Genomic DNA, 144,179 nt, shown 5'->3' on the forward strand with positions numbered 1-144,179 from the left:
TATATAGCACACTGTGAGTGTTCTGCGCATGCATCAAAATTCAAGTTGACAGACGGACCACACTCCGTGACCGCAGCACCCTCGCTGGTGGGACCGTGGAACTCCCCTTTTTTCTGTGTTACCACTCTCCCTGGCTGCCAGTGCACTCTGTCATCTTCGACCAGAACAAGTTGTGGAGATTATGGTGTTCCGTGCACTGCCCAATTGGTAGCTGCTATCACAATTCATTTGATTTTCTGCCAGGCGTTCAACCAAGAATATTTTGAACATACTGACAGTGTCACCATGGACAGCCCTCTGTCTTCCTTGGTGGCCGACCTTTTTGTAGAGGATTTCAAGGAGAGAGCACTTGAGTCAGTTGTCCCTAAACCAACTATATTTTGGAGACATGTCATGATACTTTCATACTGTGGCCTTGTGGAGAATATAAATTGATGGATTTTCTTCACCACCTCAACTCCATTCGGTTCACCATGGAAAGAAAGATGGTTGTCAGGCACTCTTGGATGTATTGGTTGGATGAAAGAATGATGGTTCTCTGGGACATTGTTTATTGTAAGCTTACTCATACTGATTTCTATTTGCAAGCATTAAGTTGTCATCACCCGTCGCAAACTATGAGCGTGCTTAAAACACTCATAAACAGAGCTCACACTGTCTTAGATCTGGATAGTTTACCTAAAGAGCGCAGCAACCTAAAGACAATATTTAGAAAGAATGGACATTCCACTCAGCACACAGTGGATATAGAGAGGAACACCAGCAAAATCTTTAGCTTTTTTTCTTAATAACAAGAATCAGTAAATTACAAGTGATAGTGATTTTCCATCCACCATCTAAGGGTGCAGACCTTTTGGGATTGGTTAAGGATGACTTGTTATTGTGGAAGGCTGGAATTTGCAAAATACCTTGTCATTGTGGTATGGTTTAGATAGGACAGACCACATGCACTGAACTTCAATGCTGCACTCACCTTTGCAACCAAGCAAGACTGCTATTGTCAAACACTGTATTTCCCCTGGACATTCAATGGAGTATGAAACTGTGATTCTGACCACAGCTACATCTTTTTGGGACTCCATTATTAAAGAATCTGTAGAAATACGCCTGGTGGAAAATTTGATGAATTGTGATAGCAGCTAACGGTCCATGGAATCCCATCATCTCCACAATTTGTTCTAATTGAAGACGACAGAGTGCATCAAGGATGGCGGTGAGTGGCAACACAGAGGACAACCGAGTTCTATGGTTCCACCACCAAGGGTGCTGCCACCATGAAGTGTGGTACCGTCGTCTGCCAACTGGAATTTTGACGCATGCGTGGAATACTCACAGTGAATATGACTGGCAGGTGTCCAGACGAAATATCGTGCAGTGAATTAATTGATGATCGGCTGCAAGCCCACAATTTGTTTGAACATTCAGTTTGCTGGGAGAATTTTAAAATTCACAATTTCTAGGCTGACACCCTGTGCCTTTTTATTTTATGGGGCTGGGCAAAAGAGGAGATGTACCGGATGAAACCTTGCACGTTGGACATATTGGAAGCACAAATTTGGGAAATTCATACAAACATCCCACACAACTTCCTTCAGAAATCTATGGATCCCATTCCAGGTCGGTTGATGTCACAGGTGCATACACTGAAATTTAATTGACTTTTAATGTATGTATTCATATTCTCATATAACAATGTAAATATTGCATTAATTTCAAATAAATAACCCTGCAAAGACAAAAGTTATACATCAATTTCGATACCTACCTGCTCATCCTGTACATGAATGCAATCGGGTTTGATATATTGACCAGCAGTGTAAACATCTAAATAGATGAAGCTGTTAAAATATATCGCAGCAGATGGCACCTACAGACAGCATGTAGAAAATGCAAGTTATCTCGATATCCAACCGTAATGGATGGTGTGTGAAATACAAGTAAACTCTGGATCTGTCCATATTGTTAATAAGGGTGTATATGGAAGTCAAGGAAAACTGCATCTTGTAATGTAGCCCTCAGGATGTTGTATGGGAAACATGCAAGTCGGATTTGCATGACCAGTGTTTGCAGAAGCCGCATTCTATCTGAAATACTCATTGTGCTTGAGCTGGGGATACGGTGTAAGATTCTACAACTGATGGATGTCAATGAAATGATAGCTGATTTTGTGCATCGTTTCTGCCACCCTGCTTATTGACAGGTGTGATCTGTGCTTTGTTCCAGCTATTTGGCATGGATTTTTATTTGAGGGAGATACAGTTTATTATAGTCAAGAGGACCTAAGCCAGAATAGAATGTGATGGGGATCCTTTGTGCACTGCAGCTCTCTTCAGTTTCAGCTGTTTCTCAGTGTATATCACTCACCTTAGCAGTGTTGCGTGAATTGGTGACAGGTTCTGTCTTTAATGCATTAGCTAAGCTTCACTTGTGAGATATCTATAGACCATGTGTCAGTATGTGTGAATGTGATCCTCTGATCATTTGTATTGCAGAAGTAATTGCCATCTCATAGGTAAGTGTGAAAACATATTTAAGATGGTATTCAAAGGAGGACCAAGGTCTTCATACATGCCAAAAGGTGGGAAAGTCCAATGTGATTCCAAGACTAGTGAGATCGAGGCATCTCATATGCCAGCATCAAGATTAAATCAGCTTCAGAAGTGGGTACAAACCTCGATCTGCTGTGATTGCCATCTGCTGAAGTCTTCATCCTGTCGGTTTCCATAACAAGCACAAAACAAAACAAGCCATTACATCTCGCTACTGGAACATGTGTTACGTACCTCCCAGCTGGCAGTGACTTCTGGGAACTGCTCATACTGCCCAAAAAGTAAGCAGTCTGTTTGCACAAAGCTGACAGACTGTCTGTATCAAGAGCCAACCAATCTTGCTACCCTCTGAAATGCATAGCTCTACAACAGCACAGAATGAAAGTATGGGTGTGACTGTTAGGTTTGGCTCACTGCAGCTGCAGTGGGATAACTGGTTGCAGTTCATCCAGGATGGATTTGGACAAATAAACTGTAAGGGGGGAAAAAAAGACACACCATGAAGGAGTTATCCGGATGGGATGGGAATCTGTAGATATGATGTGCATGCACAGACAAACAAGTTGTTATAATTTCAGAAAAACTGGGTGATTTATTCAAGATTAAGAGTTTTCTCTGCCTCTGGCCATTAGTGAAGCAGTTATTCAGATTGGCATTGATAGAGTTGTTGGATGTCCAATTGGCACTTTAGATTATCAAAATCTGAGCTGGTGCATAATACTCTAAGTGTTCTCAAGTGGGGAGAGATCTGCCTACCTCACTGGCCAAGGTAGGAATTGACAAGCACGATGAAAAACAACAGAAACTCTCACAGGCATTATCCTGCTGAAATGTGGCTTGCCACAAAGGGCAACAAATTGGGATATAGAATGTCATTCACATACTGCTTTACTGTAAAGGTACCTCAGATGACAACCAAAGGGGTCTGCTATGAAAAGAAGTGGCACCTTGTATCATCACTCCTGTTTGTTGGTCCTAATGGCGGCCAACAGCCAGATTGATATCCCACCACTGTCCGGGTTGTCTTCAGACAAGCCTTTGCTGGCCACCAGGGCTCAGTTTGAAGTGGGGCTCATCACTGAAGAAAATTTTACCTCAATCAATGATTTTCCAGGCTGAAGACGTGTCTGGAGACACCCCAGACAGCAGTGATATACCAACATCACATCTACCAATTTCTGTCCCACTCAAATGATTCCTTTGTTGTGCATTGATAACTCCTCCCCATCCCCTCCCCCACCTTCCTTCCTTCCTTAGAGTGTAAATACATCTGTTAGAAGAACATATGCTGTCAATCACTTTATCCACTTGAATAGTTCTTCATCCCCTTTTTTTATGGCGACACATGAAAAACAACTAATAAGGAAAGAAGGGAGAGGATGCATTAGATGATATCAGCGTATTTGTGCCTTCCTCACATTCTCCCATTCCTTGAGAACTCGACATTGTGTTTAGCGCTGAGGAGGTATGTAGAATTCATATTATAAGTAGAAGTGCTAACATGTATTTTAAATTTTTCTCTTCCCCGAATCGTGTTACAATGCCATATTTACTGTGAGGGAGCTCGATCATGCTCTCAGTTCATTCCAATACTCTGCCCCAGGGCCAGACACAATCCACATTCAGATGTTGCAGCACCTTTCTCTTGCAGGCAAGCACTTTCTGCTTAACACGTACAACCGCAGAGGCCACATTTCCCGGGCGCTGGTGTGAAGCCACTGTCATACCCATACCTAAGCTCAGTAAGACAAAAACCTTCCTTCTAGCTACTGCCTCATCTCTCTTACCACCTGTGTTTGCAAGGTGATGGAATGCATGATTCATGCTCGGCTGATATGGTGGCTTGAGGCTCGCAATTTACTGATGAATGCACAGTGTGGATTTCGAGCGCTGCATTCTGCAGTTGACCATCTCATTACTTTATCCACCCATGTCATGTATGGTTTTCTGTGGAAATCTCAGACTGTGGCCATGTTTTTCCATGTGGAGAAGGCCTACGACACCTGCTGGAGAACTGGTATCCTCCATACTCGTTACACATGGGACTTCCATGGCCGTCTGCCCCGTTTCCTTCAGGCATTTTTTGTTTTCAAGGTGCTTCTCCCACCATCTAAGCCTGTTCACCCTGACTGCTACATCTATAGAGTTCATTCCCAGTTTTTCTTTGATTTCCTCATTGTGGACACCCTCCTGCCATTGTTCCCATCTACTAGTACCTGCAATCATCCTAGCTGCTTTCATATCCATAACCTCAACCTTGTTGATAAGGTAACCTGAATCCACCCAGCTTTCGCTCCCATACAACAAAGTTGGTCGAAAGATTGAACGGTGCACAGATAACTTAGTCTTGGTACTGACTTCCTTCTTGCAGAAGAGAGTAGATCGTAGCTGAGCGCTCAGTGCATTAGCTTTGCTACACCTCGCTTCCAGTTCTTTCACTATGTTACCATCCTGTGAGAATATGCATCCTAAGTACTTGAAACTGTCCACCTGTTCTAACTTTGTTCCTCCTATTTGGCACTCAATCCGTTTATATCTCTTTCCCACTGACATTACTTTCGTTTTGGAGATGCTAATCTTCATACCATAGTCCTTACATTTCTGATCTAGCTCTGAAATATTACTTTGCAAACTTTCAATCAAGTCATCCGCATGTGCAAGACTGCTTATTTTGTGTTCACATATCTTAATCTCACCCAGCCAGTCTATTGTTTTCAACATATGATCCATAAATAATATGAACAGTGGGGACAGGTTGCAGCCTTGTCTTACCCCTGAAACTACTCTGAACCATGAACTCAATTTACCGTCAACTCTAACTGCCGCCTGACTGAAAATACATTAATCTTTCGTCCTATCTGTATGAGTACAAGTTCTCATTATCCAGAACACCAACCATTGCTTTTGAATTAGAGGAAGGCACTGAGTATATTGTGCAACTGGGCACCCTGAGGTCACTGTAGGCCTACCTTCAAAAAACTAAACATTATGACTGATTCTTATCTTTATTTCCAGTGTGTGCTGTATGTGGTCGCTGCTTTCTAGCAGTAATGTCTAATCAACAGGTACTGGCTCACAAGTTTGATTAACTCCAGCATAGGAGCTCAAAACTAGCTCCAGATACCTGACGAGTTGTCAAATGGACACACTTGATACCCACAGCTGAGAAAGAGGACATGGCCTGCTCTATGAGAAGTGGATGATCCATAGCCCAATGTATTCTCTATTTTATGAAGACAACAAACTGAGCATCAATGACCTGAGGATGAAAGCATTCTCTCTTGAAATGCACAGCTGAATTAAATCAAGTGCTATTAAAGCGGTTGAATGAAAATAATTAGTACTGATAATGTATAACAACTGCTCCCAAACATCCAACATTTGATAATATTAAAATAGTATCATCAGCAATAGTGGCCGAAGACTTCTAGCAAAGGAGTCCTTCCCTCATTCTGCCAATGGTCACGTCAATGAGGGCAGATGAATACACAGAGGCTCGGGGCATCATCTTGCCCTTGGAGTGGGAAACTGCCCCTCAGATATAGAACCATAAGAAATGACCGATGGCGCGAGGATATAGTGGGCAATGGAAACCCCTGCATTAGACACACATGACGTGTATCCACAGGAAATATGGCCTGTACCATGATCTCTCTATTGATAAAAGAATCCACTTTTAGTCCCCCATTCAGATAGCTGGAGGGGACTGCCAATGGGAAGAGGGCCATGAGAAAAAAGACTGAGAAGGCAATGGAAGGGGTGACGTTATATGAATCTGAGTGTGGAATGTCAGAAGTTCGAATTGTTATACGCAAATTAAAAATTCTGAAAAGGAAATTGCAAACGTTGAATTTAGATATAATAGTAGCCTGTGAAGCGAAATTGAATACAGATTTCTGGATAGATTTATGCAGGGTAATATCTTCAAATACTTATCAACACCGACAATAATAGTTCAGGTATACATTCTGATGTTACAAACAGAAGATGGGGAGGGAGGGGGATGTGTGTGTGTGTGTGTGTGTGTGTGTGTGTGTGTGTGTGTGTGTGTGTGTTTGTGTTTGTGTTTGTTGACGTTATTAAAAACAGGAGAAGGAATAGATGACAGAGTTATGGAAGAATGTGGGCTCAATAGTAGGAAAGAGAGGAGATAAATATTCTTTGAGTGTAGTAATAAATTTTAGCTGGAATTTGTAGAAGCACTATTCGAAAATCGCAATAGGAAAAAGGAACTTGGAAAAGACCAGAAAACACAGAAAGATGCTAGATGAAATTTTTCTCTATGAGAGGGAAGAACTGTCTTCTGATATGATAGAAGAATAAATGGGATTCAATTTGGACAACAGAGCAGATCCAGTATAGGAGTCAGAGATTGACAAAACTTTGGAAGGCTTGCTATCAAACAAGGCAGAATGTATAAGTTATATTCCTTCAGAATTTCTAATCTAAATGGGCGAGAGGGGTGGCATCCCAATAATTCAGATTAGTGTACAGAATCCATGAGATTGGAGACATACCATCCAATTTTCCATAGAAGATCAGTTGTACAATTCTGAAGATAGCAAAGGCAGAACAATAGAAGAATAGTACAGTCAGTTCAATGGGTCATGCATCCAAGCTGCTCATTAGACTTATATACAGAAGAATTGAGAAGAAGACTGAGGGTCTGCTGGACAACACACAATTCAGCTTTAGGAAATGTTAAGGCACAGGCACCAGAGAGACATTTCTGACTGGCAATGAAGGCAAGACACAGAAAAATAAATCAGCAGTTTTTACAAGACTTGTTGAGCTTGCAAAAGCTTTTGCAAGTGTCAATTGGTGCAGGATGTTTTAATTCTCAGATATAAAAGTAAAGCTATATGAATGCGCAAGTAATATACGATATGTACAAGAATGGAAGACCTAGGAGAGAAATGCTTGGATTAAAAAGTGCACAAGGCAGGGATGTAGTCTTCCTCTCCTATTTGGTTTTGGGTTTGTTTTGCTTTAGGGTGCAAAAAACCACTGGGGTCATATGCGGCCAAGTCAAAACTATAGAACATGAAGACAGAGACAAGTTAAAAAACGACTATACGTCAGTCCCAATTGACATAATAGAAGACAGCTAAAAACAGGCATGTGGAAAAAGGGCTAAAAAAGACACCATACAGAAACAGAAATCCAAAACTAAAAATTAAATGGCCTTCGCCATATTGCTTTGGCGGATAAGAAATAAAATACAGTTGACAGCTCGCGCTTCATTTGCTAAAACGGCCGATAACTCAGATGGCAAACCCAAGCGGGAATGTAAATGGTTAAAAAATGGGCATTCCATCAGGAAGTGGCAGACAGCTAAAACTTGGGCGTGCAATGTGCCAAAGTGGTGGGGTGGCACCACTTATCAAATGACGATGGCTAAAAAGGCAGTGCCCAGTACGCAGCCTAGTTAAAATGACCTCCTCCCAGCAGGAGGGTCGAAAGGAGGTCGTCCAAGCTGCTGGGAGAGGCTTAATAACCTGAAGCTTATTCCTCTGAAGGGAGGACCACTGGCGATGCCAAAGGGACACCACCTCCCGACAGACAGCAATACAGAGCTCATTGGAGGGAAGACAGGAACTTGCGGGCTGAGATACGAGGACTGCAGCTTTGGCAGCAGCCTCGTTTCCTGGCAGACCGACATGACCAAGAACCCACAGAAACATCAGACTGGCTCCACAAAGAGTGAGCAAGAGACTGTTTGCCTGGACCTGCTGCACTAAGGGATGGGTGGTGTGCAGCACACATAGACTTTGAAGGGTGCTGAGTGAATCTAAGCAGGGGACACAATTGAAAAGTCTGTGTCGCCAGATGTACTCTGTGGCCTGATACAGGGCAAAGAGCTCGGCTGTAAATACCAAGCAGTGTGCCGGAAGCCGATATCGAAAGACACGGGTGCCAATGACGAAGACACACCCGAACCCACAGTCAGTCAGAGAGCCATCAGTGTATACAAAGGTACTGTTGCGAAGTTCCATGAGAAGGTCGTGAAACTGAAGGCGAGAGACGGAGGCTAGAGTAGTGTCCTTAGGAAGCAAATGAAGGTCAAGGTTAGCATCGGCTGCTTCATGAAGCCAAGGTGGTTAAGGGTTCACACACGCCATGAAAGTTGCAGGTAGTGTGAAGTTAAGCTGCCGTAGCAAGTGCTGAAAGCGGACTCCAGGAGGTAACAAAGAGGGATGCGCCCCATACTGGCGATCATAGGATGGGTGGCCACGCATGCGAGGCAGACAAATGGCATGCATACCTGCTGAAGAGAAAGTTATGGCAGTAGGACAGTGGTAGTTCAGCAGCTTTCAGCATACAGACTCTCAACTGCGCTAGTGTAAAAGGTGCTCATGGCCAAATGGATGCCACGATGGTGGATAGTGTTGAGATGGCGTAAGAGGGACGGATGTGCAGACGCATAAACAAAGCACCCATAGTCGAGTTTCGAACGGAGAAGGGACCAGTACAAATGGAGGAGGGTCGTTCGATCAGCAACCCAGAAAGTACCACTGAGGACATTGAGGAACCGTGTACAGCGGGCTGTCACATGGGAGGACCATGAGTGTTTCCTATCGAGCATGAGCCCCAGGAATTTTGCAGTTTCAACAAATGGAAGGGCAACAGGCTGAAGATGTAGAGATGGTGGGAGAAACCAACTGCATTGCCAGAAATTCATACAGACGATATTGTAAGTGGAAAAGCGAAAGCCATTGTCGAAGCTCCAGGAGTAAAGATAGTCAAGACATCATTGAAGATGCCACTCAGTGAGACAGGTCTATGGAGAACTCAATAGATGGCAAAATTGTCAACAAAAAGGGATCCAGAGATACTCGGCAGGAGACAGGTCATTATAGGGTTAATGGCGATGGCAAAGAAGATGATGCTCAGAATGGAACCCTGAGGCACAATATTTTCCTGGATAAAAGTGTTCGACAAAGCAAGGTTACCCAAGAGACTCATGGGTTCAGCAGTAGAGGGTAGGAGGAGTCTGGGCAGACCAAGGAGAAGGTACCTGGATTCAGTTAAGAATGATTTTGAAGTAATAGGTTTAACATCAGAAGAGGCACCAATGTTAGCACTGAATAGGGGATCATGGAGGAATTTTATAAGGGGGCTATGCTCCAGACTGAACGTTGAAAGGCATAATCAGTCTTAAATGATGATGATGGTGAATTTCTTTCATTGTTTCATAATGATGGATCTTTAAATTCTATTGCAAAGGCTATTTTTTTTCTACAGGGATAATGGAATATAGTCAAATTGAATCAAGTGATGCTGAAGGTATTAGATTAGGAACCAAGGCATCTACAGTTTTGAGTTTTGTTGTATGGGCACAAAAATAACTGATGATGGCCGAAGTAGAAAGGATATAAAATGTTCACTGGCAATGGCAAAAAAGAGAATACAAGCTTTTGAAATGTGGCCCTACAGAATAATTCTGAAGATTAGATGGGCAGATCATGCAACTAATGAGGAGGCACAGGGAAGAATTGGAGAGAAAAGAAATTTATGGTGTAACCTGACCAGAAGTAGTGCGCTTGGTAGGACACATTCTGAGAAATCGAGCAGTCACCGGTTTAGAACTGAAGTGATGTGTGGAGGGTAAAAATCGTAGAGAGAGAGACCAAGAAATGAATACAAGTAGAAGATTCAGAAGGATGTAGGTTGCAGTAGTTATTTGGAGATGGAGAGGTATGCACAGGATACAGTAGCAGGAGAGCTGCATCAAACCAGTCTTCGAGAGAGACCACAACAGCAACATTTTTTTTTCCCCACTATTATATGCTGATATTCCTTTAAACTATAAAGGAAACATTGCTCACTGGATGACCTTTTTTTTTTTTTTCTTAACAAAAAAAAATCACCTTGATATAACTGAGATGACAATTGGCTCTTATTGCTTAGGTACAATAGGCAATTTGTTTCTGTATTAACCAGTCACTTTTAAGCATTATCAGTTTTGAGTGCTTCTGAATATAATGTGCCCCGCCCCACCACTCCACACACTTCATATGGTTCCAAACATTTTAAAAAAAATTCCATATTACAATTTCAAGTTGTCATGTTATAAACATATGTGCATATTTTGTTAAAATTGTACAGGCTTTGTATTTAATAAAAATTATTCCTTGATTTGATAAAAAAATAGAAGTGACATAAAGTAATACTCTCTGAATATAGTAGTAGTAGTGCACTACATTTTATGACATTCTCAGAATTAAAGCAATATGTTACAAATATATTCTGTGTAGAAATATAAAACTGCGAAGAAACTTTAACAGGTTATGGGTCCTGTGACACAAGTTTTAAGAATCAAAGCTATGAGCAACAAATGCATGTTTAAAGTTATACTCATTGATAAAATGTTATAAAGCATTGTGGGTGTATGTAAACTGAATGTAACAACATAATTATCAGATCACACTAAACCTTTAACTGGAGAAGCAGAATGGCCGGTATAGAGAAGAAAAATTGACTTGCTGGACTATCATGAGGGGTGCATTAGATATCATACACAAATGATTAGTAAAACAATAACTGTTGTATGAAGGGGCTATGGCCTTAAAGCAGTAATTCAAAGCCAGTTGAAGATATTAGTTGTGCAAGATTTGCCTTTATCTGGCAACAGGTGAGGATATATCAGCTCCCCTATGAAGATTAAAAAGCTTGTAGAATGAAACAATAGCCTTGTAGCTAGGAATGAAAATATTTTGCCAGAACATGCACTAGTTTGCAAACACTTGCATATTTTGAAATTTTTCACTCTAGTTAGATGTTATTAAAAAAATATGAAACCAAACCTTGATGAAATCAGTTCAACCACGTTTGCAGGAGAGAATTATTGTCAGAAATGTAAAATGTGACACTTTACAAAAGTCTTTGACTGTAGATGCAGACAAGCAAAAGCAGGCCAACAAAAATTTAGGACTACGAAATGCTGCACTTGCAACTACTGTAAAAAAAAAAGGGGGGGGGGGGGGGGGTCACTGCGCAAGGACATGAAAAAAGTAGATTTCTGATAGACGATTAAGTAAAGATAAAAGTCAGAAAAAATAATCAGAAAACCCTGACAATTGCTAGTGCTGATCTGGTGCTTACTTGTGGAAACGCACTTGATGAAGAAACATGACTAGCTGTTCAAATTATTTAATTGGATACATAAAAAAATCTACTCACCAAGCAGTGGCAGGAGAATACACACATAAAAGGAGGTTATACTAATGCAAGCTTTCTAAGCCAGTGCCCCCTTCTTCTGGTAGAAGTGTTGAAGGGGAAGGAAGAGGGATGAAGGAAAAGTACTGGAGAGGTTTAGGAAGAGGAGAAGATTTCACAAGTCACCCAGAACTGCGGGTCAGGGGAGACTTACCAGACGGGACGATAAGGAAGGACTGATTGCTGGGGACTGCACCAGATGAGATTTGAAAAAGTGACAGCTTAAATGCAGAAGACAGGGTTATATGCAAGACAGAGATTCCTGCTGAAACATTGCATACAAGTTAAAAGGAGTGAAAAGCTAAGTGCATTGTAGGTGGGGGGCGGACTGCGAAAAATAGACAGGTCAGAAAATTAAAGATGTAGAAAAGTAAAATGGAGTGAGGAAAGGGGTAGTTACTGTGAAGAAATGCTGAGAGGAAGTAATTAACGTAAATTAAGGCAAGATAAGTAGTGATAACCAAGAACAATGTTGTAGTGCTAGATCCCACCTGTGGAGTTCTGAGAAACTGGTCTCTAGGGGATGAATCCGGATGGCACATGTAGTGAAGCAGTCACCGAATTCACAACTTTCATGTTGTAGACCATGCTCTACAGCAGGATATTGTGTGTTGCCAGTATACACCCTCTACCTGTTCATCCTAACTGACAACTTGGGGGTAAAAAGTCATGCTGATTTAAAAGGCCGAACAGTGTTTACATAGGAGCTGGTATATGACATGTCATTTCACAGGTGGCTCTCCCTTTGATAGTATATGTTTTGCCAGTTACAGGGCTGGTATAGGTGGTGGTAGGAGGGTGCATAGACCAAGTCATGTAGCGGGGAAGAGTTGGAACCATATGGTTTCAAATATATTGTCTCCCTCAACGGAAAAGATCAATAAAAGAAAGTTTCTCCAGCAAACCGACAAAAATAACTTCATTGTTCTGCAAAGCAATTGACGCTTGACTGTCAGAAAGGTGGAAATAAAATAAAATCTGCATCTAACAACACATTTTAGCCTTCCGTAATTATGTGAATGTATTTTAATTCACTTGATAGCCCCCTGCCACAGAAATCTGTTTTGTTTTCATTTGACGTGATAGCAATAAACGAAGAGGAAACAACAAAATCACTAAATGTAAACACGGGTCAAGTGGAGACTACCCACTTCCCCACTATAACTCAGACTGCTCTGCGCATCAGCCCTGGATCTACGATATTAACCGAACCAGGGCAATACCCCGCCACTCCCTCGAGCCTTTGAGATAGGATGTCAGAAATTAGAAAAAAAATCTTAATTTTCAAAAAATATTCATTTTGTAGCGCAAATCTTTCTGAAGAGTCTAATGCATAAAACGTGTGTTCGAGGAAATGTAAGACATGTTATTTGGTCATAAGTGTGCCAAAGTGCAGTGCCACACCTCTTCACACAGCATTCTCCTATCGCGAAGGAATATGCTACCTCATAAAAGTTCGTCAAACGTTTTGCTACATGAGAAATCGAAATGTCATTGTCTAATACTGAAAAAGCAGTTAATACAAATAGGACCCAAGACTGGTGTTGTTTCTCGATCTGATTTCGTCTATTTTGTGACTCGCTGCTAGATAAAACAAAATAGGCCTTTCTAATACTGCAACAATTGTAACACATACCAAATAAACGAGACTGTTTTGGCACAAACGGTCATTTGTTAACGACAGAATATAATTCACAAAGTACCAATATCAAATGCCTATTAGGCCTTCTACACGCAAAAAGCTTTACTTTAGGAAATAGTTTTACACTTAATTCATATGCTCCAATTTCTCAACCATGAGATCGAAAAGTAGTGGTACGAAATTTTTATACAAACTTGGAATCGTCATATTGTTCCATAATTTGTGAGATGTTCCCGTTTCTTCTCTTTCCTCGTTCTAACAAAGAGTCTTGTTATCACTAATTCTGTAACTATTCCTGTCAATGTCAAAGCTTATTTGCCTGTTAACTTCACTAACTCTGCCAGAATCACCAGTTTAGTTATCCCGCGATTATTCTCCAGTTAGGTGTTGTTACGTGTTTGTACAACGCGTTTTCCATGTTACTTCCAGACTAGAACTTAAAGTGGCTGCTAGCCTGGGACTATACAACTGGCCCTTACTAGTATAGCGATCTGGCCAAAAATTTTCAGTCAAAATTTAATTTTCTTGGATACACCGAGAAGGTAAATACGTAATCGCGGTTCTAGGCTCTTCAGTCTGGAACCGCGCGACCGCTACAGTCGCAGGTTCGAATCCTGCCTTGGGCATGGATGTGTGTGATGTTCTTATGTTAGTTAGGTTTAAGTAGTTCTAAGCTCTGGGGACTGATGACCTCAGAAGTTAAGTCCCATAGTGCTCAGAGCCATTTTAATACATAATCTGTCTTACTTGTTATTCGTTTATTTCCACTCCGGTAGTCTGAATCTATTGATTTCGCTAGTAATTATAACAACGCGCATCATTCGCAAACCCAATCAACCACACAATCAGACAGCGGTTGGCATTCTTCCATTCGGCCTTACTCCGCTCAGCTCGTATAGCCCCTTTTGTCTGTAGGAAAGTTTGTTTCTACATGCGACAAGGATTCCCCTGACAGAGACATCATGTACACTGTGTACGCATTCACAAATCAACTTACAATTCATTCAGAAATCAACTTAGAATGTGTTCGAAAATGTTCAAAAAACGACAGGGATGCGTTTCAGTCATATGAATAATCGATAGACTAAAGTGCGCTGGATGCTTTGTGAAACAAGGTTTTTTTCCTCAAGAATATGAATTTGCCCCCTCTCCCCCAGATCTGGGCCTGCTGCGCATGGATGAATTCGACAGCTTGGGCGCTCCAGTAAAATTTTTCATGGTAACATCTAGCTGCTCGCTGCGACTGCTTACTCAGCCAACAGCCACATTTCTGTAGCCAGAAGCGGGAGAAGCTACTACCTACTGTGCGTACGCATGATCCCGCTGTTAACTGCTAAAACGTCACGCTCATCAGAGGCAATTTGTTGTTACGAAGCATTGCATAGTCTTCCTAAAGCCTTTGACATATTTTGCTGTTGGCAGGCGCTTGTATGAGCCCTGTGTTTTGTTGTTGTATATGCAGTTAAGTTTTATTTTCGTTTTTTCTCTCATTCAAGTTTTATTACTGCAGAATTACTCTGCAGTAGCAGGATACAGTTATATCCTTTGTTAGAGTATCGGTTCTTACCAGCCAAAATTACAAAAATATACTGAAAAATTCCCAGGAATTCTAAAAAATTTCCGGGTTTTACCTAGTTTTCTCCCGGATGAAAATTTTCCTGGATCTCACGGTTGTCCCGGGTCGTATACATCCTGTGATTAACTAAGGCGGACATTTTCATTATTACGTGTTCAAATCACTTTGAAGATATTCAAAATTTCGTGGTCCTTATGGTGTGAAACCAGTTTCTTATCTGATGTTTACTGGCAACTGGTTTACGAGTTTTTACCCCAGAATATAAAATTTAATTTTGAGCCCTACCTAGGGATGCACCTTATATATAGAAATTATTTTTACTTTTAGTATTGCAGTTGTTAATGTCACTATTAATCCTAAATTCACTCTTATTATTAGCCACAAATATCATTGCTAAGTAAATACATTTGCAAATGAGTCTAAGAAAACCGAATGATTACTATTATACCCATGTAGTTGATGCCACATTGATTAAAAAAAAAAAAAAAAAAAAGGTCACTCCACATTATTAAAAGTTTTCTCCAAATGTACCAATGCAGTGCATATTTCTTTGTTTCTTCTAAATCTGGTCTCGATTATTAACTTAAGTGTTGAAGTTGCTTCTTGAGTTGTCGTGCTTCACTTAAAACCAAAGTGGTCCTCTCCCAGTGTACTTTCAGTTTTCCCTTTCACACTTTGTGTTTTTTGATGTATGTGATGTTAGACTGATTGTGTGGTATTGTTCACATTTTTATCTGCTCTTGCTTTCTTAAAAGCTTCTCTTAGTTTGGTGGAACTTCTCCAGTGACATAAATTTCATTCAAAACTTTGGCCTGATGCTCGCAAGAGTTCTGTGCATTTCTTCCTTCTCAGTTCGTGGAAAGCTTTTTGAAATTAAAAAATAAACATTGAATCTCCTTCATAATTTTCTCACATCACGCTGTTGATTTCAATTGGCTGTTATAGCTTCTCACTTATTTTCAGGTTCCATAACCCATTGCCTTTTTGCCTCTACCTTCATCATCTACAGTCTGGTCTCCCTGTATGATTAAATTCTCATCCATTTTGAATTGTTTGCCAAGTTCATTAATATTATCACAATCATCTTCACTGGTATCCCTATATGTTGTGGTTGGTATCAAGGTCACTTTTCTCTGTTATTAGTTTCCCTATTCATAAGTATTTATTCCCTTTTGTGTCATCAGTCCTCCGAGTGTTTCAATGTGTCCTGCCATTTCTCCTTTGCCAACCTCTTCATCTCAGAGCAGTACGTAATCTGATGACTTCAATTATTTCTTGACTTTCTGGGCATATTCCAACCTCTGTCTTTCCCTACAGATTTTTTTAACCTCTGCAGCTTCTTTTAGTACTACGAACATTATTCCTGGGTGTCTGAACATGTCCTGTCATCCTATTCTTTCCTCTTGTCACTATTTTCCACATTCTCCTAAACTTGCTGATTACCTGAAGCACAACCTCATTTCTTACCTTATCAGCCCACCTAATTTCAGCATCCTTCTATACCACCACATGTTAAACACTTCTTTTCACTGCATTTTTGGTTTTCCCAATCCATGATTCCCTTTCATACAATACTGTCTCCCAAATTTACATTCTCGGAAATTTCTTCCTCAAATAAAGTCAATGTTTGATATCAGTGGAATCCTATTGGGCACAAATGCTGTCTTTGCTATGCTAATCTGCTTTTTGTCTTCCTTTGCTTCCAAGGTAGAAAGAATTCTTTCACTTTGTCTATTGTGTGGCTCCAAATTTTAGTATTAAGTTTATTGCTAATTTCACTTTTGCTACTCCTCTTACTTTCATCTTTCATATATTCTGTACACAGTAGTATGTTCATTCCATTCAATTTGTTCTGTAATTCTTCTTACCTGTCACCGTGGATAACAATTCTATTAGCGGATCTTATCATTGATGTTCTTTCATACTGAATTTTAATCCCACCCTTGAAACTTTCTTATACACTATATTGCAAAACTTACAGCTGAGATAGATAAAGTAACATAACATATTAACTATTTGGTGAAAATAAACGAAAGTGTGAGGGCATGTTGGAAGAGGTCTCTCAGTCGTGCACAGAAAATTGGACATCACATAGCTTGAGATTAGTGTGACTATTGCACCAAATGGGGCTGGCACCACAACAAGAGGCAGCTGGAATGGGAAAGACAGTGTGTGTCAATCAATGAGCAGATAAGCTCACACTGGTGGTGTTCTTCACTATAACATGCCCAGCAATATTCAGATGACTGCATACAGGGAAGAATAAAAACTAGGATGAGGACGAAGTGGGACGAGTATAGCCCAGAATTTGGTATTGCTCACAGCAGTTTCATGTGCACGGGGAGTGTTGTGAACCACAGGCACTGCTGCCCAAAGGAGATAAGGTGGTTGTCCACAGTCAGCTACAGCATCTGGCTGCTACATTGTGCAACAGGCAACAAGAAAGGCCCCACTTAAAAAACAGCAGGTGCAATTGCAGCCAAATTTCACTGCAAGGCAAACAGTCTCGCACTCCTCAGTCGTGCAGTGACTGCATGGTTTTGGTCTTTCTGCCTGATGACCAGTACAGTTGTGTTCTGTTGACACCCATACATTGATGGCACCATTTGCGGTGGTACTGAGAGTGTGAGGGACTCGACCAAAGGGCGGGGTCGCGTGCTTCTCTCAGGTGAGGGCAGATTCACTCTTGGTTAGTGATTCTAAGCATACCTTCATGTGGCGAGAGGTGCAATTATGTAATGCACCCACGAACATAGTCAAACATGATTTTTTGATGGTCCAGCTATTACGAAATGGAGAGGCATAATGTGGCATGGTGTACTGACCTCTGCGTCTCGGAATGCAGTACACTCACCAGTGAATGCTATTGTCACACTTCACTCCTTCCCCATGTACATCTTTTCTGGGGTGCATTTGTCAAACTTCATTTTTATGGATGACAGTGTGCAGCTGCATTGAACAGGACAGGTGGAGCAGTTCTTTGAATGAGAGCAAATGGCAAATGTACTGGTCTACCATCCCCCCCCCCCCCCCCCCCCCCCACACACACACACACACACACACACACACACACACACACACACACACACACACCTCGACTCGACTTTCATTGAGCATATGTGGGATGCTTTATTGAGGTATAGCAGCATGTCCATATGCAGCAATTGAGCGCCAGCCGTTATCAACCACACTGTGGGAGGAATGAAACACCTTACGACAAGAACTCCTTACCAATCTTGTGGCCAGCGGGGGATCACATTGTAGAGCACACTTTGTCGTCCCTGGTGATTACACACTCTATTAACCATGCCCAACTCCTTTTGTTATGTGCAGGGGGCCATCATAAATTGTGGTAACTTCAGTGTAATTATTGTCTCTGAATAAAATTGTCACTTCTGTTTGTCTCATTGGGTATTTCTTTTAGTTACCTTCTGCATATACTGTAGCAGCTCTTCTTATGTATGGTCCCAGTTTCATTGAGCAACTCGTATATTACTTGGCAGAGACACATGGTGTGAAAGTTATTTCCTCCTCAAGTTTTGCACACCAGTGTATTTTCAACGTTGCTTCTTTGATGTACAGGTTGAACATGAAGACTCCACTCGTATTCTACTGTTAACTGAGCTTCACTCTAAAAATCTCCCTTCGCATCCTTTTCATTTCGTTTAGTATTTTACCTCCAGAATATTTTAGGCATCCAGTCCTAGGATTTTTACTGTCACTTATCACCTCTACCACCTCTAGCAATTATTTGTATATGAGAAAAATGCCACACTGCACCACAGCTTGGTGCCCATGTTAAAATATAGGTCCTTCTTGTGTAAGGGTACACCGCCTCCAATAGGAAAATTAGACATCCCAGATAACACTGCCTCTAGACTCAATAAGCCTCAGTTCAGTGAGGAACAGTCCGTAAGTTTCTTCAGACATGTCACCCATCTGCAGTCAATCGACTGACAACTGAAACCCAAAGCACTCCCAGACTGAAAGGATAATTATTGTTATATTTCACCCCCTGCCCAAAGAGTCCCCAACATTTTCTGTGGGATTAATATTAGGTGATTTAGTTCGGTAGTGGTGCAATAGTCTGCTTAAGGGTTCACAAAACTGGGAATGCATGCATGCAGCCCTGTGAACACTGTTATTGTCTGAGAAGTTGGCTGCATCCACAGCATACCCGTCGAGAAGATGTAGAAGTGAGGGCAACATCTAATCACTGAGGATGTTTATTTACACAGTGTGAATGAATGGGTCCAAGTCGTCATCAAAACAATCCAGAACCACCTCTAGCATAAAATCCACCCTCCGTACACCAAAAATTAACATGTCGGCTCCAAACACACAGCGAGGGATGTTTCCCCACTAGGCCAGGCCGGGCCACACAGTCAGCTGTGAGGCTCTGCTGTAGCCACTGCCAGCCTCACAGCAGTTGACAAGTTAATTGTCTAGACGGGCCACCAGTGCAGAGGCAAAACTGCAACTCACTGGATCACATTACCTGCTGTCCGCAGCTCGTGGTCAAGGGGCTAGTGTTGCTGCCTCTGAATCACAGGGTCCCGGGTTTGACACTTGGCTGGGTCAGGGATTTTTTTCTGCTTGAGGACTGGGTGTTTGTGTTGTCCTCATCATCACCATCTCACTATTCGGGAAGTGCTGAAACTGGAAATGGAAAGACTGGGAACATGTACGGACGCTGATGACCATGATGTTGAGTGCCCCTCAACTCAACATCATCATCATCATCATCATCACACGCCTCCATCCAACTGATGTGCAGTTTCTGTGTCGTTCAGAGAACCGAATACGTACAGCTAGACACGTGGTCAAAATAGTCTCGTGTTGTACCCAACTATGAATGTCCATTGTGTGAAATTCCCTTCGCCGTGTTCACACGGAAACCACTTGAGATGTATGTGCATCAAGTGGCACAGCCTTTCTCGTAGACAAGTCGGACAGTCCACATTGGCACACTTACAAATTGGCCACCTTTTTTCACAGAGTGGTCTTGAGCACATCCAAACATAATAGCAATTTCTGAATGAGCTTCACACAGGATGTAACACTTGTAAGAATATGTAAAAAGCGCTCTGATGTGAGAGCAACAAAGGCAGCGGACAGAATAGATGGGCAGCTCACCACTGCGACACGCATTCCCGAGGCACACGATTGGTCCAGCTGTTGCAAACGAGGCAGAGGAGCCTGCAGTCAAACGGCTGCGAAGGTACGAACTGGACACAAACCCCAACACATTGCCTGAAGACAACAAGTACTAAACTTGTCCAAAAGTTGTTGCAGAATAATGCATTGACTCGACTGAAAACCTGAGAAGACTTCATCATCGAAATTCAGTGAGAATGCCTGCATTCCCATATAATACGTCCTCTCTGCCACATCTCCATGTTGACCTGTTTCACTGTGCTGATTCCATCTAACTGACTGGTGCGCACACACACACACACACACCCCACTGCTGCAATTGGCAGTCATGTGACTGCTTGTTCCAGTTCTACATAGAAGCATGCCTCGATATGAAGAGATTCAGGGGGTGAGGAGACAGTGGAGTATTTGTGACCAGATGTCTTAGGCATTCCAGAGTTATGCTGCGACACATGGTAGCATGCGGACTGTCAACTCATGGGGGAACAGTCATCTTCACTCGTATCATTTGCGTCCCACCCTGGAAGATAGTACGAGTGTAAAATTCTTTTCAGTGTTAAGCTAATTAGAAATGGACACGAAAAAGGAATTAAATCAGCCACCCCCATATTTAAAACATCAACTTCCGTGCAGCTGTCAGTGGACACAGCAGGTGTTCACACCTGACACTATGCGCCCACCGATGGCCATTTGCTCCTCTCAGTTTATTACAGCATATAGTTCAGTACTGTGAATTCATTTTTATTTTTCATTGGAGGCGATGCTGGTGTACAGGAAATCATACACAATACCTTGATCGACATTTTGAACTTTGTTTTTTGGAAATTTACCCACCATCGAAAGATATATAATACTAAACGGAGTGGAGTGTGGGCTCACCGGCATGAGGAGAGTATATGGCGTCATGCTTGCACCTTTGCTGTGCCCACCAGGGGGCCTCATAGCAGTTGATGTGTTAAAAAAATCATTCAGAAATTTAGTTCATTTGTGAATCTGAAGAATATACATGTACACTGCCAAACAGGTATTTGTCCCTTGATCCATTCAAGAATTAAATGTCTTACTGCGCTACACTGCTTGGTATATTCCACAGATGATTTGCCATTACTGTATTAACTTCTTACCAACCAGTGAATAAGTACCTGTCTTGCATTTTAGTGTCAATTCTCCATTCCTAAATTTTGTGTTCTGAAATTAGACCACAGGTGTAATGGCACTGTGACATTTTATATGTGCTTGAAAAATATTTGTGAAAATGGATCAACTACAGCATTCTACATCATCTTTCAATGGATCTGTGACAGAAAATAAAGCACTAAAAATGAGAACAAACAACTTAGTAATGATGGAATATGTATGACAGAACATTTGTATCCTGTTATGACACTGTACATAAAATTTGGTTGTGTTTTACAGATTGTGCAATAAAGTTCTCCATTAACAATTCAAATGTTAGCACATACAGTGTTTGTTTTTGTGTCACAGTTGTACATAAGAATTTGCCCATATTAGCAATTCTTTGTCAGCAACTTTATTGTCAGAAGAATACTGTTTACTAAAACAAGCTTCACAAATAAACTTGATAACCTTAACATGCTTGTACTTACAAGAATTCGCATAGAAAATTCCACTGATATTTGCACTATGTACACATTTTCTTCAACACAATGGCTAAAAATTTTAGCACTTGCCACATCTTAGAAATTTTAATCTACACTTCAGCAACAAAACAAGCAATGGTCCCACGTGAACAGAACTGCATATTTTGTGCCTATTTCTAAATTTATTGACCACTATAATTTATGTCATTTTCTTTCTAAATTTCAGAAATGCATGCATGTACTGTGTATTGGGAAATAAACACATTGCTCTTTAATCTATCTGATTGTATTTCAAAGGGTAGGAATTTCAGTTTTAGAGTTTTCTCTTGAAATATGATACAAAAGGCAATACATAAAATAATAGAAACAGTAAAACAACGATGTATATATATATATATATATATATATATATATTTATACATACTCCACACATGCCAGTCCTTAATTACATCCTCTTCATATTGTACAATAATATACATATATAAATTATTTCACATGTATTTACAGTAAATAGAGGAGACAGTTTTCCTGTGATACTAAATAACTTTTTCAGTCTCTCTATATTCACAACTAGAGGAAAGAGAATAACAAAGCTTCTTCAAGTGTTAACTACACATTAAAAAAATGAAAACTTTTACCCCTCTGTGTATCAAGTATAACATAATCACCTGACAGCACAAACACATTTATTCCAAAGTCATGCCACTTGGATATTGCAGGTCTTATGATATCTGTCACAAGTTACATACAGCAACAAACTTTTGTAGTTTTGAGACTAGTAATATACTACAGAGGATCCGTATCCATTATTAAAAATAATAATAATAAAAAAATAATGAACTGGTCCTTTCGTTAAGGGCAATTTACCTTAATTTCGTTATGATGCCAATGTTTACTCATCAATGTGTACACTGCAGTAAAATGAGGAAAAATATTAATGCAAACAATTCTCTTATCTATGACAGAGACGCAGATTGTACTCATCAACTAATGTACCATAAATAATGGCAACAAAAACAGAAACCATGCACTGAATGTGTGCTGAATAATTACTTTCCAACCACATGTGGTTGCATATAGCAGAAATGAGAATGAAACAAACAGGAAACAAGGAAACCAGGCTGGGGGAGGGGGGAAAAAACTGTTTTGAAACTCGTGCTGTATACATCAAATTTTCCTTTTGGGTAACACAGTCAGAATTAATTCTCTCCAGTAATGTACCAGTGGCTTGTCATAGTCTGACAGTCATTTCCAAACACAATTTTACACTGCTGAGTATGAAAAATCAATCATCATGGGAGACTGAAAGCTTTGAGCCACACTAGAAACCAACTACTTGTGCTCTGATGTGTAAAGTACCGATATCATACACAGACATTGCAGAATCCTTAATTTCACCCAACTTATGCCCAATGCAACTGTGTTTCCTTGCAACCTTTTCCATTACAACAATGCTGCACGTGAAGCCCTTCACTACTAGATGGCACTGAATAAACCTTCCCTGACAAGCAATGCATACAAAATAAAATATGTGGAAATATCATACAGCCTGTAAAGGGAGTGGGAGGGAGAGGAGAGGAACTGTATTTATCAATTGCCCCTTACTGTCAGAAAATTATCCTTTTCAGTCTTACAATTACCAGCACAAATTTAGTCTCCCATGATATACCTTCTAACAACAAACATCCTTCCTCACAGGTGCAACCTGCAAAGAATATGGAAATCTACAGCACCAAAAGTGACAGAAACCGTAGCCATAATAGTGATTAGAAAAGTGACAAGACAAGGAGAGCGATCCTGGTTCAAACGCATACTCAGCACACAATTTTTGTCTGCCTGTACATCATATTCTCTCACACATCAGTGGAAAGTTCTTTGTGACTGTAAGATGACGAAATCGCTCTGTCAGATTGTTAGCAAACCTGGCCGACATTTAGAAAAAAAATCTCTGAAGAACAGAGATATAATTGTTTCTTACTTTATGAACAAAAAGAAGTGGGTAATCCATATAGTTACCCTTCTCCTTGACAAGTATTTACCTTCACGCATCTCGGATGGAAGATACAGTACGCATGTTTCTGATAACAGTTTAAAATTTTCCACTCGGTGACTTTCGAGTCACGAGGGACAGACGGTAGGAAAGTACGCCCGCACTGCGCACTTCCTCCCCTTACTGGCGCACGACATCCTGGTCCGGGATGTAGGTGCCTAGCACAGTGAAGGCGACAACCCCAGTGAGCCCGACGAGTGCGACGGTCGTTGTGACGCTGAACAGCTGGGCGTACTGCAGGCGGCAGTACCAGGCCACCCCCAGCGCCAGGCTGAGAGATGCGAACAGCACATTGCCCAGGTCCCACTCACGTCCACCTTCTGTCCCCGCCGCTCCGCCCACACCAGCGTCACCGCCCCCCAGTGTGAGGCTGCCCCGGAGACTCGACTGCTGCGAGTGCAGTTGAGAAGATGACCCCACACCTGATTTGATGAGCCAAACAAAACACAATTACTAAAACAATTACAAATAGAAAAACTAAATTCAGATAATACATAAGGTAGCTCACCGCACAATGTTTATTCCTATTTGTGGATTCATATTGCTAACACCAACATAATTTTGTCTGCACGAATCCACAGCCTCAATATGTTTTTCAAATGAAAATATTATCTGCTGTACAATTTTCACATTTATTTGCAACCAGGCAATTTTGACTTTTTAGTCATTATCAACCAACCTATTAATATACCAAAACACAGAATAAAACACGTGACACTTATAAAAGAAATGTGTAAAGCGTAGATGGGTGATGCTGGGGAAATGAAATAGTCACGGCAGGCAAAATACACTAAAAACACACTATGAAGGAATTATCCAAATTGGACAGAAGTCATTAGATGTGATGTACATGTAGGGACAAAAAAATTATTACAATTTCAGAAAAAATAGAAAATTTATTCATAGAAAAGAGGTTCACAAATTGAGCAAGTCAATGATGTGTTGATCCACCTGAGGCCACTATGCAAGCAGTTATATGGCTTGGCAGAGGGTTATCATGACAAACTGTTGGGGGACTGCAGGATATACAAAGGAAAATGGCTGTCAGAAAAGTCAGTTATAGTCAACATCCCAGATTTTAAATCCCTATCAGAAACTATCTCCCCAATAACCTTCTAATCAGGAAACAAAAAATACATGATCATCAACACACATGCACCAACAAATGATTGCAACAGAACGAAAGTGCAAAAAATTGAAGACTTTTGGGAACATGTGGAGAAATAACAAAAACACAAAACACCAGAAAGAAATATCAAAATTGTAATAGGAGATTTTAATGCATAACTATGCAAAGAGAAAAAGTACAAGTAAATTGCACACTCAGAGACAGCCACAAACAGGAATGGGGAAAATCTCATACATTATTCTCAAAATTATGTCAACAGAATTCCAAAAGCCAAGACAAAAACTCACAACATGTAAAATGTCCAAAAACATTTGGAGAGAATTCCAAACAGATCGTTAGCATAACAAACAGAAGCATAAGAGAAGTTCTGGATGTGGAAACATGCAAAGAATCTTTGAGTCTGACCTCACTTGCTACAAGTAAGTGTTAGGCTAATCCCTAGAAATGAAAAAACTGTAAGAACAAACCCATAATAACTGAAGAACGTAGTCTCCCACAACTACTAAATATTTAAAGAAGGTCTTAATTTACCAAGAGCTGCTGATACAATTTCTTTACTGAACAATCAATCAGTCCACGGAGCATCATGTACGATGATGAAAATTGCTTTCATGAACTTGAGATGGCCCATTGATTGAAACTGGCTTTTCAAAAAAAAGAAATTTTATCATAAGCTCTTGGCGGTAAACTATAACATTCTTCAAAGACAAAATTATTGCAAAAATTAATCAAAATATGACAGAAAATTGGAAACCTTCAGAAGACAGTTCAAAAGCCAATGCATCTGGATCAACATCGCACAAAATGCAACTTGGAATCAAGACTACTGAACTAAGAATCGAGGCATGCAAGAAGTTTAGCAGTAACATAACAACAGAAACATGCCAGGATTCCCACGAAGTCTACAAAAATCCTTGAAAGATACTAGAAGAGTGAGAACGTCATATGACAAAAGTACACTGAATGAAATTGAGGAAGACTTCAATAGAAAATAAAATGAGAAATTTCTACAGAATATTCAGGGAAAATATAAAGGTTATTAGCCTCCATATATCTGCTACAAAATCACAGACACATCTCTAGAAACAAATACTACTATACAATCTCTAGAAAAAAAAAGATGCTACAGAAAACTGCAAAAATTTTTTAAAATATTTGACAAAAAATTGTCAATTTTTGGAAATATAATGTAGCCAGAGAGATAAATCTACTCACCAAGCGGCAGCAGGACACACACACATGAAAGTTAAGGATATTCACAAGCTTTCTGAACTGGTGGTCCGATCTCCTGGCAGAAGTGTTGAAGGGCCAAATCATGGGAAATTTACTGGACGAGATGAGAAGGAAAGAATGATTGTTGGGGACTGCACCAGATGAGATTTGAAAACCTGAGAGCTTAAAGGTTGAAGCTAGGGTACTATGCAAGACAGAACTTACCAACAAAACATCGTGCAAGAGATGAGCAGAAAGCTAAGTGCATTGTACATGTCAGAGGTGGAAAATAGAGATGTCAGAAATAAGAGAAAATTAAAAGTAAGCGAAGAAAGGAATAGTTACTGAGAAGAAACACAGAGAGCAAAGAAACACATAAATTAGGGCCAAGTGGGTGATGAGAACTGAGAACATTTTGTAATGCCAATTCCCAACGGCAGAGTTCTGAGGAACTGGTGTCTGGAGGAAGAATCCAGATGGCACATGTGGTGAAATAGGAATAGAGGTCACAACTGCCATGTTGTAGAGCTTGGTCTGCAACAGGATATTGTGTGTTGCCAGTACATGCCCCCTATCTATGCCCATTCATCCTAACTGATAATTTGATGATACTCAAACCAATGCAGAAGCCCAAACAGTGTTTACATAACAGCCGGTATGCAATGTCTGTTATTTCAGAGGTGGCTCTACTTTCGAAAGCATATGTTTTGCCAATTAAAGGGCTGATACAGGTGGTGGGAGGATGGTGCGTAGGGCAAGTCTTACAGTGAGGATGGCCCACCTTTAAGCTCTCTATATTAAAAATGAAGAAATTCCTCCAGCTGTATTTAAGGTGTCAATTTTATTTTGGCAACTAGTTTCAACGTTATAATGACGTCATCTTCAGGCCCATACACTTGTTGCTGTCAACTGAGTGTGGCTGATACGAGAAGTCAGCGGTGAGATATGGACATGCTCCACACCATCTTCCAAAACACTTTAAACAAAATTTGAAATTTTTCCTTAACTTTTTCCTGCTAGCGTGCTCAACGGTAAATTTATAACACACAAACTCATCTGCAAAGTAATCAGACATCTGAAGCTGTTTTATACACAGAAATTCAACTTTAAAGGATCAGAACTTTATGATAAACACTAATGCGAGTTTTGTATCTAATTTATAATGTACATGGGAGAACCATGTACAATTTAAGTTAAGTATCTATTGAACAACAAACCACAGAGAATCCACATCACTTCATATATCAATCTCAAACTTGTTCTCATGTAATGTCCACATTTTTGTACATTGGGACCACTGTTTTGTACTTCCATCTGCATTTGGATACATCCATCCGCATTTGGATACATCACTAGAATAAATTTGATGTTGGTGCATGAAATTATGTGGACTGCCAGTGGTTTGTTGTTCAATACATACTTAAACCATATTTTACATGCATTATAAACATTCTGTTCCTATTTGATGCAGATCACAGTAATGTTTGTAACTGGCTCCACATGTGTGGGTGGGCTAATTTCCACACTACATGTGTTGTGACGCGCTAAATAGAGGTTATCTGAATGGACGTAGAAGGTTGCTTCCTGTGTTGAATTAAAAATACTGCTATTTGTCTTTTTTTCCTTTACACACACACCCACATATTTTTCTGTCTGTGTTTTGGTATGTTTATTGACTGCTTAATAATGACTTAAAAGTTTAATCTGACCAATAGCAAACAAATTTGAAAACTGTACAGTCCATAAATAACAATGTTTCCATTTGAAATATCGACATTATCGACAGGCATTACATCAAAATCAGAATAACCAAGTGATCGACAGTTAGCAGACTACAGAACAGCTACCGTAGCGACAACCTATTAGAGACAAGAACCAGTTCCATCTTCTGTTTTGCTCAGAGTTGCGCACCGAAGCAATATGGCCTTTATGGTCTCACAAGGTAAACTCAGCACTACACAGGTTAATGGAAAATGCAAAGGAATTGGCACCAAATTGCACAGCTGCAATGCTTTCTACCATGTGAGCCTGGCACAGTGCCTACCTGTGCTTCCTGGGCGCGGCGTGTGCACCAGGCAGTGCACAACGCAGTTGTCGAACAGGCCCAGCTGTCGCAGGGTCTCCGAGTCACTGCCCAGCACCTGCCCGTTGAAAATCAGCCGCACCAGTTTGTCTGCCGACAGCTCAGAAGCGAAGTGCCTCCTGTAACACACCAACCAGTCTTGTTCTCAAAAATGATCACCTTTTTTTTTTCTTTTTCTTTTTTTTACAGCTTGCAGGAAAACTGGGAAATAATGGTAAAAACCATATGAAAATTTAAAAAAAAAAAGTACTATGAGAGCAGAGCCCATGTCAATAAATGAGTATCTTCATTTGTCGTTACGAACATAACGAGAAAAAATGTTGTGAAAGTTTGATATATATGGGGTGGCCAGGAAAAGAGGGTACCCGTGTTATACTGAACGTGATATCTGAAGCTATCTGAGTGTTGCTATTTTTCTTAATGCTGGTGCGGTGCTCAAACAGTGGCACGTTATGTCGAGTGGTGGTTTAGTGATCAGTGCTGTGATGGCAGTAGGCAGTTTCAAGCTTGTGAATACAGTTATACAGAATGTCTTTTACAATCAAAAAGTGTATAATATCACTTTTTTTACATAAATCATTTAAAATGTTAAATGATAGGTTCATGACAAAATATCCAGAGACAGCTGCTCTTGCAAGGAGTGTTGTGGAGAAACTGATCACTACATTTAGAGCAACATGTTCATTCAGTAACACCAATGTCACCATGTAAAGGAAATTTTTTCACCCGAAAATACTGAATGTGTCTATGGTAGAAGTTCACGGAAATTAACTACGTATCTATTCTCCCAACTAAACATCAAATGAATATCATGCTAGAAGACATTGAGGTTGTTACATATGAGAGCATACAAAGTAGAGTGAAGCAAACAGTTAAAACCTACGGATTACGCATAATGACAACAATATTGCAAATGGTAATTCACAATGTTGCTGATGGTTATCTGTATCCAAATCTTTTCTTCAACTCAGACGAGGCCTGGTTTCACATTATTGGGTACATGAACTCTCAAAACACACACTATGGGTCAACAGACAATTCCACAGAATGCTTTGGGGTGCCTCTGCATGATCTGAGAGTAGGTGTCGGGTGTGCAGTTTTAGGCCAACAGATTGTAGACTCCATTTTCTTTAACAACACCATGAACTCTAACATGTATGTAATAGAACTGTTGCAACTATTCATAGCACAGCCATTGGAGGAAGAACAAGAGTGCGCGTTTTTCGAACAAGATTGTGCTCCAGTGCATATTTCAATTTTCGTGTCAAATCTCCATGAAACTTTCAGAGAAGAATGTACAGTTTCCAAAAATTTATGGCATCCCAAACCACCACCACCCGAACTGTCTACTTGTGATTTCTGTTTGTGGGGTAAGAAACAACCTGCATGCAACTGAAGAGTTAAAAGCAAACATTCACAATGCAATTGCCGAAACTGTACCAAATGATTAGGCAAAAGTTTCCAGAAACAAGAGTTGTGTATCAAAGATTATTATATTGTCAATGTTTATGGTGAACACTTTCAGCTCTTCTTGTGAACTACGGAATGTTCAGTACATTGTTTTTCATAGCAATAATTTACTACTCTGTATTCTGAATTTACAGTAAATGAGTGAATTGTCTGTATGTTGTTTATAAGACATGAGGCTTCTTTTATTTTGGCCACCCTGTATTTGCTGAACAACGAGGGTAAAAGTTCAGTTAAAGGTATTAAAAATTTAAAAGATATTTTGATAAGGTGTTACAATATACAGTAGAAGTCTGATAGTCTGGTACATTTGAGACTGGCCATGGCAGATTATCAAAAATGCCGGATTATTGGGAAGTACCTCTTACTGCTGGTATAGGCTAAGCCATACAGTGAAAGTAGCTGTAACACGGTGTTTTGCAGTAATATGTCAATTAGCAGAATTGTTAAGTTAATAACTTTAGCTCAAAATTAGACCAGTACAAAATTTTTATTCGACACATTTAGTTAAATAAATGTACTGTACAATATTTTAGTTTGGCTTAAAAAAATCTTGAACATCATTCTGTTTTCAGAATCGTTGTCACTTGGCACAAAAGTTATTTCTAATTATAAGTAAACCAACAACTTCAGAGGCATTATAATTAGTATACAGTCAGCAAAAGTGTTGAATTTATCTACGGACTTTGCAGTTTCTGCCCAACTGAGTCTCTCCTCTCCTCCTGTTTTCTCACCCGAGTCACTCTCTTCAAGTATCTGTATAAGTTGAGGTTTTACTACACTTTGGATAATGTCCTCCTACTCAAAAGGTTCATCATTATCCATTTGCATCCACTCTGCAAGTTGTTCTTCAGATATGTGTTCCAAAGGATTGTTACTGGTTACACTTCATACAATGTCCAAAACTTCAGACACTGATTCAAAATGCCGTTCCTCCTCGACAATCTGTGATGTTGGATCATAAACAGGATTTGCAGTTGGCCAAAGTTTTCTCCCACAGCATCGTAAAATAACTTTGTACTCGAGCCTATGGCGGCATTACAGCATGCACAGTATCTTGTATATTAAACTTTTTCTGAAAGTCTGTAACATCACACTCAGCATTTAACAGACTGTGAATAAAAGAGACCCTATAAAAACATTTAAAGTTCTGGATTACCCCTAGATTCAAGAGCTGAATCATTGATTAAGATTATGTGGCAGAAATGTTGTAAATAGTTTTCCAAAACTAACTCAGCTACTAGTGGATGTGCTTTATAGTTGTCCAAATGAGGGATGGCTTGCTGTCTTCTGGTGTACTGAGATTTCTAAAGCTTTCTTCCAACTTTACCAATTACAAAAGGGGTTATTCAGTGGCTTCCATATTGTACTAGCACATAGCACAACTCTCTCTCTCTCTCTCTCTCTCTCTCTCTCTCTCTCTTCGCCCCCCCCCCCCCCCCCCTCCTCCTCTCCCTGTCACCCCTGGCTAGAGTGGGTCTCTTTCATCAGCCTAGTAAATTTGATCAGCTGTTAGATTATTACCTCTGATTATTTCTTCATACTTGTCTTTGTATTTATCCGCTGAGTCTTGGTTCACTGAAACAGTTTCTCCAGTTACATGAGGTCTTCAAATTCCTTGCCAAAACCTGAAGTTTCTGAGCCAACCATCAGAAAAATTGCATTCAGTTTCTGCAATACCGAATTTCCTTGCATTTTCAATAACCATTGGCCCTGTTACCAACTTTCCTTCAGAGCGTACTGCACTGAGCCATTTATATAATGTAAAATCCAACTGTTCCAATTTTGGCTTCTTAATATGTGCCTGAAAGCCAATTTTTCAGTTATTACCAACTGAGTTGGGCTGTTTTGGGGGAGGAGACCAGACAGCGAGGTCATCGGTCTCATCTGATTAGGGATGGATGGGGAAGGAAGTCAGCCGTGCCCTTTCAAAGGAACCATCCCGGCATTTGCCTGGAGCAATTTATGGAAATCATGGAAAACCTAAATCAGGATGGCCAGAAGTGGAATTGAACCGTCATCCTCCCAAATGCGAGTCCAGTGCACTAACCACTGCGCCACTTCGCTTGGTCTTACAGACTGAGAATCAAACTACATTAGTCAGTAAACGGTCAATGAACCAATATTAAATTAATTCATCAAAATATTTCTATTCTTACCTCTCTCTGGGCATTTGATGATTTCCAATTTCTGGTCGATGGTCAGAGTTATGTACTTGCATTTCTCTCCTGATTTGGAACTTGTAGAAGGTTTTGGTTTCGAGAACATTGTCCCTGCTTAAATATCAATAAAACTTCCGCAAGCTACTTCAATATTTACGTTCGCTACAGTAGTATGGATCCTAGTTTGCAAGGAAAAAACAGCTTTCAATCAAAACAATGAACTGAACCTGTGTGTGGTAACAGCCGAGATAAGCTCTGTCAAGTTCAAATGCTACCAATTGATTCCAAACAATGTCGATTGAATCCAACAGTAGCAGATGTGTAGTGGAGACTTCCAAGTAGTTTCAAACTTGAGAGGATGGTGTTGGAAAATCTGATGTTCTTGATTGTTTGATGGTGGACTGATAGAAGTCTACTATACTTGAAGAGATCATCATCATCAGCCATGTCCATCATTAAATGACATGGCCTTTCCAAGTATTGAACTCAGGTATGCCTGCAACTAATTCTTCCACGAGTAATGGTCTAGCGAAATAGACAGCTGATTCCATCGACCTCCTGTAAGTCTCTGTGCCAACGCTCTGGCTGTCTTCCTCATGATCTGTCTGTCTCTTGAACTCCATTCCATCACCGCCTTTATTCATCAGTCGTAATTCCTTCTGACAACACAGACATTGCCATTTCATAGGCCTGTTCTCTCCAAGGGTGTCCATGACATCGATAACTGGTCCTGTGTCTTTTGTGATTCTTTCATCTTTCTGTGTAAATCCCAACACACACCTCTGCATGCCTTGCTGCACAGCTCTAAGTTTCTGCCTTGTATATTCGTAAAATGTACAGTACTCACTGCTGTAACGAAAAATGGGGAGGACAGATTGACCAAAAATATTTTAATTTTGGCTGTAGATAATAGAAACGCTTGCCAGTCTAGTTCAATGTGTCGAAAGATCATATTTATATGCCGGAAAATTTAGATGAATTCTCTGACAGTGTACAGTAGTGTGTTTTTGAGTTGTACATTTCCAACCATGCTCCATTTATCAGACTTAACATTTACCTTGGAAAGGGTTATGTTCAATCCCACCTCAGCAGTATGCAGATGGTAACTGCGTGCGCTGCACGAGAGTATAAAAAATAACAACGAAGTCCACACCTTTAGCTGCTTAAAGGTGTTGATAAATATCAACGGAGACTGATGAAAATGTGTGCCCTGACCGGGACTCAAACCCAGGGTCTCCTGCTTACATGGCAGACGCTCTAGCCGACTGAGCCACCGAGGACACACAGGGTAGTGGACTGCAGGGACTTATCTGCGGCATGCTCCACGTAAGACCCACACTTCCAACTTACTGTTCACACTCTACCTTTGTAGCACCCCTGCCAACTATACTCATTACTCGCGGCAGTCAATCTACCAATTCCCGTAAGAGTTTGAGCAATGTGAGTGCATCTGCACTGAAGAAGATCGGAGATAAGCCCCTGCAACCACACTATCCTCTGTGTACTCAGTGGCTCAGTCCGATAGAGCGTCTGCCAGATAAACAGGAGATCCCGGGTTGAGTCCCGGTCGGCGCACACATTTTCAACTGTCCTGTTGATATTTATCAACACCTGTAAGCAATTAATGGTGTGGATTTCATTGTAATTTTACTCTTCGAGAGCTGCAAGATCACCAATGGTATCTGTTCTTTCGGACATGTCCGAAAGAACAGACACTCATCTTCATACTGAGAGTATTGTGTTTCTAGGTCTAATTTGCCTCTACTTTGAAAATTTTTTATTGGCCAAACTGTCAAGGAAGCAGGTGTGGTGATTAAACTTCATTATCTTTGAGCTTAAAGTCTGTGATGAAAGACTTGACGAGGCGAAACTCCATAACTGTTTATGTGTTATATCCCCCTGACAATTCTGTGTTTGATATACATTACCTCGGCATGTATAAGAAATATCCAAAAATGTGGGATCACCTTGTAAGTACACAATTCCCTTATCAATTTTTGAAATATTTTTATGATCGAAATTTCCTGGCAAATTACAACTGTGAGGCAAACAGGGACCCAAAATTTGAGTCCCAATCAACACAGAGTTTTAATCTTTCAGGAAATTTTGAAACAGTGCACACTCATAACATACTGTGTTCTTTTGTAATTCAGAATATCAACTCTTTTTAACACCTTTAACAACAACAACAACAATAATACATACATCATAGACTGATTTACCACAAATACCAAGTTACAACCTTCTTCCATTAAATGTAAGTACAGTAACAGAGAACAGTATACACATCTGGACCAGCATGATAAAGATAACTTTGGTATCATTAATCTCAAAATCAGTAAGATTTCTACAACTTGAAACACTTACCCATGTCTAGAGTTCTACAGTATAAGGATGCACATGGTAGCATCTAAACATACCAATACACTTCAAAGTTGTTGGCTACCTACTGAGAGACACGAAACTAAAGGAACAACAATAAAATAATATGTTTTGGTATTCAGATTAGAGTCTATTTGAGGAAGAATCTTAAACTTATGTTGATGGTATGTGGCAGTAAACTGGAAGATGAAAAAAATGAATGTAGTGTGGTGAAGGGGGTACTTGTCACACTTCAAATCAAAAGATTCAGGGTTCATTCCTCAGTCCTACGGCTTTTTTCCTCTCAGTTTTCGCTTCTTTCACCTCTGGAAACCATTTTTTAATGTGAAAAATGCCAGCGGCACAGTGGTTCAGAATTCACATTAAACTGTTGCTCTTCCTAAAACTAAATGCGCAGCTCGGTTCCAAGCTAAGAGGAAGGCGAGGGCATATCACATCCAACACGGCCACCCCAGGGCATTACCAATTAATGTCAACCCTAAGTTATAAATTTCTTGATTTGGCCTGACAAAGTTTCTGATGATATTTTGTTTCATACACAGAAAACTCATTCCACATATTTTCAAATACCTTTTAAACTCCCCCAACCGCTCATTCAGCTTGCCATCGACGAGTTTCTGATCGTCGTTGAGGTACTTCAGTCTGATACGTATGCAGTCTCCGGCATCTTCTGCTGCAGAGCTGGCTTCCTCTGCAGGTGGAGCACTAGCTTCCACAACAACATCAGACGTTGCATTTGGCTCTAAAAGAGTCACCTGAAATCAATTATTTATGAAATAGAAAATGCTGAAATGACTGTATACACAAAGATATGCAAAAGAAGTTATAACTGCACAGTTCGATTCAGTCTGTAGTAAAGGTCACTAGATTTACGGATCCGTATGCACCAGAGAAACTTTTGAAATATGGCGTTACAGGAGAATGTTGAATATTAGATGGGTACCTCAGATAACTAACGAGGAGGCACTGAATGGAACTGGGGGAAAAAAATTATGGTTCAACTGGACCAGAGGAAGAGATTAGTTTACAGTGTAACAATACAAGTCAAGATGGATGTAACGGGAACTTGAATAGCGTATTTGCCTCTATTGGTTACGGTAGAGAGATCAATCTTCCGGCCCTGTCTGTATATTTATATATAATATTGCATGAATAAAGGCTGAACGAGTGTAAAGCTATCGTTAAAAACGCACGCCGCGCGATTTGTTATGATTTGGTCTGTCATAATAATAATAACATGCTTTTGAATACAATTAAAATATAACGGCGATACCTGTTTAGTGTTATTGGAAATAATATGTAGTAAATTAATGAGTAAGGTAGCCGATCCTATAAGAAGAGGTAAAATTGGGCATATTGAGGTGTTTTGCTTTATATTGACGAAGCCAATGATATGGCGTCATTTTTTTTCGTTTACTCTTAGAAATAAACAAGTAAAGCAGTGCTAATTGTGCGTAGTGAAAAATATAGGGGCGAGTTTTAAATAACTATGGTATACAATCAGAGTAACAAAAGAACATTTAGTTACACGAAATCGCGGATAGCGAAGTGCGGTCATTAAATTGAGTACACCTACAGGGCGAGGGGGCTCCAATTTATGAAAAGGAGAAAAACGTTAACTTTTACGCGAACTCTTAATAATTGCGGATCGGAGAGAAAAGTGTGTAATTGTCTTACGCCTAACAAACATTCGTGGAGGCGGTGGCTAAACTAGAAGAGTCAATTACAAAATACTGTATCATTATCATTGACTGTTGGTATCGAGAAACCAAAACTGTTCATCAAAGGGTTTCGATGGAACTTGGGAGTTAGGGTTCAGGCACTTGCATATACTCCACATCTGAGTGTGAATGAGTGGTGAATGCGAAATAAAACTGTGAACAAAGTTACGTTAAATAAAACGGAAGAAACAAGACAGTTTGGTCGTATCTGTTATTATTCCATAAACTGTAACATTTCTTATCGTTGTACGAAGCCTTTATAGACGATCGTTATGACAATTTGCTTCGAAGGGATCTCGTTACGAGTTAAGTTTTGGGGACCTGGTCAAGAGGGGGTAGTTCGTAGATCCCAACTACTGCAGCTATTCTGGAATCAGGTGCTACGGTGACCGTTCTGTGTTGTCAATGACTTAAGGTTACCGTATCTCATGCTCTAAAATCGACGCGCCTTTCCACTTGGTGTAACGGTGCCTCACCGCAACAACAACAAACCGACGACGAAGGAAGATACGGTAGAACAGGACACATCGTGAGGCATCAAGGAATCACCAGTTTGGTGATGGAAGGAAGTGTGTAAGGTAAAACTTGTAGACAGAGAACAAGAATATGTACAGAGTGATTCAAAAGAAACTGAAAGTAACTGTACACACTCTGTGAGTGTAACGTATGCATCAAAATAAGAGAAACATGTTAAATAAAGTTAATCTCTGATTGCTTTATTCCAGATATATGCAGTTGAGTAATGATCACAAGTGCATCACAATTCTTTGTGATTGAAAAGTAACAGTACACACTTTGTGGGTATAATGTATGCATCAAAATAAGCATAAAATGTTAAATGAAGTTTTGTGTGAAACTGCTTTATTTTATAGTTATGCAGTAAAGTAGGGATCCCTTCATGTCATTGCTTTCTGAGAAGAATTACTTTTGTGGTGTCTTCATTACCCTTGTGATTCCTACTTTACTGCATACTGTGTTCAAACTGATGTCCAGGTAGACAAAGACAGTGGCATGTTCGACATCTTATCACTCTCTAGCTGTTGCTGGCTCTGTCAATCTCATTCTGCACAGTTGTACAACAATTTTCAGTTTGCTGCTGTAATTGTGCCACATTTTGCAACACCGTACACGAGCTCCTGGAGATGGCCCCAAGGGTAGGAGTCCAGGGGTCAAAAGATCTGGCAGGCCGAGCAAATGGTCCTGCACAACTTGTCCACTTAAAAGGATAAGCAACATCGAGATGCTCTCTCACTTGCCGACTGAAATGTGCAGCAGCACAATCACGCATTAACTGTAAATTGGTTTGTGTAGCAAGTGGGACATCGTGAAGCAAATCGTCCAATTCGTGTTCCAAAAACTGTCAATACCCTTTTGACGAAGCAAGCTGTGATATTTTTACTTCCCCTCTTGTTTTACTATATGCCCCCTTAAAATTCATTTTTTCATGTCTGACTAATTATCATTAACATACTGGAGTATAATCTGCACTTTCATAAAAGAGAAAGGTTGGCCCTCAGTTTTAAAGAATATAACACGTGATCTAATTTTGTGCTTAGTTTTATGTATGTAATTGATTTTCTAATTCATTTTGACTATTCCTAGTTAGTATTATTATTGGGTGAAATCAGTAACTGTTTTGTAACTGAAATTCTATTGTTGACTTATAAACAAATATAACTTCTGTACTAATTGTAAACATTTGGAGAAACAACTAATAGTAGTCTTAAAGGATCAATTTGGTTCTATTCGAAAACATGCTAGCAAAGCCAGCCCTTAATTAATTCCAAAGTAATCAACAGTTTTGTCAAAAGTATTTTTTGGGTTACAATATCTGTTAATTTCATCATTTAAACAAATAATTCGGCCTAACTCTTGTAGTAGAAGAAACTGTTAAAACGAACCAATTTTTCGATGTATGCAGTTAATTGAAGGAGTGAGGTTTTAATTATGATTTCTGTAAATTAAACATCAAATAATGTGTAGTTTCAGTGCCTATTATTGTGAGGATGTACAGGGTGTTACAAAAAGGTACGGCCAACCTTTCAGGAAACATTCCTCACACACAAATAAAGAAAAGATGTTATGTGGACATGTGTCCGGAAACGCTTAATTTCCACGTTAGAGCTCATTTTAGTTTCGTCAGTATGTACCGTACTTCCTCGATTCACCGCCAGTTGGCCCAATTGAAGGAAGGTAATGTTGACTTTGGTGCTTGTGTCGACATGCCACTCATTGCTCTACAGTACTAGCATCAAGCACATCAGTACGTAGCATCAACAGGTTAGTGTTCATCACGAACGTGATTTTGCAGTCAGTGCGATGTTTACAAGTGCAGAGTTGGCACATGCCCATTTGATGTATGGATTAGCATCGGGCAATAGCCGTGGCGTGGTACGTTTGTATCGAGACAGATTTCCAGAACGAAGGTGTCCCGACAGGAAGACGTTCGAAGCAATTGATCGACGTCTTAGGGAGCACGGAACATTCCAGCCTATGAATCGCGACTGGGGAAGACCTAGAACGACGAGGACACCTGCAATGGACGAGGCAATTCTTCGTGCAGTTGATGATAACCCTAATGTCAGCGTCAGAGAAGTTGCTGCTGTACAAGGTAACGTTGACCACGTCACTGTTTGGGAGAACCAGTTGTTTCCGTACCATGTACAGCGTGTGCAGGCACTATCAGCAGCCTCCATGGGTACACTCTGTGAATGGTTCATCCAACAATGTGTCAATCCTCATTTCAGTGCAAGTGTTCTCTTTACGGATGAGGCTTCATTCCAACGTGATCAAATTGTAAATTTTCACAATCAACATGTGTGGGCTGACGAGATTCCACACGCAATTGTGCAATCACGTCATCAAGACAGATTTTCTGTGAACGTTTGGGCAGGCATTGTGGTGATGTCTTGATTGGGCCCCATGTTCTTCCACCTATGCTCAATGGAGCACGTTATCATGATTTCATAGGGATACTCTACCTGTGCTGCTAGAACATGCGCCTTTACAAGTACGACACAACATGTGGTTCATGCACGATGGAGCTCCTGCACATTTCAATCGAAGTGTTCATACACTTCTCAACAACAGATTCGGTGACCAATGAATTGGTAGAGGCGGACCAATTCCATGGCCTCCACGCTCTCCTGACCTCAACCCTCTTGACTTTCATTTATGGGGGCATTTGAAAGCTCTTGTCTACGCAACCCCGGTACCAAATGTAGACTCTTTGAGCTCGTATTGTGGATGGCTATGATACAATATGCCATTCTCCAGGGCTGCATCAGCGCATCAGGGATTCCATGTGACGGAGGGTGGATGCACGTATCCTCGCTAACGGAGGACATTTTGAACATTTCCTGTAACAAAGTGTTTGAAGTCACGCTGGTACATTCTGTTGCTGTGTGTTTCCATTCCATGATTAATGTGATTTGAAGAGAAGTAATAAAATAAGCTCTAACATGGAAAGTAAGCGTTTCCGGACACGTGTCCACATAACATATTTTCTTTCTTTGTGTGTGAGGAATGTTTCCTGAAAGTTTGGCCGCACCCTTTTGTTACACCCTGTATAAGGGCCCAATTTTTTGTCCCGAGACAGTCAGTCCACGGCCGAGTTAACTTGACTGTGATGTAAGTGTAACACAATTAGGCCATGTGTTAAAACAATGACAGTGTCTGTTCAATTTATTTGAAAGACGGTGAAATGTGTGGTTAGGCTTTTACTGCTCGTAGATGTTAACAGTAACCTATTGTAGCAGTATGTGGATGCTTGCCTGCAACCTATTAATGAGGCTTATCGAAAGTTAAACAACAGAGCACTGGCCATATAACTGTGTATTATTGGGGGTTGTGAACTGTGAAAGTAAAGAACTGCGAAACGCGAATGTGCATCTGTCAGCTACTTCATTTAAAGTAGTCAGCGTTGAACTTCCACCCTCATTTTTCAGCCAGTATCACAACACAGTACGTCGACACCAGGCACAATCGACGATGAAATAAAGCAGGCAAACGTCACACACTCTACCAATCAGGTACTGTGGAGTAACTTGCAGTCCAATTAATTGGCTCTACACTTCACTGCGCCAAATGTTCACTGCAAAATGATTTCCATATCACCCTACTGTAGTTATGTGAGGATTCTCAAATGTCCACACGTGTAAACTATGAACATTCACGATACCTGCCTGGGTACAAAGGCTCTCATCCGTAAACAGTACTCGATGACCGAACCACGAAACAGCAGCACAGCACTCAAGTAACCACTGACAGAAATTCTGACGTCAAGTGTAGTCTACAGGTGTCAGCTAGTATACTATTTGCAGGTGAAAAGAGTGGAATTGCTGTCTGCATAGCAGGCGCCATACAGCTGATTGAGGAACCCTGACAGCGGCACTTATATGGCTGGATCTGCATCTACCTTTTACAGGATGTTCCTCAACCTTTTACAGGATGTTCCTCAATACCCAGTCCATCCAGTTGAGGAAGACCTACCCGTGGCACAACACAAATGCCGTATTCCCTTATGTGCCTGTCCACAGCTGTGAAAGCATGATGGTTTGGTACTTTTCTGTTTGGAAGCATTTTCATATACCGTCAGCTAGCTGCTCGTGCATTGCCTTCTGCTGCACTGTTTGGGTACGCCATCGTACCGTACGTATCAACTGCCGTCTAAGAACTACTGACAGAATGAATGTATGTATTACATCTGGTACCAGGGCAACCACCATACAGTACAACAGGCCACAAAAAAGTCAAGTAAATAAAGGCATTTTGTGCCAGAATCAACCAGGCAGCGTAGAGGAGTGTACAATACAATATCAGCTGACATGCAGGCCAACACGACATCCCGAAAGCATGTACTGGCCCGTGGTGTTCAACTGGCTCTGAGCACTATCGGACTTAACTTCTTAGGTCATCAGTCCCCTGCCCGTGGTGTAATGCCTACCAAAAATGACATTATGCATCATCACTCAGAATAAATAAATTTCACATAAATCTTTATTTAACATTTTACTCTCATTTTGACACATACATTACACCAAGGAAGTGTGCGCTGTTACTTCTAAATCACCCTGTACTGTAGTGAGCAGGTTCAAGTGGACATCGGCTGCTGCGGTTACATATGGAGAGGCCTGCACAGGACATAATAGTACAAAAGCTATACTGAACCAGCTTTTGACTGAAGACCACAAAAATAATGACAACTGCTACAACAATGTACCAGGGACACTTGCAGAATTACGCTCTTTTACCTACAGCTTGTTGCCGTTTGCTTCCAAACTCAATATTTTAAATGAACCTCAATCATTTACTGGTGAAAAGGAGGAGACTGACATACACATGCCAAACAATACTATTTTTTACTGTACAATAATGCACATTAATGGGCCAAAACATTATCACTATCTGCTTAAAAGTCACTACCCCTTTGAACTGCAATACAGCAGCTATTTGCGTGGCATGCATTCGACAAGTTGTCGTTTGGTTTCTGGTGGTACATGACAGCAGATGTCTACATACAGATCTCACAATTCCTGTAAATTACAGCTAGTCGCTTGTGACCGTGGAGCTGGTGCCAAAAACATCGCAGATGTCGTCCTGTCGAGCACTATAGTGCTCCACAAACAACTGTAGCACCATTTTGGCTTTGAGACACAGACAGTTACCCTGCCGAAATATGCTGCTGCCGACAGATGAGACGCCGGGCATGAAGGGATGCGGTGGTTCACAATAATGTCTGCAGCTGTTGCAGTGCCTTCGATTACTACCATGCGTCCCACAGAAGTGCAGACAAATGTCCCCCGCAGCACGATCCTGCCCCCTCCGGCATGATATTAGATTCTAACAGCTGTTCACCTCAATGAGAATGTATTCGGTCACGATTGTCGGCCCAGTGTGAGAAGGAACAAAATTCACCTGAAAGGGAGACATTTCCATTGATTCCCAGTCCAATCTCGAGGTCACATGTGCGCTACAGTCATTAGTGACAATTTTGTCAGGTGAACGTGGGAACACACAGGAGTGTGCATGCACTCAAATGACTGTCTTTGCCACTTTGGAGATGCTCGTGCTGGGCTGCAACAATGTGGCCTTTGTCAATAACAATACAATGAAGAGGAAAGTTGCCACTTATTATATAGGGGAGATGCTTAGTCGCAGATAGGCACAATAAAAGACTGTCACAAATAAGCCTTCAGCCAGTAAGACCTTTGTCAAAACTAGATGAGACACACACACACACACCTGTCACACACATGCCTGAAACTGAAGCCACACTGCGAGCAGCAGCACCAGTGCATGAGGTGATGGCAGCTGGGTGGAGATGAGGAGGAGGCTGGGGAGGGGGAGGGATAGTATGGTAGGGGTGGGGGACAGTGAAGTGCTGCTGGCGAGCCTGCAGGCACGAGGTGGAGAGAGGGTAGGGCAGCTTTGTGCAGTTGGGAGGTTAGAAAGAGGGCAGGGGAGAGGTAAAGAGGATAGCAGAAAAGGAGCGATGATGGAATGAGGGCTGTGTAGTACTGGAATGGGAACAGGGAAGGGGCTGGATGGGTGAGGGCAATGACTAACGAAGGTTGAGGCCAGGAGGGTTACAGGAACGTACGATATATTGCAGGGAAAGTTCCCATCTGCGCGATTCAGAAAAGCTGGTGTTGGTGGGAAGGATTCATACGGCACAGGCTGTGAAGCAGTCACTGAAATGAAGGATGTCGTGTTGGGTACAGTGCTCTGCAACAGGGTGGTCTACTTGTTTCTTGGCCACAGTTTGTCGGTGGCAATTCATGCACACAGATAGCATGTTGGTTGCAATGCCCACAAAGAATGCAGCACAGTGGTTGCATCTTAGTCGTAGATCACATGACTGGTTTCACAAGTAGCCCCACATTTGAGAGGATAGGTGATGTTTGTGACCAGACTCGAGCAGGTGGTGGTGGGAGGATTTATGGGACATGTCTTGCTTCTAGATCTATTACAGGGGCAGAGCCATGAGGTAAGAGTTTGGGAGTGGGGATTTTGTAGGGACGAGCAAGTTTATTGTGTAGGTTCAGTGGATGGTGGAATACCACTGTGGGAGGGTGGGAAGGACATTTCTCATTTCAGGGCATGACGAAAGGTACTTAAAATCATGGCGGAGAATGTAGGTTAGTTGGTTGGTTTAAAAGAGGGGGGAAAGGGACAAAACTACGAGGTCACTGGTCCCTTGTTCCTAACCAAACAATGCCACAAGTGTGAGAATAAAATAGACAAGATGTATAACACAAAATGGAAGGAAAGGAAAGACCACAAGAATGAAGGAAAAGCAACGAATACTAAAAGGAACAAAAGAGGACAAGAGAACAACAGAGAGATGCAAGAACAAATTAGAAGAGAGTGAAACAAGGAAGCAGATTACAGTGGCTGGCCGACTACGAAAATAAAAAGGAAAAGCCAAGCACCCTGCAACACATTAAAACCTTCACCCTAAAAGCACTAGGGTGGAGGACACAGAGGGACAAAGGACAGGCACTAAAACTCAGATCGAAATGATAAAACCTACCCTCACGGATGAAACGTAAAACCAAATCAGCCGATGAGGCGTTGTCTGCTAAAATCAATGATAACGAGTCTGGCAACCGAAGATGAAGTCTCAGGGCAGCCTAAGAAGGACATAGCAGAAGAATAAGGGCCACTGTCAACTGGGCACTGCACCGACACTGAGGTGGGTCTTCACGGCACAGGAGGTAGCCGTGGGTCGCCCATGCATGGCCAATGTGGAGCCTGCAGAGAACCACAGAGTCCCTGCGAGATGTCCTCATCGAGGACTTCCACACATTCGTGATCCACTTAATGGCTCGCAGTTTGTTGTGCGTACTGAGATTTTGCCATGCCGTCTCCCAAAGCTGAAAAACCTTGCGGCACAATAACGAACACAGGTCAGTTGCAGGGATGCCCATCTCCAGAAGTGGTTTGCGTGTAGCCTGTTTGGCCAGCCTGTCAGCTAGTTCATTTCCTGGGATTCCGACATGACCAGGGGTCCAGAGAAACACCACTGAACGACTGGACCATTCAAGGGCATAGATAGACTCCTGGATGTACACTACCAAAGGATGACCAGGGTAGCACTGGTCAATAGTTTTCAGGCTGCTCAGAGAGTCAGTACATAAAAGAAAAGATTGCCCAGGACATGAACGGAGATATTGAAGTGCACGAGAAATGGCCACCAACTCTGCAGTGAACACACTCACCCATCGGGTAAGGAATGCTCTTCAACATGGCCGCCATGCACATAGGCAAAGCCAGTGTGACCCTCAGCCATTGAGCTTTTGGTGTAAACCACTACAGAGCCCCGAAACACGTTAAGAATCGAGAGGACGTGACAGCGGAGAGCTGCAGGGTTAATAGAGTCCATAGGGCAACGTGAACAGTCCAGACGAAGCTGCGGCCGAGGTGTACACCATGGAGGCGTACATGAACGGACCGCAAGTAGAGGTGGTAAAGGGAAGGACTCCAGTTCGGAGAGTAGGGACCGCACGCGAACCTCAATCGTTAGCCCCGATCTGGGCCGCCGATGCAGGAGATGGACAGCCATGGAAGGGAAAAGGACACGGTAATTTGGATGCTCAGGGGAACTACGAATATGTGCTGCATAACTGGCGAGCAGTTGCACAAGTCTGATCTGCAATGGAGGGGCACCAGCTTCCACCAGTACACTGGTCACCGGACTCACCCAAAAAGCTCCTGTCACTAGTCAAACCCCACAGTGGTGCACAGGGTCGAGTAAATGCAACCCTGAAGGCACTGCTGAACCATAAACTACACTCTCATAGTCAATTCGGTATAGGACAAGGGCTCTGTAGAGCTGCAGCAGTGTAGAGCGATCTGCAGCCCAATTGGTGTTGCTCAGGCAACGGAGGGCATTGAAGTGCTGTTAGCACTCCCGCTTAAGCTGACGAAGGTGAGGTAGCCAAGTCAATGGGGCATCGAAAACCAGTCCTAAGAATCGATATGTCTCCACTACAGTGAGTGAAGCATCATTCACGTAAAGTTCTGGTTCTGGATGAACAGTACCACGCCGCCAGAAGTGCATGACACACGAATTCGCAGCTGAAAACTGGAAGCCATAGGCTAGGGCACGTGACTGCGCTTTGTGTTGTGCATGGCTCACTGTAGGCGCCGCTCAGCAACACCAGTACTGGAGCAGCAGTACGAAATGCAGAAGTTGTCTGCATCCAGAGAAGGTGAGATGGAGGGCCTGACAGCTGCTGCTAGACCATTAATGGCCACTAAAAATAGACACATACTCAATACAGAGCCCTGCAGGACGCCATTCTCATGGATATGGATGGAACTATGGGAGGCACCATCTTGGACAAGGAAAGTACGGAGCCACAGTAAGTTTTGGATAAAAACCGGGAGAGGGCCCAGGAGACCCCACTCATACAATGCGGCAAGGATATGATGTCACTAGGTCGTGTTGTATGCATTACGCAATTCAAAAAAGTCGGAACCAGGTATTGCTGTCTGGAAAAGGTTGTTCGGGTGGCAGACACAAGGGACACAAGATTATCAGTGGTAGAGCGACACTGGGGGAAGCCGCCCTGACATGGTGCCAGCAGACCATGTGACTCCAGGACCCAACCCAATCGCCGACATACCATACGTTCCAACAGCTTACATAGAACACTGGTGAGGCTGATGGGCCGATAGCTTTCCACATTGAGTGGGTTTTTAGCGGGTTGGAGGACCGGAATGATGGTGGTCTCCCGCCATTGCGATGGAAAGACACAATCTCACCAGATCCGGTTGAAGATGAGGAGGAGATGTCGCTTGCAGTCAGCTGAGAGATGTTTAATCATCTGGCTGTGGATCCGATCAGGCCCAGGAGCTGTGTCGGGGCAATGTGCAAGGGCACTGAGGAGCTCCCACTCTGTAAATGGGATGTTATAGGATTTCACTGCAATATGTAGTGAATGAGAGAACATTCCCTTTCAGCTGCCGTTTGAATGCCTGAAAGGCTGGGGGTTATTTCTCCGACGCAGAGGCTCGAGCAAAGTGCTCGTCAATTGCGTTTGTGTTGGTAGATAACACGCCATTCATGGTAACGCCGGGGCACCTGTTGGGGCCTGGTACCCGAAAAGACGTTTAATCTTTGCCCGGACTTGGGAAGGTGACGTATGGCACCCAATGGTCAAGACGTATCTCTCCCAACACTCCTGTTCCCGTCATTTGGTTGGTTGGTTTTGAGGGAAGAGACCAAACAGCGAGGTCATCGGTCTCATCGGAGTAGGGAAGGACAGGGAAGGAAGTCGGCCGTGCCCTTTCAGAAGAACCATCTCGGCATTTGCCTGGAGCGATTTAGGGAAATCACGGAAAACCTAAATCAGGATGGCCGGACGCGGGATTGAACCGTCGTCCTCCCGTCATTTGATAAGATAGCGAACACAGGCAAGGAGCTGTCTAAAAAGGCTATGAAGTGCTCCAGGGAAGGGTGCCGCTGTAGAGCTCACCGACGCTCCTTAATTGCTTCAGTGACTTGCGGCGACCCCCAAGGGACTGCTTTACGCCTCGAGCACCCTAAAGAGCGAGGGATCGCGTTTTCTGCTGCAGAAACAATTGTTGCAGTCACTTGTTCAACCATCACATCAATGTTACCATGTGGGGGAGATTCAACGGTGACAGCAGAGGTGAAAGTTTCCCTGTCTGCCTTGTTTAAAGCCCATGTGGGCAGGCGTCCGTGGGCCTGATGCTGGGGCAATGACAGGAAGATGGGGAAAAGTCTTGGGCTGGAAATTGATAAATCAATGGTTGAGTAACTACCATGAGCCACACTGAAATGTGTGGCAGCCCCAGTGTTTAAGAGGCAGAGGTCGAACTGAGACAGTAAAGTTTCGACATCTCTGTCTCGGCCAGTAAGCATGGTACCAACCCACAAGGGGTTATGGGCATTAAAATCTCCCAAAAGTAGGAAAGGTTTAGGGAGTTGATCAATCAGTGCAGCTAATACATTCCGGCGTACTGCACCATCTGGAGGAAGACATACATTGCAGACAGTTATTTCCTATGTCGTCCTTATTCTGACAGCCACAGCTTCAAAATGGGTTTGAAGGGGCAAATGTTCACTACATACTGAATTTAGGACATTAATGCAAACTCCACCTGACACTCAATTATAGTCGCTACGCTTCCTGTAATATCCCTTATAGCCCCGGAGGGCAGGAGTCCACATCGCCGGGAACCAGGTTTCCTGGAGGGCAATGCAGATAGCAGGTGTAAGGCTTAACAGTTGCCGTAGCTCAGCCATTAGGTGGAAAAAACTGCCGCAATTCCACTGTAGGATGACATCATCATGAGACTGGGAAGGCATGGAACAATTAATGAGGCAGTTTAAGCTTCAGGGTCACATGCTGCCACCAACTTTTTGCCTGAGTAGTCTATATCCATTTTGTCTGAGGGCCTGGTTAGATCTAGGTTCTCAGCAGATGCCAAAATCTCCACCCCATCCTCAAACACAGAGCCTGTAGGTAGCGGTGGTGTGGGTGCCACTGCAATTTCCTTGGTCTTCGGTGTTTTCTTTTTGGATTTCTCTCGCTGCTCCTTGGGTTTCCCTGGTTGAGTGGACTTCACTTGCTCAGTCTTCTCCGGTACTGATGATGAGCATGAAGCCATACGACCAACTGCTTTTAGGCTCTTCAGCCACTGGCGGGTGTCATCTTTCCCACTAGCAGAAAGCTGGGAAGGGGGTGACCCAAGGGACCCCTTCCTAGCGAGAGAAGCTGAAGAAGACTTACGCTTCTCCGGCTTAGAAGTGGTGACGGATGTCCCAGATGGTTGGGGGAGGTGTTGCTCCCAAAGTAGATGGTGCAGGAGCAACAGGGAGGGAAATGCCCCCAACCATCAAGGGGGCAGGTGTAGTCTTCCGTCTCTGAGAGGTGACTTGGGTTAGCGGAACTGATGGTGCCAGAATTGTTGTAGGCGTTGCGTAAGACGATGTCATACGCACAGGATGCAGGCATTCAAATTTTCTCTTAGCCTCAGTATAGGTCAGTTGGTCCAGGGTCTTGTGCTCCATGATTTTCCTTTCTATCTGGAGAATCCTGCAGTCTGGCAAGCAAGGTGAATGGCGCACTCCGCAGATGACACAGATGGGAGGTGGGGAACGGACGCTGGTGGACACGCCAGACGAAATGTACACCTCGCCGCTCTAAATTGGTGCGCAACTCATCGTAAGACTGCAAAAGAAGGTCCCTGTGAAATATGATACCCTGGACCATATTTAAGCTCTTATGGGGCGTGATGGTTACAGAAACATCCCCCAGCTTGTCACAAGCAAGTAACGTCCATGACTGGGCAGAGGAAGCTGTTTTGATCAAGACTGACCCAGATTTCATTTTGGACAAGCCCTCCACCTCCCCAAACTTGTCCTCTAAATGCTCAACAAAAAACTAAGGCTTCATCGTCACGAAAGATTCCCTATCAGCTCTCGAACATACAAGGTAGCGAGGCAAATAAGATCCGCTGCCATCCTTAGCCTGATGTTGCTGCCATGGTGTAGCCAGGGAGGGGAATGATTTGGGGTCGTACTTCTGTGCATTGAATTGAGCTCATGATCACTTAGGGACTGCTGGTGTTTCCCCACCAGCAAGAGACGATGGACTATGCTTCATCACGTGTCGTCCACCTAGATGCCACCCACTCCAACCAGGGGCCCTTCCCAGGGCACCACGCAGCTGCAGCGAAGGCCACCTGGCAGGACGGCCATTGCCGGGAATCCCGATGCCCCAGGGGATGGGCATCTACCCCTTGCCATACATGAGGAGTTACTGGTGCAGGCATCAGCAGAGCGATCCCTGTGTGGTGAGGGGGCTACAACCAACAGGGTACATGGTGGCCCCACCACAACGAACTGGCTATCGTGCTGGGTGTCAGGTGCAAAGAAGCCCATGGTCATCGTCGACGCAGAAAGCGACACTGCATAGTGCACAGTGGAAAACACACCCAGGAAGGTGTCCTCGCCCACGAGATGGAGAATGGGCGGGACTGCAATGCGACAACGAGAAAGTGGGCTAAAGATCTCAATGCATGATGGACACGCTGCACCATGTAAGGCGCCCTTCCCCAATTGTCTCGCGCTTCAGGAAAATTTTGAAGAACGGAGGTCAAACCCTACAGGGGACCATCACATAAAGTCCGAAACATTTGAAACTCCTTTTAATCGCCTCTTATGACAGGCAGGAATACCTCGGGCCTATTCTAACCCCTGTACCCGCAGGGGGAAGGCGGAGAATGTACTTCAGTTGCTTCAGTCCTGTGTGGCACAGTTACAAGGGGAATGCTCCTCTGTGGCCAGACAGTGAGTCTTTGGGAGGTGGAGGGAGACTGGAAAGATAAGCCACAGGAGATTTTTTTTTTAACAAGGTTGGAAGGGTAATTAGTGTCTGTGAAGGCTTCGGTGAGACCCTCAGTATATATCGAGAGGGACCTCTTGTCACTGCAGAAGCAACGACCACAGGTGGCTAGGCTGTATGGAAGGGACTTCTTGGTATGGAACGGGTGGCAGTTGTCGAAGTGAAGGTATTGCTGGTGATTAGTAGGTTTGATATGGATGGAGGTACTGATGCAGCCATCTTTGAGGTGGAGATCAACATCTAAAAAGGTGGCTTCTTGTGTTGAGTAGGAACAGGTGAAGCAGATGGGTTGTTGAGGTTATGGAGGAATGTGGAGAGAGTGGCCTCACACTCGATCCAGATCGCAAAGGTACCATCAATGAATCTGAACCAAGTGAGGTGTTTAGGATGATGGATGTTTAAGAATTCCTCTAGATGGTTTATGAATAGGTTGGCATAGCATGGTGCCATGCAGGTGCTCATAGCCGGACCCTAGATTTGTTTGTAGGTAATGTCTTCAAAGGAGGAGTAATTTCAGGCGAGGACATAGGTGGTCATGGCAACTTGGACTAGGGTTTCGACTACCTCTCGTCTTGCCCTGAAATGAGAAATGTTCCTGCCCACTATCCTTCCCCCCCCCCCCCCCAACCCCCCTGCAGTGGTATTCCGCATACCACCGAACCTGCACAATATACTCATCCATCCCCACACAACCCCTGCTCCCAACTCCTTACCTCATGGCTCATACCCCTGTAACAGATCTCGATGCAAGACCTGTTCCATCCTCCCACCACTACCTACTCCAGTCCAGTCACAAACATCACCCATCCCATCAAAAGCAGGGCTCACTGTGAAACGAGTCGTGATCTACAAGCTAAATTGCAACCACTATGCTGCATTCTATGTGAGCCCAAGTGGACAACACTGTTGCTAGCATGCTGTCTAACACGACATCCTTCATTTCAATGACTGTTTCAGAGTCTGTGCCATATAGATCCTTCCCAGCAACACCAGCTTTTCTGAAATAAGCACATGGGAACTTTCCCGTATCCCTCCTGGCCTCAAACTTCATTAGTCATTGTCCTCACCCTTCCAGCCCTTTCCCTGTTCCCATTCCGGCACTACAAAGCCCTCATTCCCCCATCACACTCAGTCTTTTTAAGTCTCTCCTTTTCTGTTACCCCTACCCTGCCCCCACCGCTCCCCTGCCATCCGTCTAACCTCCCAACTGCAAATAGCTGCCCTATCATCTCCCTGCCGCATCCCTACACACTCCCCAGCAGCATTTCACTGTCTCCCCCCCCCCCCCCTCTCTACACTGCTATCCCTATCCCTCCTTGCCTCAGCCTCTCCCTTACTGCCACTCAGTCACCACTCCCATCATGCACTGATGCTGCTGCTTGCAATGTGGCTTCAGTTGCCAGAGCCTGCAGTCATATGTGTTTGTGTTTGTGTGTGTGTGTGTGTGTGTGTGTGTGTGTGTGTGTGTCTCGTCTATTCAAGATGAAGGCCTTGCTGGCCCCAAGTTTATTTGTGACAGTCTTTGTTGTGCCTATCTGCGACTCAGCATCTCCGCTATATGGTGAGTGGAATCTTTCCTTCTCATAATATTGTTGGCCTTCGTCAAAATTTCTTAAGCCAGGGGCTTTTTTCATTTGTGCCCTGCATTACAGCTACAACAATTTCCTGTTTGTCTGTGCTCTGCTTATATACTCGCCCTGTTGCACCACACTGCACACCACCACCTGATGCCATTCAGTCTCGCGGTGGACAGAGGTCATCATGTTTTGCCTCATCGGTATATCTGCCACATTTTGCCCCATTCTTTAAGTTTGTTCTTTCGTTTGGCCCCATATCGAACCTCTGACAGAAAACAATGTCTGCCTGCTGATAATGTTTCACAACTAGCCTTAAGTTTCTTGAGCCGTGCGTGCACTGGGCATAATATTTGAATCGGACACAGCCAATAGGCACTGCTCACAAGTTGCAGATGCATGGAGGCCGCTGCCGCCGCCGCCACCACCAACACCGCCATCATCATCATCATCATTATTATTATTCATTGATTGAGTCATTCATTCATTCATTCATTCATGTCCAAGCTGCCGAAGATGGCAGTCATGCGTGTGTGAGGTGTTGTGGCAATGCAAGGGGCACAAAATTTGTTATAAAAGTCAGTAAATTTCTCAACGGACAGTATTTTTTCAGTACAGGTATTTCATTCATTCCGAGCAAATGTCAATTCGTGACGTCATCGTCCAGACACGAGTTGAATGTAATCTGAATCCCTTTTAACAAACTAATAATTTCTCTCAGGCAATAAAATTTTATTGATTATGAAATACAAGTTCTTAAAGTTTATTCAGCATCGGAAATGTTTCATTAGTAATTACATGCCATAATTTATTTGTTTAACATAAAGGTTTTTTGAATTTTGTATGCATAAAAAAGGGTGAATTTATGTGCGGTTTTTACTCTGAGACGAGTTATCACTTACAGTGCAAAAAGTGCACGTGTACAATTCGCTGACCTATGTGGTGAATTTTATTTTGTCATCTTGACCTGAATGGAGAGTAAATTCAGTTCATTTAAACTTTACATGAGATAGACACATCACATTATTACAAAAAGTCGTTTAGCCCATTAGGGGAAACTGAAACCTGGCCACTCGATTTGAAATGCAGTACACGTCAGTGCACTATCGAGCTGTCCAGTAAATCGTGTACAATAGTTGCAAATGTGTTTGGACTTAATGCACGAAGTTGGACATCAATTTTGAGACAAGTGCCGATTTTGACAAAAAAATGAACCAAAAGTTTATTCAAATATTGAGGTCCAGTTTTAATTGAGACACGAATCACCTTGTTGATTACATTGCCTAGCAACACTGTAAAGCAGCTTAATTAATTCATTAGAACAATTTGTGACATAGTAAGTCCCATTACACACACACACACACACACACACACACACACACACACACACACACACACACACACACAAGTGTTACACAAAGTTTGCTGACCGCATGAGAGTATTTTTCTTTTCATAAATGCCAATAAACCAGCAGTTTTAAAAGTTAAATTATTAACTGTTGTGTAACTTCACTGACAGTCCTACACCACTACAGAACTTGTTGAATCGTGTCTCTTCACAAGAGATCTCTAGAAGCCGGGATAAACAAGAAGAAGAAAAAGACTAAAGAAGAGGCATTGGTATATAGTGTGCTTGCTTGTGTGAATGAGTGAGTGAGTAAGGGGGGGGGAGAGGGAGGGGGGGAGAGAGAGAGAGAGAGAGAGAGAGAGAGAGAGAGAGGGAGGGGGGGGGAGAGAGAGTGTGTGTGTGTGTTTTTGCCTTCTCTGAAATTGACTTTCACTGAAAGCTAATGTATAATTGTCTTTTCTTTGTTCTTTTCTCGAACTCAACATGTCATCTTTAAGGTGAGTACCCATGTAGTTTTTCCTTATATCATGATATTCCAATCTGGAGTTTCCACTGTTTCATTATGTGTTGTGGTGTACAGGACTTTTCTAAATCAAAATGTAGCTTCAACTTCATATAGAGAGAACAATTATAACGACAAACACAATGTTTAGTGATCTGTAATTACTTGTTGTCAATTACAGCCTCTATTTTCAATACAGCGATCATTCTTAAAATGATCTCGTGAATTGCTATTGGGCTAAATAGAAAAACTGAACTTATCTACTAGTTCAGGACAATATTTAACATTTGCAGATCCCTAGGCTCAGCCTATAGTGCGAGTCCTTGCAAGGGAAACTTGGTGACCACTAATGTGTGCATGAAAATGGCCCAGAACTACTAATTATGATTGGCCAATTGTGGAACAGAGTTAGATAGACGTGGGAAGCACGGATGATGGCATGTGGGAGGAGATGGGTTATGTTGCACCAAACCACCACTAATATAGGGTGTAGATGCCACCAACAGTGCCCTATGCAACAGAGTAGGAAAGAGGAGAGTTACACTCTTTCCAGCTGTGAGCTGCACTCTCTCCTTGGCAGTACACTGCTCACCTGACGACTTTGGAAGAACGCCAGTCTCCTTCTCCTCAAAGTGTTTGGCGAACCAGTGCCCTCCGAATCGGGCTCTTTGTCGTCCACGGAGGCGCTCTCTGTGTCACCTCCTGCTTCTGCCTCGGCAACTGCAAGAGTGTCGTCAGCTGTCGTCTCTTCTGCCGGAGAGCCATCGTCCGCCGCGTCAACGGTGACGTCCGTTTGCCCTGTATCGTCACTCTCTACAGACGAATTGGCCCCTACGGTGGCACTGGGAGGTGGGAGTTCCCCCAGAGCTTGTCTGAGGCGGCTGCGACGTTCCAGTATCAGCACCTGGCAGAATGGGATCGGCACAATTAGCGAGTAGCTCTGAGGACCGCTACTAAGGGTCTGAACCTTATACTACAAAACATTACGATAAACAATTAAAGTTAGAGTGTTCCTGTGCCATTAATTGAAAAAAATCAGCATCTACACATGTTTCTTTCATCTTGCAATATTAAGAAAAGGGTAGTTGTTACCATATAGTGGAGAGGGTGAGTCACAGATAGCCACAACAGAAAGACGGTCAGAAAGTGAGCTCTTTCAGTTAACAAGGCCTTTGTCGAAATTACAAAAACACACACACACACACACACACACACACACACACACACACACAGGTCCACAGTCCCTGGCAGCTGAAGCCACACTGTGAGCAGCAGTGCATGCTGCAAGACACAACCAGCTGGTGGCGGTAAGGAGGAGGATGGGCCAGGGAGGGAGAGGGATAGCAGGGTAGGGGTTGGGGATGGTAAAGTGCTGCTTTTGGGAGCATACCATCCCCTACCCCTACCCTGCTATCCCTCCCCCTCTCGCCCTAGCCTCCCCCATTTCCCACCACCGATTTGCCTCTCCCATCGTGCTGCTGCTCGCAGTCCAGCTTCAGCTGCCAAGGACTGTGGTCATGTGTGTGTGTGTGTGTGTGTGTGTGTGTGTGTGTGTGTGTGTGTGTGTTGTCTAACTTTGACGAAGGCCCTGTCGGCCGAAAGCTCACTTTCCAACAATCATTTCATTGTGCCTATCTGCAACTCAGCATCAGCACTGTATGGTGAATAGCAACTGCCTTTTTCATAATACTGTAATATTCCATCCTGGATTTTCCTTTATGCCAGGATGCATTTTAGGCTTTTGCCCATTTTCAGTTGGTGTAATACATTTATATCTTCAGTAATATGACTGTGACAGAGGAACCGTGAGTCTGTCTTTGACAGTTCACCTAAATATTACTAACATGCATCCTGTTGACATATGTTGGGAAGCAACTGACAACCAACTGAAAGATATAGAAAAATTGGCTGTCTGTTGTATTATTGTTATTTCATCCACCATCACAGAGCTTGACCATGATTACTGTGGATAATTTAATGTTTCTCTGCCACTCTTGACTGACTGCTTGGTTTAAAATTCAACTGTCAAGTAAAAAACTGGGGCTCTTAAGGTTTTCATTTTTTAATGTCTCTCTCTCTCTCTCTCTCTCTCTCTCTCTCTCACACACACACACACACACACACACACACACACACACACACACACAGAGAGAGAGAGAGAGAGAGAGAGAGAGAGAGAGAGAGAGAGAGCGGGGTGGGGGGGGGGGGGGGGCGGAATCTTAAAACAGGTGAAGGGGTTTCTTATAAATTATGAAAAGGATCGTTGCCTAGATTTACCTTCGGGAGGCAAAATGTGTAGTACTGTTGACAGAAACACATAAAAGTAAAAGTGAAGACACTATCCAAGCTTTCAGGGGGAGGGGGGTAGTGGGTGAGAGAAGGATAGGTTGAGGAATGGTGAAGGTAAAAAGGGAAGGCATGTCATTGAGAACCAAGATGTGATCTTTGTCCATCCTTATCCTCACCATAGATGATTCTTTATCTCTCCACATCTGAGCGATCTGCTCTCTCTTTTAAACTCTCCAACCTATTCTCTCCTTCCAGAAGAAAGTACTAATAGTTTAAAAAGCTAGGATAATGTCTTTGCATTTACATTTGTGTGTGTGTGTGTGTGTGTGTGTGTGTGTGTGTGTGTGTAACAAATAGTAAACATTTCGTTTCCTGAAGGTAAGTACTTTCCAAAATTTCCATCTCATTTCCCTGAATGAACTTTCTTTTGACACAAAGTGCTTTCTTACACATTTTTGGTCAGATGAAAAAGTGCTAGGCTGAGATTAACTGTCACGCAGTAAATTTATAATTCGATCACAATGAATTTAACAGTCCAATATTCATAGATATTTCACAGAGATTTATCTCAAATAGTTATTTGTGCGTCCCACACTGTGGGGTGTGGTACTTGCAGAAAGAGTGAAGCATTAGAATTAAAACAGTTAGTAGTTATCAGTCAAGCATCTTGCTCTCTAACCCTAAACGTAACAGCTGATGCTTTTGCTCCTAATAAATAAACATTGTGTGCCACCTATCTTACTGCAAGCCTTTCAAGCTTACTGCTGCTTTGGTTACTCATGTGTCAATTTTGCCACTTTTATATTCGAGTAGCTTTTTGCTTGGACTCACACAGCTGAGGGAACCTCCTTCCACACCTTTCCACCTTAAACCAAACATGAGACCTCAGCATTACTAGCCACAAACACTAACCATTAGACTATGCAGTCAGTCTGTTATTGTTGCTGTTGACATTCGCTTTTTCTTTAGTGACACTAGAAAGGCTACATATCACACCAAAAAAGTGTGTGATGACAACTGCGGGTGAGATACATTAATTGATGATGAAACTGAAAATGTAATAAAATCAGTCAGTATCGATTCAAACAAAGCGTCACCCATTATCATCGTCAGCCAATGACAAATGAATTCAGCTTTCACCGGGTGAGGTAGTTTTAGAGATATTGCCAGCAAAGCATTGAGCAATCAACATGTACTGTACATTCTGTCCCCACTCTCGTTATAAATGGACACTTCATTCGGTGACATCCACAGACGTGAAGCACATGACGGTGCTCCACTGGAGCGTTTACTGTCACTGCCTCCCCTACCCACTTCTCAGTCGTAAACACAACAGTGCTGTCACTGTAGCCAGGTAACCAGTTCCGGTTCACCTCCCCGAGTAATAACACATTTATTGGCCTACTGTGCTGCAGTAGTAAACCTAAAAGTGAGTCTGTTGAACATATAAAGCTAGAAAAACTATACATAAATGACATGACCAAAGGCAGCTCCATCATTTGAGTTGCAGTCGATAACAGCATTATACTTATGAAAATATAAACATCAAAAAATTTCATGTGTTGTTCTTAGCTTCATCACAGCCAACCCCACTCTTTTTCTGGTTCATTTTCCTCACTTCAGAATTCATTTGCACCACAGATTGTTGTGTTTTTGCTTACTTCTCCAACATTTATTTCTCTGGATTCTTTAATAGTTCCCAATGCTTAAGTTTTTAATACCCAATCTGACCAGTAATTGTTTGTCCTAGTCAGCTCATCACACCATTTTCAAATCTCCAAACTTCATCTACGACACATTCGCAGAGTGCGAAATCCATTTCGCACAATGAAGAGATTGAGACTGCTCGTTACAGAATAGGAACACTGTGTACATTGTACTGTATGCTATAGCCTGGCTTTGTCACTCTTTAAGGCTTCCAGCTACATCCGCAACAGAGCCCTCCAGAGCCTTCTCTCTTCCAAACTTCTCAGAGAGATTTCAAACTAGAGCAACTCTGCGAGAAAACTCTACAGTGTACAGGTATCTTAAATTTATTAATGTCACGTTACATTGTGTTATAGCGCATAACATCTTTGCCATAATTATGCCACTGTTTTTGGATTTTTATGGCGTACTTCTCATGAAACTAGCACTCATCAATTATAGTCCACTATGATAAGCTACTGTTTCGACAAGCACCACTGTGCAGACTGTTTAACTGAACTGAAGAAACCTGTTACCTGCTCGTTCAATTACTGAATGTAAATTCCAACTCACGATGATAAAAGCACATTCTACATGAGATAATGATGATGTCAAATTTGGTGTGCTTAACAGCATAGTCGGTGGCATCCTTACTAGCTATTAATGCAAGCTCCTCGCAGTTTGAACAATGTCTGTTCTCACAAATGGAATTGCTCCAAAGATTCTTAGCTGCGACAGGCAGAAGACATACTTCATTGGTGCTGCACATTTTAGCAATTTTGATCAAGATAACTCATGCTGCAATGTTGTTCTTGCAAACCAGTTTAGAAGTGGGCACAGAATCAGCTAAGTTAAAAATTCATGCAATACGCACATATAAACAAAGATGCAGTGACACATATAAACAAAGATGCAGTGACTTACCAAAAGGGAAAGCGCTGGTAGATAGACACAATAAAAAAACACACACACACAAATTTCAAGCTTTCGCAATCTCTGGATGCTTCATCAGGAAAGAGGGAAGTGGAGGGGAAGACAAAATGATGTGGGTTTTAAGGGAGAAGGTAAGGAGTCATTCCAATCTATGGAATTTATTTATATATATACACTGACTTAGGAATTTTCCTTTGTGTGAGACATCGTGTACAAGGTTATGTGTCGATTTGAAGTTCCGGATTTGCATATTTTACTGTTTCTGGATAATCTTTCACTGAGTGTATGAAATTTCGAACATTCACGTGTCCCGCGGTAAACTCTTACTCTTATCGTTAACTGTAGGCTTAAGTTTAACTGTGATCTTTCAAAATTGTTGTGCACAGAAAGACTGTCCTTGTTCAAAACAATCATTCTCTAATTTCAATGTATAATTATGCGAGAAATAGTTTTTTTGAGTATTTTCAGACACTTAAAAAACTATTTCCATTAAGTTAGTGGTACGGGATTTTTTGGATATATAATTTGTTTCGTAGCAAATCAATGTTTGTGTTTTCTGCCAAAGAGTACATTACCCCTGAACTTCATTGCATGGCAATGCAAATAAATGTGCATTTTTGAGAATTTTTGGAGGCTACCACTGTTATATGCATAATCTACAAGCAATTGTTTGTTTGTGATTTAGTTACTATAGCAGATTTTCTGACTAACATATTGTGTTACATCTAGTTTTCCCTCAAAGAGGAGCAGCACTATATATTATCTGCATTTATTGCAAATTACTTCAGGTTTTTGAGTTTGCTAACAACTATAATTAACCTCAAAATGTTCTAGGAAACTAGCAGTTTTTACTGCAGATTTTTGGGTTATCTTAATGGAAATCTCGTTTCGTTATTTGCTACAATTCTTATACGGAATTAGCAACTTTTTAGCTTGACAGGTTAAAAGATAATCAGCGGGCTTCATTTAAAGTTATTTGTTCACTGCCTTGTAATATGTTGCACCAGCCAAAATGTAGCCCCACCGTGAATGCTGTTCTCGAACACAGGACGAGTTGATTAAAGTTCGTACACAGCTGGACATCATCCCGACTACTGTCAAACGATTGGTAGTTGCTGTGAATTGGTGTGTTGGAAAAGCTCCAGAGAGTCATGTACCTGTGATACCTACACCTGAGTTACCTTAAGTACTATCCTCTCCCATGGATCCCGTTTCCTCTGCAGAAGGTACAGGATCTGTCATTACTTCTCCACTTGACTGTGAGTGGGATGTTAACAATAGATCTCGGTGACAGGTGGACAGGGACCAGGGAGGACTCAGGATGTTGTACCAATCCTCCTAACTTAACAAGTCTGAGATGCTGTCTTTCACTGAAACTGAACTGAGCCAGTGGGACTCACTTCATCTGTTATGGGGAAATCTGTTTTGTCTGGAATCAGGAGGAGGCAAACACAAAAGGATAGGGGTCTATTCATTGTTGACAGTTCAAATGTATAACGAATGATGATACATCTTAGGGAATTGGCAGCAAGGGCCAGGAAAGGACAGCAGGTGCGAGGTGACCAGCCTTGTGCATGGAGTTTCAATGAAGATCACAATTTGCAAAATTGTCCCCAGAACTGTTTGTGGCACTTTGGTTCTGAGTCAACTGGAAGGACTGAACCAGAGACTTCAAAAGTTCTGTGACAAGTTAGGCTGCAACTTCCTGGACTTGCGCCATATGTTTGAGAACTGTTGCGTCCCCCAAAATGGGTCAGGTGTGCACTGCACATCAGAGGCTGCCACTCAGGTAGCTGACTGTGTATGGGGGTGCACACAAGACTTTTTTAGATTAGGTCGCTCTCCAACCGATCCAGATAACTACTGCTGTAGGAAACCGATAAATATAAGTGTAAGATTGAAATAAATGCCTCCCACAAGTGTGGGTATTAAAATCCTAATGGTAAACTGCTGAAGCATTTGCAACAAAGTGCCAGAGTTTGAAGTGCTCATGAAAAGCAGTGAAGCTCACGTAATATTAAGTACAGAAAGCTGGTTGAAACCTGAAATTGATAGCAGTGCAATTTTTGGGGAAAAGTTAAGTGTATATCAAAAAGATAGCCAAATGGGTATAGAGGTGGTGTATTTGCACAGTAGAGAAGAAACTCAAATCCGCCTGCATGTGGGATTGTTTGAGCAAGACTAAGTATCAGGGGTGGGCATAAAATAAATGGATCCTTCTATCGCCCACCAGACTCATCTCCTGATTAAACTGAAAACTTTAGAGAAAACCACTGTTTACCTGTATGTAAGTTCCCCAACATACTTTAATCATTGGTGAAAACTTTAATCATCCAACAATTCATTGGGAAAACTGAAGTTTTGTTAGTGGTGGGTGTGATAAGACATCCTGTGAAACTTTAATAAATGCATTCTCTGAAAACTACCTAGAACATACAGTTAGGAATCCCACTCATGATGGAAATATATTGGATCTAATGGCAACAAATAGACATGACCTGTTTGAGGTTGTCCACACTGAAACCAGTATCAGTGACCATGACATGGTTGTGGCAACAATGATTACCAAAGTACAAAGGACAACTAAAACAAGCAGAAAGAAATATACGTTCAGTAAGCTGGATAAAAAACCAGTAGTGTAATATCTAAATGCGGAACCTGAAACTTTCAGCACAGGGTAGGAGCATGTACAGGAACTCTGATTCAAGTTTTTAAAAAAAAATAGTTGACCATGCACTGGGTACATACATACCCAATAGAACAGTTCATAATGGAAGGGAACCCTCCATGGTATACAGACACTGTAATTAAACTTCTAAAGAAGCACAGATTACTGCATAATAGATGTAAAACAAAGCATAGGGCTATAGATAGAGAGATGCTGAATGAAATACATTTGGCTGCCAAGAGAGCAATGGATGATACCTTCAATGATTACCATATTGCCAAGTGATCTTTCACAGAACCCAAAGAAATTCTGGTAATATGTAAAAGCTGTTGGTGGGGCCAAAGTTAGTGTCTGGTCAATTGAGGGTAGCAAAACAAACATTGAAATGCATAGCTCCAGTTTCAAATGTTTCTTTACAAAGAAGAATTATCCCAATTTCATTCTTGTACCATCGAAAAGATGAATGAAATAAGTCAGTGTTGTTGAGAAACAGCTCCAGGACCCAATGGAATCCCTGTCACATTCTATATTGAATTCATGGCTGAATTAGCCCACCTTGTAGCTGTAATCTATCGTAGATACCTCAAACAAAAACTCATGCCCAGTTCTTGGAGAAAGGCACAGGTCATACCCAAGAAGGGTAGCAGAAGTGATCCACAAAACTATCGTCCAATATCCTTGACACCGATGTGTTGTAGAATCTTAGAAATATTCTGAGCTCAAACATGAGGTATCTTTAACAGAAAGACCTCCTCAATAACAACCAGCACAGATTTCAAAAACACCAATCTTGTGAAACCCAACTCGCACTTTTTTCGCACAACATACTGAGAGCTGTTTGATCAAGGCAATCAAGTAGATGCTGTATCTCTTGATTTCCAAAAAGGATTTGATGCAATATCACACATACATTTACATCCAAAAGTATGATCATATGGAGTATCAAGTGAAATTTGTGACTCAAATGACGTTTTTTTTGGTAGGTAGAATGCAACATGTTATCTTGGATGGAGAGTCATTGTCAGATTTAGAAATAACTTTGGGTGTGCCCCAGGGAAGTGTGTTAGGACCCTTGCTGTTCATGTTGTATATTAATGAACTTGCAGACAATATTAACAGTAAAATAAGGCTTTTGCAGACGATGCAGTTATCTATAATGAAATACTATCTGAAAGGAGCTGCATAAATATTCAGTCAGATCTGGATAAGATGTCAAAGTGGTGCAAAGATTGGCAACTTGCTTTAAATGTTCAAAAATGTAAAACTGTGGACTTCACAAAACAAAAAACATAGTATCCTTTGCCTATCATATCAGCGAGTCACTTTTGGAATCGGCCAACACATAAAAATAACTGAATGCAACCATATGAACGGATATGAAGTGGAATGATCACATAGCTTCAGTCAGGGATAAAGCAGGTGGTAGACTTCGGTTTATTGCTGGAAGTGTAGTAAATCTACATAGGAGATTGCTTACAAATCACTTGTGCAGCCGGTTCTAGAGTACTGCTCAGGTGCGTAGGACCTGTACCATACACGACTAACGAGGGATTGAATGTATACAGAGAAGGGCAGACGAATGGTCACATGTTTGTTTAATCCATGCAAGAGAGATACTGAAGGAAATGAACTGGAAGACTCTTTAAGATAGATGTAAACTATCACGAGAAAGTCTTTTGACAAAGTTTCAAGAAGTGGCTTTAAATGATTACTCTAGAAATATACTACAGACCCCTACATATCGCTCACGTAGGGATCATGAGAATAAGAGTAGAATAATTGCTGCACGCACAGTGGCACCCAAACGAGCTTTCTTCCCACACTCCGTATGTGAATGGAACAGAAAGAATCCATAATAACTGGTGGTTTGCAGAGTACAGATGTAGATGTAGACACAGTTTCTCCGGAAACATGTATTCATAGTTACCTTCAGAATTTTTTGATAGGTCAACACGTAAGTGTGGTTGTCACTAGCAAAATAAATTGTCCAGTTATGTAATCATATATTAAAATCCATCAACTGTTTTGAAAAATGTACTTACAACACACTAAACTGTGACATTCAAAATATCCAATTCGCTGTTACTGTGGTGGGTGGTCAATTAGCGTCCCATTTCACACTGGTGTCTCCTAAAGTTGAGGAAAACTGTACCAATCCCAACGCAAGACGGTAGTTAAGGGAACAAAAACTGGCTGATTAAAAATTCTAAAATATGTGCATGTGGGTGGCTGGCAACTCAATAACAATTGGGGGCTCAACCGTGCGGTCAGAACTGACCTACTTCCTCTCGCCAGCTCTTTAGGTAAAAGGCCCGACAATTCACATGGTATTAGATTGCGTGCTAAACAGTTGCTGTGGTCATCTAGACATCTAGGTAGGTCTTCAGCCATGGAGAGGGTTGTCAGTATGTAAGCATACCAAACACATGCACCTAACATATACTGTACTGACAGTAATATTTCATGACTTTCACACATCAGTGGAAGATTCCGCTGCAGAAATAAATGTGAGTGTTGCTTCCTTCTATCGGTGTGACAGACGCGACATTTGCCACACCCAGATCGGTCGACTGTACCATCTACAATTCTTCGTTTAGCCCCTGCGACTACTCCCGTTCTCACCAATGTCACAATCCTCCTTTCCATTATGTGTTTTCTTACAACCATTTCCTCTCAGTGTCAATGAATACTCTTCAAGATAAATGAAGTGAAGCATTTCAGTGAGAAGGTAGATGCCTCTGCAAGAGCCACTCTCGCCAGTAAGCACATGTGACAGCACCAGGGTGTTTCACGTGCCACAAAGCCCAGAGCCTCACTAATGGCCGGGCAGATCGACAGCTGCCTCTATGAGGCACTCTCTTCTTCTCCTCTCTCTCTCTCTCTCTCTCTCTCTCTCTTTTTCAACAGTTAGAGGCCTACACAAATGTAAATTTTTATTTTTTTACAGTTAGAGGCATACACAAATGTAATAACCACTTTCAAACAAGACTGCAGTGTAATGTTTTTGTTGCAGAACGCCGTGAGGTGGCGGACTGCTGAAATATTGTGTCAAGTTGATTGTAAGATCTGGCAGTAAACCCAAGAAGAATATCAAAAATTCTTATGCCAGGAAAGCCTACACAGCCACATCACAATTTCAGTTTGTACAGGTACATTTCACTTTGAAGGATGGTATCAGTCTTTTCTCACCTTTGCCTTACCTCTTGTTTTGTCATGACTCTGAACTGACAATGTCTGAGTGCTGGTGGAGCATGAAAAATGTGTACATTAGAAAGAATTAGCTTTTACTTAGCAGCTGCAAAACATCTCAGTTGTTTCAGTGCCCGCAAGGTCACGTATAAGTCTGCATTGAAGGCAGTGAAGTTGGTTGGTTGGTTTGGGGGATGGGACCAAACAATGAGGTCATCAGCCCTTTCAGATAAGGGAAGGAAGTCAGCCGTGCCTTTTCAAAGGCACCATCCCAGTTGGTTGGTTGATTTAAAAGGGGGGATGGGGGGAGGGACCAAACTGCAAGGTCATTAGTCCCTTGTTCTCGGTAGAACAATTATCCAAGAGAAACAAGAAAATAAAGAAGATGAACAGCACAATAACAGGAGAAAGGAAGAACCAGAAGAACAACAAAAGGACAACAAACACTACAATGGGCAAAACAGGACAAGAAAACCACATAGAGCGGAGGAACAGGGAGAGGAGATCAGAAACAAGAAAGCAGATTACCACGGCTGGCTGACCTTGAGAATAAAAACAGGAGAAGCCAGACACTCTGCAACACATTAAAACCTCCACCCTAAAAGTCCTAGGGTGGAGGACACAGAGGCACAAAGGACATGCACTAAAACTCAGATCAAATGATAAAACCCACCTTCACGAATAAAACATAAAACTACAGCTGCTGTTGAGGCATTGTCGCCCAACACTGAAGGTAGAGTACTGGGAAAGTTAAAAGTCTGCCACAGAGCAGCTAAAAGTGGGCAGTCCAGCAAGAGGTGGACGACTGTCATTTGGGAGCCACAGCGACACTGAGGTGGGTGCTTGTGACGGAGGAGGTAACCATGTGTGAGCCATGTATGGAAAATGCGGAGTTGGCAAAGGACAACTTATTCCCTGCAAGAGGGCCACAGGGAAGACTTCCACACATTCTCAGTCTCCTTAATGACACAGAGTCTGTTGTTCATACTGTTATGCCACTCCCTCTCCCAAAGCCGAAAAACCTTGCGACATAAGACAAAACACAGGTCAGTTTCAAAGATGCCCATCTCCAGGAGCATGTTTGGTCAGCCTGTCAGCAAGTTCGTTGCCTGGGATTCCGACGTGTCCTGGGGTCCACACAAATACCACTGAATGACTGCACCATTCCAGGGCAGACATGGACTCCTGGATGTTCGCTACCAAAGAATGGTGAGGGTAGCACTGGTCGATAGCTTGTAAGCTGCTCAGGGTGTCAGAATAGAGAAGAAACGACTCACCAGAAAAGGAACAGATGTACTGATGTGCACGAGATATGGCCACAAGGTCTGTAGTGAATACACTGCAGCCAGCGGGCAAGGAATGCTGTTCAACATCACCTCTGTGGACGTAGGCGAAGTCAACATTACCATCAGCCACCGAGCTGTCGGTGTAAACAATTTCAGAGCCCCAGAAGACGTCAAGAATCGAGAGGAAGTGACAGCGGAGAGCGGCGGGGTTCACGGAGTCCTTAGGGCTATGCAAAAGGTCCAGACAAAGCTACCGCCGAGGTGTACACCATGCAGGTGTAAGTGAATGGGCCTCAAGTAGAGGTGGTAAAGGGAAGGACTCCAGTTCAGAGAGAAGGGATCACACACGAACTGCCATTGCAAGTCCTGACCTGGGCCGCTGATGTGGGAGATGAATTGCTGTGGGTGGGAAAAGGAGAAAGTAATCCGGATGTTCAGGAGAACTACGAATGTGTGCAACATAACTGGCGAGCAGTTATGCATGTCGGATCCGCAATGGAAGGACTCCGGCCTCCGCCAGAACGCTGGTCACCGGACTCGTTCTAAAAGCTCCCGTCGCTAAGCGAATGCCACAGTCGACCACTGGGTCGAGGAAAGGCAACATTGAGTGTGCCACCAAACCATAAACGACACTCCCATAGTCAAGGCGGGATTGAACAAGGGCTCTGTAGAGCTGCAGCAGTGTAGAACGATCTGCACCCCAGTTGGTGTTGCTCAGGCAGCGGAGAGCATTGAGGTGCACTCCCGCTTAAGCTGACAAAGGTGAGGTAGCCAAGTCAATCGGGCATCAAAAACCAGTCCTAAGAATCAATATGTCTCCACTACAGTGAGTGAACCGTCATAAGATAAAGTTCTGGTTCCAGATGAACAGTACCATGCCGACAGAAGTGCATGACACACGACTTCGCAGCTGAAAACTGGAAGCCATGGGCTAGAACACGTGACTGCACATTGTGAATGGCTCCCTGTAGGCGCCGCTCAGCAAGACCAGTACTGGAGGAGCAATACGAAATGCAGAATTCATCCGTACACAGAGAAAGTGAGATCGACGGCCCTACAGCTGCTGCTAGGCTGTTGATGACCACAAAAAAATAGAGATACACTCAATACCGAACCCTGCGGAACACCATTTTCCTGAATACGGGGGAACTATGGGAGACACCAACTTGGACACAGAAAATACGGAGCAGGCCCCAGATAGCCCACTCGTGCAATGTGGCAAGGATATGATGTCGCCAGGTCGTGTCACATGCTTTATGCAAGTCAAAAAAGATGGCAACCAGATGTTGGGGTCTGGAAAAGGCTGTTCGGATGGCAGACACAAGGGACACAAGATTATCAGTGGTAGAGTGACCCTGGTAGAAGCTGCCTTGAGATGGAGCCAGTAGGCCAGTGACTGCAGGACCCAACCCAACCGCCAACACACCATATGTTCCAGCAGCTTACAGAGAACACTGGTGAGGCTGATGGGCTAGCTATCCACATCAAGTGGGTTTTTACCAGGTTTTAACACCGGAATGATGGTGCCTCCCGCCATTGCGATGGAAAGACGCCATCCCACCAGATCCGATTGAAGATGACGAGCATATGTCGCTTGTAGTCAGACAATAGATGTTTAATCATCTGAGTGTGGATCTGATCCGGCCCAGGACCTGTGTCAGGGCAATGTGCAAGGACACTGAGGGTTCGCTGTGGCGTGTAGTGAATGAGAGGACTTTCCTTTCCATCTGCCATTTGAGGGTGCGAAAGGCTGGAGGGTAGTTCTCCTACACAAGAGGCTCGAGCATAGTTCTCAGCAATCACGTTTGCGTCGGCAGAGAGCACGCCACTGATGATAATGCCATGGACACCTGCTGGGGTCTGGTACCTAAAAAGATGTCTGATCTTCGCCCAGACTTGGAAGGTGACGTATGGCACCCAATGGTCGACACGTACCTCTCCCAACACTCCTTTTTCCGTTGTTTTATAAGCAGGCGAACATGGGCACGGAGCTGCCTAAAGGCTATTAGGTGCTCTAGGGAAGGGTGCCGCTTATGTCACTCTAGAGCTCACTGACGCTCTTTACATGCCTCTGCAACAGTCTTACACTGGTGGCATCCTAGAGGACGAGGGATCGCATTTTCCGCTGCACAAATTATCGTTGCAGTGAACTGCTCAATCACAAAATTGATGGCATCACGTGGGGGAGATTCAATGGTGACAGCAGAGGTGAAGGCTACCCAGTCTGCCTTGTTTAAAGCCTGTCTGGGCAGGCATCTGTGGGCCTGATGCTGCGGCAGTGACAGGAAGATGGGGAAGTGGTCACTACCAAACAGGTCATCATGTGCTCTACAGTGGACAGACTGGAGAAAGTCCTGGGCTGCAAATTGATAAATCAATGGTCGAGTAAGTACCATGAGCCACACTGAAATGTGTGGCGGCCTCAGTATTTAAAAGGCAGAGGTCGAGTTGGGACAGTAAATTTTCAACATCTCTGTCACGGCCAGTAAGCATGGTGCTATCCCACAAGGAGTTATTGGCGTTAAAATCTCCCAAAGTAGGAAAGGTCTAGGCAGTTGTTCAATCAGTGCAGCCAATAAGTTCAGGGGTACCGCACTATCTGGAGGGAGATATATGTTGCAGACAGTTATTTCCTGCATCGTCTGTATCCCGACAGCCACAGCTTCAAGAGGAGTTTGAAGGGGCACAGGTTCACTAGATACTGAGTTCAGGGCATAAACGAAAACTCCACCTGGCATTCTATTACATTCGCTACGGTTCTTGTATTATCCCTTGTAGCCACGCAGGGGTCCACATTGCCGGGAACCAGGTTTCCTGGAGGGCAATGCAGAAAGCAGGTGTAAAGCTTAAGAGCTGCCATAGCTCAGTCAGGTGGCCACAATTTCACTGGAGGATGACGTGATTGTGAGACTGGGAAGGCATGAAACACTCAATGAGGCAGTCTACACCTCAGGGTCACCTGCTGCCACTGACATATTCCCTGAACAGGTTATACCGTATTTACTTGAATCTAAGCCGCACCTGAAAAATGAGACTCGAAATAAAGGGAAAAAAAAAGTCCCGAATCTAAGCCGCACCTGAAATTTGAGACTCGAAATTCAAAGGGAGAGAAAAGTTTTAGGCCGCACCTCCAAATCGAAACAAAGTTGGTACATTGTAATATGAGACACAATTTAGGTTGAATGAATGACGATACCGCTACAGTAGTTTGGTTTGAGTCGTAAGCTTAGCAGTTAAGCTTTACCAGGTAGCCATTGCTATGCATCAGACGCTCCGTCCGTATTTATATGGGTACCCTTCCTTTTTCACGTGCTTCGTCTGGTTTGAACTGATTGCTTAGTTTGCTTTGATCTGATAAGTGCCGTTTTTTTTGTTATAGGTGTTTACGTCACTCTAAGCTGAAAATGTATTACTGTACTGTGTCATGCATTGTTTGTCGCATTCTGATAGAGCGTGTTTACGGCCTGTTGCCGCTTGCGGCGTGGCTTGCTTTTGTGCGCGCTACTGCTGCTTACAATTTAAAAAAAAAAAAAAAAGAAAGAGAGAGAGAGAGAGAGAGAGAGAGAGAGAGAGAGGAATCGTCTCATTAGTGAAACAATGGCAAGAGACTGCTATTTGTTGTTACTTACACTGCTGCTTTCTTTGATAATGATCAACAAGAACCAAATAATAGACTGCGTATGATAGAACATGTTCTGAACGAGAGTTAGGCGAAAATTTTTCTCCGTTTGAAAATCTTTGCAGCCGCTTCTTTAGTACATCAAATTCTGCACAGAAATTAGTCATCTTATATTTAAAAATCTAATCAGTTGCCGTGCGTCATTTCTGACAGTATCACTATTAGGCATAAGAATAATACGAATATAAACATGACACGATACGTATATTCTTCCGCGTTTGCTGTTGTCTCATTCTAGTTTTGTAGTTTATTAGGCAGACAGGATTTAAATGAGATAGCAGCAAACACGAAAGAATACATGGCAAAATGATTATATTCATATTATTCTTATGGTGAAGTGAATACTGCATGTGAATCACATTTCATCAGGTTCCTATTAGCAACCATCTCTTCTCACAGGTAGGAAAAAATTCAGAACGTAGAGTTGGCCACATTGGCAAACACCCTAAACAGTCTTGCCAGTCGGATTTTCGTAGTACATTGAAATTCTGCTACATTCAAAGATGAACAATACGGAATTTGTATTTACTTTGTTGAATAATGTATGAAAATGCAGTGGTCGAAACTCGGGGCGGAGAAAAAAAGCTCGTCTTCCACCTTTTTTTTTTAAATTTATTTACTGACGCAAGGTTTTGGCGCCAGTATTTATCTTTGTGCCTACAAAGCATGACTGTGTAGCACTACATATATTTGACGGCAGAAGTTAGTTGTGGCGGCACCTACCAACATTTTTCAGAACTTCTGTTTGCTTTGCACTCGATTCTAAGCTGCAGGCGGTTTTTTGGATTACAAAAACCGGAAAAAAAGTGCGGCTTAGATTCGAGTAAATACGGCATCCATTGTGGCAGCATCCTGGCATTTGCCTGATGCAATTTAGGGAAATCGTGGAAAACCTAAATGAGGGTGGCCAGATGTGGATTTAAACTGTCATCCTCCCGAAAACAATGACAAGACAGTGAAGTCTTAAAGCAATTGGATGTTGAAGGTACATTAGATGAAACAACACAAATGTCATAAAATAATTCAAAATAGATCTAGTTGTGTAGCCTCTCCTGTATTGCATTAAATTTAAAATTACTCGGCTAATATTTTTGCACTACTGCCAGATTTGCTATGAATAGGGCCAATTATATAATTAATTGTCATTTTTGTGCAAAACCTAAGATGATTCAAAGGTGCATTTCATTCTCAAATGACAAAATATTCACTCAGAGTAGGAACAACATTAACATTTATTTTTAGTTATCCTTATTAACAATTATTATTGGATATTTACCTTTCCCACTACGAATATTTCTGATACTGGAAGAACAAAAATTATTTTAAGATTCACAAAAGAGATCCAATCACTTAGCACAATTTGAAACCACTGATTTGATCAGACAAGATAACGAGGCCTATAAGAGTCTCAAACCATTCAGTACAAATAAATTATTCAGAAGCTGAATGAAGCAAAATACAGCATTGAGACAACTGCAGCAAGCACAGGAACCTGCTCTACAATATTCTTAGTTATGAAGATTTCTGGAAAAATAGACTTCTTTTCTGCCTATCAATCTTTTTTAATTATTGCCCACTTCTGATCTGTTAAACAATATTTTAAAAAATTAAAACTGGTTTCTAATCTTGTGTATTCTGTATTATATAGAGCTTAATCCTTTTCTATCTGATTACTATAAAATGCTGTATTAACATACCACTTCTTGTAGGTACAAAGTACACTAATTAACCTTAATGGAACTATCACTTTCACTGTCATTCACTAAACCCAAACTTAATATTTTAAAATGTGTAGAGAGCAGTCAATAATATTCCAGAATTAAAAACCGATCAAGAGCTCTTTCAAAATTTATTTTGGCAGCCTACCCAGCAACCCTATTCAGGTGCTGCAAGTTTTGCTGTTACGTGTACTCACTGCCTGGACTCCAACCAGACTGTGAGCTATTGTCAGTCTCACGCCACTATTTTCACCCAACTCTGATTTCCGATATCCACTGCGTCCTCTGACGCTCTTTTGTTTTACGAAGCACGCACTAATACCCTGTAAAAACAAATTGGTGTTCCGAAGGGGTACTCAGAGCAACAAACCGAACAGGTAATACAGCCAAACTCAAAAATCGCTGAGAAAAAAGCTGACACTGGAAAGGTAGGTAGACTTCTACAGAAACGTGTCACCCAGTGTATTTTGTTCACTTCAACTACGATAAAAAAGTATGTTTGTTGCGGGTGTGTACCACATTCCTTGCAACGTTTTACGTCGAACTATCAGAACAGTCAAGGAGAGAAGTAAGGAATACAGTCTGCGACACACCTGACTAAACCAACCGAAGTGAATCAGTGGTCACAGAGCAGTGCCTTGAGTATAATTGTAAAATGAAATGAGAGCAATATCATAGTGCAAATGCCAAGTTTCTGGGACAGCATAATTCAGGAGTTTATTGAAATTAAGATGTCAGAAAACTTAATAAACAGGAATGGAGTTCCAATTTAAATAACCCTTGGGATTCGGCACTCAATTTATTGATACCTCAATGACCATCAGATTCATCAGAGTTGGAAAGCACTGAGGGAATCTGCATTTCATGGAGTTATCAGTATGTGCTCTGAAAAACAAAAAGAGCATCAAAGGACAAATCAAACTCTGATACAAATAGCTGTGTGAGACCAATAATAGCTCACAGTTTGATCAGAGTCCAGGCGGCGAGTACACGTAGAAGCAGGACTCACGGCAACTGAAGAAGACAACTGGGCCGGTCGTCGAAATATTGTGCAGAAAATGTAGACAGCAACTAAGTTCTACACCGGGAAGCTCTCTATTAATCAGTCATGCCGAAAAACTAAAGAGATCATATTTTTATTTTATTTGACAGATCTGAAGATGGGTGACACTGCCTGAAATCAGTCAGTTTTAAATAATATAAACACAACTATTAATAAATGGAAAACAAATTTGTAATAACAATTAAGGATCCCTCCGAAAACAGTTGCGGAGCTGACGAAGATAAACGAGTAAACCTGTGGCACTGTTCTAGTCCTAGTCTAACATTTCCCCCATAGACAAAGCGAGAAGTTAATTAGCGAAACATAATAAAGCTTACTACAACTGATCATACCTCCACTGTGCAAAAACTTTCATACTGCACTCCAGTGCTAATTAGAATAGTTCTGAACAGGTTTCTGTTTAAAGCAAAATTCAGTGCTTGCTATATTCACAGTCCAAGTATGTGAGCACAACATTCCATTTAAGTTGTCATTAGACAGCAACAGCAACCAGAGTACACATTTCTTTCTTCTGTTGTGTAGTACATACAATTTCACAAACAGAAAACGATATTTTAATCAGACCACGTGTTCTGTTAGGTCAGTATTGTTTATTAAATTCATTTTGACCTGCAATACCAAGTACTTGTCATAAATAACATTAAAGATTATATTTACATATCCTTCACAAAATAACAGCAGCCACAGGCACAAACTCCGATCAGTCACTCGCATATCTAATAAACGGTGATATAAGCTTCCAGCTGCCAAATTTGAAAGGCGCAGACACGATAAATGTACCGAGAAAATATTCTGCTTCCTTTTGTGACCCAGTTCCATACTAAATCTTTTGAAAAGTAACAGTATAGACTACCGAAAAATAAACCATACGTTCACAATAAAATTGACAATGAGCCAAGTTTCTACTTAGCAGCACCATTGGAACTTATTTTAGAGCGAATGTAACAGACACTTTGCATGTACAGGCACAGTGAATACAACACATGAACTGAAACAATTAGAGATCAAAGTTTCACCATATAGGTGCGGTTCCGCACCGTACGGAAGATAGGTCTGTCAGAGATTCCTGTGGATCGCCAGGCCACCACCGCGACAATCACAGCAATCAGCACCGAGAAGAACTGTATCACCTCATCTCCGACACCTTCAATAAGAGGCATCTTGTTGTCACAGCCTTCTACCTGTTGAGCAAAACAAAAACACGTTAATTACAGTGGAAAGTTCTGGCAGAATATAAAAGCTTTAGGAGTAAAGAAGACTAATCACCAAAACGCAGAAGTGTCAAGTCATCAACACGTGTAAACAAAAATAAGAAAAACTTGCCAGCTTTTGGAATGTGTACATTGTTGAGCTTTGTATTGGCAGGCATATGGTACACACGTGTCAGAGCCACTGGGGAGCAGTGAACGATGAAGCTGAAGTAGAGACGTGAATTAGGGGGAGGTAATAGGACAGAACAAGAGGAAACTGTTTGGTGGAGGAAGTGACGACAGTGGGCTAATGGAGATAAGCGTCCAGGACAGTTCGGATAGAAAGGATGTGTTGTGAGGACAACTCCCATCTTCATAGTTCAGAAAAGCTGGTGTTGGAGGGAAGGATCCAGTTGGCCTGGGCTGATAAGCAGCCATTGAAAATGAACTCGTTGTGCCCAGCTGCAAGTTGTGGTACTGGGTGGTCAAGTATTTTCTCAGCCACAGTTTGGCAGTGTCCATTCATTCTGGTGGACAGCTAGTTGGTTGTCATACTGACATTAAAAGCTGTGCAGAGACTGCAGCAGAGATAGTATATTACAAGGCTGCTGTCACAGGTGGCCTGGCCTCTGATGGGGCAGGATAAGCCTGTGACAGGACTGGAGAAGGCGGTGTCATATGAGTCGATTTGGGAGGTCTTGCATCTGTCTTCCACAGGGCTATAACCCCTGTGGCATGGAGTTGGGAGTGGCATAGAAAATGAACTAGGATGTTGTGTAGGTTGGGTGGGCCCTGGAACGCCACTTTTAGAAGGGTGGGAAGAATCTTGGATACGATGGTCTGTCATTTCAGGGCATGACAACAGATAATCAGAACACTGTTGAAGTATACAGATCACTTGTTCAACTCCAGGGTGATACTGAGTGATGAGAGGGTGAGCTCCTTTGTCACTGATTCTTGGGGTGGTTGAAGGGTTGGGTATGTGTGAGGATATGGCACGGAAAGTCTTTAAAGGTCCTCACGAGACCTTCAGCATACTGGGAAAGGGAGTTCTCATCACTGCAGACACGCTGTCACCAAGTGACCAGACTGTGCGAGAGGGATTTTTTCGGTGTTCGGGGGATGACAGCTGTCAAAATGGAGATAGTGTTGGTGGTTAATGAGTTTAATATGGGCAGAGGTGTGGATGGAGACATCAGAGGGGTTGAGGTGAATTGCAATGATGGAAGTCATCTTTGCAACACATCCTTCGCGTCCATAACCCTCCTGACCTCAATCCTCATTAAGCCACTGTCCCCACACCCTCCACTCAACAGTTTCCTCTTCCTCTCTCCCATTACCCACACTCAATTCGCACCTCCCCCTCACCCCTTATCATGCACTGCTCGCCATCACCGCTGAGCAAACCAGCTGCCTGTCTCTTGAGCTGCTACCCACCTTCCCCCAATGCCCTTTCCTGCCTCCTGCCAGCATCACCCATGTCCACCAGTGAAACTGCAATTCTGGTACTGTGAATGATGCCGGTACTGTGCAGGGGCACAAAAGTGTGTGTGTTTTGTGCACGTATTTGTACTTTAGCTAACAAGTATTTTTTCTTTCTTTCTATCACCAAGCCGATGCTTCTGCTTTTTGGTGAGTGGCCAGCTTTACTCCTACATTATTTATAAAACACTATAATGAACAGTGGTCTATCCAGCTTGAATATGGTGAACAAAAGCCACTTTTAAATAACACTGACTGATGCTATATAATACGAATATTTACTTGCTGTCTTGCTGAACTAGTATCAAGCACAACACATATCTTCAGTAAAACAATCCGAAATATTTGTACTGGATAAGAACACTGATCCCTCCCAGGAGATGTCAGATAATACTGTGTCACACCGCCTCTAGCCCTGATAATGGCTTCAATTCGATGAGAAAGGGGCTTCACAGCTTTTTTCAGCTCTGCCACATTTGGCCGAAGTTACTCATCAATGATTAGATTAGGAAGAGCTATCAAGAAGCAAGGATTTTGATTACTACGTTTCACCGGCTGTTACAAATAGTCCCAGACATTTTCCACAGGCTTAAATTGGGGGATTTAGCTGGCCAGTCCGGGTGGAATAGGATGCCCGAGTGTTTATCAAAAGGAAATGTATGCATGCAGTACAGCCCTGTGTGCATGAATGCTGTTACCTCTGAAGATGGGAGTGTTCATAGCGTACTAATCAAGAAGGAGCAATACTGATGCTGGCAACATTGCTACAACTTGCAAGTGCTGCCAAGTTTTGGTATTTTAGTGATTAAAAATCTACTAAAAGTGGTACTCAGAAGTCTAGTTTTACTGTATCTGCAGCTGTAGTAGTGAGTTTAGTACATTGTTTATGTTACTAGCCAAACAGTGATAACATACTTTCTTAAGTGCTATCTCTACAGACAAAATGCACACTTTTACTCAACTCAGAGGATAAAAATAACACACTGTGGGCAGCAGTGCTAACAAGGGAACCTCCCCATCGCACCCCCCTCAGATTTAGTTATAAGTTGGCACAGTGGACAGGCCTTGAAAAACTGAACACAGATCAATCGAGAAAACAGGAAGAAGTTGTGTGGAACTACAGAAAAAATAAGTAAAATACACAAACTGAGTAGTCCATGTGCAAGATAAGCAACATCGAGCATAGTGTCAGCTCAGGAGCGCCGTGGTCCCGTGGTTAGCGTGAACATTCGCGAAACGAGAGGTCTTTGGTTCAAGTCTTCCCTCGGGTAAAACTTTTACTTTATTTATTTTCGCAAAGTTATGACCTGTCAGTTCGTTCATTGACGTCTCTGTTCACAGTAATAAGTTTAGTGTCTGTGTCTGGCGACCGCACTGCAAAACCGTGTGATTAGTAGACGAAAGTACGTTCCTCTCCAATGGGAACCGAAAACGTTTGATCGCAAGGTCATAGGTCAACCGATTCCTCCACAGGAAAACACGTCTGATATATTCTATATGACACTGGTGACGGCATGTGTGCCACATGACAGGAATATGTTGTCGACCCACCTAACTTGTACACTTGGCGAATGGGTAAAAAGATTCTTCTACCTTGCCCGATTTAGGTTTTCTTGTGGATGTGATAATAACTCCCAAAAAAGTGATGAAAACATAAGAGTTTGTCACATAAACTGCAACAAATGAATGCAACAGTTTCACAGTCACACAGTTTTCCCTGTGCTCTGTCAAAACATATGTTTTTAACGTTTTCCAATTTTTTCCGTGTGTAGACCGTCAAATCCTGCATATGTCCAAGTAAATCTGAACTGGAATTTTCGAGACCGAAGTTGATTGTGTGAGTGCCTGAACTTTGATAATTGACACACGTCAATTGCTAGAAAATAAAAAAGTTAAAATTTTTACTCGATGGAAGACTTGAACCGAGGTCCTCTAGTACCCCAATTGCTTACACTTACCACGAGACTACGGGGCTCCTCGGATCACATTGTCCTTGATGTGGCTTATGTTACACATCGAGTACTCAATTTGTATATTTTGCTTATTTTTTTCATAGTTCGACAAAACTTCTTCCTGTTTTCTCGATTGATCTGTGTTCAGTTTTTCAAGGCCTATCCACTGTGCCAACTTATAACTAAATCTGAGGGGGGTGCGATGGGGAGGTTCCCTTGTAAGTAATCTTCCTGATAAAAAAGGTCACAAAGGACAGATTTGGAAAGTACCACAGAGTAATGAGAAATGGTTGACAGGGGGAGAAGGCCGCTTACACTTCCTTTGTCTCGGATGTTGTGAAGCGACTAGTCTCGTATAGATATCTGCAAGCCTTTGGTGCGGCAGTAATTGTTCCACAATCATGGAGAAAGAGCAGCTACTCTTAAATCTGTTCTCACAGTAACACGGGCAGAATTAGAAGAGTTGTGTGCTGCAGTTGACAGTGAAGTTAAGACTGGACTGTTGTAAAACCAGCCAGATCGGGACACATGCTCAAGAGATATCGCCATTCTGTAGCATCACTGCTTTGGGGACAGAGACAGCAGAGAACCCAAGGAGCTCAGGAATACACTGACAAGACACAGGCCGAAACTCCTTGGGTAGGGAATACTAGGTAAGTAGTGTTTTTAAGCCAAGTACATTCAATGATGTCACCTGTGATTTAGGCTCTCTGGGGGAATATCTTGGTAAAGATTATGATGTACTGATTATTAAGCCAAGTACATTCAATGATGTCACCTGTGATTTAGGCTCTCTGGGGGAAGATCTTGGTAAAGATGATGATGTACTGATTATTGCTGGGAACTGTTTGAACCATTACCTTAACTACACAAGTGAGAATGACATCAGGCATATTCTGGGAATACTCCTCACACAAGTGTAAAATTGTGTCATCGTTTGGTGGTACCATAAGCCCAGCACCAAGCATCCCGCTGAACTTGTAAATGCAGAGCTTCAGCAGTTGCCCGACTGACTGAGACCTTCACACACAGATGTGATGGTGGGTCACCCTTTACATAATCACAACACATACTGAACAGTCCAAGTATGTAGGTTTCAGGTTAGAGGTTATCTGAACAACTAATTGGCAGAAGCAATCAGTGTAACCAGAACAGTGTACATCATCAAATTCCTGTGATTTCCAATATTTTCACAAGGATTTTTAGGGCAAATGTTTCCAAAAGATATAGTTGTTGAAGAACTAAGATATATAGTTGCAGCAATAAAGGGAAAAACAAATGACTATGTCTCGGATAGTAAAGAGTTTAAAAATCGTAACACACCTGGACATTTCCATTGAAACATAAGTAGCTTGTTCAGTAGGAAAAAAAAGAGCTTCTCAATCAATATAAGACAGTTAAATAAGGGCTACACCTAACAGAACGTCATCTGGAAGTCACAGAATTTGAACAGACGCACATTGCTGTAGGCCCAATAAGAGGAAAACGGAAGCGGCTATATACAAGGAAAGTGAAATACAGTCCCAGGCCAAAGCATTCAGTGTACTGAAAAGCAATTTTAATGCAGTACTTCAGTGATAAGACCTGGAAACATACAAGGTAACAGATCTGCCACTCTATAGGCCCTCAGCAGGAAATGTTTTAAGCTCCAGTAAGTAATAAGATGATGTACTAATAATATTTAATACAAATAACGAAGAAGTGACTGTATGTGAAGATTTCAAAAATTTAGAGTTCATCTCAGATGGTTCTCAAATGAAAATACACAGTTCAAACCTGGTCTTGGTACAAATTTTCATTCATCACTTCAGTCTGCATATATACATCGGATAGTTCTGATCAAGGGCACCTAAGTTACTGATGTGCAGCTTTAGTTTGACTTTCCCAGTAACATTCCCAAAAATAATAGAAGGGCATAGTATAACAGCAATTTATGTCTAAATTCAACATTCTTTAACTGAATAATGCGAGCCCCATAGTAAATGGTTTATCTGACTATGATGGCAGCAATAATACATCACCATCAGTTAAGTTTAAGTAAGCACAGAAAAGGAAATTTTCACATAAATGTAAATGCTGACTCAAGTTACATTATTCACAGAGAGTTTACAGAGAAGTTTACCAAGATTACACAGCAGATGAGAAATTTAATTCTTTCCTAAAAAAATATACTCACAAATATATGAATTCGGCTTTCCTTCAACAAACACAGCCATGCACAGTGGAAGCAAGGAAAAAGTGTGGCAAACATTTGTGATCAAAACACTTTGTGCTAAGTGGAGACAGAGCTTTACAAAGAGGTGACAAAAGTCATGGGATAGTGATATGTACGTATACAGGTGGTGGTAGAATCACATACACAAGGTATAAAAAGGCAGTACATTGGTAGAGCTCTCATTTGTACTCTGGTGATTCATGTGAAAAGGCTTCCAATGTGATTATGGCTGCACAATGGAAATTAAAAGACCTTCAATACTGAATGCTAGTTGGAACTAGATGCACAGGACATTTCATTTCAGAATAGTTGGAGAATTCAATATTCCAAGGTCCACAGTGTCAAGAGTGCGCCGAGAATACCACATTTCAAGCATTACTTCTCACCACGGACAACGCAGTGGCCAACAGTCTTCACTTAACAACTGAGAACAGCGGTGTTTGTGCAGAGTTGTCAGCGCTAACAGACAAGTAACACTGCGCGAAACAACCACAGAAATCAATGCGAGGCATATGACAAACATATCTGTTAGGATAGTGCAGAGAAATTTTGCATTAATGGGCTATGGCAGCAGATGACCAATGCAAGTGCCTTTGCTAACAGCACATTACCTGCAGTGTCTCTCTGGGCTCATTATCTTACCAGTTGCACTCTACACGACTGGAATGGCATGATCAGATAAGTCGTGATTTCAGTTGGGGAGAGCTGATGCTATAGTTCATGTGTGGTGCACACCCCATGGAGCCATGGACCCAAGTTGACGAGTGCTTGAGGTATACAGTCGAAGGCTTCGTTGAGGTCACACAGTACAACAGATAACAAATCCTTATTTTAAAATTCAGTTAACATCTGGTGAACAACTTTAGTTACAGCAGTATTCAAAATACAAATCTTGTTGTACATTAGAAATTAAAAGATTTAGAAAAAACTGGAACAATAGAAATTGGTCACTAGTTTTCCAGCACATGCACATCTCCTTTTCTTAAAGATAGATACTATTTAGGGCAGTTTTAACTGGACCAGGAAAAAATGAAAGAAAGCAACTGCTGATAAAAAAAAAAAAAAAATACATTTTATTACATAATTTAATTTGGGAACCAATAATAGTCCACAGTTCTGGAGTTGGAGAACCCTGACACTAATTTTATAACACCGGCTAAGGTTATGTCCTGGATCTCCTTCCCCCTGAAATCTTGAACGTTCTGTGTCACTCAGCATGAAGAAGATCTAATGCAGAAATTCTGTTTGTCTTGATTTTGTTTTTCAGCTCACTCACTGAGGTTAGAAAGTAATCACTCACTTCCAGTGGGGCCAGCAGTATATCTTGTATGCAAATTTGGAAATCTTTTTGTCTGGTAATGTCCCATGCTGCTTTGAAGTTGTTTGAACCACCTTCTGCGTGAAGTTCGAGAGCAAGGTTTTTCACCAGGGTCAAATTTATTTATTACAATTTAAATAAGGTCTATCAGTAGTGTCTTCCAGTAGCATACAAGAATTTTTACGTATTATGCACAGCTTGAGTATCTCTACTGTATTGAGGGCCAGCTCATGTGTATATCATATAACATTTTCTCTTTCATTTTATGCCTGGGGATATTTTTGATTAATGACGAACGTGAGTACCATAACTCAGAGAGTTTGGTTCAAGAAATTATCAAAAACTGAGTCCCAATTGACATCATTTAACATGTCAATAAATACATTAATATATTCGTCTTTCTTCTCTCTTATCTGCTTAACATTAGAATTGACATTGGCTGATCCGTCTGGCTTACACAATTGTTCACAGCAGAATGTTAAAATTAAAGGTACATTGTCTGCTGCAGCTCCATATGCAAAGTTGACATCATACATACCTCTTCAAAAATTATTAGGCCTATCCAAGCAAACATTATTTCATGAGGCTATAGTTTGCACAATGTAAATTCAATTAGGCCTATCTTAAGACACCAAAAAAATATTATTGTAGCACATACATCACCACCAGCCTCTGGAACACTGAAATCATAATACACAACGCAGAAATTGTTTGATACACATCTAGCCATATGTGGCAAGAGTAGGAGAAACAAATACTTCGACACAACAAAAAATGTCAATCAAGTTTAATAAAAACAATCGTTTTACAGGGCACACCGAGGAAAAAATCAATGGCACAACGAAGTAAATTGGAACTGAGATAAAACGTGACATTTACATTTTCAAAATGAACGAAAAAATACAATAATATTGTGGTAATATTTAATTTGCAATACATATTTACAGTTCATACAATGTCTGTGTTTCTCTAGTCATTGACAAGATACGTAATGTAGGGAAAGTAATAGGGGACGCGGATTACACGAACTACGGACGGAATCGCATGTGGTATCTATTTAAATAGTCCTATAATTCAATTTCGCATTGATACTCCAACACAAAGAAAAAAAAAAGCCATCAAATAGAAATTTTCTTAGTGTTCCTGAAGTGACGGCCTTGGGAAATAACCAAGGCAATTTATTTGTATGACAAGCCCAAGGCAATCAATTTTTTTCTCTCTATACCTTCGAAAGTTTGCATTCGAACGCACAACTATACAATGCCATGTCTTACAAAATACCACTACGAAGACTGGATACATACCTTTAATAATGCAATTAAGCGCTTTCTATCCACTGATGACTGCAACTGACAGTCCGATTTCTGAACTTTTCAAAATCAACCAAATCGTATTTCAACTATCACATTTATCAACAGCACTCAACAACGTTCAAAACACTCACAAAGACAACAAACACAAATAATAACATAGTTCCTGCCTACATTTATCTTTCAAAACCCAGAACCCCCCTTCTATACAAACGAGCAAAGATTTTATTTAAAATTGTAATCGAATATGCGATCTCATACAACAAAGCAAGTCCGACAAGCTTCCAGGCCTTGACATATCCATCTAAACATTGGATTACTAAATGCACCACGAATTTAAAACTAATTTTTCCTAGAATTTGAACATATGTAGTGGACTAGGATATCCAATAATGAACCAAAAGTATCCCAATTTAATTATTCCTTCTTAAATTTCCTGATAACCTGATACATATTTATTATATCTGAATCATTAAATGTTACTTAACCTTGCAGTTGCGCATTTAAAACAAAAATCCAGCCAATATAAGGTTCAAGAAGAAACTTTCAGCGAAGTATGGCTCTGTATGAAGCATACCATTAAGACGGAGACTTCAATATGACAACACAGTGCAGCAGTCAAATACGTCAAACAGACGGCAGGAGACACAGAATGGACAAATTCACATGAAAACCAAGCTGTTTTCCTCCCTAACACATACAGTTGTGTGTTTAACACATACCCACAAGAACAAATCACTGATATCTTCCTATTCAATAACGACGAATGTAATTTTAATAAGTTTCGAAAATTCTGAAACACGACAGCGGAGCTTTGTGCACAGTGCAGAAATTTATATTGCAAGACAGGATGTGTCATATTCTCATATAAAGGAAGTCCCAGGAGATCCCGGGCTCGAGTCCCGGTCGGGGCACGCATTTTCAACTGTCCCCGTTGGTATTTAGGTCTGGATTTCATTGTAATTTAAACTTGTCACTGTCAATATCCCTGGAACCACAACAGATATTGACAGTCGGCTTTCACGGGTATGAATGTACGGCAGAGGCTCTCGAAAGTAAATACTATAAGACATGCTAAACTCTGTGCAAATATTGGTTTCAATTCAAACTTCTATTTCTCTCTTTTTTTGTAATGGACACCCCATTTTGTTCTATTCAATCAATAACATCAGAAATCACAATAGTAATGGCGTTGGTTGCATCGCAAAACGTCGATTACATTCGGAGAGACTGGAACGTGAAGTTGACGTGTGAAATGAACGAAACGCGCCACTGTTGCAGTTGCCGAGTTGCAAACGTGACCCACACGTCGCTCGTAATCGCGATGTGATGACCTATTACTATGCTTCAAACTCTGTACCTACATATTGCTACGTACACTGTTAGTACATGACCTGGGAAACATATGGATGCCCAGTCACTCACAATGAAAACAAGGATATTATTTTCTCATATGTGCTTTATTGAACTGTTTGACTGAACTACACTCGACATAATGGCAATGAAATACCGATAACTACTGGCCAGATTAAACAAAATTAATGGCTGTCAAAGGGTCGCACAGAGGGATAGACGCTATTTGTATGTAGTTGTACATCAATTACACAATGGTACATGCCACGTACAGGAGCATACCATTGAATATCTTTAGTGACTGGGACACAATTAAACTGTTGCAGATGGTGCAACACATACATAAATGTACATTAGTAACAACAACAAAACAAACATACATCTTCCTTGTAATACACAAAATGTGCAACCACATATATCACAGCTGAAATGCTACAGCATATGTTCGAAGAGATCATCATTTGCTTGGCAGCACCAATGCGCATGCTCCATCACTGATCCACTCATGGCTGTCAGTGTTTATGGGGTTATTGCAGCCTATACAGCGGTAATACGTCCTTTCATGTTGGCCATTATTGTTGGGACCTGCTGATACACCACATCTTTCACAAGTACCAAGAGAATAGATCCACGATGGTGAGGTCTGATGACCGTGCTGGAAATCCCTTATTGGGACTGCCGTGGCTAATCAATCAATGTGGGAATTGTTGTGCAAGGGATCCATCATGCTGATAACACATTATTTGATGCAAATGAATGGGTAGGTCTTTCATCAGTCCAGGTAAGGTACATCTCAGGAACCGCTCGTACTGTCAACCATTAAGAGTGCCATCAATGAAATATGGACCAGTGGTGTGATGTCCTACAATACCACAACATACACTGACACACCACTGATGTTGACATTCAACCCGGCGAATCCAGTATGCGTTTTCTGGAGACCAGTAGTGCAAATTGTGTAAGTTTACATTCCCATTGTGTGTAAACATGGCTTCATCAGTGAGCAATACCCTATGCATAAGGTCATGGCCTTGCCACAGAACCCACTGTCAGTATTCTGTGATTGTGGACGTCGTTCCCATGGGAGTCCTGATGTAACACCATGTAGTGTGTGTGTGGCATCTACACCTGTGCAGAGTACACATTGTGCTTGTTCGAGGGATTCCCATCTGTCTCCCCATTTCATGAATACTTGCATGAGGGTTTACCGTAGCAGCTGCTTCATGTGTTACGCCTTTGCTCCACATCCGCATTCATGGAGACAACCACCCTGTCGTACCAAGCCTTCTAACAATATTCATGAAGGTAGGGTCAGTTGAATGACATCTATTAGAGAAACACTGGGCATTAATCTGTGCTGTACATGTGCCATTTTGTTAACATTTACCATACAGTAATATCATGTCAACCATTTCGAATGCCTAGAACAGATGGACAGGTAAATTAATGTCCGATTACAACAATAATTCCAATTACAGTAGTGTACAGCACACTGGTCTCAGGTACCTGTACATACTTCACATACAGCAACCTTCTTTCTAGTGAGCCTTCCCACACACACAGTGCTGATTGTGGCCTATTCCTATACACAGCTGCAGGGGCAAGGGGTTTACCTGGGTGGTGTAACAGGGAGGTGTGCTCAGGCCGGTACTGTTCTGTTGTCTGCACATAGATAAGCGCAACACGCAACAAGGGACACCATTATGTACATATCAATGTTTGGGGCAGGAATCCCTATTATTACTATTGGCCCTCATGATAACAGTGAAAGAAAGAATACATATTCAATCACATCCCGATTACGAGCAACGTGCGGGTCACGCTTGCATCACGAGAAGTGCAATAGCGGCGTGTTTCGTTCATTTCATGTGTCAACTTAGAGTTCCAATTTCTCAGGATGTAATTGACGTATTGCGATGCAACCAACGCCGTTATTATCGTGATTTCTCATGTTATTGATTGCATATAGAATAATATGAACTGTCCATTAAAAATACAGAAGTTTATGTTAAACAAATATAAGCACAGAATTCAGAATGTCTCATAGTGTTTACTTTCGTGGGTCCCTACTGTACATTCATACCCGTAAAGCCGTTTGTCAATATCTATTGTGGTTCCAGAGACATTGGCGGTGAAAAGTTTAGGTGGGATACCCCGTATAACGCAACGATATGAATAACATATGCGCACAAGAACGAACCAGTAATAAGATTCCTATTTAGACCTAAATGGACAAGAATGGAATTTTAACAAATGACGAAAATTATGATATACGAAAACTAAACATTGTGCAGCTGTAAAGTATGCACATATACAACACATTAAAAAAATTTAACAAACATTAAAGAGGATGACAAATAGCTATCATGTATTAGAAGTAAGATGCACAATCTTGTTTCTGTCAGTATTATACAATCTGCATATTCTAAGGAATGTTTCCCCAATGTAAACAGTAAGACATAACGATATCTGGTTTGACAAACATGACTCTTGTGATAAGCTGTTTTGGCACCTTTGTTCCAGGAGTTTGTATATCCAGCAGAAATTACTCAAAGGGAAATTTTTAAAAAATTATACAAAGCAGAAAAACAGTTCAGTATGAACACAATTCCATTTAAGTAACTGTTTTAAATGTTGGATGGTAGGATAAGGTTTTGTGTTGCGTCGTTTGAATTTGGTATATACATCTCTTTATGCTGTTTTGTTGTCACACTTTCTTAATCAGAAAAACCAACAGGTAACAATTAGAATCATAAATATGAGAACAAGGTATGAGATTACTTCCATATAGGTTTATCTGACGTATTTTCAGATGAACTGTGTAAAGAAGTAATAACCTTATAAATGTCAATCTTTATGCTAGTTTGAGTTTTTGGAATTCCTTCCACTTTCAAACTATAGGAACATAAAGAATCATTCATTACAGTATAGTTCAATTTGCACTTTCTATACTCTTATGTACATTTTCACGCTGCTCTGAGATCTTTTGCAGACTGATATTTTTCTTGATTTAGTTAAACAATGTGATAGATCGGGAAAAATTCATGGAATCGTACATTCACCTCATTCTGTCGCGTTTTTGCGTGCTTTTGATCATTTACTTGAAGATCTTGGTAAGTAATAATTGTTATTAATTTTCTCTTCTCTACAACGTGTCACATAGAGCACAGATGTCTTATAAATTACCCATACTTTTTTCAGAATTGCTCGTTTGTATAAGCAATTCACAATTTTGTACTAATCTGTTACATCGATACAGTTTATTCTGTCTTCACTCTCTGACGCTATATTTCAATATTGCTGCCTTTACAGGAAATATTTTTAACAGGTGTCGCACATCTTACAACAACTAAATTCAAAACCAATCAGGATTCATATTTCCCTTAAAGGCCATTTCACACTGGCCATCTTTCCTTTAGTTTATCATCAGCCTTTCCATCACATAAATGATGTAGGAGTTGTCATAATATTGTACAGCATATGTACAGCACAAGTCTGCAAATTAATATAACAAACATAAACTTAACACTTTACATAGTGTTAAGGAAATTGGCACAATAAACTAATGCATTTAACTTACATATGCTTTCTGAGCAAGTAAGTAATGAATTTAAATACATGAAAGACACTTTGAAAAACTCATTTATCATATCATTTTTATCCCATCATTAAGAGCAAAAAGAGTATACAAACAAAATACAAAATCTACACTTAGAAAAGCAAGATTCAAATGACAATGAAGAAAATACAGTACATGTTAGTGATGTAGGTATTTTAAATATTCTTCTGTGTTAATCAAACATTTATTTAATAGTTAATTTTTTAATCCTAACTTAAATTTTCCCACATCTTCCATTTCCTTGATGCAGATTGTCACAGCATTATACAGCTTCATTCTATAATGACTCACATGTTTTTAAGTTTTTTTTTACTCTTTCCACATGCAGATTCTTACCGATTGTGTGTTATTGTTACATAACATTACCCCACAGCTCTGCTATGGGGTTTATTCACACAGTCTGTCACGTCATGTAACATCACATCAAATCCAAGCTGTGACTGTGAGTTGTGAGGAAGGCCAATTCACATCACGCCAGTTCAAGTTTCGTGATCTCAACTCACATGACTTTTATGGGAATTGGGGTCTTCACAAGATGATTCTCAACTTTTTTTTGCACAAAGTGCATGTACGCAATGCGGTAGCTTATATGCATGGATACTGGAGTCCATATTTGTACGAATGTGACATTTATCAGACGAAAATGGCATGCAGCCTGCAGAGTGGTTACCATTCGGATGGTTTTAGCTGGAAAAATAGAGAATTTTCCCATTTTGTTACAGGCACCGTGCAAAAGCACATATGATGGTAGTATGCGTCGACAGGAGCAGAACAACATTCTGTGCTTTCATTGCATGCAAGAAGGCATATGGCTTCATTCATTTTGGAAGCTGGTTCAATGCTTTATCGTAATATTTCGTATATTTTACATTTGGGAGCTGATTTATTCGAGGAAATAGTGTGTTCAAAACGGGTGGGAGTGTGACAAATCCCACGAAAGCAAATTAGATATTCAAACCAGTACACACCGGAACAGAAGCCTGATAGTGTATCATTCAGTTTGGGAAAAAGAATTTCCAGTATTGCGACGAATTCCAGCAAATGCATATAAAGCAAGGTGTACTACATGCTTTGGAAAAGATGGAGAGGGATTTTACATTTCACATAGCACTGTAACTGATGTTAGCCATCATTTTAACATTGTTACCGATAAATGCAGACCCTCAACATCAGTACAAACCACACTGACGAACAATCTGTACAAGATGGACTCTGCTGAAGCAAACAAGATATTTAGTAAGTGCACACTAATTTCAACATTTCTAATTTTCAAGGTAATGAAAGATGCGTTTAGGAAATTATAAAAAGTTGCTATTAATAGTGATCTTTTCGTTTCAGATAACTGCATTTGCTCTTAAATTCGGGTTTCACATATTTAAACACCATTTTAACTACACCAGCACTGAATACAGTGTGAAAATATCGCCTCAATTATTCCCAGATCCGATAATTGCAAATAAAATCACATGTGGTAAAACAAAATGTCAGTCATCAATTAGTGGTGTTTTGGACCCTAACAGCATCAATAATTTAATTCAAAACTTAAAGCATAAAAAATTTTTGCTGTGGTGTTTGATATTTCCAACATCGGTAATTAAAAGTGTTCCTGTTTCTGTTAGGTATTTCGATGAGCAAGCATATGTATCCCACAGAATTCTAGATTTCTATGAGGACTCAGGCGAATATGTATCTGCAGTGTATGAGCAGATCTTGAAAAGCTGAATCTGTCCCATGTTTCAAGTTTTACTGTAAACAATATAAATGCAAACTATTGGAAGAACAACTTTCCCTATGTTCACTTAAAAAAGGAAAGTTGTGAAAATTGTGGTATAGTGAAACCAAATGGTAATGTACATATAGACTATAAATACACAACTGGAAGAATGCTGACATACATATAAACTGTGTCTGAAATATTTAAATAAATTGTTTGATTTTGATGATAGTAATATTTTGTCCTTAAGGATACAGGATTTTTATAAATGGTGGAAAAATCGAATTTGTTATGACTTTATTAATTCCTATAATCTTTCCTGATTACATTGATACATAAATTATAGGTTTCAAAAAAAATTACCTATATATAACAATTTTTAAAGTGAAAGTCATGTATACTGCCACACCCTCTGTATTTCTGTTACAGAAAAAAGTATTATTTCGAAAAGAACTGTGAACTTTCTGTTTCCAGCGATTATACGTTTGATACATTATATATGTTGGTAACAGTGCAGGTCTCTGGTGTCTGTAAATGATTATCTTTGCTAGTATTTACTTTTCTTTTGCTGAATCGGTTTGTTCACGTGTTACTGAATGTTTATTGCCCATATATTTGTGGAAGTACATATGCTTTAGTGTGCAATAAAGACGAACTATGCCACACATCAAGCAATTCAATAAAAGTAAATTCCTTGGTAACCAGTTCACAAACAAAGCAAGCCACACTGCTGAAAGTAACCTATGTATCAGTTCTTCAGGGAAGAAAAACCCACTTATCACACCTCCTGGTGATTCAAATTTCTATGTTAAGAATGGCGCTGTTTGAAGTGAATTTGGGCATCTTTTCTTATTTGATAAAGGAAGTGGCGAAATGTAAACAATGTGATTGTGCAGGCTGTTTGGAAATAACTGAACAACAAAGTAGAAGGAAGGGGTTTAGCGACAAAATTAGTTGTTCAATGTGGATTCTGCAATAAATCTACCTCAAAAATGACTTCGAACATTGTGCATAGTTCATATGATGTGAATTTGAAGTTAGTGTATGCGACGCGTGCAATAGGAAAAGGAAAAAAGGTTACTCAAACGTTTTGTGGTTTGATGGACCTTCCTGCTACTCCCAGTAGGTTCAGGAAGTACTTAAAAATACTTTTAGGTGCCTTGATGGTTGTGTCTAATGCTACCTTTCTGGAGAATGGAAAAGTTGTTGATGTTGAGTGCTTATCTAAATACTGCCACACCTGCCATGGTAACACTGAAGGACATATTGAACATTAGTTTTCTAAGAAGTATGATGGTTACAGTGGAGGTATGGAGTGTGATGGAGCTCCAAAAATATTTCAGAGGTCGGTGCCCATTTATAACGTTAGGTATACGAAGTACCTAGGCGATGGGGACTCTAAAGCTTTCAATAAATTTAATGAGTTCAATGTTTATGGTGATACCTTGGTAACAAAATTCGAGTGTTGTGGACATGTGCAAAAGAGGATGAGTGCTAGAATGAGCAAGCTGCGAAGAGAAACGAAAGGATAGTTGCTATCTGATGGAAAAATCTCTGTCTGACAGAGGCAGATTGACAGAAACTGAAACATCCTGGCCATTAGACGAACTGCACCTCTGAATCAAATTACAGCAATGAGAAAAGCTGTATGGGTCACCTACTTTCATAAGTTGTCCACAGATGATCACCCTGTTCATGGACTTTGCCATAAATGGGCAGATTCTTGGCTTGGTTACTAAAAAGCAAAAGAAAGTGGCCATAGCATCATAAACATTCTCTTAATGAGCCTGTTATGAATGAAATAAAACCAATTTTTAGAGACCTGAGTGACCCTGTTTTGCTTAGTAAACGTCTTCAAGGGCGCACTAAGAATACAAATGAAAATTTCAACCATTGCATGTGGGAAACATTACCCAAGAATGTTTTTGTAGGACTAAATATATTAAAAGTAGTTTTACTAGATGCAGTGATATATTTCAATGATGGATTGATAGGAAGGTTGTAAGTCCTGAGAAATTTAGGCATAAAATGTGGCTCTAATAAGGAAGATCAATTGTTTGCCTGTGACAGACAATGGGGGCATTAAGCTGAAAGATTCGCTCTTCAAGTTACCAAAGAAGCAAGAAGCACTAAAAGGAATGCCAAGAGGAAGCTAGAAGATACAGAAATGCTGCAGGATGGAGACTATGTTTCAGGAATGTTCTGAAGCACAGTTTAATTGGATTCATATCTTCATTCAGAACTTCCGCAAGTTGTATTTTTCAGAATTCAGGTACAATTATTTCCTAAAGTTTATAAAGCATTGCTCTAATTTTTTACTGTAACTTGCAATAGTCCATACTTATACAGTAGACGTAAGCTTTATTGCAGAGATAACTAAATTACAGAAAAAATAACATTTTCATTAGGAAAAAATTATAAAAATTAAAATGTAGGATGTGCTATTTTCTGTCATTGTAATATACATAATAGGTGGAATTAAGTAGGTCTAGTACTGTTGGGGATATGTGACCAAACATTTTGCAGCGTGCGTAGTGGCACACAAGATAAGATGTGCAGAGTGCATTAGACTCTATGGAATATCCATGTTCCGTGTTTGCTGATGGGGCAACGTAATATAATTTGGTAGTCAAATGTATTAATATGTGTTGAGCAAATAAAGCATAAGCTTATTTTGTTCCTTAAACAGTTGTTACCTGTTAATTAGCTGCGGTAATCTGCATAAACTACAACAGGTTATGGGGCCAGGTGAAGCGAAATAATAAGCTTTAAGGTGACGTGTGTTTACACAAAAGGTGCGCGGAAGCTGTATACACTTGGATTGTGAACACTATACGAAGAAGAAAGTAACTGAAAAATGAGTACAACACAGATACCACAAATAGAGCGGCTTGTGGGGCGCGAAAACTACGTGACCTGGAAATTTGCCATTGAGGCGTATTTGCACTTGGATGACTTATGTCGCCAGCAGGTGTGGTCGAGCGGTTCTAGCTGCTTCAGTCTGAAACCGCGCGACCGCTACGGCCGCAGGTTCGAATCCTGTCTCAGGCATGGATGTGTGTGATGTCCTTAGTTAGATTTAAGTAGTTCTAAGTTCTAGGGGTCTGATGACCTCAGATGTTAAGTCCCATAGTACTCAGAGCCATTTGAACCATTTGACTTACGGGACGTCGTAAACAGTAAATTAGTACCTACCGAATCAAGTTTCGCTACTAAGGATCGGAAGGCGAAATCAAAACTAATCCTTTTGATTTACCCAGTGAATTATGTTCACATAGAAAAGGCTATGTCAGCAAAAGAGGTATGGGACAAACTGAAAAACTCATTTGAAGATGGTGGTTTAACCAGAAAAGTAGGATTACTTCGTGAGCTGATAACCACAATATTGAATAAGTGTAAAAGCGTGGATGAATATCTGAATAAAATAATTTCAGTCTCCAATAGTCTGAGGAATATTGGTTTTGAAAATACGGATGAATGGATTGGAGCTTTATTGTTAACTGGACTACCAGAGAAATATTCGCCAATGATTATGGGTTTGGAAAGTTCGGGACTATCCATTACAGCAGATAGCGTTAAAGTAAAGATTCTATAGGATGTGAAGAATGAACCAGATTATAATGCTTCAGAAAAAGAAACAGCGTTGGCTTTATACACTAAGTACAAGAAGAAGAAGCCAATAATATGTTTCAGATGCCAGAAAATTGGACATATTGTTTCAAAGTGTAACGAAAAGTTAAGTATAAAAGAAAAGAAGCATGTTAATTCTAGTAGTCCTGAGAGAAAGGCTACTGATAAAGGTAAGTCATTTTCTGTTTTTTACTATTTTAATGAAGCGAGTGATGATTATGCAGAATGGTTCCTAGATTCAGGAGAATCTGTGCACATTACCAAAGCTCCGTCAGGGTTGTGTGATGTTCAGTCAAGGATTGACATTGGAATTTCTACAGTTGACGGATCTAAGTTAAGGTGTGAACTCGCACGAAAAGTGGATCTTAATTTGCTTGTGAATGGGGAAAAGGAAATTGGTACTGCTCATGATGTACATTATGTAAAGAATATTGTAACTAATTTGTTGTCAGCAAGTGAAATAGTAAAGAAGGGTAATAAAGTTATCTTTGACATAGAGGGAGCCAAATTGATAGACTCTTGTGGTGATATTGTAGCTACTGCAAGTAATGTAAGAGGTATTTACAAAGTGAAAGCAATTCAAAATACTGCTGAAACAGGAAATGACTCTGTTTATGCTGCAAAAGGTTTCTTGTAGCACAGGAGACTTGGACATTTGAATAGGAAAAGTATGACTTTACTGAAGAATATGGCAATTGGGATGGATAATTATGGAATGAATAATGTTTAATGTGAGGTGTGTTTGCAAGGGAAGCAGGCTAGATTGCCATTTAAATTGAGTCAGAGCAGATCTACCGAGGTCTTGCAACTCATACATTCAGATCTCTGTGGACCTATGGAGAATGAAACCTTAGCAGGTAACTTCCATTTCCTGACATTCATAGATGATTTTTCTAGATACATGCATGTTTTTTTTTATAAGTAGCAAGGATCAAGTGAATGATGTATTTGTTGTTTATTGCAAAATGGTCGAAAGACACACAGGAATGAAAATTAAAATTATTAGATCAGACAATGGATCAGAATATGTAAACAGACAGTTTAGAACAGTTTAATGGAATGGGTATTAGGCATCAGACTACCATTCGCTACAGTCCTTCTCACAATGGAGTTGCAGAACGAGCCAACAGAACCATTGTAGAAAAGGCAAGAAGTATGTTAAGGAATTCTGAGCTACCGAAGTGTTTTTGGGCAGAGACTGTGTCAACAGCAGTGTATTTAATTAACAGATCACCTACCAAAGCTGTGAGGCACAAGACACCTTATGAAGTATCGACTGGGAAGAAACCGGTCCTAAAGCACTTAAAAGTCTTTGGATGCGAAGCCATGATTCAGATTCCAAAGTCATTAAAGGAAAGTGGGAAGCAAAATCTCAAAAAAATATTTTTGTTGGCTACTGTGAGGACAAAGCCCCAGGAGTAGACAACATTCCATTAGAACTACTGACAGCCTTCGGAGGGCCAGTCCTGACAAAACTCTACCATCTGGTGAGCAAGATGTATGAGACAGGCGAAATACCCTCAGACTTCAAGAAGAATATAATAATTTCAATCCCAAAGAATGCAGGTGTTGACAGATGTGAAAATCACCGAACTATCAGTTTAATAAGTCACGGCTGCAAAATACTAAGGCGAATTCTTTACAGACGAATGGAAAAACTAGTAGAAGCCGACCCGGGGAAGATCAGTTTGGATTCCGTAGAAATGTTGCAACATGTGAGGCAATACTGACCCTAAGACTTGTCTTAGAAGCTAGATTAAGGAAAGGCAAACCTACGTTTCTAGCATTTGTAGACTTAGAGAAAGCTTTTGACAATGTTGACTGGAATAGTCTCTTTCAAATTCTGTTGGTGGCAGGGGTAAAATACAGGGAGCGAAAAGCTATTTACAATTTGTACAGGAACCAGATTGCAGTTATAAGAGTCGAGGGACATGAAAGGGAAGCAGTGGTTGGGAAGGGAGTGAGACAGGGTTGTAGCCTCTCCCCAATGTTATTCAATCTGTATATTGAAAAAGCAGTGAAGGAAACAAAAGAAAAATTCGGAGTAGGTATTAAAATCCATGGAGAAGAAATAAAAACTTTGAGGTTCGCTGATGACATTGTAATTCTGTCAGAGAGAGCAAAGTACTTGGAAGAGCGGTTGAACGGAATGGATAGTGTTTTGAAAGGAGGATATAAGATGAACATCAACAAAAGCAAAACGAGGATAATGGAATGTAGTCGAATGAAGTCGGGTGATGCTGAGGGAATTAGATTAGGAAATGATACACTTAAAGTAGTAAAGGAGTTTTGCTATTTGGGGAGCAAAATAACTGATGATGGTCGAAGTAGAGAGGATATAAAATGTAGACTGGCAATGGCAAGGAAAGCATTTCTGAAGAAGAGAAATTTGTTAACATCGAGTATAGATTTAAATGTCAGGAAGTCGTTTCTGAAAGTATTTGTATGGAGTGTGGCCATGTATGGAAATGAAACATGGACGATAAATATTTTGGATAAGAAGAGAATAGAATCTTTCGAAATGTGGTGCTACAGAAGAATGCTGAAGATTAGATGGGTAGATCACATAACTATTGAGGAAGTGTTGAATAGGATTGGGGAGAAGATAAGTTTGTGGCACAGCTTGACTAGAAGAAGGGATCGGTTGGCAGGACATGTTCTGAGGCATCAAGGGATCACCAGTTTAGTATTGGAGGGCAGTGTGGAGGGTAAAAATCGTAGGGGGAGACCAAGAGACGAAAACACTAAGCAGATTCAGAACGATGTATGCTACAGTAGGTACTGGGAGATGAAGAGGCTTGCACAGGATAGAGTAGCATGGAGAGCTGCATCAAACCAGTCTCAGGACTGAAGACCACAACAACACAACAACAACAACAGTGTGAGGACTCAAAAGGCTACAGAGTTTATAATCCAGTGAATAAGAAGATAATAAGTAGTAGAGATGTAGTGTTTTGGAGGATTATAGACCTAAAATAAAGGAAAGTAGTCCAAATGATACAGTAATGCAACGAAGCATAATGTGTAATAGTGCTGAAACAGAGATGGAAACTGAAACAGAGGAAGATGAGAATAAAGAGGAGGCTAATGTGCTACCAGAGAATCAAATTGAGGAAGTCAGTTTAAAGCGGTCTTCATGTATGGAAAAACCGAAAGAATATCCAGATTAAAAAATGTATGCTGCCCAAACAATCAACAATGAACTAATCACAGTTGATGAAGCTGTAGCAAGTTCAAATGCTCACGATTGGAAAAAGGCTATTGAAAATCAGCTGCAATCTTTTGTGGATAATGATACATATGAATGGGATGACATGCCTGAAAATAAAAAGCCACTATGAGAAAGTTGGGTGTTTAGTATTAAAATTCCTGAGAATGTAGTACCAAAATTCAAAGCCAGATTATTAGTTAAAGGATATTCCCAGAAAGAAGGAACAGATTACAAGGAAACTTTCTCACCAGTTCTGAGGTATTCATCATTAAGATAACTTTTAGCTCTGGCAGTAAAGGAACACTTATTAATTCATCAAATGGACGTGAAAACAGCCTATCTGAATGGAAGACTGGAAGAGAAAATATATGTGACTGCACCTGAAGAAATTAAGCGACCTTATCAAGGGAACAGGAGAATTTGGCGTTTGAAGAAAGGCATATATGGATTAAAACAAAGTTGCTATTGCTGGAATAAATGTTTGCATAAAAGTTTGAGAAAACGAGGCATGTTACAGTCAAAGGCAGATCCCATCATATATCATAAACAGAGCAACGAAGAAATTGCAATCATAGCCATATGTGTAGATGACTTTTTTTTATTTTAACCAATAGTGAAAGACAGATGGACTTTTAAAGAACAGTTACGGTTAGAATTTAATATGCATGATTTAGGGGAAATTAATCAATACTTAGGCACGAAGATTCTAAGAAGTGCCAACAGAGAATGATTATGGATTGATCAATCTCTGTACACAAGGAAGATCTTAGACGAGTTCAATATGGAAAATTGTAAACCTATTTCTACTCCTATGGAGAATATGCAAAACTGCTAATAACTGATGATGACAAGAAATGTAAGGAAAGTGTACCCTGTTTGGAAGCTGTAGGAAGTCTACTGTACTTAGCACAGCAAGTTGTGCAGTGATCCGAGAGAAAAGTACTGGATGGCAGTCAAGAGAATATTCAGACATTTAAATGGCACTGATGATTATAGGTTAAAATATTCTAAAACTGGCAATGTAAATTCAAAAGGATACAGTAATGCAGACTGGGGAAATGAGATAGAAACTCCATCACTGGAAGTCGTTTTAGACTAATGAGAGGATTGATATCATGGTCTTGTAAGAGACAAAGAACTGTTAATAATGTCACCAGTGTAAGATCCAAACATATTGACATAAGGTATCACTTTAGAAGACATCATGTGGAACAGGGGAATATAATCCTCAGTTATCCATGCACGGAAAAAATGTTATCTGACCTCCTAACCAAGCCTCTCAGCAAGGACAAATTTCAGAAGCTGGTGAAACATTATGGTTTAACCTGGGATGTATAGTGCTGAGTATCTGAAAAATATTTGTTCAAGGGGAGTGTTGGGGATATGTGAACAAACATTTTACAACGTGCATAGTGGTGCACAAGATATGATGTGCAGAGTGCATTAGACCCCATGGAAAATACATGTTCCGTGTGGGCAACATAATATAATGTATTAATATGTGTTGTGCGAATAAAGCATAAGTTTATTTTGTCCCTTAAATAGTTATTACCTGTGATTTAGCTGCGTTAATCTGCATAAGCTACAAGTACCTCAGCCATCATGTCATTGGTATCTGGTAAAAATTACGTCTGCTTCAAATGTATAACATTGGATTAAGTGCTACCTCAATTTAAAGAAGCACTTTGCAAAAAAATTGCACCAATTTCTTTGTAGTTTTTTTAATAGCTCTAAGCAGGTTCAAAAATATTCAAAATACTTCTAATTTGTTTAGAAAGTGTGCTGCATTACCTGATATCAACAAAAAATCTGTAAAATATACACATTACAAACTGTGCCTGAAAGAAATAGCTGCTGTTTTTTACATAATATTGAGCCAGAAAAGTACCATATATCCTTAAAGAATTGTATACCACTTAAAAAAAACTGTGTTTCTAAATATTAGGGATTAGCCAAATCATTTTGTGTTGTTAATTTCCTTAGTTCAGATAGTATGTGTTCAGAGATCACTATGGTACTGATTTGTTTTTCTGGGGAAGGGATTGACCATTTGAATGCAAAGGCAGCTACGATGAGAATATCACAGAGATGGATCTACATCATAGAACTGACTGGCATATCAAACATGTGCAGTCTTTTGGTTTTATTTAAATTTGTTTTGAGTAAATTTCCTACAAATGCACACACAGAGAGTGTTTTTTTCCATTATGAGGGACGAGTGAAACATATCTTCACCTAATCTGATAAAAATTGATTATACACTTACTTCAGTTATGATGAACGTTGCAGTGATTTCTATAAGATTGTGTTGCCCAATGAAAAAGTGTTGAGAAATTCATACTCAACTGAGAAGTACTCATCTTAATTGTATTGGATGTATTCTGAAGAAAATATGCAGTAAATATAATTTTTTTAAAAAGTCTGCATCAGTATATGCGTTCCCATTTTTCCTGCTGACCTCAGGCACCCGTAGCTTGCACAAAGAATTTGTATACTAGAGGACGAAAACAATATAAAAACGAGTGGGGTTTCAAAAAATTATGTCACAGTAGGCTAATTTCACATACTCTACAAGGAGCTCAAGGAAGAGGAATCCGCATTTTATAAATATTTTAGAATCTCGAAAACTCAGTTTTTTCATTTGTTACATCAAATTACACCATAAATTACTAAAAGGGACGTAGTGCTAAGAGCTCCCATCAGACACTCTGAAAAATTCATCTGTTTACGGTTAAGTTTAGTCGCCAGATGAGTGCAAATTTTTGCTGTAGTCATATCTCCCCCAATACCTTCCCCTTCAAGATTTACAGGTTTTGTTTACATCTTGGATTTGGCATTTTATAGTTCAGGTACCTTATTTCAACTGTGGTTAGCTAGTGAAACCACAAATCAAGAAGCTGCTTAACATATTTATACATATGGCTATATTAAATCAGTTGATGTTTAATTCACAAAATTAGCATTTTTCCACTGGAGGTTTCAGTCCATCTCTTTAGTAAGCATTACATATGCCTGACGACATACAAATAAATTCCACTTATTAATCAATCTGATTCTGTCCACAATACGTTTTTAACTTCAAGTTCAGCAATATTGCAGTCCATTTCATCGCAAAATACACAGAAAAAACCGCTTTATAAATGTGATACAGGTGAAGTAGTTTAGAAGTGCGATTGAAAAACATTTCTGGCACATCCTAATTACAATACAAAAGGATGAAGGTTTAAGGTGTTTATAATCAGACCTCAAATATTCTTTAATTCAGTTGTGTTCCATAATGTCTCTTTCCTAACAGAGCTTGTGTACCTCCTAATTGTTCAGACTGCTGCCTTTCTGTTTCAAGTATCTTTCATCACTCACTATAAAGTATTTAATTTTAACAATATAAATAACGAAATGGAAAAATTTATAAGAAATAACAAAAATAATGAATAACAATGACTTAGAATAACGTAACAACAATGAAATGTATGAGAAAATGAAGTGTGGAGGATGTTTGCCATATACTTACCAAACATAACTAGACTGCTCACTAGTGTTAATGCAGCTTTCCCATACTGAAGCCGTTATTTGTAGGACAATGCTGTGTTTGGACTTAGTAAATGATGATCTGAGAAAACTGAACCCACGAGGTGACTTTTCTGCAACGTATACTACGAGGTGTGGTCTCTGAGACCCCTATCTTTAACCCAAGATTTAAGCTGTAAATCATTTGACAATTTAATTTATGTTACATAATATTTATCGTTACAACTATGTAAGTGTTGTTTAAATACTCCTTGTTGATTTTCTTGCATTAAATATAGCCAACAGTATTTCATTTTTGCACCAAGCAAAAATCACATACTTTTGTGAAGCTTTTTCAATAGAACACAAAACGAACTGTTAGAGAACTGGAACTTCACATTCTGAAAAATTATGCTATCTCTGTACAAAGAAAATTTTCGCATAAAACTAATTTCTGGGGTTTAAACTTGCATATAAAAGCTCATCTCGATAGCCAGTAAAAGAAAGGCTGCGAAATTAATATTCAGTACTGAGATCTACATCTTTCTTTACCACCACTCAATACATATTTAATTTTAACTTAGTATTTTGTCGGAGGAACAGAAAGATCCTCATCACCATTATCCTGAAGTTCTTCCTCTGAATGGTCCTCTTCTTTAATAGCTGAATTGTGATCACTGGCTATTGGAAAATCGTTGTCTTCTTCGTCCACTTCTTGTTCTACATCCTCACATTATTCTCCATCCACTGACTAAAAATTTCATCGAACTTATAGTGTGAAAAATTGTCGCATTCATGCTGACACATTTTGTACTGAACTGACGAAAACAGGTGTGTAGTTCAAGAGGCGTGGTCTACGAGACCTCATCACATATGAGTAACACATGTCAACAACAATCAAATAAGGCGATAATGCAACTGACATTTGTAGGGTTAAAATAAATGGTAATTAAATGAAACCCACAGCTGGCGATAGCTATTGTTCATATACCTCGATGGGGACAGCTGAAAATGTGTGCCCCAACCAAGACTCAAACCTGGGATCTCCTGGTTACATGGCAGATGCTCTATCTATCTAAGCCACTGAGGACACATATGAATAGCGAGACTGCAGGGCCTTATCACTTGCACACTTCCCATGAGATCCACATTCCCAACTGTCCACAATCTACATACGTAATGTACCTAATTGATATTTGCCCATCCACTCAGTACTCGCACACACTAAGGTGACGATTCGTGTAAGAGTTCAGACAACCTGAGCGCACTGCCACAGACGAAGGTCAATGGCTGGGTAGCCTTTAACTATATATATGAAGATAGTAACTATTCTCGAAAGAACAGATACCATTGATGATCGTGCAGCTTCTCTAGAATAAATAATTAATTGAAACCCTCAGCTGCCGACAGTTGTTGTTGATATACCTCTATGGGGACAGCTGAAAATGTGTGCCACAACCAGGACTCGAACCCGGGATCTCCTGCTTACATGTCAGATGCTTTACCCATCTGAGCCACCGAGGACACAGATGAATAGCGCAAATGCAAGGACTTATCTCTTGCATGCATCCCATGAGACTCACATTCCTAACTGTCCACGATCTACATACGTAATATACCTAATAGATATTTGCCCATCCACTCATTACCTGCGCACACTAAGGTGACGATTCCCGGAAGAGCTCAGGCAACCTGTGCGCATAAGCACAGACGAAGGTCAATGGCTGGGTAGCCTTTAACTATATATATGAAGATAGTAACTGTTCTCGAAAGCACAGGTACCATTGATGACCGTGCAGCTTGTCTAGAATAAATGATAATTAATTGAAACCCTCAGCTGCAGCTGCAGCTATCATCACATATATTTGTAGGGTTGGTGATTAAATGAGGGTAGGTGGCGTATAAAAACGTTCCGCCATAATTGACCTACGAGAGCGACTTGGAAAATTCTGGCGCAGTCTGAGAGAGCACACCTCATGAGTTAAGGGTTAAGAGATGCAAGTAACATGCAGAAGCACTCTGTATCGCTGTCGTTGGGAAAAAATGTGAAAATGAACTGGCAGTTAGAGTTCTATTGGAGATCACAATTATTCACGTCCAAGCTAGTCAAATGTGAGATACAATAAAATTATGGAAAGTAAGGTAGATACAATGATAAAAAAAAGATGTGGAAGAAGCAGTATTGGAAGTATGCAGAAAGAAAAAAAAGGAAGAATAATCCACAGTTTCCAGGAAAATACGACCAAAAAGTCAAAGAAAGCACCTCCAAGAGGATTCCAACAGATGTAAAGGAGCATATGAAAATGCTAATACAGGAACTAAAAATCTTCTCAGAAATAAAAAGAGAAAACATGTGGACAGTTTAATCAGAAGAGCAGAGAAGGATAAAAGTACAGGGAATGCAAGAAATTTTTACAGATCAGTCAAATTTTTCAGAAAATGACATATACCACAGTTGTATGGCATTAAAGATAAAAGTGGCAATACAGTTTTGAAAAGATCCAAAAGTATGTAAATTTGGAGGGAACATTTTGAGGAGCTTCTAAATGTTTAAGACAGAACTACACAAATGAAGCAACAGCATGATTATCAGAATGTAGCTCCCTTTGTACAACTGCCTAAAATGAAAGAGACAATAGACTCAGTCAAAATACTAAAAAACAACAAACCTCCAGGGAGAGATGGCATAACAGATGAATTGTTTAAGCAGGAAGGAATAAAAAATGCAAAACAAATAATATCTGGAATGAAGAAAGAATGCCAGATGAGTGGATAGAAGCAGTAATAATACCAATTCATAAAAAGGACGACATATAAAAATGCAGGAACGACAGAGTCATCACATTAATTAGCACTGCCCATACATTGTTCTCCAAGATGCTCCAGAAAAAATTAGAACTATATTTAAAAGAGATAATAATTGAGAAACAAGCAGGATTTATGAAGAATCGTTCAACTACTGTCCTGATATTCACACTAAAAGAGGCCATATTCAAATATAGGGGGTGAAACAAAAAAAAGGCAATATTATTTCTTGATTTGAAGAAAGCCTATGACAGTATATCCAGAGATGAGTTGTGTGGGAAAATGCAGAGATTCGGAATACCGAAGAAGATTATAAATCTTGTGAAGGTGACACTGCAAGGCTCGAAAGGGGTAGCGAAAATGAATGGAGAATATTCCAGGGCGCATAACATAAAAACAGCAGTCAGGCAGGGAGATGGAATATCACCCCTCTTGTACAACACCGTAATACACGAATCCCTGGACGCAGCAAGTGAAGCAGAACAGGAAATTAAAATAGGAACAAAAATAAATGTATTGTGCTTTGCAGATGATATAGCAATAATCGCTAAAAATTCGAATTACCTTAAAATACTAGAAAAAAGGCGCTTTCAAAAAGCAAAAGAGGCTGGATTAGAGGTAAATGATGAGGAAACAACATTCATGAGGGTAGAAAGCTTTATGGAATTCCCATACTTTCAACCAATTGAATTGTTGTTATAAGGGTAGTAAAATTAGTTGCACACACGTTTGATCATTTGTAACTGTTGAGAGTGCATTTACAAAGTTTCACACCTCTAATGCCTATGCAAAAAATCCTAAATTTAATTCAGGCAAGTTCTGTACCCACTCAACAGTTTTGCCAATGTTCAAAACTACACAATACACTGTGATACACAGAAGCCTTGTTAAAATTAATAGACCATGCGAAAATGATATGAACAGTAAAATATTAGACTCTAAAATTTCGTATCAGACCTATCTGGGACACAATCAATCACACAAAAAGGATAGCCAGCCAATAAGCTCATACGTGTGAATAAACATGCGAAATACACGGATTTTTCGCTTAACTAAATTTGTGGCACTTACACTATTGTACCGAAGATGAACACTGCAGTTTATCACTGTGAAAAAAGAGCAAAAAATAGTTTGCAGCATCAAAGGACGATTCTCTGCTTGGGACTGCTACAGTGGAACTAATGAATAAAACTTGGACATTCGCCATGTGAAATACAAAAATTGTTGCAATTTGGATTGCTGTTATTCTGTAGCCTTAATTATGGATTTAACACTGTTGGACAATTCTCTCAAGGACTTTTTCTGTGTTCTGAATGAACACATTAACCTCTATTGAAATGTACACACAGTTTTCCTTACTATAGATAATTGGATCATTTGTGGACGTTAGTTATTTCAGAATAAACTTTACACATAAAACGATAATGAATTCTGGTGCTGCCAGAGCCAAATAACTAATTGCACTGTATCACACAAGTGGAGGACTGTGCTGAGCAGACTGTTTGAGGTAAAATGTAATATGAACCCAAGAAATTACGACTTCCTGTCATCGTCTCCACCTTCATGTATAGGATGACCAGATGTCCGATTAATCAGGACATATCCTCCTTTTTAGGTCTTTGTCCGGGGTCCAGGAGGATTTTTGCAGTGTCCGGCTTCTTCGCAAAGTTGGCGTAATACAGTTAAATTTACAATTCGTCCCGTTCTATTGCTCTTTTCTTAAATACTTTAACTATTGGCATAAACACGCACGAAGGCGGTGTTAGTAGGTGGCACCAGGATCGATGATGTTATCGTTGATCTACCTATAAGCGAATGCAAATATCGATTATTTGAAATTTTCATTTCGTATCTTCGCTTTGTATTGGCTTGGCTTTCTGTAGTGCACGTGTGATTTGTGAGTGTAATTTTTAACCAAGTGAGTTACATAAAATATTTGGCTATGCCTAAACGAAAGTGTACATTCTCTTATGTCCTTTCCTGCAAATGTCCGGCTTTAAGAAAGGGTGAAATGAATTTGAAGCGTAATGTGAGATATATGGAGCTGGAACGTACGTCTCAGTGGCCAATAAAGGTAAGAAACAACTCGACAGATTAACTGTCATGGTTTTATTTCATTGTATCATAGTCATTCAATTTATTTGTATTCGGAAGGTTAAAGTGCAGTTTACATGTCATCAGTTGCTGCTTGAATTGTAGATGTTGGTAGCGGTGCGTCGAATGAAAGGAGGTGAATGGTCTTACATTTTATGCTTTGTAAACAATTCCGTGTTGTTGACATAACAAAACAATTGACGCCAGACTGTCACCACAATCAATGTTTTTAATTTTTTATATATTCCTCAGTTAACCACCACCTGACCTTCGGAACAATTAACTACTAGTTTTACCGTTAATTCCCGGCAGTCACGTGACTTCTCCAAAGCTGACAGGTGGTATCCTCATCTGCAGTTGACCCGTTCGATGTGTCCTCTTTTTTCTTCCTTTGTACTCCTTTTTGAAGCCGTTTGTCCTCCTTTTTAAACAATAGAATCTGGTCACCCGATTCATGTCTACCCAGACTTTTGGTTCTTTCAGATGGACTCTTTAAAACAGATGGAGTAAAGATGAATAATGGAAATTTATAGAGTTTGATGACTTATAGATACCTAAATTTTTTGAGAAGGAATAATTCCAGCATTAGAGAGTGTAGGAACTGGCGACAGACTTAATGCTGAGAAACTGTTCGGGCATTCTTCAGAAGTGACTGAAATTTGAAACAAGATTGCAGGATGGGTGACCTAAACCAGCTTCCTTTGAATGAAGTCAAACGACCAAAATACTGTACAACCACTCTCAGTACTTCCAAACGAATGTTTTAGCCTAACATATTGAGGTAACGCTCATCTACAGAACTAGAAAAATATTAACTACAGAATCTTCTTTAAAATGCGAGAATTAAAGGAGTTCCTTTTATATGATTGAATTAGCTCATTTCTTAAAAACGATTAAAAACTATGCAAGTCCAGTTCCCAATAATGAACTACTGTTTTAGCCTATTTTTAAAGGCATGAAGTTTTCATTAATCGCCTATAATCTTTGTGTCTTAGTCTAGAATCAGGTTTGGACACTGGAAGCACTCACATAATGTACAATCAAAATGAGGTTGACGTCTCCTATCAGCCTATTTGATCTCTTTTGTGGACGCACACTTACAGGAAAGATATCTAAGTCCTCATGGAACTTGAATCAGATGTGACCAAACTACAGTAAACAACTTTCCTAAAGTAAACAACTTCCTGCCTTATCCTATCCTAATCCTATCCTACTCTGTTTATACTTTATATACGTATTTAAGATTTCTGTGTTGTATATGACATGTCTGGTACTGTTCTACTGAATCGTCCAAGAACGAATAAATAAGCTATATGGTCAGAACAAAGAAGAGCAAAATATAGGGAAAGAAAGAAGAACTAATGGAAAGAAAGAAAGGAGGAAAGAAAGAAGATCTGCGCTATTTCCTGTGGTTCTTAGTAGGCCAAATCAACAATAAATAAAAAAGTAACAATTATACTAATAAAAATAACAGTACCATAAAGATTAAGAAAACGCAAGTTCACAAAATCTACTACCATAGTTTTAGTGAGCGCAGCGAATAGTCTAAATCCCTATGTTAGCAGACAACTGTATCGTCCCCTCACCACAGTCAATGTCAAAACTTTCTTCCCTGGAAACCTTGATGCTGCTGTGTCTGGTGTCATTTTAAATCCATAGTGTGATCTTTTGAGATTTAATCCCATACGTAAATGTTCAAACTTAGTCAGCCTAAAGTTACTCTTACAATCCTGTCTCATTGCCGAACTTAAATGTTCTTTCATATCACAGGTGATTTGTCACAAGCCAGAGTCATGGCAAATGACAACGCAGCAGACTTTTCCCGACGCAGAACTATATTTCGGCCAATCCACACTGGCTATCAAAACATTCCACAGTGCAGTTCAAATAGCTGTATTCACAGAGGCCGTTTATGGATCGTCATGCCACGTCACATGACGAGAAGGTTTTTCGGAAAGCAAGTTTTGACGGCTGCGTCGTCTGATAACACTGCCGCGCCCACTGATATCATAGGAGCGGATTTTTTGTTCTTGTGTCTTCTTAACCCTTATTTTTATTACTGTACTTTGTTATTGTGACATATTGCAAATGTTCCACAGCGACTTCGATACTTGTTCTATTCAGTGTTCCTCCACAAGCAGGGTCAGATATCTGGAAATGAAGAATTATTTACGGTTTACAGTAACAAAACAGAGCTGATGGCCACACTGTATATAAATAAGAACATAAGTTGCTGAAGCAGTTTTCATTGAACAAGTCAGCTCCAATAAAGGAGAAAAACACAGTCTTTTGTGATGTTATTAGTTACATAAGGTAAAACAGGCTCTATTTACTCCTTTTAAATATTTTTTGACGTGTATCTGTGTATAAATTTTCGATAGCAAATCGATGTGGTGTTTTACTTCTCACTATTTTACCACACAAAACTGATCAAGAACGTTTGGCACAAAGTTTGCCCTGGTCATTAATAACCTTCATTGTTGCTAGATCCTCAGTTTTGTTACTATACTCCTACATTTCGTATCATGGATAGTAAAGGACAGTTCACATTGACCATCACATCAAGACACGTCCCTTCAAATCACTGTGTAATGCATTTCAAATAATGGCATCACCACTGGCCATCACACTACCATCAAGGTTTCGTGAAAAGAAAGTTTTGACAGCTGATGTTATTGATCTTTGTTGATCTCATAACCTGTAAGCTCATTTCCGCCAATACACAGCCATATGCTCATGAAGCCTCCACCATGTCATAGTGGAGAAGTGTGGAATCTGTTCCCAAATTGAAGACTGCGAAAGGAGTACTATTATATGATTTGAATGAAAGACTGCAAAATGAAACTGAAGAACAAAATACACTACTGGCCATTAAAATTGCTACACCAAGAAGAAATGCAGATGATAAATGGGTATTCATTGGACAAATATATTATACTAGAACTGACATATGATTACATTTTCACGCAATTTGGGTGCACAGATCCTGAGAAATCAGTACCCAGAACAACCACCTCTGGCCGTAATAACGGCCTTGATACAATTGGGCATTGAGTCAAACAGAGGTTGGATGGCGTGTACACGTACAGCTGCCCATGCACCTTCAACACGATACCACAGTTCATCAAGAGTGGTGACTGGCGTATTGTGACGAGCCAGTTGCTCGGACACGATTGACCAGACGCTTTCAATTGGTGAGAGATCTGGAGAATATGCTGGCCTGGGCAGCGGTCGAACATTTCCTGTATCCAGAAAGCCCGCTATAGGACCTACAACATGCGGTCGTGCATTATCCTGCTGAAATGTAGGATTTTGCAGGGATCGAGGGGTAGAGTCACGGATCGTAACACATCTGAAATATAACGTCCACTGTTCAAAGTGCCGTCAATGCGAACAAGAGGTGACCGAGACGTGTAACCAATGGCACCCCAAACCATCACGCCTGGTGATATGCCAGTATAGCGATGACGAATACACGCATCCAATGTGCGTTCACGGCGATGTCGCCAAAAACGGATGCGACCATCGTGATACTGTAAACAGAACCTGGATTCATCCGAAAAAATGACGTTTGGCCATTCGTGCACCCAGGTTCGTCATTGAGTACACCGTCGCAGGCGCTCCTGTCTGTGATGCAGCGTCAAGGGTAACCGCAGCAATGGTCTCCGAGCTGATAGTCCATGCTGCTGCAAACGTCGTCGAACAGTTCGTGCAGATGGTTGTTGTCTTGCAAACGTCCCCATCTGTTGACTTAGGGATCGAGACGTGGCTGCGCGATCTGTTATAGCCATGTGGGTAAGATGCCTGTCATCTCGACTGCTAGTGATACGAGGTCGTTGGGATCGAGCACGGCGTTCCGTATTACCCTCCTGAACCCACCGATTCCATATTCTGCTAACAGTCATTGGATCTCGACCAACGCGAGTAGCAATGTCGCGATACGATAAACCGCAATCGAGATAAGCTACAATCCGACCTTTATCAAAGTCGGTAACGTGATGCTGCGTATTTCTCCTCCTTACGCGAGGCATCACAATGACGTTTCACCAGGGAAAGCCGGTCAACTGCTGTTTGTGTATGAGAAATCGGTTGGAAACGTTCCTCATGTCAGCACGTTGTAGGTGTCGCCACCGGCGCCAACATTGTGTGAATCTACTGAAAAACTAATCATTTGCATATAACAGCATCTTCTTCCTGTCAGATAAATTTCGGGTCTGTAGCACGTCATCTACGTGGTGTAGGATTTTAAATGGCCAGTAGTGTAAGATGTTATATACTTCACAGTTCCTGCGGAGTAATAAACTCTGTCTTAAACCTTTGCAGTTTCCTAGTTTTCTGTCTTAAGCTTCCATCAAAAGACAGGAATATATAAATATCTATTCAGGAATGTAGGATTCGTTTCTTACAAATATGAGCGAAAAGGCTGTTTGTTTTCAGTTCGGTATTGTGGAATGAAACTTATGAAGTAGCAGATAGTGTGGTTAGTTTATCATTCACTAAATTTCGGTTTCAGTTCTTGTTTAATATTTCCTGGCACATTTTCTGCGTCTGTCTTTTGCGAATATTATAAGTCTTTAATTTATTTTTGTATGGCTTTACATACTAACTCTTCTGGCCCCAAAAACCACAGTCGGTTTTGGCCTCATGAAGTAGCCTCTTCCACTGTCTAGCACCTTTCCTTGCTCCCAGTACCTGAAGATCCCTGGCAACCTGGTCTCTCCATTTCAGTTTCAGTCTGCCTAGAGGTCCTCGTCTTTCCGGTTTATTTTCTGAGACTTCTCTGAGTAAAGATCCCTGCTCTCTTCGATACATGTGGCCGGCCCATCTTAGTCTTCTTGTCTAGGCTTCTGCAACTACATCTGGTTCATTGTATAGCTCCCTGAGTACCCCGAGCTTCCTTCTTCGCCATTCTCCTCCCTCATAGAATGGTCCAAATATCTGTCACAGGATTTTATTTTCAAAAACTTTTATCTTTCTCTTCGTGTATTTATCTTACCCATATTTCCGCCCCATATATATAGTAATACTGATCTGATCATGGTTTTATATATTCTTACTTTTGTTCCTCTTGAAAAAATTTTAGATGACAAATATTTGTTGAGTCAGTATCGTGCTCTGGATGCAACTTTGATTCTCGCCTCTATTTCTTGCTTCTCATCTATCTGCAGATATTTAAACTAATCTGCTTCTTCAAACACGCGATTATCGATCTGCAGGGTTTTCTGGCATCACGATACCGTCACATGAGAGGAAACACATGAGGATGCAGGGTGTCCAAGGCATACCATTGTGCTATCAAGACGGCCGGGGTGGCCAAGCGGTTCTAGGCGCTTCAGTCTGGAACCGCGCGATCGCAACAGTCGCAGGTTCGAATCCTGCTCAGGCATGGATGTGTGTGTCGTCCTTAGCTTAGTTAGGTTTAAGTAGTTCTAAGTTCTAGGGGACTGATGACCTCAGAAGTCCCATAGTGCTCAGAGCCATTTGCGCTATCAAAGGTCCCTCAATCACTACAATCCTTGATCTGAAGTCGTACCCAACGGCACTGTGGCACATTGAGTAACAACGCTGTGCCTTTCCAGCACAGAGAAAGCATGGGGTCTCTGGCACACTCGCTGATGATGGGCAGAGAACTGCAATTCATCATTCAACACAATGTGACATCATTCAGTGTCCATGCATCCTTGTCACAGTATCACAGTCATTTGTATCGTGTTAGCAGCAGCCTACACATGGGATGGTAATTTCCTAGTCTAGTGCGACTGCAGCTAGTCTCCAGCCAGCACTGCGGGATGACCAGAACGATGCAAGGAGTCCGTTGTTTATGCTTGTATACTAGGTGTCAATGTGTCAGTCTCATGATGTGCTTGGCACACAATACAATGATCCTCCCTTATCGTGATCAGACATGCTCGACAAGAACCTTGACAATGAACATGACTGCCATTTTCTCCTGCAGTTCAAGACCAGGCCACTGTCACATACAATTGCCCCAATGATATGGATGTAACACGATTCGACCAGTTGACCAAATTGAGACCCACATAAGGCTACTTTCAAACTCTGTCACACGCTGGTAACACTTACTCACATGAGTATGTGGCTTCTCCACAGTGATCTTTCAAAATATGGCTCTGTTCACATTCCTTACATACCTTAATAGGCCTGATAAAACTAAACCTAAAGAGTACTAATCTACTCTGACGGCCATTCTAATAGTAACAGAAACTTGCAGAACTAATCATTTGCACACCCACCAATGACATGTATTGTATGAGGTTATACTGACAGCTGAGAGCGTCTTCTAAGTGGTTCACTTTTCTTTTCGTTACACAGTGTATGTTCAGGTATTTGCTTTGTGTATCTATTATTTGTTTGACATGTTCCTTGGGCGTTGTGCAGCAATGGAGTTGGAGAGCAAAAATCCCATGTCAAGCAGGTACTGTCTGGAGGTACCAGTGGTGTGCAGAGTACAGCTGTACCAAGGAGGACATCAGGCTGCAGCATTCCTATGTACTTCCATGGAATGCCAGACAGCAATCCTAACAAAGAAAAAGATCAGAAGTAAGGTGAAGCTATTAAGCAGTGTGAGCTTACTGTTGCTCAAACAGGATGTTTGCACACACATGTCTATAATAAAAGTTCAGTGATACTCAGAAATAGAAAAATTTTATTCAATGAAACTCGGAAGAACGAGAAAACACTTAATCACTATTATGTGTTTTACTTCGACAATCAGGGAAATAGAGGAAAATTGTGGAATTAGATACTTTGATGGATATTACACATTAGTTTCTTTTGAAAATTCGTTAGGGACAAGTGACATATTGAATGCAAATACTCGACATTCTAGTTCGTCTCTGATGCTCAGAAATATCTTTTAGATGGCGACCACAGTGAAGAATACTGAATCTGTGAGACTTCCAATAAATCAGATGGAAGTGCTAAAGTACAATGTTTAAGATTGAGAAAATGCATAACCTAAAAAGAACTGGAGGCTCCTGCGACCATTATATATACGTAGAGGCGTTAAATCAACCTACTTCGCAGTGCAGCCTACAATCAGGGCCAAAAAACGGTTTACAGGAATTTTGTGTTGGAGTAGCATTGGCATGCTTTATCAACCTACTTTGCATGGCAGCCTGTATGTCACAGGCAAATAAATGAATTTGAGGCCCCTGATGTGTAGCTTGGCATGTGCAACACATGTGTTGTCGGAGAAACATTGGCCAGCTTTATGGAACTGAATTGCAGGGGCTACATATGCTGACAAGCACGGCTGGGAACGGGTTGAGATGGACAGAGGAGCAGATGGAGAGAGCAAGAGCGAGCAGGGGAAGATGTGTGAGGCAGGTGAAAATTGGAGAGTGGTGGTGAGCAGGTGGAAAGAGGGGGAGGAGGATATGGTCGGAGAGAGGGGGAAATTGATATGGTAAGAGAGAAGGGTAAGAGGAAATGGATAGAGAGAGAGGGAGGAGGAGTTGAAGAGATTGAGAGAGTAGGGAGGAGGACATACACGAATAGTGATGAGAGGATGAGGTAGACTTCAGAGGGAGGAGTAGGTCTACACAGAGAGTGGGAGGAGAAGATGATGCAAGAGGTCTATGGGTTGGCTATACTCTACCAAATGTGCCTTTGCTATACATAGAGTATCCCCTCTCGAAATGCATATCATCCCACTATGGTACAGATGTATGGTAATGATATGCATGTAAGGCAATGGAAGGAAGAATGCCCCTAACATATGAATCCTAGATGTGTGCCTGATAAACATTAATAATTCAATGATTACTGATGGCAGCTATTGACTACTTGAATGAGACAAGGATTTTGAAACATTATAAATTTATTTATCTGAGATTTTGGATAATAGGCAACAACAAGCTATCAGACAAATAATATACTTGGATGAAATGAATGTGAATACTATAATCCAAAACAGTTATGGCAGATCATAGGAAAAGGAATGGGCAGAGTAGCTCTAGAAGGATAATGACTGAATCGGCAACGAATGCAATGATCTATGCTAAGTAAATTTATACATGGTGCTGAATTATATGTGATGACAGCATCAGTAGGTAAGTGAAAAACGTAAGAAGCAAAGTCATGGACAAGAAGTAACATAAAACAGATTTGCTGAGGTGAGACGATGTTGCAGCGATGCTGGACTCTGGAGTGCTGCATTCCAACTGCTCTGCTGCATCAATTTGCTCACAAGGAGGCTCTAACCAGAATACACATGTGACACATAAGAGGGTCTTGGCATGAATGTGTGAAAACTTGTGCCCTCCACTCCTCTGTGGCGCAGGCTCATCAAAAACTGCATTTCAGTCCAATCTGCGGCTGTATCTCTAATTCCTCAATAGGAAATTTTATTACAACATTTTCACACTTGTATTCCATAATAAATAAACTGAGAAGAGATTTTCTAAAATAGACAAAAAATTTTCTCAAAGGGACATAAGACATTCTAACATAGATGATGAACAGATGATTAGGTTTCTCAATTAAACTGGAGAACGATAACACTAGAAAAGAAAGTGAAGTAGATTCATATGATCATCAAGACTTGGTGAAAAAAGTTAGAAAATACAGTTGAGCATTTACAAATAGTTACATCAAGTCAGAATATTACAGTGAACAGAGTGCAAATATCATAAGAAGAGTAATAGGGACAAACAGTAATTTAGTACAGGCCACTACTAGGTATGTTCAAATGCTTGCAGGATGTGCTGTTAGAATAGTAGAGAAAATACTGAGAAGCTGTTGCACATGTCTGCAAGAGAAAGCAGGTACTTCATCTATACACACTATTTCCCATCCAGTAGTACCAGAAGGTCTTCAGGATCCTGTGGCAGTGTCTTTTATGAGCATCTGCCATGTTGTCTGGGAGGAATAGCATATATTTATGTGGTAGTAAAATATTTTTTTAAATTGCTGAAACTCTATTCTTTAAAAAGGACCAAGGCAAATATTGCAATAGATGAACTGAAGGGTCATTAATGTAAGAATATAGGGTAACCCATCAAGTTTCTGCCTGATGATGGATCTCAGTTCACTGCAAAGAAGTTTGAAGAACATTTAGCAGGGAAAATATAAACCATACATTCATTTACAAATAATATCCGCAAGAAAATCCAGCAGCAAGAATTATACATGCAAATAAGCAGAACAAGTATATAGAAATGATCGAGAAATTTGAGAAGAGGTCCCACTCAGTACGAAATTGGTTCCTGCAGAGGTAACAGGATATCAGACTAAAGGATAACCATTCCTAAAACATGTCATCTTGATTTTACGTGATTCTGAAACAGCAGGGCCGTGTTTCTCCAGAAGTGGGAGCAGTGCTGCAATCAATGTGGTGTGCTTGCAGGAACAGAGTAGATTTCCAGTTCAAACCGTCCACAAGGAATTTTTTTGCTTACTGTTTATCATTTCTGGAAGGTTCTCAAAATGTCTGATATATCTGCATATTCCGAGATATTCTATGTTTCTATAAATACCAGCATTTCGTACTACTCAATTATTGTATAAATAGCTGCACACTCTGTCCAGGGGCATAGTTCTGTTCTGGCTCACGTTGCTAATTGTAATAACCATGTTTTGAGTTCTATGTGTTGTACTTCATGTAGGAGACTCCAACTGAAATATTAATGGTAGTATTGGCATAGAATCTTTCACTATGGGAAACATGGTCTAAATTGATGATTCCATCAATTCCCTAACATATTTGGAAATTAGTGTTACTGGTGTGTATGTCACTTATTTTTTTAGTGGGATTTCATAAATTTGATCTATTAAGCGACAACTGATAAGAGTTTCTACAGTTTTCAACAAGGTGGTGATACGAGTATCGTATAGGTTTTATATGTAGGGATTTGCACTGTTTGGTATTTTGTGAATGCCTTGCCAAACTTAAATAGTTTAAGATTGGGCTGCATGTATGGCTAATTAGTCCATCCACTTAGCAGTCTGGTTCTTATTGTGAATGGACATAGCCAAGCGCATTGCATCACTCTCGACATGCTTTCTTCGGTAAGATGTTATAACCAATTTTTGGGACTCTGAAGAGGAAGGCCAGCAGTTATTACTCTGTAGGACTGTAGGACTGTTGAACATTTCCTATGGCCCATCAGTGCAGCTCTTCATAGAGGGTGTCCTGGAATGAAGACTGGGATGTATATCTATCTTTGGGGACTTACATTTTCTTTTGGGGTACCATTATGTTCTTCATCAATCCATCTTCATATATTGCATTGTCTGAACTCTTCTTTTTTCTGGTGCATTTAAAAATTGTTTTCGCAGGTCTTTGCAAGTTGAAGCTGTGTCCAACTAACTTCTGGTTGAGATACTTTTTAATAGCACATTGGATCAGAAATAAGTTAACATTTTCCTAAATAGGAAATCATACTAACCCTTACATTAAAATATGGAGTAAAATTTTGTGTAATAGTGTAAGAGAGTGGATTATATAAATACTTTATCTTTATTGTCAATGGAAGCTAAAAAGAAAATTTTGTTTTAATAAGTGTTAGGTTATGGTATTGTCAGTATAAAGTCAGGAATAACTTTTATTGTAATAAGTGGAAGACTGTGGTAGTTCAGAAGTGATAAGTCCCATAGACTAGAACATATCTGTATATGATATAAACCAAGTTTCAGTTGTAAAGACAAGATAGTGATAAATGATTACATATCAATAGTATGACATTGTTGGAACTGAGAGCATAAAATCCCTGTGGATTTGTGACTTTGAAAGAAAAATACGGACAACAGTAATAAGGAATAGTGAAGCTTATTACAATAAGTATATAATTATCTGATATAATTCATAGACTAGTAGTTTCCAAAAGCAAGTCAGGAATGGTGTGGATATTTTGTGTGGATTAATGATTTATTAACGAAAAGGAAAAATAAACATAACTAATGCTCAAGTATTTCTAGGGTAATTAAAAGGAGGAATTCTTCTTAAGATATTTAATATCTGAATTGGATAGCTTAGAAAATGGGAACTTTCTCCCCCATTTATGTGGGGTGGCATGTGAAAGGGTTCAGGAATTGACTCAATAAAATTCGAAAATTTTCTCATATGCTTAAAAGCTGAGAGAATTGATGGGCATCCTTCCAGTATAAAGGTGTGGACCCAGTGCTGAGAATGAGAATGCATCTCTTGGCAGAGAGTTGCTTTGCTTAAGCTGTACTAAATAATTATCTTTCACATAGGTAGAAGAGCAGATGAGTTTAAAATCTTCACGCATTATAAAATTTTCTCAGCCATGAATATTTCTATTTGCCCATTGCACCACAGGATGAAGATTAGATTAGGTTAGTGCTTGTTCCAGAGATCATGAATACGACACTTCATAATGATGTGGAACGTGTCAGGTTAATAAAAGGTGTCTATACAAGATATTACATTAGACAAAATATTACATGACACTCAATATTTTTAATTTTTTTCTAGGGGTTGGGAAATTACCCACTTACTATATCCAAAAATTCATCTAATGAGTAGAAGGAGTTGACATTAAGAAATTCTTTTAATTTCCTTTTAAATGTTATATGGCCATCTGTCAGACATTTGATGCTATTAGGTAAGTGACCAAAGACTTTTGTGGCAGCATAATTTACCCCTTTCTGAGCTAAAGTTAGATTTAACCTTGAGTAGTGAAGATCATCCTTTCTCCTAGTGTTGTAGCCATGTACACTGCTATTAATTTTGAATTCGTTCGGATTGTTAATAACAAATTTCATAAGTGAATGAATATATTGTGCGGCTACAGTGAAGATCTCTAACCCTTTAAATAAGTGTCTGCAGGATGATCTTGGATGAGCTCCAGCAATTATTTTGATTATACGCTTTTGTGCAATGAACACTCTTTTACTCAATGATGAGTTACCCCAGAATATGATGCCATACGAAAGCAGAGAATGAAAATAGGAGTGGTAAGCTTTATTTACTCAGATGTATATCGCCAAAATTTGCAATGCGCCTAATAGCATAAGTTGAGAAATCACCAGTTTTTTGCATATTATGTGAACTGTTTATTTCAACTTTCTGCACTCTTCCAGTTAGGTATGATTTAAACCATTTGAGCACTGTCCCATTCATACCGCAGTACTTGAGCATATCTAGGAGTACTCCATGATTTACACAATCAAAAGCCATTGATAGATCACAAAAAAATCCCAATGGGTGACTCCCAGTTACTCAGAGCATTTAATATTTAATTAGTGAAAGTATATATAGCATTTTCCGTTGAAAAACCCTTCTGGAAACCAAACTGACATTTTGCTAAAACTTTATTTTTACAAAGGTGTGAAGCTACTCTACAATACATTACTTTTTCAAGAATTTAGGATATGGAAGTCAGAAGAGAGATTGGGCGGTAGTTGTTGACATCAGACGTATCCCATTTTTTATCCAGTGGTTTAACAATGGCATACTTCAGTCTATTTGGGAAAATACCCTGCTTCAGTGAGCTATTACATATGTGGTAAGAATCTCACATATTTCTTGGGAACAAGCTTTTATTATCCTGCTGGAGATGGCATCAACTCCATGTGAGCTTTTATTCTTGAGAGAGTTTATTATCTTCCTAATATCAGAAGGAGAGGTGGGTGGAATTTCAATCGTATCAAATGGTGTAGGTAAGGCCTCTTTCATTAACAGCCTTGCTTCTTCTAATGAGCATTATATCCTATTATCTCTACAACATTTAAATAATGATTATTCAAAATGTTTTCGACTTTCGCCTTGTTGTTTATCAAGTTTCCATTCGCTTTGATGGCGATTCCATCGTCCTGTACTCTTGATTGTCCTGCTTCCCTTGTAATAATATTCCAAATTGTTTTGATTTTGTTTTCAGAGGTATTAATCTCAGACATGACGCACATGCTTCTGGACTTTTTAATAAACTTTCTTAATGTAGCACAATAGTTTTTATTATATTTGGCTGTTTCTGTGTCATTACTGTTTCTTGTTGTTAGATACAGTTCCCTTTTGTGGTTACAAGATATTTTTATTCCTTTAGTAAGCCAAGGATTTTTGCATGGTTCCTTATAATTAGATTTAACTACTTGGGGAAATTCTCTTACAAGTGTATCATGAAATATATATTAAATTAGCATCGGGTTCCATGTACACCTCATCCCAGTCTAACTGCTGAAGATTTTCTCTGAAATTTCTAATTGTTGAGTCATTAATTGAAGGCACAACTTTGCAGGGTCGTTTTGAATTACTGAATGGAGTTACGTCATATACCGTAACTAGCTAAGCATTATGATCAGAAAGCCCATTCTCAAGAGGACAAGAATTTATGTTTTTAAACCTATCTTGGTCTATAAAAGTGTTATCTATCAATGTGCTGCTGTCCTTTACTACCCAAGTAGGAAAATTAATGACAGATGTCAAATTGAAAGAACCAGGCAAGACTTCCAGGTCATTCTTCCTATTACACTCTTGCAGTGAATCAACATTGAAGTCCCCACAAATAATAACTTGCTCTCCCCTATCTGACAGATAGCACAACAAGGCATCCAAGCTTTACAGGAGTAAATGAAAGTTTCCTGAAGGGGACCTATATACTGTTACAATTATAAAAGAGCCCTCCTTCAGTTTACATTGACAAAACTTTTTTGTATTTAAGCTTTCTACACTGTGATAACTTTTGACATATATGGCAACTCCTCCTCCTACCTTACTCTCTCTACTCATATGTGCAGCTAGTTTATAACCACTGATATTTACCTTTTCCATATCAGACACAATGTGATGCTCAGATAGGCATAGTATACCTATTACATTATCAGATTCAATGTCATCTAAACAAACCAGGAGCTCATTTACTTTATTCTTCAATCCCGGAATATTTTGGTGAAAATTTGTAACATTATTTTTTACTTTACTTTTGTGAGAATCTACTTTTTTCTTTAATCCAACAATATTTTGGATAAATATGGTAACATAATTATTTACTTTTTCAAAAGCCATGTGCGGTAATCTACATGTTTCTATCATCCTCCCATATTTACTGCCCAATCATCACAGAATATGACTTCAAATTAAGGCTTTTCTATATCTGCTTCAGCTCCTCCTACTTACATGTGCCTTTTGAGCCAATTTACATATAGGCATCTTTGGGTTCGGATTAATTCTTTGACAAAAATGTGCAATAACTTCTGTAGTGCAAATGAAGGAATTCTTTCTAGTTTTACATTTTGCACAAATCTATATGTGTGCCAGTTTTCATACAGATTCTGTATTGATCTCTCTGCTAGTAATCCTCTATCCAGATATTTCGCCTCCATAGATTTCGTGAATTTCCTTAATCCGACCTGTTTTCACAAATGCTTCCACAATTTCAACTCTTTCTTCTACCAAGAAAGTCATTTTGCAGACTGCAAAGAGAACTGTCTAACTTCACTGATGAAATAAACTGAAAAGCTGGCTGAAGAATCCTGACAATCGACTATTGCCTAAAATTGTAAGTTGTGGTATCTTTTTACTCTATTTCAGGAGTCGAAATATTGCATTCACATTCAAAGAGGAGGGGGGGGGGGCTACTTTTAACTGTGCCATACTGTGCTGTCCCATGGCTTAAACATCAAAAATTCATAATTAAAATCAGATGATGATGATGTTGATTTGTTGGGCGCTCAACATCGTGGTCACCAGCACCCACACAGTTTCCAATCTTTCCGTTGCCTGTCTCACCACTACCCGAATGATGAGATGACGAGGACAACAGAAACACCCCGTTCCTAGATGGAGAAAAATCCCGGACCCAGCTGGGAATCGAACTGGGGATCCCAAGATCCAGGGGCAGCAATGGTAGCCATTAGACTACATGCTGCAGACAATTAGAATAGCTAATCCAAATACAATCTGTAGGAATATGAACTGAAATAATCACATACGATCAGTCATAGGTAAGGTAAATGGCAGATTTCGCCCATTAGTGGAATACTGCAAATATGGATATGTACAAAGTAGGATGGCATGAATGGTTTGATAACTATAGGTAGAGCATTATGAAAATGTTCAAAAAATGAATTGGTGGACTCTTGAATGCAGATGCCAACAATTCCATGAAAGTCAACGTATAAAATTTCAAGAATCAGTATTAAGCAAATAATCTGGAGTTATTCTTCAGGCGTCTGCCAGTTGCTGCCACAGAAACCATGAACACAAAATTGGACTAGCTGCAGCACACACAAAGCCATTTAAGCCATCATTATTTCTGATCCATATGTTATTGGTGAGTGAATAAAGTCTAACATGTGGTATTATGCTAAGTACCCTCTGCCATGCACTTCACAGTGGTTTGCGGAGTATGTATGTAATATGGTGTTATTGTCCAACAATCATGTGGTAATTAGAGACAAAACAGAAACTCTGGTTTTTAAGGATGGCAATCGAAACTCACCATGTATTTTTGTTAATTTTTTATTTATTTTTTCGAGTTTCTTAGATGTTCTCAAAGAGATCTTTAATTTGCGATGGGAGGGCAACAGAAATCTTGGTGTAGTTATATAAAACCCCCTTCTGCACCATACTCTTTTTTTTAGATCATAAAGAATATTGAGGGAACATTAATATTTTTAGTAACAATACACAACAGGGAACAGTTATGTTGAGCAATTTTAGTAAACATCTGAGGATTTCTACACAGATTTCTCTGTGACTGCCAAGGACAATCTCCATACATAGTTCTTCAACTCGCTTTGGTGCTAGTGGTTGATTTCTCCAGAATATTATAACATAACCATTCGTTGATGAAAATAGCCAAAGTATGCTTTTTTATCATGCTTATGCCATTACTGTCAGATATGATTCTTAAGAAAACGTTACTTTGCTTAACATTTTGCAAGGGTAATGCCACTTCAGTTTGATGCCATTTTGCAGACCCAAAATCTTAGAGGATTCGACCTTTAAAATCTCATGCTCACACATTTTCAGATTTAATTCATGTGTAAGCTAATACTTGATAAGAAATGAACATAATTTCTCCTGTCTAGATTGAATGAACGACCATTTCTTTTAAAACAGTTTACCACACCTGCAAAAGTCTTATTTACTTCCTCACTTAATATATTCTAAGGAATTACTAACTGATGCCGTGGTGTCACAACCAAACATGTTGGCTTTCCATGTTCTGTACATAGTGGCAAAGCATTAATAAATATTAGAAATAGCAATGTACCGAATATTGAGCACTCTGGCCCTCCATTGCAGCTCCAGTATCAAGGTACATGTCGATAATGCATTTCCTCCTGCTATCTTCCACACAGATAAGTTCAAAGATATTTGCCTACTATAGTATTCATTCTTGAAGTTTCAGCTTTATTCAAGAGATTGTGGTAACTAGCACTGTCAAAATCTTTTGAAAGGTCGCAAAATATTCCATCTGCCATCATCTTGTCATTTGTGGATTCCAAAACATTGTCAACAAGTGTTTGTATTTCATCCTCTTTTGATATGCGCTTCTGAAAACCACACTGGTTATTGCTAAGGATGTAGCATTGTTTTACTAAGATGTCCAGCCTTTCTGCTGTCCATAAATATTTCCAGTATCCTTGTAACCTCCCCACAAAAATTTTATAAATGACAATATTATTTAAGAATGCTAATGGACATTGCGCTAAGTGTAGCCTCTCCACTGAAATTTTAAGGACAGAAATAATAAATGAATGGGAGCCCAACGTAACCTCCCTAGCAATTAAATTTAATGACAATAAAAGTGAGAATCGCAATCTGACTCAAATATAAGTTCTTCACAAAAAAATTAAAGTCCATTCAGTGATAAGAAAATCTCAGTGATAATGATAATTCAATTAAACCGAAATGTCGGTCTTTGGCCCTGTGCAAAAAACTCAGAATTAAAGTCTTACCTCAGTATAACTGCATGTCAAATTTCTGCTCTTATTGTTGCCCACGGCTTGGAGGAACTGCATTGCAAATAATATATTTTTTTTTTGAAATTTAACTGAAACTTTTCTTTAAGGGAAGTGGAACGAAATCGTTAGTTCAATTAAATAAAATTTTTTTTTGTAAAAATTGCTTTGAAATCAAAATTATTATTGGGGCACTTGTTGGAAATTAATTACAATAAATAAACTTTACATTATCTGATGATTACCTTAATTAATAATATACCTCATTCAGCATCTTGACCAGAATGCCATGTCGACGCTCGCCGACTGCGTCCCGCTCGCGACCGTGACAGGACTAGACCACTACTGCCGACAGACTACATCACACAACTGCACTGGGCTGCTACTACTGACCGAGTGCTCTGCATGACGACTACTAGCGTACTGCTACCGACAGAGTGCACTGGCCTACTGCAACTCGCGTACTCCACGACGACTACTACTGTACTGCACGACTACTACTAGCGTACTGCTCTACATGACGACTACTAGCGAACTGCTCGCAACACTCGCGCGGTCAAGCGCAGACTAACCACGATAATAGGCTCTCTGGTCAAAGATTTTAACGTGCCTCACCATCGCTGCTACGTTACATACGTGTTTCATAACCCTCCACTGGGGGGGGCAAAAATTTGGCAGCGATGGTGAGTCATTTGGACTTGCCATCGCAAGAAATTTTTACAATTTACAGAATATTCAAATTTAGTACATAAATTAAATGTGGTGCACACGCACCGAGTACAAAATATATCATACAAAGACAAAATATGAGTACAAAACATAGTAGTAAATCAGAAAACTGTATATACAAATTATTTGACAGATAACAGAGTGCACACGCACTGAAAAAATTCTTTAGCATAAACAGAATGAATAAACAGAATGGCAAAAAAATCATGTTAACAAGTGACATGAGTGCACATGCACTGCAGTTGAGAACATATCAGTAAATGATGAAATGTATATACAATGAGTAACAAATGGCATAAGTGCATACACACTGAAGTATTGAACATACAGAATGAGTACAAATCATATTGAAAAATGAGAAAAGTGCACAGGCACTGAAGTTCAGTACAAAACATATTAACACCTAACATAAGTGCACATGCACTGTAGTTCAGAACATATCATTAAAATAAAAATGTATATACAATATAAAAGACAAGAGTGCACATATACTGTATTTCACAACAAATCGAAAAAATGTCTTTAGCATTTTCGCAATAAATAAACATAATGGCAAAAAATCATGTCGACCAGTGACATAAGTGTACTCGCACTGGAGTTCAGCAAATCGAAAAAAAATTTATAACCCATGAACATAAATGATGTTAGCAAAAAAATTATTTTCACTATGTGACAAGAATTAGGAAAGGAAAGGGAAGGATTGCATCATGGTTGTAGCACTTTAGATTGCACACAGCTGTTCTGAAAGTCCATATCTTTCCACAGAAGTACAACACCAAGTGACACAACTTGAAGTTCTTTTCCCATCAGAATTTATCAGCATAGCCAAGACACTGAATTGTCGTAGTAATATTCCATGTTTTCATTTTGGCAGTACATTAGGTACACCAAACAGTGGAACCATAATAACGTCTTCATCGCTCACGGTGGTGAACAGCATGTCGTGTCAACACCACGCTCTTACAAGGCACACCAACGTAGAATTAGTGCAAAACCAAATATAGTGCTCCATGATCACTAGGATAAACAGGACAAATGGACATTGCAGTAATTCAGGGTAGTTAGCTCATGAGGTGAAGGACATTAAGTCACATAATATTGACAATTACAGTCTTCATTAGTAGTTTGCAGCATTCATAGCCCAGTTATTGAACATTTCTGTACCAAGCATGTAGTATTACAGAAAAATGTTCATTAATTGTTTTACATAGAATCAGTAACCTTCTTTTCGTAGTTACAAAGCATTATTAAATAATCGCATTCTTTTCCAGTTACAAAGTATAGCATGGTTAATTAATCATTTGTCATTCCAATATAGTAAGAATCATTAGCCTTCTCCTAATTACAAAGCATTGTTAAACAATCACATTCTTTTCCAATTACAAAGTATGGCATAGTTAATTAATCATTTGTCATTTCAATATAGTAAGAATCATTAGCTTTTTCCTAATTACAAAGCATTATTAAACAGTCACATTCTTTTCCAATTACAAAGTATGGCATAGTTAATTAATCATTTGTCATTCCAATACAGTAACAATCATTAGCTTTTTCCTAATTACAAAGCATTATTAAACAATCACATTCTTTTCCAATTACAAAGTATGGCATAGTTAATTAATCATTTGTCATTTCAATATAGCAAGAATCATTAGCTTTTTCCTAATTACAAAGCATTTTTCAATAATCGCATTCTTTTCCAGTTACAAAGTATAGCATAGTTAATTAATTATGTGTCATTCCAATACAGTAAGAATCATTAGCTTTTTCCTAATTACAAACCATTATTAAACAATCACATTCTTTTCCAGTTACAAAGTATCAACATTGAAAACAAGAGCTAATTAATGGCATAATTAATAACATAATTCATTGAGTGGCATTAATTATTGGCACTCAGTGGCCAGCAAGTATTGAATAGAATAAAACATTGTTCATCATTCAGTATTATTCAGATCATTACAAAGTCATTCTTAAAAATCAGTTAATTACAGTCATAGCATTAATAATCATGGGCATTATAAGTAGTCTCATTACAATAAAAAGTGGCAGTCCTTGGCCAGTTACAAAGCATTATTTTATATATATATATTTTTTTGTATCATTAAGAAGTCATTACTGAAGTGACATACTATTCAGAGCTAATCAGCATTACTCAGAACTTTCTCAAACTGGTATCACTATTTGGGACTGGTAATACATTTTTTTTTGTTAGCAATGCATTGCGTTGGGATCGATAATTAATTGCTGAGGCATAACACTATTTGCTTTTGACCTATTGCTGCAAATGAGGATAGGTAACGTCATTCGTCATGAGTCAGCTGTAGCAAGGTTATGTAACAAGGCAGTATATGTGATCACATTTATAAATGATAAACACAAATGGGTAAAAAAATAAAAATGAAAGTACTAGAACAGGTATAATAAGTAACAGGTTTAGTAAGTATCATGAAAAACTTCTCCTGAAAAAAATACAAAATGGATTATTGAGCTGAAAGAAGAAACGCATACTATGCTGAAAAGTAGTGAACTTCGAATTAACAGGTAGTGAAATGTGTATAAAAATGTGTTCCATAGCTGTCCTTTCCAAAACTTTCCGTCATCCTACTATGCAATATAACGCCTTCTGTCAAAGCAAACTGCAACAAATACTTAAATAACTACATAGCATAAATGCATAACTTCAACATTATCCTCATCTGTAAAGAAAAAACTTCATTATTCATTATCCATATTATCATAACTTCATTATTATCATCATCTGTAAAGAAAAACTTCATTATTCATAACAGCATATTCTTCATCATTATTCATCAGCATCCATTATCATCTGCAAAAAAAATCACTTCATTACTCATTACACAACTAATCCTTATCTCTAGCATATTTCATCACTAAAACTAAGATGTGTAGTTCTGTCTGACAGCCTGCATCAATCACCTTGTATTCTGAAAGAAAAAATTAGTTAAGACTGCTATTCTACGATGAGTATAGTATATTCTTGTTAATGCTTGTTAATCCTGATCCATTTACTCTTCCTCATAAAGTTATTGCATCTTCTTTCGTTTATTCTGTAGGTGAAATTCCCATTTCTGTTGAATTTATTTCTTACACGCATCATTTCTTTCTGAAATTGATGAACAAAGATTAACGTCCTGCATTTAAATCATATACCCACTAAATAATGACTAGTTTATCGTGACACAATTAACCATACAGCATAACATGACAGAAAACGTAATATGTCAAAAACATTGACAGTGTTCAGATGCAAAAATGTACACAGAATAATACAATGCAGCAGCAAAAATGTAAAACAGTCACGATCTTGAGGTGTCATAGGGCAACAAAAATGTCAAAGTCAACTGCTGTGTGTTATATCTTAACTATTTCACAGTGCATACAAACAAAACTGAAAACAATCGTACATAAAAAGACAAAATGTGGCGTTCGTTGTGTTCAGCTTGTATAGAGTGTAGTTAATAGAGACGAGAATTAAAGCCTTTAATGGAAAAAAAATGTAATGAAATTAACATGTCATTAGCTAACATTGCATAATTAGTCATAAAACACGTAAGTGTCTCTGAAAAATATGCACGGTCTGATGTGTAACGACAAGAAAAGCGACCTGCTAACCTTACCTTGCTGGGCACTTGCCAAGAAAAAATACGATAATCATCAGTAATTAGTCAGGTGAATATAATTGCATTGGTAAATGGCATCATAGTGTGTTGAATCATACAGTGTCTTCATTCAATAAACGGTTTAATGTTTGAGATATGGTGATTGCCTTTCGATTTTCTGGTTCTCAAAGTTTCGACGTGTACAACATTGGGGTGAGGGATGCTGCGAATCCGATATGGACCTGCGTATAGAAGTTCAAATTTACTGCACTTACCTTTTATTCTGCTGGATAAATAGTGTGTATGCACTAATATCTTCTGTCCAACGTGAAAGTCGCGGCGTGTACAAACCTGGTTTTGCTGTCTTCTCCGGCGCTCTGCGGCGCGTTTGATGTTGTTCAGCGCAATGTCAATTATTTCGTGGTGTCTTAGTCGACGACATTTAGGGAAGTTTACTAATTCTTTAATTTTATTTGGTGGTTCAACGTTTTTCAGTATAACAGACGGAGATAGCATAGTGGATTCATTTGGAATGGAATTAATTACATCTTGGAATGAGAGTATGTGTGTATCCCAATCAATATGTCTTTTGTGGCAGTATATTCGGCACAGCTTACCAATTTCTTTCATTAACCGTTCACAAGGGTTCGAAGAAGCATGGTACTTGGATATATAAATCGGAGAAATGATTCTAGCTCGTAACATACGTGTCCATACGCCACATCGAAATTGTGATCCATTATCAGAAATTACTTTCATCACATGCCCTACATGAAATAGAAAATGTTTTACAAATGCTTTCGAAACAGTTTTAGCAGTAGCTTTGCGTAATGGAGTGAAAGTAACCAATTTTGAAGTGAGCTCAACAGCGACAAAGATGTAGCAAAAACCTCTGTTAGTTCTCGGAATCGGACCAAAAATGTCTACAGCGGCCATATGTTTAAATTTAACAGGTACAATGGGATATAAAGGAGGAATATGTGAAGTGGTGTCTGATTTAGCTTTCTGGCAAATTTTACAAGACGCTAAAACTCGTCGTATACGTTTCTCCATGTTGGTAAAATAACAGTTCTGTCTCAGTATAAGAAAACATTTTCGTGTTCCGTAATGTGCGTAACTTAAATGAGTGTACCAAATTAATTTGTTAACCAGTTCGTCAGGAATGCATAATAACCAATTGTTGCTGTCAGGATGAGAGCGGCGAAACAGAATGTCATTGCGTACAGTGTAATGGTTTCTAATCGTAACATTATTCTTATCTTGCCAAAGGTGTTTAATTTCTTTCCACACATTGTCTTTATTTTCCTCTTTTGCTATGTCCTGTAATGACGATGAAATAAAGTTTTCAAATGCAACTTGTTGAATGTACATGACACTGAAATTTGTTTTGCAGAAGTTGGTTGCTACGTCTTGCTGATTGTTGCCGAGAGAACGCGATAGTGCGTCTGCTATAACATTTTGTGTGCCGGGTATGTGGACAATCGTAAAATTAAATTCTTGTAAATATAGTTTCCATCTACTTAACCTGTCGTGAGTAAATTTAGCTGAAAGCAAAAATTGTATAGCTCTATGGTCTGTGTAAACGGTGGTATGTCTGCCATAAAGAAAGTGCCTAAATCTCGTGAAAGCCCATACAACACATAATGTTTCAAGTTCTGTAACAGAATAATTTCGTTCAGCAGGTGACAGAATGCGACTTGCAAATGCAATGTTTTTGATTACTATTGAACCATCTTCTTCAATTTCCTGGAAAACATGCACGCCCAAAGCGGTGTTCGAACTGTCAGTGGCAATGGAAAAATTTCTGGTAAGATCTGGGTGCGATAAAAGTGGAGCATTCAACAAAGCATGTTTCAGGTTCATGAATTCAGAGTGTGCTTGCTTATCCCAAGACCAAATACTGTTTTTACCTGTTAATTGGCATAATCTGGGCGTGTCTAAAGCGGAGTGATGAATAAATTTACGAAAAAAGTTAATTAAGCCCAAAAAACTGCGTAATTGCTTCTTTGTCGTAGGAACAGTAATGTCACGTAGAGCTTGAAGTTTTTCCGGATCAGGCGCAATGCCCTCTGCTGAAATTACGTGTCCAAGAAATTTTATAGAAGTTTTGCCAAAGTGCGATTTACTAAGGTTAACTGTAAGTCCTTGTGCATGAAAAGTTTGTAACAGTTGTTCAAGAATCAGATTGTGTTCAGACCAGTTAGCTTCTGCGATAAGAATGTCGTCTACATACGTCGAAATTCTGTCCTTAAGTTCTGTCGGAAGTATTGTGTTCAAACCGCGAATAAAGGCTGCAGAAGAAATAGTTAAGCCGAACGGTAATTTGCAAAATTGATAACAGTCGCCGAAACAGAGAAAAGCTGTATATTTTCTGCAATTCGGATGAAGCTGAATTTGCCAAAATCCCGATTTCAAATCTAGTGTAGAATAAATAGCTGTACCATGAAATTTCTGTAAAAGTTCCTTTAGTGTCTGTGGTCGATCTGTTTCATTAATAATAATGTCATTAATGTGACGTGAATCAAGTACGAGGCGAAGTGAGCCATCTTTCTTCTTAACAATATGCAACGGGTTTATGTACGGACTAACTGCCGGTTCTATAATTCCTTGGTCGAGCATATCCTGCAATTCTTTTTTAACTTGTTCTCTATGAATATACGGAATAGGATAATGCTTAGCTTTAAATGTATCGTGCTGTTTGACTTGAAATTCATACATAAATCCAGACATAGTACCAGGAATGTTGTCAAAAACTGGAGCTTGCTGTAAAAGAATTTTGTGTAATTGCGTTCGTTCGTCGTCTGTAGTTGCACTGCTCTCTTTAACCTTATCAGAAATCATCTGTATAACGTCGTAGTCAGCTTCGTCTGGAGTATTATAGTTGTGTACGTACGTATCCGTGAACAATGTGGGATTACAGTCTATGTTATGTGACGCGGAAATGACCTCTGTGCAGTTAATTATTTGTTCTTCCACGGATAGTGAGTGCTGAAATTCTATAGCAAATTGTATATTTTCATCCTTTAACATTAAATAAGAATTTTGAAAATCAATAACTGCATCGTGTTGTACCAGAAAATTCGTACCTAAAATTATGTCTGTTGTCAATAAAGGAACAATCCAAAAATTTGAGTGGAAGGTATGACCTGCAATACAAAATGATAAATGCGTCTGTAATTTAACGTCTACTCCTTTACTCGGTACTGCTCCTTTCACTTTTGTTTTGCCTAATGGTAATGTCGGATACGTATTCTCTTTGTTACACTCGTTAAAAGTTTCTTCATTTATTACTGATATAGGTGATCCGGAATCGATTACTGCTGAAAATTTCGATGAACCAATTTTAATTTCGATTACAGGATGTGAAATGGATTTCTGAACAACTGGTCTTTCCCGCAAAAGAGTGTCTCGTATGTCGTCAAAAGTAATTACATTTTCACGAACAACATTTTGCGTGTCTAAAGTAGTGCTTGTATTATTGGAAGATGCGATCTGTATAGTATCTAGTCAGATTCTATCTGACGTGTTATTATTATTAGGAGGATTCTGTGGCATTTCAACTATTTGAACTGTCCTATTACTTCTTCCAGACGTGTTACGCTCTGGATGATACCTACTGTCCGGTTCATTCATGAGAATAGGTTCTTGCGGATAATTTTGCTGTTGGTGAGACCGACTGTTATTATATGTACGCTGATAATTGTGCTCATCGTTTTTACGTCTGTCGTAATAGTCATTCCTATACGGTGCATTACGATAGGAACTGAAATACTGTCTTCTTTGTACGTAGTTGTTTCCTTGCTGCCGTACGTTACTATTTCTTGTATCAGGGACTATACCTGCACGCATCGAAACATTAAAGCCTGGTTGACCTTGTGCATTCCATTGTTGGTTAGGTATGCTAACCGGCTGGTTTTGATGTTGTTGTTGTGAAACACCTCTATTGTTACTAAAGTGTGGTTCCTGTTGCTGAAAATTTTGACGATATTGATAATTGGAATTTTGGCTATTATTAGAGTTTTGGTAGTTGTCGTTCCTAAAGCGTCTGTTATCTTTCCTATTGAAATTACGTGTCTGATCATAATTGCTGTACTTTTGTTGACCTTGGTTATTATAAGAAAAATTTTTGTTTACAAAAGAATAATCAGATTGTTGTACTTCCAAGAGCTGTAAAAGATCTCTGAATGCTGAAATGTTTTCCTTTTGCTGCCCCATTAGAAGTGACACTCGTAATGACCATGGTAATTTGGAAATGCATAATTGTATAAGTGCAGATTCACTGTACGGTTCACTTAGGTACTGGTTTTGTTGGACCATATGCTCAAAAAATTGGGTGACACTGGGAAAATTGGAGTTCTCATAATTTGGCAAACTAATTAGTTGATCTTTAATTCCGCGCTGTGTCGTCTTCGACCAGTACGCTGACAGAAAAGCATTCTGAAATTCCTCTACCGAGTAACACTGTCTCGCGATCGGTCTCATACGAGTTGCCGGTTCGCCTTCCAAAAAACTGCAAATAAATTCAAGTTTGTGTGTTACAGGCCAAGTCGGTGGAAGAGCAAAGCTAAATTGTTGAATCCAATCCAGTGGGTGAATCTGCGTTCTATCGTTTTTAAAAACTTTAAACTTTCTCACTGACAGAAAATGTTTGTAATCGAAATTATCATCTCTGTGTGATGGAACAGGTTCAGGATCGTAAGAGAATCTATTGAACTGTGGTTGATCGGAATCTAAGTCCCGTACTCTCTGTAGATTACCCAAATTATACGCGCTGCGTGAGTCTGACAAATGTTCATAAAGTGGCGTCTGTTGTGGTATGTTATTAACTGAAATGTTTTTCATCTCTGTTACTTCTTGTTGTAAACTCGACAATTTTCTACGCAACGTGATATTAGACGAATCGATCTCATTAATTGTCTGCTGTAAATTTTGAAATTCAGGTGTTTGGTTAAATGAAATCGGTGTAGTATCGTCTGATTTATTATCATTATTACTTTCAATAGCATCAATACGACTGGCTAATTCATCATATTTTTCAGTCAGTATTTTTGCCTGATCATCGGACGCATTAATCTGTCTTTGCAACTTACGTGTAGTTTCGCTCAGTTTTTTAACATCAGCTTTGATGACATCGCAATCCTGTGTTAGTTCTAATTGTTCGAATCTGTCTGTCACTGTTTGAATATTTACTGTGTGTGTATCTGTCTTTGATTTAAGATCAGAAATTTAATCCCGTAATTCCGCGTTCAACTGTTCTATGGTATTAATTTTGTCGGACACTGTAGTAATATTATTGTCTACATACGTCTTCGCTTTCGCGAACATTTTACATTTGTCTTCTTGTCTTTGTGCGGTGATTGTTTCCATGACTTGTCGTTTTACTTTGTTTTGAACCTGAATAAATTTGCGGAAACGCGTATCACTGTTTTGTATGTGAAGATTAAAACGTTCGTCAATCTGAGTATTCTGTTGTTCGAATTTCGCGTCTATCTTTGCGTCCATAGCGCGCGAAAGTTCTACCGTCATTGCTTTAAACTCATCCCGTAATTGTGTAGCTTTTTCAGAGCATTGTTTAGCGACTCCGCTAATTTCGTCTCTGAGTGTTTCTGTTGCGGCTGTTTGCATTTCCCTTAATTCTTGCGCAACAGACTTAATTTCTTCGCTATTTTTTCGTGAACAAGCCTCAATTTCCGTGCACAACTGTTCCTTAGTGTCATGACACTGCGCGGCAACGGCTCTAATTTGTTCACTAAGCTGTCTGGAATTGTCGTCTAATTTTTCATTTAACTGTCTGGAATTGTCGTCTAATTTTTCATTAAACCGTTTGTTCTGCTCACTAAGTTGTCTAAAATCTTCACTCTGTTGTCTCGCCTGTTCACTAAGTTGTTGTTTGAGTTTTTCGTTATCTTGTTTGTTCTGTTCTTTAAGTTGTCTGAAATCTTCACTCTGTTTTTCATTCTGTTGTATCAATATTGCCATAAATTGCTCCAAGGTGACATTACCTACTCTATTCTCAGTACTGTTTGGTGGTGTATCTACAATTGTCGTGTTTTGTGTGACCATTTGGTCATTCTGTAATTTACAAAAACGTTGATCAGTCGGATGTACATTGTCAGACACTGTTCCGGAATTAAATAAATCCGTCCTACTTTGAGTATCCTGATCACTTTCATTAGAAGAATTTGTCTGAACGTTATTTGAATTTTCCAAATCGGGTGAGTTAAGCTCGGCAGCGCTCATTACAATAGAGCGTCCCGCGTCATCAATTGTCGTCAAATTAACAGAGGAGACAATTGAGTTCGTTTGTTCATCACTAAGATAAAAGTCATCATTAGTGGTTGGAATGCACTGATTGTTAGTGAACGCAGGATTGTCATCATTACACTACGTGTCACATGTCCTAACGGTCAAGTTGTTTAAGTCGGTAATTTCGTTCACAATACTTCGCGATACACTATTCACAGTCTTTCGCGGCATTTTTACAGTAGTCACAATTGTTCAAAAACAGAAATAAGCACAATGCAAAAGCAACACACAAATACAACAGAGCAAACGAATTGTCGTTGATCTGTGGAAAGAAAGTCACAAAATTAGTAAAAGCGTAGCGCCAAATCCTAATTATATCTAAGCAAATAAGAGCAGATATCTGACTGTTTTTCAAAAGATTCTCAACGAAATACGATCCTGGACTGGGTGTCGCCAAGTGTAACCTCCCCACAAAAATTTTATAAATGACAATATTATTTAAGAATGCTAATGGACATTGCGCTAAGTGTAGCCTCTCCACTGAAATTTTAAGGACAGAAATAATAAATGAATGGGAGCCAAACGTAACCTCCCTAGCAATTAAATTTAATGACAATAAAAGTGAGAATCGCAATCTGACTCAAATATAAGTTCTTCACAAAAAAATTAAAGTCCATTCAGTGATAAGAAAATCTCAGTGATAATGATAATTCAATTAAACCGAAATGTCGGTCTTTGGCCCTGTGCAAAAAACTCAGAATTAAAGTCTTACCTCAGTATAACTGCAAGTCAAATTTCTGCTCTTATTGTTGCCCACGGCTTGGAGGAACTGCATTGCAAATAATTTTTTTTTTTTTTTTTGAAATTTAACTGAAACTTTTCTTTAAGGGAAGTGGAACGAAATCGTCAGTTCAATTAAATAAATTTTTTTTTTGTAAAAATTGCTTTGAAATCAAAATTATTATTGGGGCACTTGTTGGAAATTAATTACAATAAACAAACTTTACATTATCTGATGATTACCTTAATTAATAATATACCTCATTCAGCATCTTGACCAGAATGCCATGTCGACGCTCGCCGACTGCGTCCCGCTCGCGACCGTGACAGGACTAGACCACTACTGCCGACAGACTACATCACACAACTGCACTGGGCTGCTACTACTGACCGAGTGCTCTGCATGACGACTACTAGCGTACTGCTACCGACAGAGTGCACTGGCCTACTGCAACTCGCGTACTCCACGACGACTACTACTGTACTGCACGACTACTACTAGCGTACTGCTCTACATGACGACTACTAGCGAACTGCTCGCAACACTCGCGCGGTCAAGCGCAGACTAACCACGATAATAGGCTCTCTGGTCAAAGATTTTAACGTGCCTCACCATCGCTGCTACGTTACATACGCGTTTCATCCTATAGAAAACTGAGAGTAATAAAATAGGTCGATAGTTTGAAGTATCTGTTTTCTCCCATTTTGTGAATTGATCTTTAAATGCACCTTTTATTCTGTTGGGACCTACTCGTTACTCAAGTGACACATTAAAAATATGGTAGAGAACTTTACTTACTTCTCCGCAGCAGTACTTGAATAATTTAATGAAAATGTTGTCAATTTCAGCAGAAATTTTGCTTTTTAAAGGCGAAATTATTTTTTCTATTGCCTTCACTGTCGTTGTCTGAACATGTGTCTCATCTGTTTTTTGCTTAGAATGTAATGTAAGAATTAGTTTACTTACAGAACCCAACTGCCCTGCTGGACATACTACTGTTAAGAAATGGTTATTGAAAATATTTGTTGGCATTCAGGAACGTTCACTATATTGCTCCCACATTTTAAACTAATCATTTCGATAGCAGTTGAACTATTCCCTGTTTCATTTTTTACATATTTCCACACAGTTTTCATTTTGTTATTAGATTTATCGATTTCCTTTTTTAAATGCATACTTTTCGATTTTTGTATCATCTTCTCTAATATCTTATAGTACACTTTATATTGCCTCATAACTTCAAAGAAACCATCTCAGATTAGATTAGATGAACTTTCATTCCAGTTGATCCATAGTGAGGAGATCCTCCATAATGGAGAACATGTGAAAAAAACAAGAATGCAGTAAATATTTAAAATGAAAAACAAATGTGCTAACGTATCTTCCATAAATACACATGAAATTATTGCCATGAATATAGAATGCATAAAAAATTTAAAGATATTTACATTTAAAAGGTACTAAATAATAAATTGAAAAATAATTTTACGATACTTATTTACAACTAATGCACTAAATTTGTACAGAAGGCAGATTGTACTCATAATCACATTATTTGATATTATTAGTAGCGTGTGCACATCAATTGGTTCTACTAAGAAATTACGGAGTACAAGGAGGTGGCCACCAATAATTCCTTTTGCTCCTCCACAAACTGAACTTTATTGCTAGTTAAACTCTTTATGGCTGCTGGCGAGATACTGAAAATGTGTGTTGCTGAATAACGGACACTTTCTGGACCAAAGTAAGTAATGTTAAATATCTGTGAAAACTATTTTCATTTCTAATACTGATTCAATGAACTGAGTGATTTGAAAAAGAGGTGCATCTTTAATGATAAATTTCATTGCGAAATAAACACATTGGGAAGCGGTTGTTAATATCCCTAGGTCCCTAAACACGCCTCTGCAAGATTTTTTGAGTCCACATCACAACTTATAACATGTTTTTGAACTTGGAAAACTTTAGCTTTGTTTCACGAGCTACCCTAAAAAACCATATCATATGACATTATGGAATGAATGTAAGCATAATATGCCAGCTTTCCCGTTTTTATGTCCACTATGTCTAAGAATATGCACATTACAAATAAAGATTTGTTTAGGTACTTCAGCAGTTCTGTTGTATTTTTCTCACAGTTGAATTTATTAACAAGCTGTAATCTCAGAAATTTGACACTGTCCACACTTTCTATCTGTTTGTCGTCATATTTTAGGCTTCTACTGTGTGAAATCTCTTACAAGCTCTGAATAGCATGTCGTGTTTTTTTATGCCTAGTCACAAAGAATTGGTTAGGAACCATCTATTAATGGCCATGAAATTTTCATTCACCAGTCTTTCTAAGACTACAGTTGTTTTGCTTTTTATTGCAATTTTTGTATCAACTGCAAACAAAACAGATTTTGCATCTGGTAATGTTGTTGATGATAGGTCGTTAATACATACAGGAGAAAGTAAGGGCGTTAATATGGAACCTTATGCGACTCCACATGTAATTAGTTACCAATTGGATTTTGCCTGAGAGCTCAATACATGTCTCTATCCTGATTACACATGTCAGAGGTATAGGATTTGAACCATTCTGCCATATTTCCTGTCACAGTGTAATATTCTAGTAAACTTAATTGGATATTGTGATTTACATAGTCAGATACCTTTGAGAGCTCACAAAAATATCAGCAGCATGTAATTGTCTAATCAATTAAGCAAAAAAATGGTTCAAATGGCTCTGAGCACTATGGGACTTAACTTCCGAGGTCATCAGCTCCCTAGAACTTGGAACTACTTAAACCTAACTAACCTAAGGACATCACACACATCCATGCCCGATACAGGATTCGAACCTGCGACTATCGCGGTCGCGCAGTTCCAGACTGTAGCGCCTAGAACCGCTCGGCCACACGGCCGGCTCAATTGAGTACATTTCCACTGTATGTATAGGCAGAATTCTCAATACAAGAGTCCTTTACGAATCCAAACTGCAACTTTATACAATATATTATTTTCTGTCAAATGGTTAAGAAGTTGGCTGCATATTATCTTTCATAAAATTTTTGAGAATGCTGTGTGGATATTTCTTTATCTCCTTTCTTAAAGGAAGGCTTAACTTCAGCATATTTCAACCATTCAGAAAACATTTCACTGATAAATGACTGGTTACACAGGCACTTAACATGTTATTAAACTCTTTAATTAACTATGTTGATATTCTATTATAATCACTAGAATTTTTTATTTTAAACATTTTATGATGGATATTACTCTACCCATTATTTGATGTACATTAATGTTTGTGCTTAGCAAAAGTTAAACTCATACTGAAATGTTTATCATTCTCAAAGTTTACCATGAGTTTCACTCACTGACATGGAAATAAACACTAAAACTTTCCAAATTCGAAGTTGCAACACAAACACGATGTAATATCAATATCGAGTAATCACATCTCATCAAAGAATTGAAAATCTGAAAGTCCAACCTACGAAAAACAGTCAAAAATAAAGTTAAAACTCATAGTTATAAACATTTTTCTTGATATCAGTGTGACATATTTCACTGTGCTCAATGAATCAAGAGTAACTTGTTATGTGATCACTATGGTCATTCTTGTGAGCAACGAAGACAATCTTCTCTAAGTGACTACAGTTAATTCCAGATTATCTTCACAGGGATTACACTTCACTGTTCTTCTGTGAAGGCGTAGCTGGATACGCTGTTCGTATAGTTAATTTGGATGTTGGGTACTAGTGATCCTTTTTTGGTAATGTTTGTTGCTGTTGAACTAACAAAAAATCTAATATCAGGTTGCTGGAAGAAGAATCTTAGCCCCACCAGCAGGTGCATATGTCTGGTGCACCCTCATACCCAGTTTGTGGATATGTTAGTTCCACACTTTTTTATATTTCTCATAGAATTCACTCGACAATATCGTTAACCTCCTCTAGAGCTAATGCATTTCTGGTGGCTGGCTGAGTTAATCTCTGAAACGTCCTAAAGTAGGTGGGTTTGCCTGCTTCAAAGCTGCTGTTTCAAGTCTGTACGTAATACCAGCAGTCCTCCCATTGTGAAATTTAAGTCAGTGCTTTCTGCTTCATATGTGTCCCTACTTCAGCTTGCTCCTAACCAGTATACAAACAGTAGTTACACCGTCAGAGACATATTTGCAACGAAATCTGCAAATAGAGTAATCTGTAATTCTCAGACATCTGAACCAGTATGTCTGCCCATGACATAATTTTCATGACATACTCGCTAGAACGTCCTAGGAGGAAATCACAATGGACTATATACACAGGCTTCAAACACATTAATTTGTCTAAACTTGCAACTGAGCACAAGAAACTGTGCGGAGGTGTCATCTATTCCATTCTCGGACATAAACGAAAACTTCATGGATCTAATAACAAATTTATTCAACTATATGACAAAAATGCTCCCCCAAAGACCAGAAAAGTAAGATGGAAACCAGCACTTTGGCTAACTGAAGAACTAAAACAGCTCATGAATCTCAGAGTCGCTGCAAGTCGGGCATAAAAATCATATTGCTTATAAGAGGAATCGGAACAGAGTCAGCCAAGTTGTGCAAAATGGAAAAGCCAGGCATGCCCATACATTAAATGACAACAGAATCAGACCAGCTGTCCTATGGGAAAACATGATTGGTCTTTGTACAGGCAAAGTAAAAGCTGCATCTGATTCACCTGTCTCATCCAAAGAACTGAACTGGTACTTCACGTGGCCTACAATCATGACTGAACAACAAACGAAAGAGACTCATTGATTACTTCGTTGGGGTACATGACTAGAGCAACAAAAAATTCTATTTAAAGCACGTTACTAACAGTACCGTTAAAGAAGCTATCATGCATATCAGATCCATCATGAATATCAGATCAGTATCTAGTGGACATGACAGCATCACAGTCCATGTGGTAAAGCTTACTATTGAGCCACTACTGCTTACTATAATAAACATCTTCAACCAGTCCTCAACCACGAGTGTTTTCCTGAGGCCTGGAGAAAGGGACTATATAAGCCACTACCAAAAAACGACATTGCCACAGCACCCCCTGATTTCCATCCTATTTGTATTGTTCCTGCTCTGACGAAGGCCTTAGAATGTGTAGTCCATAACCAGCTAACAAACAACCTAACCGCAAACAATCCACTAGACAAATACCAGTCAGGTTTCCATAAACATCACAGCACAACACTGGCCTTAATAAAGGTACCAGATGACCTGAAACTTGCCTTTGACGCACAAGAGGTGACCATCATGCCTTTTTTAGACTTCATCAAAACCACTGACACTGTTCACTTCGACATTTTACTTGCCAAACATATGGTCTAAATTTCTCGCCAAGTGCAGTGCATTGGTTTCACTCATACCTGATGTCTCGGCAGCAATGCGTCATGCCTGGCACCATAAAGTCACAATGGAGGCCTATAGTATCAGGTATTATCCAGGGTTCGGTTCTAAGATCCTATACGCTTATCATTCTATGTAAATGACATGTCATCAGTTTTGACCTACTGAAAATACCAAATGTACGTTGATGACATCCAGTTGTACCTTAGTACAAAGCCAATAAACCTGAAGACAACTACTGAGAACTGTAATACTGACCTGTGTGCACTATCAAAATGGTTGCAGGACGTGAGGTTAAAGCTCAACCCATCCGAAACCCAAGTGGAACTGGAGTAGTATCATAGGCTATTTTGTAGGAAACAGCATATTACACTCAAGGTTTAACTTAGCCCACGAAATATGTTGGTAGTCTTCTTAACGTGTCAGTTAGGCAAAGAGACTGGGCAGTGAACTGTGTGGGAAATTTTGTGCAGAGATGAAGTAACCCACTGCTGCCATGTATAAGGGGAGTGGTATGGTTGTTGAAACATCGCCACCAGCTGTGATATTGGGTTGCTTACTCCATGCTGGTGTCATGCCAAAGATGAGCTCAACCCATAGAATAGCGCTGGCTTCTGCTCCTTGCAGATGTTTCAAATGCTTTTGATTTGGACCCTGGGTGAAGGTCTGCCACACAGAGAACATTGTCTGCTCTGGCAATTGTAACATTAATCCAGTTTTCTTCAAGATGTTAATGCGAAATGTTGTTTACAGTGTTGAAGGATATACAGTGTGGCACAGAAAATGGGAACAGTTCCAAAAGCCAATAAAACTATAAGTGATGAAGGAAAGAAATTGCATTCATATTCATAGTATGATATGCATTCATATTAATTGAAACTTTACAACTTTGCCCTTTATGAAACATTGACGGCATTTATCATTTTTTAAAAATTACCTCCTTTAGATGGCGTCCTCCTGTATGAATACATTCGTGAAGTCTTCTGTTGAGATCCTCATTGACCGCTGCCACATCTCTTTTGGGATACTGTGAATTGCATCCGGAATTCTCTGTTTTAACTCATCCAGGGTTCTTGGTCGAGTCGTGCAGACTTTGCTCTAGAGGTAGCCCCACAAGACAAAATCCCAAATGGATAAATCTGGCGATGTCACTGAATCGTGAGATCACACTGTTGCCAAACAATCTCACACATATGCCATTGATAGCCGTGCTGTGTGCGATGCTACTCCGTCCTGTTGGAACCAGACTTCTTGAACGTTTGGAAAGTTGTTCAATGTAGGTGTAACGAAAGTTCGTAACATCCTTACGTAACGATCGGCGTTGACAGTTATTGTGTTTCCCTGTTGATTTGCGAAAAAATACGGTCAGATAATCCCATGTGGTGAAACACCACACCATACTGACACTTTACTATTGTGTAAAGGGCGCTCATGAACGTCATTAGGAATTGGATTTGTCCAGTAATGGTAGCTCTGTTTATTCACATAACCTGTGAGATGAAAATGTGCCTCATCTGACATCCACAACGCGTTCAGAAAATCATCGCCATTGTTTATTTTTGTTATCAGACTTCTTGAACGTTTGGGTAGTTGTTCAATGCAGGCGTAACGAAAGTTTATTGCTTGTTTCGACGAAACGGCATGATAACATCATAAATTATAGAAACCTCGAAACTCCCTCTGCGCCACTACCAAACTATCATTGTTTTAATAAAACATTTTTATGGCTACCACACGCTGTTGTCTTTTCCACTGATCCATGATTACCGTACTGAAATGGTGGACTGTTTACTAGCTAACTGTCACAAACCTGCAGTGCTGCCACCTGCACATGGCTGCCACTACTCATTTCAAACACTCCCGTTATTCTTTGTCACCCTGTATAAGTTGAATTGACATACAAGTATTTGATGATTTCGTGAGATTAGTTGGAGAACAGACTCTTTTACAGTTGCATGAATACTGCCAGGTGAAGAAGAACGATTAGCAGGGTGGAGCAGAACTGAATAGCGGGTCGAGTCCAAATTATTTAATGAAATCGTAAGTATTCAGAATACCAGATGAGGCAATGTAAGTACTTGCACATACCTTGTATGTAAGTACAGAAATCAATGAAGCTACTGCAATCCCGCACTGGATGATCATTCTGGGCTCATTAGCCTGAATTATTGGGAATTCCTACCATCTTTAACACTAGATGGAACAAACATCAACTTCTCAACTAGAGAAAATAATCTAAAAGTAGTAATGGAAAAAATCTAAATTGAAATGAGTATATAACTGCAATTTGCAAGAAAGAATCAGTATCTCTCTATGCCCCAGAAAAATGCAAAAAGTTCTTACCTCATGACCTGAAAAAGAAACTTGCCCAATCACTTACAGAAATATTATCCTGCAAGGCTTTTTATGAAAAGCTCATGGCACCTGGAAATGGTTGTTGTAGCCTATGTTCGTTATATCTTTGGTTTGACTCTCTCATCATATTTCACTATCATAAGCTAACCCAGCTGGGTGCAGACAGGCGCACACATTTCCATACCCCCTCTCTTTACTATCTTATCAATGTACCCCGTCTCCCATATCTCTCCTCGATATTAATGCTCTTGTCTGAACTATGCTACGCTGTTCCAGTGAAATATATCTGCCCGAGTGCCTCGTTTTTTATTTTTCACTTTTTTTTACTGTCAGTCATACCCAACCTTGTGTCATACATCTACCTGCAACAATGCTCTGAGGATACATCCCTTCTCTAGTACTATGACTTCTGTAAAAGTAAGACGTGCAGATGACAACTTCCCCAGTTCATCTGCTTCGTTAAACCTGTGACACTGTTTTCTTGTCCTCCAGGTAAACCTTAAGTCCTTCCAGAAATCCCTTAAACAATACTTTAACAATGTCTCCTCTTGGTGGAAGCTATGGTTCATGTTAATTAGTTTTGCCATAACACAGATATTAATCACTGCATGAATCATCTGCATGATCTGTTTCCTTTACTTCCATTTCAGTATACGCAAACATTGCTTCCAGCTTACTGCCCACTGAAACTGCTGGGACTAACTTTCAACTCAAATTACTAAGTGTACCATGTGTTTATAATTAAACTTTCCTATTTAAAATGTTATAGCATGGAAACTAATTACCGTATGAATACAAACTTGGTAGCATTAATGTCAAGATTATGTGATGCATGATTTCCGTGTGTCACAGCACCACTGACCAGTTCCAACTATGCCCACCACATGCCGTGATTAGTCATCATGATTCATAGTCTCACACCCCTGACCAGTGCCAGTACAGTTGTTGGTGTGTCAACATGAGCTTTCCACATACTCACATACCCACTTGATCACCTGTTTACAATTGCTACCACCAGGTACTTAAAAGCAACAAAGTGCATACATTTTAATCTTTTACTTTAGCTTGATCTTAAATATTGCTGTAAGTTTTACAAATCATGTAGACCGCAAGGTGTCATAGTGGCAGCTGACAAACTGTCCCCATGGGAGAATGCAAAGATCTACAAAGAAAAAGAAATTACGGCAACCTACTGCCAATGAAAATTAAAAAGTCATGGTCCTGTGAGAGTGTAAATATCGAATTTAGCAACAGCAGAGCCAGTGCACCCAGTTCATAGTATTGGTCCTTAGTGTATTGATATACTGGCATCCAGTTAAGCATTTGTCAAGAATGGTAGTCAAGGAATTGGCTGTGCTTTCCCTCTGCACAGCTTCACCTAAGATGCCCCTTTGGCAGAAAGTTCTTGTGATCTTGACACTTCGCCATAACAACAGATTGGCTCCTCATTAAACTGAATTACAGCCTGCAGTTTGTTGCCACAACACCAGGTCATTTTAGATGGTCTAAAGTCTAAGCTGGACACTCGTGCTGGGTTTTTTTATATAACGACTCTGTCTGAATACCAGTACGGTGAAAGTTAAATATGTAGACAGGGTGGCAAATCTGCTGTATACAAAGTGTGCAGCAACTGACAAATCCGAGTCTTGTGAGACTCTAGCTAGCATTCGGTGTTCTCATAACAGATTATAATTTGTCCTAAAATGGCAAACTGAGGAGTGATTTGAGAATATACATATGTGACACTGGCATATACTGTACAATGCATCTGTACAAATATTTTAGTTTCCTTTGTTGCTGTTCTGCTCAGGAGATTTTAACATTATTCTGTCTAAAAATTGTAATGGTAAGTAATTCATATAGTTAGTCCAGTGTCAGCCTTAGTTATTAGGAAGAATGGTGCTGTTCCTGTTATTACACCATATTTAAAACTTAGCCTATAGTGGTATAAGAAGGCAGACAGTGTCATTCTTGTGGGACTGGCTGTAGTGTGCACTTTGAGGTACACATAGAAAACTAGCATTAATTTTTGTGTTAGTTTAGGCACGATTAAGGTGTTTACCCTCAGTAGCGTTAATTAAGGTTGATATGAAACAGACATAAAAGCAGTACGGTACATTAAGAAGAGACAGTGACAATTTTACATGTGTATAAAATTGCCAGTCAGAAGGAGAAACATTGGACCAATGTGACGTTGCCAATTACCAGGGTAGGTTTTCGCCGTTTTGTTGTATATTACCCTTCAGATTTTTCTCTTGTTGTGGGATGCTACTTATTACTTCAGTATATAAAAAAAGGTTTGTTTCTTGGAAACCACGTAATCAGCATCTTTACATTATTTGTACTACAAATTTTGCAATGATATGGCAGTGTCCCAGTATGTTGTAAGTTTATCTGTTTTTTGGTCCACAGTGACTTTACTCACAGGTGGCCTTAATGTTCCCCCAGACATGTTTCGCCTTATGAGATATGGAAAATAACTCGGTGAAATATAATGAAATTTCAGCGAATGAGAACAATTACATTCAAATATTTTGCAAACAGTAAGGCGTATCCCAATTCTGTTCATGGCAATGAGCCTAGAGTAACATGAACTTGTGCCACTCTTTCGAAGTTAATGCTACGGCGTGTAAGGCAGGGGCTTTTTTTGCAAGTTGTTATATCGATTTTAGTCAAACACTATTATTTTTATGAAATTCTTCTTGCCCGAATGAACTTTTATCATTCTACATTTTTAACTGGTTACTTCCATATTTGTAAAGAGAAGTTTCTTTAAAGCCTCTACAGAATTTAACCTCCGTAGTCTGTTTGGTTTGCAACACTTGAATTCAGGAGTATTGTTTGGCATTCTTTTGTTTTTTCCGTTGAAGTCACACATGTTATCTTAAATATGTTTGGTAACGCAATTGTGTTATGATGATGTTGGATGTTCAATAAATAATATAATATTTTAATATACTTCGCCTATACTCGTAAATTTTATTGAAATAATAAAAAATATACCGAAATAAGACAGTATTTGCACTGTATGTCAGCAGCTAGATGTTTTTTTTTTCTGATGCTATGAATTGTGCTGTTCAATTTCCAATTACGTAACAGATACCTAACGGAGCAACATTTGACTGAAATTTGTTCGAATTCGAAGAAATTAATTGTGTAACTGATCGTTTATGTAGGTATGTTACTGCTGCTGATAAATTTTCGACATCTTCCGATGTACAAGTATTTGCCTTTTCGAGCGAGTGGTGCAATAGGTGTGTAATACCATGAGTTGAGGACTGTGGTAATATGCACAATATTAATCTGCGTTCCATAAATATAATAGAGTAAATTGTTTTAATAGTTGAATTTTTTAAATTCTGTTTCCTAAATTTTGGAAGTTTTGATATTATGAAACTCAATGTACACACTTCCATTACGTACCTGCATAACTTCGTCAATACTACACTTATTTGTCAGGGCACTCAGAAACAGCTGTAGATGGTGACCAATAGGAAGCTGCCTTCCATTCACGTGACCATACTGTGTGTTTTCGTGGAAATGCACTGTCAGCAGTAATAGTAGCGGAATATGCCAATGTCTTGTCCGTAATTAAAGTAAGTTCATTCCTAAAGAGTAATGTCTTGAAACTGTGCAAAGAAATATTGGTTTTCTGCCTTTTGTTAGTGCTAATCGCGGTTAGTAAAGTGCATGCACGAATGGCTAGCACTGTGAGTCGCCATTTTCTGCCGAATCAAAATTAAATGCCTCCGATGGGAGAATTATACACGCGATTTAGTCTCTTCGAGAGATTCGAACGTGTATGGTTCACGGTTTTAGTGATTGGTGTAACTGATATCCTGTAATCATTAACTGCTTATGGAATTGCATAAAGTGGGATAGTAAAATTTTATGCGCGTTTGATATTTTTATTAGAAGAGTAGCCAGAGTCATTCCGTACATATATACCGTATGGTAAAGAAATTTAATTAATCTTTAAATCTCTCTCACAGTGTTCTCGTGATTTTTGTCGTGATTGATAGTGCCTAGTGGTTAGCAGTGCCAAGTAACTTAAAAGTGGTGTCCGGTTTGCCTCGTGTAGTATTAAGTGATAATCTGTATAGGGATGTGTATTTACAATAAATTATAAATGTTGCTAAGTGTCATATTTTTACTTGTGAGTAGATTAGTTTGTGTTAAAATTCAGAGTTAGTATGGGCTCCGTAAAAAAAATAAGGGTGGGGGGGCGAAGAGATTGAGGGAGAGTACGTTTTTGAACTAACGGCAGCACTTTGTCATAGTTCTGAAAGTAACTATATTTAGGAAATATTGTTATGTAGCTAAACAGTTACAATCTAACATAATTATTTTTGCCTTGTTTTTACCAGTTTTGAGCTTCTTGCCATTGCGAAAAGAAAGGTTAGTTTTAAGAATGATAATGCTTATAAATTTATAGGAAATTGTTAATAGTATTTAAAATATTTTGTTGTGGACCATAAATGCTTTATTCAGCTTTGAGAGTTTCTAGCATCTAGTTACTTCCCTTGGGCAATTGTATAATTTGAATACACATCTACACGTCATTAAGGGGTATCGTTAAAATTCATTTATAGGTCTACATCTTGATATTATTGTCACAGGACTTTAATGCAATTGCTGTAGAAGAAAGGTCTACAGATTTTTTTTTTTTTTTTTTTTTTTTGAGGGTAAGGTGTAACAGAACAGCGCAACTGAGGTCTCCTATAAATTTAACATGTGAACTATTGGCAATGCTGACCTAAAGTAAAATCTTAGATGTGTTTTCCATTGTGCATACAGAAATAAAGGGTGGAAAGATTGATCTGTATGTAGCCCAGTGTATACCTTCTCACAAATTTTACGCATTTCTTATTTTAAAAGTTAAAATTCCAAGGTAAATTCAAAAACATTCATGTAAGAGGCAGATAAGAATATTTTGGTGCATATATCATACATGAACTATGAAAAATGCAAAGAGTGGCAGGTGTGGGGTGAGGCACAGAAAATAAACTAGGTCCACGTCACTTTCATGTAGGCCAAGCTAAATAATGCAGTTTGTACTGCCTGTTGGGTGACTTCTCTATACTGAATGTATAAGTGGTGAACACCTTTTATTCTTTTTACGTAGTTCAGCTGTGACATTGTTAGGAATGTTTTCACTGTGCAAGTGAAAATGTTTATAGTTTGATGTATATGGTACAGCAAACCAAAGTAACACACATGTTATGTGAATGACATCAAATATAAAATTTTTGCATTCACTACAGGTTTTATAGTGGTAGAGCTGGGCATCTAATACAAATTACTAGTAAGGCCAATGTGAACTGTTATAAGCGTTTAGGGTGTATCAAAGTTGTCGGTTGAAAGCATGTGAGTGACAGTTACTTGGTTTAGTCAGGATGATTTAGTTTGATACATAGAGCAGAGTGCGAGAAAGAGATGACTGTATCCACTTCAAAACAACACTGTAAGTTGAGGCAAAGTTCTGAATTTGCTCAAAATTCTAGACTGGGTGAAAGA

General features: G+C 39.9%; 1 protein-coding gene across 2 annotated transcripts; it reads right to left on the minus strand.

Moving 5' to 3' along the window:
* Window positions 1-22,822: 22,822 nt before the first annotated feature.
* LOC124552470 (transmembrane and ubiquitin-like domain-containing protein 1) lies at window positions 22,823-80,955 on the minus strand. Of its 2 annotated transcripts, none has more exons than XM_047126746.1 (6): window positions 80,729-80,955; window positions 72,305-72,448; window positions 53,349-53,660; window positions 34,800-34,984; window positions 28,180-28,337; window positions 22,823-24,216 (listed from the first exon to the last, which is right to left on the minus strand). In XM_047126746.1, the coding sequence occupies exons 2-6, from the start codon at window positions 72,425-72,427 to the stop codon at window positions 23,915-23,917; spliced, it is 1,080 nt and encodes a 359-aa protein (XP_046982702.1). In that variant the 5' UTR covers window positions 72,428-72,448; window positions 80,729-80,955; the 3' UTR covers window positions 22,823-23,914. The 2 variants fall into 2 exon arrangements, with proteins under 2 accessions (XP_046982702.1, XP_046982701.1); XM_047126745.1 differs by having other exon boundaries at window positions 72,284-72,448.
* Window positions 80,956-144,179: the final 63,224 nt, after the last annotated feature.

Source organism: Schistocerca americana, chromosome 10 (assembly GCF_021461395.2).
Source record: "Schistocerca americana isolate TAMUIC-IGC-003095 chromosome 10, iqSchAmer2.1, whole genome shotgun sequence".
Lineage (NCBI taxonomy): Eukaryota > Metazoa > Arthropoda > Insecta > Orthoptera > Acrididae > Schistocerca > Schistocerca americana.

Excerpts from the sequence above, each read along its gene's own strand:
- LOC124552470 (XM_047126745.1), bottom strand. The coding sequence starts at position 72,427 with ATGCCTCTTATTGAAGGTGTCGGAGATGAGGTGATACAGTTCTTCTCG. Across the intron at positions 53,661-72,283 it reads TGCGGAACCGCACCTATATG|GTGCTGATACTGGAACGTCG; the intron begins GTGAAACTTTGA and ends CCATTCTGCCAG. Across the intron at positions 28,338-34,799 it reads CGGTTGGGGGAGTTTAAAAG|GAGGCACTTCGCTTCTGAGC; the intron begins GTATTTGAAAAT and ends GGTGTGTTACAG.